Source organism: Dromiciops gliroides, chromosome 2 (genome assembly GCF_019393635.1).
Source record: "Dromiciops gliroides isolate mDroGli1 chromosome 2, mDroGli1.pri, whole genome shotgun sequence".
In the NCBI taxonomy this organism is placed as follows: Eukaryota; Metazoa; Chordata; class Mammalia; order Microbiotheria; family Microbiotheriidae; genus Dromiciops; species Dromiciops gliroides.
Window position 1 is genome coordinate 179,434,936 of NC_057862.1, and position 144,179 is coordinate 179,579,114.

Here is a 144,179-nt window from a genome sequence, read left to right on the forward strand (position 1 = left end):
TTATCAGATGAGAATAAACTAAAAATATTAGAGCTCTCTGGTCTTGAATGGTGAAGGTTTGAAAGTGATATAATGGAAATCTATGAAAATTATTAGTAATGTGAAAAAGATGAGTAGGAATTTATTTACTGTTTGGGACAAAATTGCCTCAGTTTACCCAAATAATTCAAGGAGACCACCAAGTCAAGCAGAGGCAGATTTATTACATTCTCATGAGAACAGGTGACCCCATGACCCCATTGCAAGGGATAAGGAGCACAGTAATGGGCTCATGAGTTGGGTTTCTATAGAGATTTGGGGGGGGGGTCCCCTTGTGCACAGGGTGAGCTCACAATCTAACATCCAATTCTGTCTCACCCTGGGTGCCCGTTCAGCTTGTGATCAGGGTATGAATGCATGCTCAGCTATGTCCAAGAGCTGGGGGGAAAGGGGAGGGGGAAAGGTCAAACCAAGGGAGGGGTGAAACCACTCCAAACCACTCCACTCAGGTAAGGAGGGGCAAGGGGGAAGAAGAGAGTGGGTGTATCTGTACTAACAGGAGACATCTTTCCAGCCTGGTCATACATAGCAACAGAATAACTAACCCATAACAAGGACTGGGGGGTTGGAATGTAGGCTGGGTGGGAGGGGTGGGGGTGGGGAGGGGGGAAGGGGTACCAGGGTACATCAGGCTCAGTAAGGCAAGATACATGATTTCTATTACAGTCTATAGAATAATACATGAACAAAATGATCTGATTATAACAGGGACTGGGGGCTGGGTACTTTCCAGACCCCATTGTCAGAATCTGAACTGACTCAAGTACACCTATCCCATACATTTACCAAATCCCAAAATGATGGATAAGGGAAGACTCATTGAAATATCAGCAAGGCAAATTTAAGAAAAATGAAAGGAAGCACTACTTTCCAAAGGGATAAAGAACTGGCCCTGAATTCAAGAAGACCTGAGTTCAAATCCAGCCTCAGACACTTGACACTTACTAGCTATGACCCTGGTCAAGTCACTTAACCCTCATTGCCCTCCCCCCCTCCAAAAAAAAGAAGTCAAGCTATCTTGTGGGGTTCTTATGAGGAGAAATGAGATATTTACAAAGTACCTGGCACTTAAGGACTATGTAAAATTCTTCTCTCCACCATAGTTTCCATCTCTTAGGTATTTAACAAATGTATGTTAAAGTGAATCAATATTAACATAAGATTATATTAACATGATAATTCAATTCAAAACAAGATTTAAAGAAATAGTATGAATATTCAAATTCAGTTAAGTATCTTATCCACTAAGATTCAATTCTTAGTCTTAGTTTAGTCTAATCCTTTTTTATGCTCAGACCTATATATATCAGAACCATCTAACTTGCCTTAAACCTTTTTTGGATTCAGATTTCCCCAAGGTTATCTGAAACTCTGGGTTTTTTCCAGCAATTCTACCAGGTATGAAAATCCCCAACAGTCCTTTTCTACTGAATTATTTACTGTTTTAGGAGAAAATCTGACTTATTATTGCTTTCTGTCCATCTTAGTGATGGAGGAGGCTAAAAAGGGTTAACAGATAATCTAAGATCAATAGTACCTAAAAGGGTTAACAGAGAAACTAAGGTTTGTGTTCTTACAGTAATCAAGAGGGTGTGTCCCTATCAACCCTCACCATCAACAGAGACAGTAACCAGGGACCATTAACCATTAATCGACATTAATATTCCTGAATTACAGGACACCTAGAAATCAGATCTTAAGTAAAGAGATACCAAAAACACAGAGACCCTCTGGTTCTGACAAATTTAAGCATGTCTTTAGGAACATGCGCAGAAAGGACCAAATGTGTCCTTAGGTTCACCTTATGATGTGTAAACCCCAAAAACACATCTCCAGGGAAAAAAGTACCTGCCTTGAGGGTTGTCTTAGGACCCCAGGAAATCCAAATTAGGAAAAGACCTCCCATATACCTCCTTAAGGAGGAAATTAAGATAATGAGGAGATAATCTACTTTTTCTCCCTATAAATATAACCATTTTCCTCTCCCTTTTTGAGACACCTCTCTGGTGCTCTCCCTGTGGTCATCAGTTTTTCGATAAAACTTAGGAAACTAAGTCATTAAATCCTGTAATTCTTTGGGATGCCTCACGATCGATTTGATCAATTAAATCCACCCCTACTTCATTAGGAAACACTTGGATTTCCTTTCTCTGCATCTCTGGCCTGCTTTTTGAACATTCGGGATTCTTGCACTGTGAAATGTTTACTGTTCCTCAATTTGAAACACAAATATATATCCTAAGTTTGCAGCATAACAATCGTTTGACTGGTCTTTCCCCCAAAAAAAGAGTCATCTTTGTCTCCCCTGAAAGCTTCTCTTTCTCTAAATTTTGTGCTCTCTCTTGAAGTTCAAGATCAGGTGATTCCAATGTTTATCCAATACCATATTTTGTGAATGAAACATGTACTTTAGCAACTGCTGCTATGTTAGACAATTTTGGTTTTTACAGAGAAAAGCTGCTTTTACAGAGCCCATAGCCTTTTTGTTAGAACAAAACATTTTAAAACTCATTCAAATAGAACATCACGTGTTTTAAAACAAAGTTATATGTAAATTCTTTACAAACTTCATAAGCTTTGAAGTTGCAGAAAAGTCCCAAAGGTGAGGTTGAGGTACAGAAATGAGGATTTCAGTGCTTGTCAGGTTCTCCATGCCAAGACCACCTCTCTCTTTTTACTCCTCTCTTTTTACTATTAGGAGTATTCTACAAAATTTAATAATCTAGACAGAAGGGCAACTAGGTGTCGCAGTGGATAAAGCACCGGCCCTGGATTCAGGAGGACCTGAGTTCAAATCCGGCCTCAGCCACTTGACACATACTAGCTGTGTGACCCTGGGAAAGTCACTTAACCCCCATTGCCCTGCAAAATAATAATAATAATAATAATCTAGACAGAAATGAGATGGTTAATGAGTATACCATGTGGATTTGATGGAGCTGTCTTATTCAAAAGAATCTTAGAAAACCTTGGATTAATGAAATTAAAATGCACTCCAAACGAACTCCCATAGAACCCATATGATATACAAATGAGTGTCAAGCAAACCCCAGAGTTTTTTGGGGTGTTGCATACCATTTGCCTCTCCAAATGTATGGGAGTTTATAACTAGCAGATAAGCTCCCATCTACTGTGACTTCTTTTCCCAGGATAATTGGTAGATTTTACAGCTCTCTAATGAACACCTTTGCTGGAGCCATCTTGTTTTCCTCCCCAATACTTGTAAAAACATCTAAGCATTCTTATCTGTGACAACCCCTTTTGAATCGTATACTATAGCCATATTGTTTGTTTTCAAGTTTGAACTATCAAAAGAATTTGTACTTCATATACTCTTGTCATATTAATTGCTTTTAAGTTGAACTGTCAAACTGATTTGTATCATGTTAATGGAACTGATAGCCCCCTATAGTAACAAGCCAAGAAAACCAAAAATTAATCAATTTGGATCTGATTAATTTACCAATAGAGGCCTAAACCTTGAATGACCAAGGTCTGTAACCACTGAGTAAAGAAGTTTTAAATACTTTCACTCACAAAAGAATTTTGAGCTCCTTCTTTAGGAGTATCTGCATGTTCATGCCTGCTTGTTCTTGGGACAATAAACTGGTGCTGTGCTTTCCTAACTGTTCTCTGATCTATTCCATGAATTTTTCACTCTATTTTCTATAGGAGACAGTTATGAAAATATATATTTTTGACAGAAGACAACCTGTTTTCCAGAGCTAAGACACAGTGAGCAAGCTGGACCCTGAGCTTGGCATAACAACAATCCTTTGTACTCACTCTCTGGATGAACTCAGCCACAATAAAATCCCAGAATTTTTTCACACCAGCACCAGTTTGTCCCTGAGCTTGGAAAAGTACCTGTAGGGGGCAGCTAGGTGGTGAAGTGGATAAAGTACTGGCCTTGGATTCAGGAGGACCTGAGTTCCAATCTGGTCTCAGACACTTGACACTTACTAGCTGTGTGACTCTGGGCAAGTCACTTCATTGCCCTGCAAAAAAACAAACAAAACCACTAAGACTTTTGGGACATCTTGTATTTAATAAAGGGACATGGCTAAAGGATTTCTATGTTTAGAATTTTGAGCCACATCCCTATTCTCAAGAGAACCCTAACTACTTCTGAGAAACATCAAAGATGCATAAACACAGGTAGGTAGGGTTTTTTGTTACTTTAGTGTGAAACTATTTCTTGTGGTCTAGCCACAAAGTGTTTCAAAGCTTACCACATCCCAGCTTAAACATGTGAAACCATTCACAAACAAGTACCCCACAAACTTCAAAGGCAAATCAGAGTGGGGGTGAGTGGACTGCAAGTGTTCTAGAGATCCTGATAAAGCATTATTTTCACACAAATTGTAGTACTAGTCTGCCTCCAAAGCTATGCGGAAAGAATTATGTTTCATTTCAACTTCTTGGTCTTTCCAGTTGAATGTCCTCCAAGTGTAGGTGGTGACTTGAGCTCTGAGCCTAAGAAGCTGAAACCTAGACTAGCAGGGATATTGTACATGTATGTAAGGATGGGGTAGCAAGGGAGAAGGGATCAGACTGACAAGTATATACCACAGGCTTTGGGACAATTACTTCTGACATTTTTCAGAGTATGTTTGTGGTGTTACTCCCCAGTTTGGATGTTTCACTCTGAATCTTTTAGTCCTCAATTATTGATTGCCCCAACAAGCACAAAGTGTCTATGCCCATGTAGATTCCAACAATTGAATTTAACAGATAAAAACCTGTGTAGTATGACCTTAGTCACAGTGCCCACCAGCTAAGTCCCCCTAGGTTTGCATGTCACCAACATGATTATCACTTCTGGGGTATTTATATGATACTTGTAAAGCAACAAAAAGTATAAAGATGTTGCAAATGTTAAAAGATATCCACAGGGGACAAGGAAAATATTGAACTCAACACCTAGATTCAGTCCTATTCATCCTCCTTGTTTAAACAAGAAATTAAGCTTATAAGAAAAGCTTGGAGAGTAAATAAATTAGATTCTTGCTTTTCATTCCACTTCTAAGCCTATGGAAGGCCCTATAACTTTTTGCTTCTCTGCTGAATTTCATTAATCCACTTATTCATTCTGTGAAGTGTAAAGTACTATTATGTGTAAATAAAAGGAGGTATGACTTGGAGCCAGGAAGACTCCGCTTCAAACCTGGCCCTGGACACATACTTGTTCTGTGACCCAAGACAAATCACGAACTCTCAGTGCTGGAAGGAAGAGGTGCCAAATAGGAGAACCACAAGTCATAGCCCATTACACTACAGAGTAAGCCAGAACCAGATTAAAATGTAATTGAGAAATATTTAACAAAATAAATTTAAAATGTAATAGAACATAGATAATATTAATATGTGGTTGTTTAAGTGAATATGAGGCCCACCAGTATCTTTATGTATAGTTTAGTGGCCTCTGTTTCTATTTGAGTTTGACACCACTACTGTAGGGAAGACTATAAGTTACAGGGAAAGTAATGACTTGTATTGGTTCCCTATATTGGTGAAATCATAGTCCCATTTTCTGTCCCTATTATGTATATAGTATTGCAAGGGAAAACTTCAAAGATAGTTAAGACAAGATTTCTGTAATCAGCTGCTATGAACCATGCTATGATGTTTCAAAAGATTAAGCCAAAAGAACATTGTTTCTTTAGACCTCAATGATCACATTGAAACTTATAGCTGGGGACAGCTAGGTGGCACAGTGGATAAAGCACTGGCCCTGGATTCAGGAGGACCTGAGTTCAAATCTGACTTCAGACACTTGACACTTAATTAGCTGTGTGACCCTGGGCAAGTCACTTAACCTTCATTGCCCTGCAAGAAAAAAAAAGGGGGGAAAAAAGAAACTTATAGCTACACAATGTAAGATTAGGATGAGGATGAGGATAAGGATGATAAAGCATATGGTACTTACTTTGCTGGGGCTATTGTGAAGAAAATCCTTTGTCAGGTATAAGGTGTTATATAAATGTTATCTATTGTTGTTGCAATAATCAATATCATGGTTTTATGGTAAGGAAATCTCTCTTTAAAGCACTATATAAATGTAGTTTACTATTTTTAAAAAATGATGAGCGGGATGCTCTCAGAAAAACCAGGAAAGACTTACATGAGCTGATGCAAAGTGAAATGTACTATATACAAAATAACAGCAATATTGTAAGATGATCTGCTATGAATGACTTAGTTATTTTCAGCAATATAATGATCCAAGACACTCTGAAGGACTTATGAAAAATGCAGACCATCTACAGAGAAAGAACTGATGATATCTGAATACAGATTGAAGCATAATTTTTTTTGTTAGTTCCTTTTTCTAAATTTTTTTGTCTGTTTTCTTACACACCCTGATTAATGTGGAAATGTTTTGCATGACTAAAAATGTATAACTTATATTGAATTGTTTGAGTTCTTAAGGGGGTGGTGGGGAGGGAGGGAAGAAGAGAATTTGAAACACAAAGTTTTAAAAATTGATGTTAAAATTTGTTTTTACCTGTAATTTGGGAAAAATAACATTCTAAATAAAAATGTTTCATATATACATACATATATATTTTAAAGAAACTTACAACTACAGCTGTTTATATGCCCATCTTCATATTTAGGGTTTCCTTTGTAAGACTCTCATTTTCATAGCTGGAAAGAACTTCATTCTAGCTGAAGGAGATGAGTTCCTTCCCTCCTCCCTCCCAAGTGTAATTCTCAGATCCTCTCAACTTTCAGCTAATTCTTCTGACCAGCTTCACTGTATCTTTCCTACCAACATTTGTCTGAGGCATATTCTATCCTCTAAAGCAGCAATTCCCAAACTTTAATGGTTTTTTAAATAATAAAATGAAATAATATTTATATAACCCTTAGCACAATGCCTAGAAATAGCAGACTACTCCTATTTGTAAAATGTTTTGAATACAAACACATAATTTGTGTATGTGTACTTATTTATAAACTAGTACTACTGTACTTATAATTATGTATGCAAAAATAGACATTTAAAAAGGACTTGTACCTAGTAGTACCAGATCTCAAAATATACTACAAAGTAGTCATTATTAAAATAATTTGATTAAATAATAGAGAGGGGACAGCTAGGTGGCACAGTGGATAAAGCACTGGCCTGGATTCAAGAGGACCTGAGTTCAAATTTAACCTCATACACTTGACACTTACTAGCTGTGTGACCCTGGGCAAGTTACTTAACCCTCATTGCCCCACCAAAAAAAAAAAAAAAAAGGATGAGATAAAGATGAAATAGTATTTTATTCTAGAACCAATAGGGTCACTAAAGAGTGAGCAAACCAGTGAACTCGGTAGAAAATTTTTTAAAATTAGAAAAAGAGGGGCAGCTAGGTGGTGCAGTGGATAGAGCACTGACCTTGGATTCAGGAGGACCTGAGTTCAAATCCAGCCTCAGACACTTAACACTTACTAGCTGTGTGACCCTGGGCAAGTCACTTAACCCCAATTGCCACAACAAAAAAAAATTAGAAAAAGAACTAATTAAAAATCCCCAATTAAACACTAAATTGGAAGCCCTAAAAATTAAAGGTGAGATTAATAAAATTAAGTGTAAGAAAACCACTGAGTTAATAAATAAAACCAAGAGTTGGTTTTATTGGGGGGGGGGGAGAAATGAAATAGAGAAACCACTGCTCTATTTCATAACCAGTACATGATTTGATGGTTATTGCTTTATAATACAGTTTGAGATCTGGTATGATTAGGTTACCTTTCTTCATGTTTTTTTTTTTTATGGATTCCCTTGACATTCTTGATCTTTTATCCTTTCAGATGAATTTTTTAAAATTATTTTTCTAGATGTATACATTTTTTTAGTAATTTCATTAGTAGAGCACTGGATAAGTAAATTAAACTATATAGAATTGTTATTTTTACTATATTGGCTCGGCCTACCCATAAGCAATTGATATTTCTCCAGTTATTTAGATCTGACTTTATTTGTATGAGAAGTATTTTGTAATTGTATTTATATATTTCCTTATATATTGTCTTGGTAGGTAGATTCTCAAGTATTTTATATTGTCTACCATTATTTAAAATGGAATTTCTTTCTCTGTTTCTTGCTGTTAGACTTTGTTGGCAAAATTTAGAAATGCTGATGATTTATGTGGGTTTATTTTGTATCCTGCAACTTTCCTAAGGTTGTTAATAATTTCAACTAGTTTTTTAGTTGATTCTATATGATTCTCCAAATATACCATCATATCATCTGCTAAGAGTAATCATTTTGTTTCCTCATTGTCTATTCTAATTCCTTCAATCTTTTTCTTGTCTTATTGCTACAGCTAGCATTTCTAGTACAATACTGAATAATAGTGTTGATAAGGGACATTCTTGCTTCACCCCTGATTGTATTGGGAAGACATTGCATACAGATAGTGCTTGCTGATGATTTTAGAGAGATACTATTTATCATTTTGAGGAAAGCTCCATTGATTCCTATCCCTTCTAGTGTTTTTAATAGAATGAGTGATATTTTGTCCAAAATTTTTTCTATACCTATTGAGATAACCATAAGATTTTTGTTGGTTTCCTTATGATGTAATCAATTTATGCTGGTAGTTTTCCAAATACGGAACCAGCCATGCATTGCTGGTATAAATCCCACTTGGTCATAGTATATGATCTTTGTGATATGTTGCTATAATCTCCTTTCTAGTATTTTGCTCAAAATTTTTGCATAAATAACCATTAGGAAAATTGGTCTGTAGATCTGTTTCTCTGTTTTTGATCTTTATGGTTTAGGTATCAGCACCACTTTTGTGTCATAAAAGGAACTTTGTAGTGTGTGTTTTTTGTAATGATTTGGGGGAAGACTGTTTTTTTCTAAATTATTGCTATTTATATATTAATGGCTATTTATATAATAATGGCTATTGAACCCATTTTGGCAGTATTTATTATTAAAGAATTGAACGGGGGGAGCTAGGTGGTGCAGTAGATAAAGCACTGACCCTGGATTCAGGAGAACCTGAGTTCAAATCTGGCCTCAGACACTTGACACTTACTAGCTGTGTGACCCTAGACAAGTCACTTAACCCCAATTGCCTCACCAAAAAAAAAAAAAAAAGAACGCCAAAAATTGCTTCCCAAGTAGGAATGTAAATAGTTTAACTTTATTGACTCTCTTATGAATTCTCTTCCTTGTTTACCTTTTGGTATTTCTTTTGAGTTTTGTACTTGAAAGTCAAATTTTCTATTCAGCTTTGGTCTTTTCATCAGGAATGCTTGAAAGTTCTCTATTTCATTAAATATCCATTTTCTCCCTGAAATATTATGCTCAATTTTGGTGGGTAGGGGATTTCTGATTGTAATTCTAGCTCCTATGCCCTCCAGAATATCATATTCCAAGATCTTTGATCCTTTAAAATAGAAGCTACTAAATCTTGTGTTATCCTGACTGTGGCTTCACAATATTTGAATTGTTTCATTTTGGCTGCTTATAATATTTTCTCCTTTACCTGGCAGCTCTGGAATGTGACTTTAATATTCTTGGGAGTTTTCATTTGGGGATCTCTTTCTTGTGGTGATCAGTGGATTCTTTTAATTTCTATTTTACCCCCTGGTTCTAGGATATCAGGACAGTTTTTCTTTTTTCTTTTTTTTTAATTTTTTAAATTTATTTTTTTGTAGGGCAACGGGGGTGAAGTGACTTGCCCAGGGTCACACAGCCAGTAAGTGTCAAGTGTCTGAGGCCAGATTTGAACTCAGGTTCTCCTGAATCCAGGGCCAGTGCTTTATCCACTGCACCACCTAGCTGCCCCCAGGACAGTTTTTCTTGATAATTTATTGAAAAATTCTATCGAGGGTCTTTTCCTATTGTTGTTCATGACTTTCCAGTAGTCCAATAATTCTTAAATTATCTCTTCTTGATCTATTTTCCAAATGAGTTTTTTTTCTAATTAGGTAGTTCACTTTTTTTTTCATTCTTTTGATTCTATTTTACTGTGTCTTGATGTCTCATAGAGTTATTACTTTTCACTTGCCCAACTAGAATTAAGGAAGTCACTGAGATTTTGTACCTCATTTTCCATTTGGCTAATTCTACTTTTTTTATAATTTTTTAAAAATTCTACTCTTTTATATATATAACCTATATTGGATTGCCTGCTATCCGTGGGGGGAGGGGAGAGGGGAGGGAGTGAGGAAAAGTGGAAATTGGAAATCTTATGTAAACAAATGCTGAAAGCTATCTTTACGTGTAACTAGAAAATAATAAAATACTTTTATTTTAAAAAAATTCTACTCTATAAGGAGCATTTTTCTTCAGTGATTTTTAAAATATTCGTTTCCATTTTACCAATTGTGCTTTTTAATAAGTTCTTTTCTTCAGTGGATTTTTGTGCCTCTTGTGCCAAGCTATTGATTCTCCCCCCCCCCCATAATTTTCTTGCATCAATCTCATTTCTTTTCTCAAATTCTCCTGTTATTTTATTTTTTAAATACTTTTTAGCTCTTCCAGGGCCTGAGACCAATTCACATTTCTTTGTGTCTTTGCATGTAGCAGCATTGATTTTTTGTTGTTGTTTTCTTTCAAGTTTGTGGTTTTGGGGGGCAGTTAAGTGACACAGTGGATAAAGCACCAGCCCTGGATTCAGGAGGACCTAAGTTCAAGTCCAGCCTCAGACACTTGACACTTACTAGCTGTGTGACCCTGGGCAAGTCACTTAACCCTCATTGCCCCGCAAAAAAATACAAAATAAAAAAAAGTTTGTGGTTTTTATCTTCCCTGTCACCATAGTGACTTTTTATTGTAAGATTCTTCTTTTGTTGTTTGCTCATTTTTCCAGCCTATTTCTTGACTTTTAACTTTATGTTAAAGTTTAGCTTTGTTCCCAGAATAGAGAGAGCACTGTCCCAAGCACCAGGCTTTTCATGCTATTGTTATCAGAGCTAATTCTGGGGGCCTATAAGTTTTCAGATCTTCCAAGTTGGTATGATCTAAGGGGAGGTGTGGTCACTGTTCTCCTGGCCTGTGCCCTGGTCTTTGAATGACCACAAGTAATCTTTTCCACTCTAGAACTGTGACAAGGAACCCCTCTCCTTCTAGTGTTTTTTCTTGCCCTGTGACTGCAACCCAGAACTATGTATGAGCAAAGCAACAGAATCCTGCACCCAGTGCCATCAAAGATGTAATCTCCTTCTGATCAATTTTTTAACCCCTTTACTCTCTAATGTCACCCTAGAGGTCTGTTGCTGGCTTGCTCGGGCAGAGCCTGCACTGGACTGTGCTGCACTCTCACTTCACTAAGACATACTTTTCTTGCTGACCTTCTAAGTTATCTTGGCCTAGAAAATTGTTTCACCCTATCCTTTTGTTGGTTCTGTTCCAGAATTCATTTGGAAGCATTATTTTAAAGTTGTATGGAAGGAAATTTGAGAGAGCTCAGGTGAGTCCCTGCCTTTACCTTACATATCATCTTTGCCTGCTAGTGCATTTCTGTTTGGCCCTCATTTTCTTCTAGCTTTCCAAGTGATAATCACAAGTGTCTCTATCTGGGTATATAATCTGAAAGATATGCAAAATAGAGATAGGAATTTTTTTTCATTCATTAGAAATTAACCAATAAATTCAATATATTAGTTTCTCCCTGGGTTACCTCATCTTTTACCCCTTAGAGCTCTGTATTAAGAATAATATCTCAGAGACTTTCTTATTTACCACTTAGTCTTTTGTCTATCATCTATCTTTAAACTGCCATCATGGGGGCAGCTAAGTGGTGCAGTGGATAGAGCATCGGCCCTGGATTCAGGAGGACCTGAGTTCAAATCCAGCCTCAGACACTTAACACTTATTAACTGTGTGACCCTGGGCAACTCACTTAACCCCAATTGCCTCACCTAAATAAATAAACAAACAAACAAACAAATAAATAAACAAACTGCCATCATGGTTAATCCTTCTCCTTCTTCATCTTCCTATACAAACATAAATGTCGTTAATATGGAATGACTCACTCCTATCAAATGGAAGTCATTCCCCTAAAGCCTTATGAGTTTTCTTCCTTTTGGTTCCTCTCTAGGAGGAGGGAAACAGCAACAGTATCTTTATAGAGTTGCAAGGCCAAGAGAGAAGACTTTAGAGTTCAGCTATCACTGTAGCTCACCTTCAGCCATTCACAAAACTCTTTTTAAGAGGAGACCTGAAGTAACAGAATATACACTATTTCCATGAGAGAGGACATTCTCCTTCTCTGGTGATTGAAATGTCCCCCACAAGATCCTCTACCTGCTGGGTTCCACCATTCCACTTCTCCAGTGTTTATCTATTTCCTATCATCATATCACATTTCAAACCCACTTCCTGACCATCTCTTCCCCAGTGTCTGAATTCAATTTGGTGTCATCTCCTTTCTATTCCCCCCACTGATAGCAATCTTGAAGTCAGCCCTTTGATCCCCCCAGCTCTGATACTTAAAGTAAATTTTAACTTTGTTTTGCTGGAAATCACGCCTCCATACCACTTCTTAGATGTCTTCCCCTCCTGCTACTTCTCTATGTGCTCTTCCTTTAAGTGCTGCCTTCCCCCACTAAACCAAAATTAAAATGTCCCCCCTCAGGGGCAAGAACTGTCTTGCTTGCTTATATTTGTATCCCTGGTGCTTAGCACAATGTAATGCTTAATAAATGCTTTGATCTATCTTTTCCTGATCTTTAAGTTATCAATAATGCAATTCTATCCTACTTATCCAAGTGTATATCCATCACTATTTGTAGAATATTACACCCTTACAAAAACAAGGGCCTGGAAACTGAATATGAACTAAGCACTAAATACTAATAGAAAAAAGTGGCAACTGAGAACAAGATGACTTTGGAGGTTTTACTGACACATGCATTGGGGGCAGAGTGTGTGGGTTGTGAAATATCACCTATAGGTCGGAAAATTCATAAGATTCATAGATATTAACCATGTGTATGCCATTGAACAAGTCTCATAACCTCTTGGGTCTTAGTGTTCCCATCTATAAAATGAGTAAGTTTGATCAAATGGCCTCTGGGGTCCCTTTAAGTTCTATATCTATGGGCCTAAGAGCTGATAATATTCTAATTTAAATGTTGCTTCTTTCATGAAGCCAGCCATGATTCCCACACACAGTTTTTGGTGTGGGAATTACACACACACACACACACACACACACACACACACACACTTTAACTAGCACTTTCTTATACCTCTCTAATGTACTTTTGATGAAACTTTGTGTACCCCAGCCACCCACCCATCCTCTGCTAGATCATAAACTCTATGAGGATAGGGCCCAAACTGTAGTTAAGCTTAGATCCTCCTGTCATGGGGCGCAGAGCACCCCAGAATTTCTCTGGGGCACACCGAGGAATCTTCTCCTTGAGAAACTAAACCAGAGGACAGATAACGCCTAGAGGAACCAAATAGGACTGAGCTAGCTTGGGATTCCTACCCTTCATTCCGGTCTCCCTTATCCTGGGGAGATAAATTTGGGTGTGGCTTCGGCCTTTGTGTCCTGAAGAGGGATCCATAGCCACCCCTCACCCAATTCCTTTAGTCACTACCAGTGGGGGATGGTCCTCCACTGCTCACCCAATTCCCCCAGCTACCACCAGTGGGGGATGGTCCTCTCTCACTAAAGGAACTTTTCACGGGCAGATGGTCCACCCCCATCAGTCCTCTATAAAAGTACCTTCCAGTCTCCTGTTCGAGGAGATTTGGTACCTCTGAACCATGTGCTTTATGCCAAATCTCCCCATGAAAAGTCTAAGGATTTCTTTCATGGTTTCCCTCCCCCCACCCCACCCTTCCCTTGCTCCTAAATAAACTATCACCTTGTTCTAACTAAGTTTTGTGTGCAAGAGGGTGTAATTCTTTAAAGAGGAATTCCCAAGAACCCCAACCCGTACCCCATTTTCCACTATATCATCTGGCGCCCGAACGTTGTAGGGACGTGGGATTTTCCTCTTTCCTCTTAACACACAAAACTGGGGGGGTGGGAACCTCCCTTCTGGGTTTCCTTTCTCCCTCTCCCGCCTGACTCAACCTCCCGTTTGAGTCACAGAGAGGTAGAGAGAGGGTCAGCTTTCGCACGCGACAGTGGAGGGCAGCCTGAGTCTCCCTCCCTCGCTGAAAGCTCAAAAAGACGTCTGGACCACGCTTGGCACAAAACCTGGAGGTAAGGCCCTACCTTCTGGGTTTCTCTTCTCCCTCTCCCACCGGACTCAACCTCCCGTTTGAGTCACAGAGAGGTAGAGAAGGTCGGCGTCTGCACGACAGCAGAGAGCAGCCTGGGACTCCTAGATGTCCGAACCACGCTAGGACCCTCAGACTACACGTTTCTGGGTAAGAACATTTATGCTTATGTGTCTATCCCTTACCAGCTCTCTGCTCTTGGTTCAGACTATTCTCCTTAGACAGTAGTTATGGGACAGAAAGGGAGTGTTCCGAAAAATTCACCTCTGGGGTGCATCCTAAGAGATTGGACTAGACTGGAACTTAAAAACCTAAGAAAGAGATGTATGATACATTTTTGTAACAGTTTATGGCCACATTATCCTCTAGGAAGTGAAGGAAATTGGCCTGTACACGGCACCCTTAATTATAATACCATCTTGCAATTGGACAAGTTTTGCAAGCGTGAAGGGAGATGGACAGAGATTCCATACGTATCGGCTTTTATGAGTTTGAGCCAGAAGTCAAAGGGAAAGGATGAGGTCCCCTTGCCGGTTGAGAATCACCACAAGCCCAAGCAATTCGCTAACTCTTCGGGCACCTACTCTGAGACCTCAGCCTCCCCTCCTCCTCAAACTCATTCCCTACCTGTTTCTCGTTCCACTCCTTCTCCGCCTGCTTCCGTACCTATGGGTCAACCACAGTCATATCACTCTATGACTGAGACCTCTCCTTGCCCACCGGCTGATCTCAGAACCAATTCCCTGTGCCACACGGGGAGTGGATATCAGTCTCCTTCTATCCTGCTCTACCCCATTTACAATCAGGGGGAACTCCAATATGTTCCCATTTCTCCTGTTTTTTCCATTCAGCCGACCCCATCTGCTTTACCTAATCTGCAGTCACCTATGGCTATCTCCCTTTCCCCATCTCCACCCATGCTGCAGCCAAAGACTGTTTCCCCTCCCCCACCTACTCCACAGCCAAAGGCTGTCACCCCTCCCCCACTGGGCCCTGCGCCCAATCCTCTGTCTCCACCTGAGCTATCTCCCCAACCCAGGTCTTTACCAGTGTCTCCCACTGCTTCCCTGCTTCCATTAAGGGAATTTCCCATTGGGAAGGGCACAACATTAAGGCGTGCCCCTTTTTCTATAAGCAGGTTATCTCAGATTAAAGAGAAATTGGGGAGTTACTCAGAGAACCCCACAAAGTTCATAGATGGCTTTAAGTCTGTGACACTGGAGTTTGACCTTTCCTGGACCGATTTGCAAATTATTCTTGCCAGCTGTTGTACCCCTGACGAAAAAAAACAGATTTGGGACCTGGCGGTACAAGTTGGGGATGAACACTCGCAGGTTGGAAATTGGGTTGGGGTCCCTGGTTTTACAGCTGTCCCGGTCATAGAACCGAGATGGAACTATGATAACAGGGAAGACAGAGCTCGTAGAAATCACATGATCACCTGCCTAGTTGAGGGAATGAGAAGGGGGGTTAAGAAACAAGTCAATTATGGAAAGGTGAGGGAGATAACACAGGGGTCTGATGAAAATCCTGCTGTCTTCATGAGCCGCTTAGCAGACTCTCTGAAGAAATATACTAACCTAGACCCCCAAAGAGATGTAGGAATTACTGTCCTCAATATTCATTTTATCAGCCAGTCTGCTCCTGACATTAGGAGAGAGCTCCAGAAGTTAGACTGGGGTCCCCAGATTCCATCCTCACAACTCCTTGACATTGCTTTTAAGATTTTTAATAACAGGGACCTTGCAGTAGCCAAAGAGAGAGAAAAGATGGCTCGTGCCCGCTCCATAGACCAAGCTCATATAATAGCAGCAGCCATCACCACATCTGCTACCAGCAGAACTCTGGCTGGCCGAGATTCTGGCAGCTGCAGTAAACCGGAACACAGAAGTGGGGGACGCCACACGAAGGTGAGGCCTGCTCTCCTACCTCTTTGTCCCCAGGGCAGCACCCAAGAGATCGGCTCTGCAGCTTGCTCTCCTGACCAGCATCGTGTCAAGCCTATGGCCAAGCTGGACATAGGAGGCAAGCCTAGGAATGGTTTTGGGGCGACCTCTGTCCTCCTCTCTGGTTTAGGTCCTAGCATGCAATCAAGGCACAAAGTGGGGATGGGATAAAAGGACCCTTAATGTAGACAGACACTGCCTATCACAGAATTAGGCTGGAACTCCCTCCTGTAAAGCAGGCCACACCCTGTCCTGCAAAAAGGTCCCACTTGACTCCTGATCTGATAAAGTCCCTTTTCCTTTTTTGCTCTGGTCAGTTTTAATTTTTTTTGTTTAAGTCTGTTCCATCTAGGCTCAAGGATTCATGGCACTGTGCCTACGTGTTGCCTCTGGACTCTCTGGGCCCCTCACAACTCCGAGCATTCCAGGCCTTCTCCACTTCTCTCCCCTCCCCCTCCCTTGCGCCGTGATTCTTCGACCCCCCGGTCAGCATGAAGCAGTTTCAGAAGAATCTTCGTCCCCTTTCCTTATATATAGAGAAGTGGGGAATGTCATGGGGCGCAGAGCACCCCAGAATTTCTCTGGGGCACACCGAGGAATCTTCTTGAGAAACTAAACCAGAGGACAGATAACGCCTAGAGGAACCAAATAGGACTGAGCTAGCTTGGGATTCCTACCCTTCATTCCGGTCTCCCTTATCCTGGGGAGATAAGTTTGGGTGTGGCTTCGGCCTTTGTGTCCTGAAGAGGGATCCATAGCCACCCCTCACCCAATTCCTTTAGTCACTACCAGTGGGGGATGGTCCTCCACTGCTCACCCAATTCCCCCAGCTACCACCAGTGGGGGATGGTCCTCTCTCACTAAAGGAACTTTTCACGGGCAGATGGTCCACCCCCATCAGTCCTCTATAAAAGTACCTTCCAGTCTCCTGTTCGAGGAGATTTGGTACCTCTGAACCATGTGCTTTATGCCAAATCTCCCCATGAAAAGTCTAAGGATTTCTTTCATGGTTTCCCTCCCCCCCACCCCACCCTTCCCTTGCTCCTAAATAAACTATCACCTTGTTCTAACTAAGTTTTGTGTGCAAGAGGGTGTAATTCTTTAAAGAGGAATTCCCAAGAACCCCAACCCGTACCCCATTTTCCCACTATATCACTCCCTCAGTCCCTAAGGTAACTATGCTCTGCACATAGTAGGTGGTTACTAAATATTTGTTGTTTTTTAAAATTACAATTACACTTCACAGTTTACATATTTGAAGGAAAAAGAGAATCTAAGCTCTTTGGGCAGCACATACCTCCCCCCCACCCCCAACCATATTCCAGCACTTCCTGTTCTTATGTTCACCATGTTCTTATCTTCAAATGGTATAATACCAGTAAAGTTCTTTGCACTATACCTGTTACATATTAGATGCTTAATAAATATCTGTTCCCTCACCCACCTCATCCAATTGTTGCTGCTCTGCACCCACCCTCACCAGCCAGATAGCGCAGATTCTCTCAGCCAACTCTCACAATTTTAATGCTCTTTAATGCCATAGAATAGTGGACTAAACTCTGTTTAAATTAGTACTGGGTACATGAGCAGTTTCTCAAATCTAATCATACTTTCTTCTCTTTTTTGTTCTTGGCAATGAATAGGATATCTTTCTGGTCTTTGCTAAACATTGACTATCATGGAAATGAACTTAGTACCTGTCAAAATCCTGGACTGGCAGGTCCCAGTTTGTCTAGAGCCCAGGAACACTTTAAGAAGCTGTCTGCCTTGTCCTGTTTTTCAAGAAAGAATCACAGATATTCAGAAAGATGAGACAGAAATACAAAGACACAGAGAACAACAAGAGAGAAAGAGAGCTAAGGAGAAAAAAAATGTTATTTTGTAGCCTTTTCTTCTCTCCTCTAGAACAGAAGGTCTTTGACTTTGGGCTCATTTGTTTTCATTCCTTATCATGAAGCAAGTACAACTCTTTTATGTAGCAACATTGTAGCTAAAAAGAAAAGAGAATTTAGAGTTCCACAGACTTAGCAACAGACTCATCTTCCCCAGGGGGAAAAAAAGTTTGATTTAAAAGTTTTCCCAAGGTCTATAAAGCCATGCATACTCTTTAACCTAGCAATATCACTATCAGGTCTGCATCAAAAAAAAAAAAAAAAGGAATAAAAACCAAAAAGGAAAAGGACCTATAAGTATAAAAATACATATAACAGCTCTTTTCTGGTGGCAGAGTTGGAAATTGAGGGTATGTGCATCCATTTGAAATGGCTGAACAAATTGTGGTATATGATTATGATGTGCTAAAAGAAATGATGAGCAGGGTGCTCAGAAAAACCTGGAAAGACTTACATGAGCTGATGCAAAGTGAAATGTCTGTATATTGTAAAATGATCAACTGTGAATGACTTAGCTATTCTCAGTAATGCAATGATCCAAGAGAACTCTGAAGGAAGCATGGTGAGAAATGCTATCCATCCCCAGAGAAAGAACTGATCATGTCTGAATCCAAGTTGAAGCATAATTTTTTTTTACTTATTTTTCTTGAGGGTTTTTTGTCTGTTTTCTTTCACATGTCCAGTATGGGAATGTTTTGCATGACCACACATGTATAACATATATTGAATTGCTTGCCTTTTCAAAGGGAGACAGGGGATAGGAAGGGAGAGAATTTAGAATTCAAAGTTTTTAAAATTGATGTTTAAATTGTTTTGGTTTTTTGGCAGGCAATGGGGGTTAAGTGACTTGCCCAGGGTCACACAGCTAGTAAGTGACAAGTATCTGGGGTGAGATTTGAACTCAGGTACTCCTTAATCCAGGGCCGGTGCTTTATCCACTGTGCCACCTAGCTGCCCCCTTTAAATTGTTTTTACATATAATTGGGGGTAAATAAAATACTAAATAAAGGGGGGGGGAAGTTTTCCAAATCTCTCCCTCTAATGAGAATTCCAGAAGAGGCCCAGGATCCTCTGATGCCCTTCCCTCCCCTACTTCATTCCAACTCTTCAATTCCTTCTTGAGCATTAGGGGAATGGAGATCTTGTCAAACAAATTATGCTAGTCCAACCTAAGAAAATAGTGAGGAAACATGATAATGGTCTGAGTATCTCTTAATTCCCCAACATGCCAATCATGAAAAGAGCAGAACTTTGGCATCTTGAGGGAGTAGACCAAGTATGCCATCTGACATCACAGAGAGTTCATTTTTTTTTTTTGGTGAGGCAATTGGGGTTAAGTGACTTGCCCAGGGTCACACAGCTAGTGTTAAGTGTCTGAGGCCAAATTGAACTCAGGTCCTCCTGAATCCTGGGCCAGTGATCTATCCACTGTGCCACCTAGCTGCCCCTTAATATTTTTAATATTAAAAAATGTACACATAAGATATGTAAGGGACCTTCATTGTTCTCCCTACCCCATCCTCCTGTGCAGCTGATTACCTGGCTAAAATCTAGTCCCAACTGTGACCACAGAATGGGGAGGGGTTAAGTATTTCCTGTATTTTCTATTGATCCCTATTGTCCAAGAAGCCAGCAGGTGCACTCTTTGGAACACTGGAACAGTGAACTGAAGATGGGGTTATACCTAGTCTTTGAAGAGACGGTTGGAAGACTCCACAAAATATCATAAACAAATTTCAGGGATTGTTTGTGGGTTTTTTAAAAATCTTTTCAGATGTCCCAGCATAGAAGTTAACTATGAGCCCTGGTGCCATCCATGAGTACAGAGGAATCCACATCTCACAGGGAATAATAAGAGTTTCTCATCTTCACAATGATACTTACTTTCTGAATTTTGGTTTAGCACAAAAATGGGAATCCACTCAGGGAGTGATAGATTCCTAGAGAAAGCTGAGGGGCAAACATGATTATCCTGCTTGTAAGTAAATCTATTCAGAGAGGGCTCACTCTTAGGTTTTGGTGGAAGATGGAATTATTAAAAACACATACAGAAGGATACCTAGAGGGAACTTTAAGTTCTGATGTTTTAAATACCTACAGAAAATAGACACTTATTAGGAGTCAGTATTCTAATAGGGGCTTTGAGCCGGAGTCAGGCCTTGGAAATGAAAGAGGAGACTGTGAATAGGGCAGGGAAAAAAAAAATTAGAAATGCTATGTAGAACTTCACAAATGTGTGTGTATGGAGGGAGTTTACTCATGCACATATAAACCTCTCCCAAACCATTTATCCTACCTCCTTCTTTCTCAAAGAGGAGCAATGACATCAGAAAGGTGAAGTCTTGACTTGCAAGTGAATAGGATTTAAGAGAGGCAAGGTGGGGCAGCTAGGTGGTGCAGTGGATAAAGCACCGGCCCTGAATTCAGGAGGACCTAAGTTCAAATCTGCCTCAGACACTTGACACTTACCAGCTGTGTGACCCTGTGCAAGTCATTTAAACCTCATTGCCCTGCAAAGAGAGAGAGAGAGAGAGGCAGGCCTGTGCTATCCACTGCACCACCTAGCTTGCACAATATACTATGCCTCGATATACTACAATAGTGACCACCGGAAACATTAGTGACTTGGAAGGCCAAAAAAATAAATAAATGGTCACTTCTGGAGACAATGGCTTTGTATAAGTATTGTACAGGGTGTAGTATTGTACAGAACACACAGCTATTAAAATTCAAAACTGCACTGAGACGTTTAGGACATCCTGTACTATCTATCTTTGGTCTCCTGGTGTTTACAGCAAAGAATGGAACCTATAATATATCAAATAAGTACTTTTTTTTCAAACTCAGGGAAACTAGTTGTATGGTTTTCTGCTAAATTTCCTAGGAGAGAACAGGGACGGATTTTATTTTTGCTTTTTGTATCCTGAGAACCTGGCATGGTGAATTGACTATACTAAGCGTCCTTATGCATGTAAACTAAAATTCAATGAATAAGGGCATTTTGCTGCTTGGGTCATATATGTTAAGTATTGTAGAGTACAAGTTTTCTTTATCTGTTGTGCACACAGCACTGTTGGTTTAAAAAAAATCCAATGAATACATGTAGATGTTTTACATCAATAATTTAAGAGTAAAATTATCTTGAAAAGGATTTTTTCTTCTTTTTTCTCGTATGGGAAGTTGAGAAAAATATAGGAGCTTTGTGTCTTCCACTACTGATCGCGAAACAGAAGTCCTTTCCAGAGGTTTTGTAAAAACAGGGCTCGTCCGGGATTTGAACCCGGGACCTCTCGCACCCTAAGCGAGAATCATACCCCTAGACCAACGAGCCACGGTTGAGAAGCTGTTGAGATATTTTAAGTTCAGACAGAAGTTTTTGGCCACGTCAAACTTTTCCTAATTTAAGGAATATTTTATAATAGTTGAGGATTGGGAGCCACCTACTGGACAAAATTAATCTCTGAGATTTCGTGCAAAGCAATCAAACTCAGAAACTTTTAGTGTTCATAAACTTTCCAAATTGTGATTTCCTGCTTCCCATTCCCGCTTGTTTGCTTTTGTCTTCAAATTTTGGAGCGGGATAAAGATGCAAATGGATTATGCCTGGAAAAATCCAAAAGAGTGACAATTGGGGTGGGAGGAAAGGTCCTTAGGTATAACCAGTGACAGAGACGATATTGGGAAGAGAAGGGAGTGTGACACAGTGTTTGGGGGCCTTTAAGAACAAAGCATTTTTGGAAGTGATTTTTGGCCTAAAGGCCAGAGAATTGGAAGACTAAGATTACATGTTCGGGTTCTAAATTTGGGGTCTTATACTTCACTATGGGAAGGAGACTTCGGTTCTCGGTGCCCTCGAATTGCATCATCTTTAATCTGTTCCTCTTTTATCCTCAATCCGACTGGAGCCAGAATCTATCCCAGACTTTCACTGGCTCTGAAATGAGGAAGAGACTACTTCCTCCTGAGCCACTTTCTCCACTCCCCAAACTCTCCACTCCTCACCTGCTATCTGTGCCCTTTGTTTGCTCTGCTCTTTCAGTAACAGGAAATTCTGAATTCTGTCTACTCTCCAACATGAACTCTTTCAACCAATCCCACTTATCCCTATATGAAAGCTACTATACAGTTGTGAATGCCAAACAAAACGAGATAGAAGCCTAATCCAAACAACAACAACAACAACAACAACAACAACAACAACAACAACAAACCATGCGTGCAAAGAACTAAACTATCGTCCTTTAGGTTATACTGTGGCAGAGGGATTCAAGACGCTTGATCGAAGCGTCCAGCCTGCTTGAGAGCTTGGACTTGAATACTATCCTGTTAAGGTTTAGAGCCCATCCATACCCTTCGAGACTCCTTGGGATTTTATCAATTATTACAACTGCTGTGGGGAAATAGGTGGGGGGTTAGGGGTAGGAGTTGGGGGTAGGGGTTTGGGCTTCTTAGGAATTCCTCTTTAAAGAATTACACACTCTTGCACACAAATTCAATAGAATAAGATAATAGTTTATTTAGGGGCTGGGGAAGGGAAACCAAGAGAGAAATCCTTGGACTTCTCATGGGGAGAAGACATGGCACAGAGCTTGGCTCTGAGATACCAATCTCCTCGAGCAGGAGACAGGCAGATATTTTTACAGAGGACTGGTGGGGGTGATCATCTGACTGTGGAAAGTTCCTTTTTGGAGGGATGACCATCCCCCACTGGTGGTGGCTGGGGGAGTTGGGTGTGAGGTGGCTTTGGATCTCTCAAGCCATCTCTCTCCTCCTCCCACCACAAAGGCAGCAGCCACACTGAATCTTATCTCCCCAGGGGTGGGGGAGACTGGAATGAAAGGTGATGGTCCTGGAGCTAGCTCAGTCCTGATCAGGTTCCACTTATCTCTTTAGGTGTATCTGTCCTTTGGTTTAATTTCTCAAGGAGAAGGTTCTTTGATGTACCCCAGAGAACTTCTAGGGTGGCCTGAGCCCATAACACAACTAACCTCTCCTCTCCTCTATGTGGTTTGGAATTCCCACAGCATTCTGAAAGGCTGTGCCAAGTGGAGCTCAAGCACCTATCACCAAATCGGAAAGTAAAGACTTTTCAAGCTTATCAAAAAAGATGCCAGACCCTCTGTAAATAAAGCAGAACAAGGGGGTGGCTAGGTGGCGCAGTGGATAAAGCACCGGACCGGTATTCAGGAGTTCCTGAGTTCAAATCTGGCCTCAGACACTTGACACTTGTTGGCTGTGTGACCCTGGACAAGTCACTTAACCCCCATTGCCCTGCCAAAAAAAAGCAGAACACTTTGATCATGAGGGGTCCCAGCAACCTATTAAACTATCTAATAGGGCTTGTAGAAACTGTACTCTCACACTGATGAAATGAGGATATTTTAAAATGACTAGGCTCAAGAATTATGGGATCTATAATCCTCGCAGTCAGCTTAAAGTTTTCATGCAGTGTATTTGGTGGGTTTCTGGAAGGGGACGGAGGATGGCGCTGGTGGAGAATGTTTAGACCATCACTAATGTAGAACCATATATAGTCTAGTCACAGCAACCATTCACTTAGAACTGTTTCAGAATTTGGAGCTTAGAACATAGTGTGATGGGCCTAGATCAGTTTAAGGATATTTTTTCCTGTGAAAAACAAAGGACTAGAAAGGATATCAGAGGCCTGATAGTTAAACATCATTTTACTAATGAGGAAAAAGAGGCACAGGGAGGTAAAGTGATTTATCCAAGGTCACACATGTAATGCATATCAGAGGTGGGACTCCACAACCAGTGACCTCTCCTCTGGCCCACTCTGCTTCCCCAAAAATGGTAGACTGGAAATTGTATCAAACCGAGAATCAATTTGACTCTGGTATTCATTCAGTAGCAATGTGATGTTGGATAAGTCATTTGACCACCCCAGCCACCATCATCAGTATCTTCATCTTTAAAATAAGGTAGTTGTGCTAGATAATCTCTATGGCCTCCATCTATCTCTAAAGGTCCAAAAACTGAACTGATGGCATTAGTTGAGTCAACAAAGAATTAGGTGTTAGCAGAATTAGGTATTGGCAGAGAGAAGGCAAGTGAAGATTAGGGGGTAAAGAGTCCATCTTATTCATTTTGTGGCAGTGGAAGAACTTCTTAACATATATACAGGGTAGAAAATTGGGGGATATTACTGGGATATACTCATGATGTATTTGTTAAGATCCATGAGGATCAGAACATTTCTTAAATGAATAATTGGGGGAGGCTAGATGACACCAGAAGGACCATTTGAAAATTGTTTTTTGTCCTGGTAGTAAAGTGTGTAGTTGAATATGTGCACCAGATTGAGGGTAGGGGTGCATATATGAAAAATAGAGGCAAATGAAGTATCAAGATATATAGCTATCTGGCCTTATCATTGGGGTACCTTTAGGAAAGGTAGAAGTGGTAGTATGGTTGGGATGCACAAACAAGGTTAGAAAAATGGTAGAATTGGTATGATGAAGAACTGTGAATGACTTGGCAATTCTCAGCAATACAATGGTCTAAAACAATTCCAAAGGACTCACCATTAAAAATGCTATAGATTCCCAGAGAAAGAGCTGATGGAATCTGAATGCAGGTCAAAGTGTAATACTTGTTGCTTTCTTTCTTGGGGGAGGGGGGGTGTCTGTGTTTTCTTTTACAAAATGACTAATATGGAAATATGATTTTCATGCTTGCAAATGTATAACCAGTATCAAATGACTTACTCTCTCAGGGAGGGAATAGGAGAGGGAGGAAAGAAGAGAATTTGGAATTCAATTTTTTTTTAATGAATCTTAAAGGGGCAGCTAGGTGGCGCACTGGATAGAGCACCGGCCCTGGATTCAGGACTACCTGAGTTCAAATATGACCTCAGACACTTGACACTTACTAGCTGTGTGACCCTGGGCAAGTCACTTAACCCTCATTGTCCTGCAAAACAACAACAACAACAACAACAAAAACTAAAATGAATCTTAAAATTATTTTTATATGTATTGGGAAAATAAAATATTATTAAAAAAGAAAAAAATGGTAGAATTGGATTTTGGAAGCATGGAGAGGGTGGGCAAAGGAATGGTTCCTTATAAGGATTCTCTCAGGAAGAAGAGTCTCATACTCATCCAAGAGAATTTGAATTGGTCAAAAGGTGATGACTAGGATAGACCCAGGAATGAGGATGGATATGTTCTCTCTGTATTATAGAAAATATATATATAGGAAGCTATTATCCATCACCTAAGTCAGGGCATTTTAGCCTGAGGTTCAAAGATCCCAGGACCTGGGATAGATTTCAGGGAGTCCATGAACTTGGATGAGAAGAAAAATACATCTTTAGTTCAATATAACTCCTTTCCTTTCTTATCCTATGTATTTTATTATTTGCATTTAAAAACAACCAAAGGGGCAACTAGGTGACGCAGTGGATAGAGCACCAGCCCTGGAGTCAGGAGGATCTGAGTTCAAATCCAGCCTCAGACATTTGACACTTACTAGCTGTGTGACCCTGGGCAAATCACTTAATCCCAATTGCCTCACAAAAAAACCAAAAAACAAAAAACCCAACCCAAAGAATAGTTTGAGATCACCTGATCTAAGTGGAGCTAAGTGGAGCAGCTCTACTGGACTTCAAATGAGGAGCTCTCTCCACCATGGTATGAAATTTTGCTATTTCCTCTTTTGGGGACACTAATACTGGCAGGGCAAGGGGATGATAGTCACATCTCCTTTGTAAAGAGAATCTAGATGCAGTTGTTCTTTTGGGAAAAGGGAAAGTGTTTATTTCAGGGCTTTACCACAAGGTCTACCATTTTATTTCTCATTTCAATTAGCAAATGAAATATGTAATCTGTATGTTCCTTTAGGTAACACAAAGTTGGGAAGGACATAAGAATCTTTTCTAAACTAATTTTTATTAATGTCTTCTGTTTCTTACATCATCATGGTTATCCCAAGGATCTCTCCCTCTCTCCTTCCTGAAGAATCTTCCCATATAACAAATATTATTTTAAGAGAAGGGGGGAAATCAGCACAATTGAGTGATTCCTTAAAGAAGTACAAAAAATCTGGGCCAGGTATAATAGTTGTGGACTTCCCACCTCTGTGAAGGTATAGGTTGGGGGTGTCCTCTCATATATCTTTTTTGTGTGTGGGGGGCAATGGGGGTTAAGTGACTTGCCCAGGGTCACACAGCTAGGAAGTGTCAAGTCTCTGAGGCTGGATTTGAACTCAGGAACTCCTGAATCCAGGGCCGGTGCTTTATCCACTGTGCCATCTAGCTGCCCCTCATATATAAATATATATCTTCATTCAAGTGCTATTTGATCTTTTTAATTTTGTCACATTCTTTTTTTTTTTTTTAGTGAGGCAATTGGGGTTAAGTGACTTGCCCAGGGTCACACAGCTAGTAAGTGTTAAGTGTCTGAAGCTGGATTTGAACCCAGGCACTCCTGACTCCAGGGCCCGTGCTCTATCCACTGCACCACCTAGCTGCCCCCACATTCATTTTTTATTTTTTCAGTGTGTGGTTATTATTTCCACTTATATTGTTTTAGTTATTGTGTGTATTGTTTTCTTATCTCTGCTTACTTCACTGTGTACAAATTCATATAAATCTTTTCATCATCTCTGTATTTATGACACACACAATTCCTTACAGCACAGCAATATTCAATTATATTCATGTGCCACAGTTTGTTTAACCATTCCCTAGTTTATAGGAATTGACTTTGTTTCCAATTATTTGCTATCATAAAAAAGTGCTGCTGTATATATTATGGGGACTTTCTTCTTACCAATGGCTTCTTTGGATAGAAGTTCAGTAATAGAATCTCTAGTTCAAAGGATATGGATATTTGGGGGGTTTTATTTGTATAACTCCAAATTTAAAAGATAAGAATCTCAATAGGAATGGTAGCACAAGCCATTTTGATAAATTTATTAAGTGAGTTATGATTATCTTAACATTTCAAGTGTGTCAAAGAGGCAGATTGGAGTACTTCCATGGAACTGAAGTTTGCATAGGTTTCCATGGAGATCAGATCCATAAGAAGTGCTCTAATTCAACTCCTCTCCCCACCTTAACACTTGTGTAAACCCTAGATTAAACAAACTAGAACCCAAGCAGGGAAAAGAAAGCTAGGAATAGGAGCCATGTAAAGAACCCAGATTGGTAGTGGTTTGCTTACCCTCCTTACCATATCTTGAAATTGTACTTCTGTAGCTACTCCAACCTCACCTCTTAGAAGCAAGTAGTTATACTTAATTTTCCCAACTACCTTTCCAATGCCCAGATAAGAGTAGGTGTTTATATACTGAAGAAATACCTGATACTTGACTCTACTGTTACGTAAATATTCTTGAGAAAATATAAATCTTTGCCCTTCTTCCATATCCTCTCTATTTTTTGACTCCTCACCAAGTTGTGGAAGCCTTCAGAGTGAGGGAGTATTATATCACCTCCACTACCATTACTTATGGAGCAAGAGATATATGAAACTATTAGGACAATACCCTAGAAATTTTGGCCAGAAGTGCTATTAACAGTGTACATAGGGACAGCTAGGTGGCACAGTGGATAGAGCACTGGCCCTGGAGTCAGGAGTACCTGAGTTCAAATCCAGCCTCAGACACTTAACCCTTACTAGCTGTGTGACACTGGGCAAATCACTTAACCCCAATTGCCTCACTAATGTTAAGGGCTAAAATTCTAGCTAGTCTGTCTAAAATATCTAATGAGTGGTCGCCAATAAATTATAAGCTTTAGCAAGAGTTAGACTTTTAAGCATTTATTAAGGAGAATAAGAATTTGGTAAAGAGAGAGAGAAAGGCCTAGATTTCTATCTATTAAAGGGAGAGCACATTTCTAGCTCCCTTCTCCGCCAGAGTCCAGAGGAAAGAGCCCGAGACTGAGCGCCAGTCTCTTCCTTCCTCCTCCCACTAGCCCCCGTCACTTCCTGACTCCTGGTCTTGCCCTCAAAGACCTTCCCTTCATGGGCAGAACTCCTCTACAGTAAGTATCCAGCAGGTGGCGTTATTCCAATCGTTACACTAAAAAACAAAAAAACAAAAAAAAAAACAAAAAAACCCACAGTGCCCATAAAGTTGAAAGCGGTTATGTTTCAGTAGTACAGGGACAGAGCTCCAGTGGACAGAGTCCTAGGCCATTAGGATACCAGCTCCTGAAAATACACTTACTATATAATCATTGTTTTAGTCTGTGACTTAGAAATTTGTTATTTTTGTTACTTGGTCAAAACATATGACTTCATTTGTGTAGAGGGATGACAAGCATGAAAAGTCTCTCATCCAATGCAAATGGCTTGTCCTTTGTAATTTGTAATCTTAGGTAGTTGTCTGGGACAATAAAAGTTTAAGTGGCTTACCCATAGTTACACAGGCAGTGTGTGTCAGAGACTGGATTTGAATCTTGGTCTTCTTGTCTACAAGATCAGCCTTCTCTTCCTTATATCAAAGTATCAATCTTTAGAATTATATACACTTTTTTATCTTGAGTATATGAAAATAACTTTCATAAGATGAAGACATTCTGAATTCCATAAGTATAACAGGAAAGTAATTAATTTTTTCAGTATTGAAACTTGTGCAAGGAAGAACTAAGGAGTGCACTGTCTTCCCTTTCCAAATGATTATCCTCCTTTTCTTCTTATTTTTAACTTCATAGTAGACAATTATTGTATATGAACATCACTATCATATAACTGAATTGTTAGTCTAACACACATGCACCCACTTGAATCTTCAAACCATAGTAATCATTTGCAGCTTTGTTGATCAATTATAAACAGGTAAACCCAAGTAATTGCTTTAATGGAGGCAATAAGAATGGATATTACCAAAAAAACCCTTCAAGTGAATAATTCCTCATTTAGTTATAATAGATATTGAATTAATATTTACATTAAACATGAAATGATTCATATCAAACACACTTTAAAAAATTATTTTCAGTTCTGAATTTTCCTCTTCTTCCCTCCCGCTTCCACAGAGAAGGCAAGGGGAAAAAAATTACAAATATGTGTAGTCATGCAAAACAAATGCTCTCATTAGCTATATCAAAAAGAATGAAAAGAAGGAAGGAAGAATGGAAGGAAAGAAGGAGGAGGGGAAGAAAGGAAGAGAATGAAAAAAAAGAAAAAGAAAAATATATACTCTTCCCACTTCAGCACTGGGTAATAAGTAAAGTCAAACTAAGAATTTAAGATGAGTTATGGGGCAGAGAGAAGGAAGAGTCAATGAAGTACTCAGAATGCAGGCCATCCTGAGGAGACCTCAGGGTCATCATGGGAAATCAACACTCCAAATGGGTAATTTATTTAAAAAGAAAGCTGATGGCACATTAGTTGCACTCATATTATACATCCTGTAGTGGAGATAATAGCAATGATGTGTTGACCAGCATAGGGAAGAGCCAGAGTTGAAGAACTCCTTCACTACCAGCAAGGGTACCATGCAGTAAGCTGGGAGGAAGGGCCCAAGGGCCATTCTCTTCCTGTTTAGGACCTATGGCCCCAAGAGATGGGTTTAGAGCTTTGGTCTGTTTTATTTGTCTTTTTCAGTTCTACCTTAGAGCCCAGAATTCCTTGCAATCAGGCCAGCAGGTAATCTCTGGAAAGCCATTCCTGAGATGCAAGATGATCTAGGGAGTGGGGAGGGGAGGGAAAGTGGAGAACACACTTTGGACTTAGAACTGAGCTCAACTGGGAACCTAATCCCTTTCCCCAGCCCAAAGTTTGGGAGGGATTATAGCCCCAAGGTATTAGCAAGAGGGGAAATGTTTGTATTATCTGTTTATGCTATTGAAGTATATATTACTTTGTAAAAGTTAATCTAAGATTTTAAATTTTAAAAAGAATTTAAACAGAACTGGGGATCTTAGAACCCCCAAATTAACTTTAAATTTTAGATACTCTAGTTTGCAAGATCCTAGAAAAACTGGCAAATCTATTTGGGGGGGGGGGTGAGGCAATTGGGGTTAAATGACTTTCCCAGGGTCACACAGCTAGTAAGTGTTAAGTGTCTGAGTCTGGATTTGAACTCAGGTCCTCCTAAATCCAGGGCCAGTGCTCTATCCACTGTACCACCTAGCTGCCCCTGGCAAATCTATTTTTAAGGATATTGATTTCCCAGTACATATTTCCTTACAAGTCAATTTCATTGATGTATCCTGGCAAACTTTACATTTGTTGATTCCTTAAGTGTTGAGATTCTTTAGATACTATTGCTGAATTCTGCATAAGTATTGATATTAAGTTTAACGTGAAAAGTGTGGCATCTATAGCACCAGAATGCCCTGCCTAATTGACAAATAATAATCATCATCATCATTCCTCCTCCTCCTTCTTCCCTAATGATCCCTATCCTTAGAATTCATGAATTGTTGACTTTCTTTGCTATTTTTCTAACTGGGGATACTTGATTTTTTGTCCTGTTGAGTGAGTTTTTAACTCTTTATGGATTAATTTTAGAGTGGGAGGAATCTATTGAATTTGGGGTGTCCTTTGGAATAACCCAGAGGAAAGTTGTCTGGAACTTTATAAGTACTGCCTGTGGTACAGGGACTCTTAGAGAATTTTTGACTTGTCCCTATGGAGAAAGGGACATGAAAATTTTACCCAAATCCCAGTTGGATGACTTGGAATTAAGGAAGCATACACCCAGGATTATTTATCTGAGAGAGGAATGATGCCAAATTGAACTCAGGGCCTAAGTTCATGGGGGTAGAACTCCATGTGGTTTGGAAAACTCATTATGGATCAGGTTCCTGTCTAAGACAGGAAGTCAAATTTCTTTGCTTTTTTTTTTTTAATCTTTTGCTGATTTTTTTTTTAATCTTTTGTTGGTTAAGAAAGGTAATTTGAGCAACAAGGAAGACACTTGTTGAATACTAAGCAAGCAATAATCCTCAGTGAACTATATAAAATATTCCTTGTTTGTTGAATCTGTAAAACTTTGTATTTGGGATAATTGTGATTTTCATCCATACATGTGGGACTTTATATGATCATGCAACATTCACTGTTTTCAACATTCATTTTTCTAAGACTTTCAGTTGGCTAATTTGAGATTCATATACAGAAATGTGCTGAAGCCACCTCAAACTGGCTTGGGAGAGCCAGTGGGTAAATTTTCAATGTGAGCATTTACACTTCAGAAATTGTTAACCAGTATAAATCAGCACTTGATTTATCGTTTTGTTGATGTCTAGACTTGAGAAAATAATGAAAAAAAATGCCAATAAAGCAAATCAAATTTACACTTATATATCATCCATAATTTTTTTTTCTCAGAAAGCTGGATGTTAAATATTGACCAGAACCCTCCTAACTGTATGGCACTGGGAAATCAAAGGAAAAGACATTGCTTTTGCCTCCACCATGACTACAAAGGACTGTTTCTAATTGAGTACATGGACAGTGTGTTCAAAAAGCACCCCCACCTATTTTCCAGGGCTGGCAAATTTCTCAAATGGGGAGAGTATCTAATGAGAGCTTGGCACATGCCCAGACTACCAAAAATGGAGATACTCAAGTAGGGGATTCTTGAGACCTACTCCTGAGAAACAGGACTGACACAGGTGTGGACATTCTGTATTGGCTTGCCATGTGATTAGGAGTAGCTTCCTTCCATTGATTGCATAATCACAATTGTTTTATATCAATGTGACTCAAGCACTCTTTCTGGTGGCTGTTTCTAGGATAGAAGGACTCATTCACTTACATCAGGGGTACCATGCAGTAAGCTAGAGGGGAAGGACCTTAAGACCACCTTCTGCCCCTCTTGAGATCTGTGGCCCCAAGAAATGGGCTTGCACTTTTGACCTCTTTTGTTTATCCTTTTCAGTTGGTTTTTTGTTTGTTTGTTTGTTTGTTTGTTTGTTTTGGCAGGGCAATGGGGATTAAGTAACTTGCCCAGGGTCACACAGCTAGTAAGTGTCAAGTGTCTGAGGCTGGATTTGAACTCAGGTTTTCCTGAATCCAGGGCCAGCGCTTTAACCACTGTGCCATCTAGCTGCCCCCATCCTTTTCAGTTTTAAGTATGGAAAATGGAGTTCTCAACCCAGGAGCTCAAGCCATAGGGACCTTGGAGCCCAGGACTCTAGGCTACATGTTTCAACCAGTCCAACAGGGAATCCCTGAGAAACCAGGGTGCTGGGATGCAAGCCCAGAAGCAGCTTTGGACTTGGAACTTAAGGGGACTAATGCTATGTGGTAATGAGTTAAACTGGAAACCTTGCCCTCTTCAAAGACTGAGGTCATATGTAGGAAATTTAGAGGGGAGAAAATGTTTATGTGTTTGTTCTTGCTACATCTTTGAAGTAAATATTCTTTTATAAAAGATGTGATGATGGTGGTATTGATGATTTATTGAGAGAAGGTACCATTTGCCATTTTCCTTAGGATTTCTTTCTAATAAACAAGAACAATGGGCTTGAGAAGGAACTTTTGAAAGCAAGGTGCAGTGGATAGAGTGCCAGGCCTGGAGTCAGGAAGACTGATCCTTCTGATTTCAAATCTGGCTTCAGACACTTACTGGCTGTTTCCTCATCTGTAAAAATGAGCTAGAGAAGGAAATGGCAAACCACTCCAGTATCTTTGCGAAGAAAACCTCAAATGGTAGGGCAGCTAGGTGGTGAAGTGAATAAAGCATAAGCCCTGGATGCAGGAGGACCTGAGTTCAAATCCAGCCTCAGACACTTGACACTTACTAGCTGTGTGATCCTGGGCAAGTCACTTAACCCTCATTGCCCCACACACACAAAAAAAAAGAAAACCCCAAATGGGATCGTGAATAGTCAGACACCACTGAAATGACTATACCACCACCACAACAATAATGCCTGCTAACTAATTTTAGAGATGAGGAAAACTGAGGTCAAAGGAGCTTAAGTGATTTGCATTAAAGCACTAAAGAGAAGGGGACTTGCTTAGATGAAAGGTAACTGTAGATCTAATGGATGTTTTCTACCCCTCTTGAAGAACTACTGTGAAGAAAGTGCATGACCAACCTTAAAACACTTTGTAAATGTTAGTCATTATTATGGTTGTCAATGTTGTTGCTATTGTTATTATGTACCTCGCCAAGCCTCATCTTTGAAATGAGAGATTTGATAGATATCTCTACTTGGAAACATTTTGCATGACTGCTCATATATAGCTTGAATTCTTCTGGTCGGGGGGAGGGAGGGAGAGAATTCAGAACACAAATTTTTTTTAATTGATGTCAAAATTTGTATTTTACATGTAATTTAGGAAAATAAAATTCTAGATATCTCTAAAGTGCCTTTTCACACAAACATTATGTGAGTCAAAATGGTGGACTGGAAAGAACACTGGACTGAGTCTCACAGGACCTGTTTTGGAATCACCAAAGTACTACTTGCTATGTACATGACCTTGAGCAAACCACTTCCATTTTAGTCTCCATTTTCTTCATCTATAAAAGGAGGCATTGGGGCCAATTAATCTCTAAAGTTCTTGTCAGGTCTCAACGCCTACAATCCTATAAATCTGAGTGTTCATATGCCATATCAGCAGATTGTGGAGTGGGATGGGGGAAGAGGAAGTAGTGAGAGGGGACCCAGGCATATAATCTTGTTAGAACAGAATGATCCAAATAATGGATCAAGGGATTATCACTTCCCACAAGAGGCAGCTAGGTAGTTCAGTGGACAGACTGCTGGGCCTAGACTCAACAATAACTAAGTTCAAATTCTGCCTCAGATATTTATTATATGTATGACCCTAGGGAAGTCACAACCTCTGTCTGCCTCAGTTTCCTCAACTGTAAAATACAGATAATAAGAGCATCCATGTTGTGAAGATCAATTGATAATATTTGTAAGGCACTTAACGTGCTATATGCACAACACATAGCAAATGTTTAATACATGTTTTTCCCCTCCTCACCTACCATAGTAAATAGATTGTCCTTCATTATTAGCCTTTGAGCAGTTGCCACTGTTTGTCATCTAAAGCTACATAAGTCACCACTGAAAGTCATTCAGTACACAAGATGGTTGAAGCAGCCCTTACAGTTCTGCTAAGGAGAATAGTCAAAATCAATGCTCTGGTGTTTGGTGACAGGAGCTTGGGATTAAGCCTTACTACCAGTCCTCAGTAGTGTTGGGTTCCACCCCCAGTTCCGCAGGTACATGAAGTATGTGACTCCCTCCCTGTATGGTCAATCTGGAAGGCTAGAATTGTAGGGCCTATTGTTGAGTTTTCTGGAGAGCCTCCAGTCACCTTAGCTTTTTGTAGGCTATAAGAGTGGATTTAATGAGAGATCCAGAGAGGCCTGGGTAAGAGACTCAAATAATCCTCTGAAATTATACTAGAAACATTGATGTTAGACTGACCCTAGGCTTAGCCTAATCGTACATCAACTGGGGTATTTCCCTCACTCACAGTAAGGGAATCTGTCAATGAGTAAAACAAATCCCTCCAAAGAGATCATAAAAAAGGGAAAAGGACCCACATGTACAAAAATATTTATAGCTGCTCTTTTTGTGGTGGCAAGGAATTGGAAATTGAGGGGTTGTCCATCAATTGGGGAATGGCTGAACAAGTTGTGGTGTATGAATGTAATGGAATTCTATTGTGCTGTAAGAAACAATGAGCAGAAGTTCAGAGAAACCTGGAAAGACTTATATGAACTGATGATGAGTGAGATGAACTGAACCAGAAGAACATTATACATAGTATCATCAACATTGTGTGTTGATCTACTGTGATGGACTAGATTCTTCTCACCAATGCAATGGTACAGAAGAGTTCCAGGGGACCCATGATGGAAGGGGATCTCCAAATCCAGAAAAAAAGAGAAAAAAAAGAACTGTGGAGTAGAGATGCTGATTGAACCATACTATTTCTTTTGCTTTTGGTGCTGTTGTTTTTCTGTTTTGAGGTTTTTCCTCATTGCTCTGATTCTTCTCTTATAATATTACTAATGCAGAAATATGTTTAATGTTATTATGTATATATAAAACTTATATCAGATTACCTGCTGTCTAGGGGAGAGGGGAGGAAGGGGAGAGAGGGAGGAAAATCTGAAATTGGAAAGCTTGTATAAACAAATGTTGAGAACTATTTTTACATGTAACTGGAAAAAAATAAAATACTTTTAAAAATAAATAAATGAATAAAACAAACCTCCTTCAAGGTGTCCTACACTCAAACAAGCAGGTAGCTGGTTTCCAGTTATAAATTTGTGCTTGGAACATCCACACTGCTTCTGGAGTCTTCAGAGCTGATTATTGTCAGGACTTAGAAAACTCACTGGAAAGTTTATCATGAGCTCCCTGATAAACATAGACCCAAGATCTTCAGCAGAATATTGAGGTTCTATTGCTTTTACAATATATGATTCTGACTCACTAAAGCAATTCCCAGGCTTGGGAGGAGGGAAAAAGGAAATTCAGTCTGGTAGTTTAATCTTATCTTAATTTAGATTGAAACTGATGGAGTCGGGGCAGTTAGGTGGCACAGTGGATAAAGCACCGGCTCTGGATTCAGGAGGACCTGAGTTCAAATCTGGCCTCAGACACTTGACACTTACTAGCTGTGTAACCCTGGGCGAGTCACTTGACCCCAATTGCCCCACCAAAAAAAAAAAAAAAAAGAGAGAGAAACTGATGGAGTCCAAATCTTTCCACTATCCCAGCCCCAAAGCTAATGAAGGCCTCCCACCACAACTGGTTTTCTTTGGCTACTAAGAAAATCCAGTATTCTGATGCTCATCCCAGTATAGTGAAGAAGGAATCAGATGAGAAGCCAACAGATCTATAGCCTATGCTTGGCTAGACCACTATTAATTAACCTTTTGACTTTTAGCAAATCATTAACCACTCTGGGACTCACATCTACCATTTTTTTTTTTGGTGAGGCAATTGGGGTTAAGTGACTTGCCTAGGGTCATACAGCTAGTAAGTGTTAAGTATCTGAGGCTGGATTTGAACTCAGGTCCTCCTGACTCCAGGGCCGGTGCTCTATCCACTGTGCCACCTAGCTGCCCCCACATCTACCATCTTTCAAGTGACAATCGTAATATTCCTGGAATAAATAAATAAATATTCCTGGAAAAAAGACTACTCTTAGAGTCAAAAGGGACCAGGATTTGAATTCTGCCTCCAACAATGATTTGTGTGACCATGGACAAGGCACTTTCTCTCAGCTTCAGTTGCCCCAGCCATAAAAAAGGGATGAGGATGATGACTTATGAAGCTCAAAAAGTACTTAATAAAACATTGGACACAACATATCTGTTAGCTGTGGTATTAAACTCAAATAGAAACCAGGGCCATTATATCCTAAAAAAGAATCCTGCAGGCCTTGTATTGATTTTGTTTTTAAATGTACTATTATCTGTTTTATTTTATTTTTATTTCTTTGGTTAAATATTTCCCATTACATTTTAATATCGTTTGGCCCACACTCAAGAGTGTTATAAGCCACATGTGGTCCATGGGCCTAGTATTTGACACCTCTGGTATGTGTAATATTATTGGGAGTATTATGACAATCATATGATAAAATAACATATGAAAATGTTTTGAAAAGGAAAAATGATATACATATAAAAGCCTCACTATTTGTCCTTTCTCCCATCAAGAGGACAGGAAAAAAGAGATTTAACCCTTCCACAACTATACAAGGAGGTTTTTAGGGCATATAACCCAGGTCTTTTGCAGATTTTGTTTCTCTTCCTTTAGGGTCAAAGTATGCAAAGTTATCAAGTGGTTATAAGAGAATGAGCAAAGGATATTAAGGAATCAGGATTGGGACAGCTCCCATCTTTCACTAGCAGACAATAAGAAACTGGGAACTGAGGGCTGAGGGTGAAGACAACAGGATGGGTTTTACCCATCAAAGTGCACAGGCAATGAATCATCACAGGCAATGGCAACATGCCTGGTTCTGGCCGTGGCCCGGTACCTACAGTTTGGGGAAACAGAACCACCTGTCACTCTACAGTCTGTGACCTTCATAATGCCTTCATGGCAGTTCATTTGGCCATTCTTGCATTTGATTCCAACGGTATGGCATATACTATTGATGTTCCAGATGTCCTCATGGATGAAGGAGTTAACCGGCTTGCACCTTGGCACAGTCATCCGCCTCCTGTGCATCATCTGGTTGCAGTATGAAGCATCACCACCTTCACTAGTAGGATCCACATGCTGTCTCAGGAACTGTTGGTACCTCCGAACCTGGCCAGAGGAAGGCTGCACCAGCCATAGGCCAAGCAAGGCCAACAGTAGCAGCAATGTTCGGATCCCCTGCATGGCCATTGTCTTCTGCCTGGTTAAAGGTCCCTAAAAAAGAGAGAACAAAGCAAGAGGCAGGAGAGCAGCCCATAAGGATAAAGCATGAACTGCTTGTCTCTTGCCAAAAGACAAAACATCCCTCTGCTATGCTTCAATATTCAACTTTTTTCCCTCTCACAGGCCAATTCTTCTCTAGACCTTCATTTCCTACTTGCTCTAGATCAGTGGTTCTTGATTGAGGATCACTGATCATAGATTTCAAGTCATCCGTGAACTTGAATGGGAAAAGTATTATATCTTCATTTTAATATCATTGTGTTCCTTTATAATTCTATATATTTTATTTAATTTATTTTAAAACATTATCCTGAGAAGGGTTTCCTACACTGCAAAAGGAGCCTCCTAGCCCACATAAAAGATAAGAACTCATAGTCTTTAAGGTTTTTCCTCTTATCAATCAATCAATCAACAAACATTTGTTAGGTGCTTATTATATGCCAGGCATCATGCTAAGAGCTGAGGATATGAAGGAGTAAAAAAGTCACTTCCCTCAAGGAGCTTGTATTCTACTAATCTCTAAGACTGTTATCCCATGAATCTCCATCAGCTACCTCCCCCAATCCTACATATTGCTACTCTTCCTTCTCTTGTTCACAGCATTATTCCCAAGTGGTTCAGTTTCTAAACACTCTTTCCATCCAAAGGGGAAGTTTCATGTCAGAGAAGTTAAGTACTAGGGATTTTACAATGATCTAGGAGCAAGGCTCCAGTTTACCTTTGTCTTTTGAGAGAGCTGGAGATGGCCCTGATGAAACCTCCTGGTAAGGTCCTGTAAAAGAAAGTATCATGTATGACTAAAAGACCAACATATATAATACCTACATGAAATTAGGGTGAGGGTGGGGGACTACTTGGTTGATTCCTGTAAATGTAACTACTTCCTGGCTACTGTGTTCTTTAGGGAGTACTTAATTCCTTAGGATCTCCTAATCCCAAGAATTGAAGTGGATTTGTAGCTCACAAAGTTTAGGCATATTGAGCACTAGGATTGCTGTCTTGCCTAAAGAATGAATAATGTGGGTGATAACGAAAGTACCTCTCACACCATCAATGGCACTAAATAAGAGGAGAATTTCAAGATGAATTGTGGGTAATACAATCTACTAAGTAATAACTAGCATTTACATACTTTCAGATTTTCAAAGCACTTTACATACATTAACTAATTTGATCCTCACTATAGCCATGTGATGTAAGTGCTATTATTATCCCCATTTTACAGAAGAGGAAATTGAGACGAGGAAAGATACAGCAACTTTCCCAGAGGCATATGTTTACTAAGTGTCTGAGGCAAGATTTGAACCCTGGCTTTCCTAAATTAAAGTAGTGCACTGTATCCACTGTGCCACCTATCTGCCTATCAATGTCAACTGCCTAAGAAAGAACTTAAATAACTTTTCTTGCACATTCCTCAGGTAGAACTAGAAGCTGTTAGATTTTCTGGGGATGGTAAAGGATCATATTTCATGGTCCCTATCTGCTCCTTTTGGGTACTTTTAGCAAACCTATATTTTTTTCACTTTTTTTCCTGTTCTCATTTCTTCCCACTCCTATGGAGTGGGCCCCTTTCTCCCAGTACTCATACTTGCTTTTGTCCCTTAATCTCCACAGATTGAGGGAAACAGTGACATTCATCGTCAAAACTGGATGTAATCCTCATTTGGTTTCCAAAACAAATCTGTGAGCTAGGCAAAGCAGACAGTACCACCATTTTTTTTCACCATTTTTTACAAATGTGGAAATGGAAGCTCAGAAAAGACAAGTGACTTAGGTGCAAGGTTACACAAATAATAAAGTCCAGAGAGGCTTTCAACTCCAATTCAATAATAATAATAATAATAATAATAGCATAGTAGCATTTCTATTCCACTTTAAGATTTGCAAAATACTTAACAAATAGTATCTCATTTTATCCTCACAACAATCCAGGGAGGTAGGTATTATTATCCCCAATTTACCCATGAGGAAACAGAGGCAAACAATGGTTAAGTGACTAGAACAAAACTCCAACTGGTAGGATTTGAACTCAGGTCTTCCTGACTGCAGTCCAGTATTCTATTACCACCTAGAAGCCTCTTCAGGACATTGCTTTGTTCTGATTTTCCAGTAGCAGTGACATATTTATATTTTCCTGTCCACCGTCTCTTATCCTAGACATTTTGTAACTAAGAAAAATAATAATAGCTAACATTTATATAATTAGAGCAGCTTTGTGGTACAGTGCAGGAGTAAGGGAGGGGAAGAGCTGGAGTAGAGAAGATGCATCTTCATGAGTTCAAATCCCACCTCAGACACATATGTGACACCCTGGACAAGTGATTTAACCCTGTTTGTCTCAGTTTCTTCATCTGCAAAATGAGCTAGAGAAGGAAATGGCAAACTACTCCAGTATCTTTGTTAAGAAAACCCCAAGGGAAGCTAGGTGGCACAGTGGATAGAGCACTGGCCCTGGAGTCAGGAGTACCTGAGTTCAAATCCGGTATCAGATGCTTGATATTTACTAGCTGTGTGACCCTGGGCAAGTCACTTAACCCCATTTGCCTCACTAAAAAAAAGAAAAGAAAAAAAAAAAGAAAACCCCAAATGGGCTGGCTCATGAAAAAGTCACACATGACTGAAATGGTTATACAACAACAACATTTATACAGCACATTATGTGCCAGATACTATGCTAAGCACTTTATAATTATTATCTTATTTGATCTTCACAATAATCTTACAAGGCAGATATTATTATTATCCTCATTATTATTATCCTTATTTTAAATGAGGAAACTGAGACAAAGAGAAGTTAAGTGATTTGCCCAGAGTCATATGGTATCTGAGGCTGGATTTGAACTCAGGTCTTTTTCACTCCATACTCCAGGCCTGGTTCTCTATTTATTGTACCACTTAGCTACCTCATGCATTTTTGTGACAGTTGACCAGGAAGAAGACCTGGCTGGTTCACATAAAGATCTAATCCATAATCTCAGCCCCATTCTTAACTCACTGCAAAAACCAACCACATAAAAGGTATTTAAGATAAGGAGAAAATCCATATTGTGGAGGATTGGGGTCAATGTCCATTTTTAGCCTGGAATTTCAAAGGGAAATAACTGAAAATCAAAAGTAGATTAAGAAAAACTGGCACAATGCAGTCAATATAAAATGGAGTGCTGGGGCCTCACAAATGATCTGTACCTTGGGACATCTTCCTGATTTTATATTAATCTACCTCTGACTGGAATTCTGGAAATTGGTCCCAAGACCATAACAAAGCATGTCCATGATCAAATCTTAGCCCAGGTGTATCTTCACTGGACCTCACTGCCTCTCAATTAAAAAAAAAAGTTTTACAAGTTGTGGTATATGAATAAAATAGAATACTATTTTGCTGTAAGAAATAATGAGCAGGCAGACTTCAGAAAAACCTAGAAAGATTTAAATGGACTGATGCTGAGTGAGGTGAGCAGAACCAGGAGAACATTGTACAGAGTAACAGCAACATTGTAGGATGATCAACTGTAATAGACTTGGTTCTTCTCAGCATTGCAATGATCCAAGACAATTTCAAAGAACTCATGATGGAAAATGTTCTCCACATCCAGAAAAAAAGAACTATGGATTCTGAATGTGGATTGAACCATACTGTTTCTACTTTTTGTCTGTATTTCTTTTCTTTTTTGAGGTTTTTCCCTTTTATTCTGATTCTTCTTTCATATTATGACTAATGCTGAAATATGAAATAATAATAATAATCAATAAAAATAAACTCTTAGCCTTACGTGGCTAAAACATAATTTCTTCTGATTTCTTTCATCTCTTATAGCTGAATAAAATCATTAGTGAATCCACCTTAAAAACTTATATCAAGGGGCAGCTAGATGGTGCAGTGGATAAAGTATCAGCCCTAGATTCAGGAGGACCTGAGTTCAAATCTAGCTTCAGACACTTGACACTTACTAGCTGTGTGACCCTGAGCAAGTCACTTAACCCTCATTGCCCCACAAAAAACATATCAAAATACTTCCTCTATTCAAAGCCTCATAGAATGTTATCACTGAAAAGGGCCAGGAAGATTATTTAGTTGGCTGGTTGGTTGCTGTCCCTTCCTTCTCAAAGAGGACCAAAATATGCCTCTGATGGGCTGGCTAGATTTTGCAGATGACAAACGTATGTTTGCCTAAAAGACTATTCTAACGGAGAACTCACACAAGGCAGGTGCTTAGACAAGTTCAGAAAAGGCATTATGATGACAGTCTCAAAAATCTCTCTGGTTCTGTGCCAGTGTCTCTTGTGTCTTCTAAAGCTCTTCAGAGATTTCTTCTCTGGAGTAGAGTTTGAATGGTTGGAAGTTCAGCTGAAGAAATGACCTCAATATCTAGAACCTTTCCTTACCAGGTGATCTTTAGTTCAGAATCTTCCTAAGACAATTCAAATGGAATTTATTCCATTTCCTGGCATAGCACATGTATACTGTCCAGATTTCACAGGCATACAACAATGAGGTCAACACAATGGCTCTGTAGACCTTCAGTTTGGTAGGCAGCCTTAAACCTCTTCTCTCCCACACTTTCCTTCGAAGTCTCCCAAGCACTGAACTAGCTCTGGCAATGCATATGTCAACTTCCTCATCTCTGTATATATCCCTAGAAAGTATACTGCCAAGGTAAGTGAACTTATCCACAGAATTCAAAATTTATTCATTTGCTGTAACCCATGTTTCCACATATGGATGGTGCAGTGCTCGCTGGTACAGAACCTCTGTTTTCTTAGTTGTTAAGCCAAAATTATCACAAGCAGCAGAGAATCAATCCATACCTTGTTGTATTTCAACCTCAGGCTGCACTGAGTGTACAATCATTATGGGCATTATGAGCCTTGGAGATTATGTAATAGATTCCCCATGTATTCCCTTAAGCCCCTACGTTTTCAGGAACATGAAAAAAGATATCTGTGTAAGTTGTGATATTTCCTAGCTATGAATTATGCTCCTAATGATATCTCTTGTCCAACTTGCATACAATTGCCTTTCTTGAGTTCAGCCTTTTTCAAGTAATTTAATATCTTGGGATCCCTGTTTTCATTGCAGGACCAGGAAAGCACAGCCAGACTGTGATAAGAAGGACTTTGATATCTTCTATGACTCTGGTCTAATATACAATTACCTGAGCTGCTATATTGGCATATCATTATGTGGAGACAGTATTTGTTTATGTAAAATTGAATGTTTCAACTAAATGTGTCCTGCAGCTGAATGTCCTCAGGCTAGATACTCTCCATTTAGTCCCTCAAGTAGACAAAGTACTTCCATCCTGTGATGAAACATAACTATAAATCCCCAATGTGTCATCAACATCAGACCAAGGCTCTAAGCTTTTAATGTCATAAGTGGCTATTTAAAGTGGTTAAGAAAAATTACAGCTAGAGAGATTTTAATGTAGGAATAAAGCATATATGTTTTCCCCTCTTTTAATGACCCATATATGTTTTTCTCTCTATCTTTGCCAAGGGCAATGACCTATATCACAGTAACTAAGTCCCAGATCAGGGAGATAACAATGAATGGTGGTGTTCTAGAATTTGATTGTGATGTAATTCTTCTTTGGATATTTTTATTGTTATCCCTGACATTAAAAGTTTGGATAATAGTAGATGTCCTAACATTTAATATTTGGCAAAGCCTCTTCTTTCTCCTATCTCAGGTAGCTGATGAGTTTCAACAGAACCCAAGTTTCTAACTTAAGGAACTAGAGGTAAGAAAATTCCTCTAATGACCTCAGGAACTATTAACCCATTTCTCTATCTTCCATAATCAAATTGAGGTTAGCCAATAGGGCACAACTATCACAGAGATCTCTCAGGCAGGTTCTCAGCAGCCTAATGGGGAAAATAACCTATTCTTCTTGAATTTTTCAAGATTATGGGATGAGCAATGTCCTGACTCACCTAAATTATTTGCCTAATTGTCTAGAACTATGGGGATTTTTTCAAACTGCTTTAAGAAAGGTATCCAATCAATTCTAACCATAGAGACAATTATGAAGTTCACATATCAACCATTTCTAGCAGATACTGATAAAAGGGTACAGAGTAAGAAAGGGGGCTTCCATATTACTGGTTTCCTTCTAAGGAAACAGTTGAATGAGAAGAATGAGAAACAAGTTAAAATTCAATGAGCCAGTGAAAAGACTGATGATTGCTGATTTCAGAGGTATTTTATTTATTGAAAGTGCTCAAAGCACAGAAAAAAAAAGTGCTCAAAGGCTGAAAACAGAAGGAACTGAGCAATTCAGCTATTAAGAGACTCAGAATGACTGTTATAAGCACTCCTGGATATAAGGACATAACATTAAGGAAGAGATATGGAGTTCCAATTGCTTACAATGAAAGTAGAACTAGCAAAAATCAACAATCTTATTAAGCATATAGATCAGGGGTTGGTGACCTTGACAAAAAATTTTGCCAACATCCCAAGTTTATGATGTTGGAGGTATGAAAAGAGTAGCATATAAAGAAAAAATTACAACATGTCAACTCGAAAAGGGTCAGGACACTGGCATCAGGGAGGTGATCATAGTACAACTTTGGTATCAACCTAAATACCACTTAGGGCACCCATGTCTTAGGCTGCCAAACTCCTAATATAAATTATTTTGCAATAGTAGTTTTCTCAAGGTGAACAGGTAAGCCATGCTCACAGGCAATTACAATGTATCTAAAGCCAGGGGTGGCCCTGTACTTGCAGGGAGGTCTTGTGGACCCTCCTCGATGCTCACAATTGGTGACCTGAAATGGTGAGTTGCTTTTCCTAAACCTCCCCTCTTCATAGGGTTTCCCAGCTCTGTCTCCACAGACAGCCTTGATGCTGGGGTAATCACCATGGATGAAGGTATTGAAATCCTTGCAGGGCTGGGTCAACTGTCTCTGTCTCATGATCCTTTCACAGTACTTGTCATCCCGGCCCTTTGGTTTGGAGTCATAGTGGCGAGTCAAGAAGTTTCTCTCCCTGTTATTTCCTTGTGTCAAAGAAGGTGAAACCAGCCAAAGCCCCAGGATGAAGAACAGCAAAAGAAGGCCTATGCCCTTCAGAAACATCACCATCTCTCCCAATCAGACGTTCCTGTCAAGGGCTAGAAGAGGAAGGATATGGCAACCATTATAGGACATCCTTCTAAATGTAAGCCAAATGGATAAGGACATTTTTGTTCCTTTTTATTGTTTGTTTCTTTTTTTTTTTTTTTTTGCCAAGAGAGCAGAGCTCTGTAACCTCAACATTCCCACTATGGGGCTGGAGTCATGAACTTTGATCCTTCTTTATTCCTAATCTCATAACCACAGACCACTAACCATTAACAGGACAAGTCCACCAAGATACCTGTGCCTAGTCATAAGGGGCATCTGGACATTAGCTTTTATATCCTCTTCTCTCTACCAGGAATATTTATACTCTTATCCAGATATGCAGAGATGCTGCCCCCATATATACCAAAGGCAGAATAATCCATTCAGTTTGGGGACTGCAGAATTGTCTGGTTTAGAGGGTGAGTTGATCCTGACTTTAGTCTTCTTTACCTAGCAATCTGCAGTTATGCATCTTCCCATTCAACCATCCACCAATATATCAAGCCTAGAAAGTAGGAGCATCTTGCCATCTACCCTGTTGCAGCCTACACACTCCCCTGTCACCTTTCAACCTCTTTCATGGAGAAAAATAATCAAGTTAGTAATGTCATTATTATTGGAAAGAACGTGACAAATCTGCTGGGCTATGGCTTCATCCACAATCCTTCTGACTGTCTAGAACAAACCCCATTTTTCTGGCCATCATTCCCCCAACATATGTTGAATTCTCCTAGTAGAATATAAATTCATTGAGGGCAAGACCCATTGCACTTTTATACTTGTATCCCCATTCCCTACCAATGGATCTGATGCATAAACTGCTTTTTGATTGGTTAATTGGGCATTCATTTTATAATTAGATTACCTAGATGTAGATAGCAGCTTTGCTGCTTTCTAGGTCTGTGACCTTGGCTAAGTCATTAAAACCCTTCTGGGCCTCAGTTACCTTATATTCAAGATGAGGAGCTGGACGCAATAACCTCTAAAGTCACTTCTAGCTCTAAACCTATGGTCTGTCCATAGGTTCAATGATAAATAGTTTTATTGGTTTTAAGAAGTTGCTATAGAATTATACTATGAGCCACTAGATGGCAATGGTTGATAGGACTGTCAAGGTTGATAAGGACTGTTGATAAGGACCCTAAAGTCTCTGACAATAAAATTGTCATAACAAAGTGGTAAAGGAAAAAGGAACACAAGAGTATGACTTATATTTATTTTTTTTGTTACAGTGACTATGACAATAAATCTCATGTCAATAGTACAACTATTATTACACTTATTTTAAAAGTGAGAAAACTGAGTCTTTGAGATTTGTGATATGCCCAAGGTCATACAACTAGTATATGCCCAAAAGTGGAATAAAGATCAAGATTTTCTGGTGCTTAGTCTGGTTTCCCTATGCTACTTACCCCTTTTATATCTCAGATACCTTTCACACTCAGATTCAGTTTGAACTAGTTCTAGTTGTATTAGTTAAAAACAAAATGGCAGCTGATAAAAAGATCAACATTAATTCATAATTCCTACTGACATTATTTTATTTATGGCAGAGGGTAATGGGAAGGGTATGCCCTGATTGAGGTCTACTCCTCAGAGAAACACTAATACTTACTATTAAAATGAGAGCCTTATACATATACAGCATTAACTCATAATTCCTACTGATATTAATTTATTTATGTATCACTTTATGAATAAAGCACTTTTCAAAGTTTGCCAAGTCCTTCCATATTGTCATCATTCATTACACTTGGTATACATAACCCTGAGAATGTTTTCTGTTTGAGTTATTTGAGAAAAATATTTTCAGGGTTTTATTCACTATGATTACATACCAACCTGTCCTGCAGTGGAGAAAGATTTGCTTTTTATAGTTCAAGGTAACCAGAGACAATGCAAAGAGGACAGCCAATATATTGAAAAGTTGTTAGTTGTGAATCAAGATGGTCATATAGCTATCTCAAGTCTTTCTTTTCTATTTCAGCCATTCTTAGCAGAAATAGGGGGAAATAAGAAAATATTGGGAAAAAACCTGATAGAATCATCTCCTTAAACTGGGCTCCCTCAATATTGGTGGAAGGTATACACGTCGTGTTTAAGTCACAAGGGCATTACTGGTTAGAGGAGTCAGGAGACATCAACCACGTCTCTGCCAATCCTGCAATAAATATTAAGATCTAAATCTAAGTTACCTTACTAGAGATGACTGGTGATAGGTGAATAATGAAGTGGCAGATTCTAGTCACATGGGTATTATAGGAAAACTGAATTGTTTGGAATTCATCCTTATCACTGAAAGCCACCTTTTATGTAGTAAAAGTTAGATATCCAAAATGGTCAGATTCTGGTGCTCTCTGTGGTCATGCAAAATAGCTTGCCAAAGGGTAAAAATAAGTTGATAAGTTAAGTTCCCCTGTCATTGATATTTACATTCACTTTGGCCCAAAGTGTAGCACAATTCAGCCCCAACAGTTCAGCCCACACATATCACCTAGAAATTAAGACATTGGACAGTCTATATAAAGGCACTTTGTCTACTAAGAACGGTGCTTACAAAACAGTTTTGCCATTAGAAACTGAAGCACTCTAGGTACCTGCTTAGGGTAGGAACTGTTTTCAGTTTCTGACTCTCACGTCTATATATTCATCCCCAATTAATAGCACTAACATAGTTTGCCTCTGATTGATTGTGACCTTACCTGGCTATCAGCAAATTCCCTCTAGGTGCAACAGAAACTTATCTGTCTTCCTCTACCATACAAAAAGGTAGATACCCAGCATCTCCATCTCTCTTTCTCTCTCTTCCTCTGTCTCTCTGTCTCTGCCTGTGTCTGTCTCTGTCTCTGTCCTTCTCTCTCTCCCTCTCCCTCTTCCTCTCCCTCCTTCCCTCCCCACATCTCTCTCTTTCTGTCTGTTCCTCTCTGTGTGAGTCTGTGTATCTCTTTATTATCTCTGTCTATGTATCTCCATCTATGTCTCTGTTTTCACCTCTGTCTCTCAGGTACTGGTTTCACAAGCAACACAATATAATGTAAAACTATTAAATTATTAGTAGTACTGGGGTAAAATTTCTACTAGGGTAAAATTAGTAATGGGGTAAAATTTTCCTGGATATGGCTTTGGATTCATCTTTATTCCCAAGTGATCTTCTATAGAATGAAATGATTATACAAGCCATATTTTCTTACCTTTGCACATAGCTTTTGTTCTGTTTCTAAGTGGAGCAATTGGCAAGGAGACAACCAGAGAAACAGTGAGGGAGTCACAAGAACAAACTACTCCACCCTCCTAAGAACTGTCAAATTAAAATATTCCATGATTTACCTACACCTTATTCTAACATAAGAAAACTTTACTCAATTTGAAACCTCTAACACATATGGAACCAATTGTGCACCCCCTCCCCCCATTGAAAAGTCAGGCTCACAAGTTTCCTTCTATCAGTCTCAGTGGAAGAACCAGCCATCTCACTGATAGCTGCCATTAAACCTTCATTGTAGAAATAGTTTTGACAGCCTAGCTTATTTACATTTAGCTGGAATCAAAGACTTTAAGTAGGAGAGGAAGGACCATCCCACAATAGTTACATTAATATCTGTGAATCATAAAATAAATAAATAAATACAATGATAAATAGATGGATAGATAGGTAGATGATAAATAGGCATTTTGATAGATTAGATTAGGTTAGTTTAGATTAGATTATTCCATAGAAAAGAAGTCTTACAAAAAACAGTCAAATTTCCTTGACTGGGGAAGGGTTCCAGTTGTTTCTTCCCTGGTAGACAGCCCTTAACATCACCTCACTCCCTTGATTCTGATTATATAGTTTTCAGATAGAGAAGGGGTGGAGATAATTGATATGATAATTCCCAACCTCCATTAAAAACAGGGAAAGCAAGGGCATTCAATTTGTACAAACAAGAAAGGTCATTCACCTCCTCTTTGGGGGTGGCTGAGCGAAATATTAACCTGCCCAAAGGACTTTAGAGATTAGCCCTGAGAGCCAAATCTGTTGAGCATTGCCAACAGAGACCTAGAATCTACTCTAACTGCAAAAGCCACCTTAATCTGTTGCCTTTAGAAACAGAGAGCTTTTCTCTTAGGTCTGTTTGTTTGGGGAGGATGAAAAATTCAAATCTTCATGCAATTTTCCAGGTTATCTACTTGACCTAGGAGGCTTATCTCTCTTTCCAAAGTCACAGACAGTGAGGGTACTTGCATTCCCAAGAATGAAAGTCAATGGTCTGCCTGCTTTAGATGCACATGACTATGTTTCTAGTTTCTCTGAGCTTAACAAACAGCTGTTGGCATGTAAGTAAAGGGTATTTTACAGCATGATTAAGTGGCACACTTATGAGTAAAACTTAAGTTCTCTAACTCCTGATCCAGTGGCTTTATTACTCTTTATAGTACCTTTTTTGATATTTACAAGCTTTGTGATCATGAATAAGCCACTTAACTCTTCTGAGCCTCACTTTTCTTATTTCTAAAATAGGTTGATACCCTAAAAGAGATTTGGGGGGGGTTGGTTTTTGGGGGGGCAATGGGGGTTAAGTGACTTGCCTGAGGTCACACAGCTAATGAGTGACAAGTGTCTGAGGCCAGATTTGAACTTAGGTCCTCCTGAGTCCAGGGCCAGTGCTTTATCCACTGTGCCACCTAGCTGCCCCTAAAGAGATTTTTTTTTTAAGTTGAATTCAAAAATCGAGGTGATGCCCATCAATTGGGGAATGGCTGAACAAATTGTGGGATGAGATTAGGATGGAACACTACTGTGAAAAAAAAATATTAACTATAACTGCTAATCTGAAAGCTTAGAATTTGGCTGTCTGAAAAATTATAGCTAGCTGAAAAATTATACCTGGGCCATAAGTCCTGCCATGGTCGACATCCAACGTAAAAATATTATTAACTGGTGGGCCTAATCTGTGAACTGCTGGCTGGCTATCTGACTGCTCTGTGTGTGTGTGGGTGTGTGTTTGGTGAGGTAATTGGGGTTAAGTGACTTGCCCAGGGTCACGCAGCTAGTAAGTGTTAAGTGTCTGAGGCTGGATTTGAACTCAGGTCCTCCTGACTCCAGGGCCAGTGCTCTATCCATTGTGCCACCTAGCTGCCCCTATCTGACTGCTTTTAATTTAACACGGGCCATTCATAAATTCCCACAACTGCTTCTCCCAAATTGATAAGCAAAAACCTTTTTTTTTTTTCAATTAAAGCACCTCTAATGGACCTATGATGAAGTATATTCCTAAAGTCCTGATGGAGAAGTAATGTACTTGAAGTTTGGAAAGAGACATACAGTTTTAGATGTTGCTACTGTGTGGATTTGGTGTGTTTGACTAGTCTTATTTGTTTCAAGGCATTTTTTTTTTCTGTTTTCAGTGGAAGGAGGGAAAGGATGGAAATGCAAAAAGAACAAAAAAGAAAAAAGAGGATGGCCACTTAAATATTGTTTTAAGTGCAAAAGGAAGCACAAAGCAGCACGGTTTTGAAAGTAATGGGCTGTGATTATTACATATTTTCTTTAAAAGCATATGGTGGTATGAACCAGGCCGGCGCTATGGGTGAGGAGTGAACACACATGCCCAGTGAGTACAGTACCCACAAGGAACAAGAACATTTTTGAAATAGTGTGTCTGGAGCCCTAACTGTGGCTTAGGGAAGGAGAGGAGGGCCTGAGGTTAAGCCCCACCCCTCTCACCCCCATGCTCCCCCACAGAAGAAATTAACACTAAAGAGGACCTAAGACCTGGGGCACCATAGCCCACAATTTGGAATTAAAACTTGATTACAATAATAAGCTACTAAAAATAAAACAAAATAAAAATTAGTAAGCAAAGGAAAAAGAACCTGACCATAGATAGCTACTATGGTATAAAAAAAAGATCTGAGTTCATTATTATTTTTTTTTTTTGGTGAGGCAATTGGGTTAAGTGATTTGCCCAGGGTCACAAAGCTAGTAAGGGTTAAGTGTCTGATGCTGGATTTGAACTCAGAGTCCTCCTGACTCCAGGGCCAGTGCTCTGTTCACTGTGTCACCTAGCTGCCCCCTGAGTTCATTTTCAGAAAAAGATAGTAAGATTGCTTTTTTTTTTAAAGCTACTCCTACCCCAAAGAGTAATGTCAAATGGTCACAAGCTCCAAAAGAATCCTTGGTACAACTTAAAAAGGAATTCAAAAATCAAATAAGAGAGATAAAGGAAAAATTTCCCTAGCACCTAAATAAACTATTATTTTACTCTAATTGGATTTGGGTGCAAGAGAATGTAATTCTTTTTTTTTTCTTTTGCGGGGCAATTGGGGTTAAGTGACTTGCCCAGGGTCACACAGCTAGTAAGTGTCACATGTCTGAAGCCGGATTTGAACTCAAGTCCTCCTGACTCCAGGGCCAGTGCTCTATCCACTGCGCCACCTAGCTGCCCCCGAGAATGTAATTCTTTAAAGAAGAATTCCTAAGGACCTCTATCCCAACCCCCCTCCATTTCCCCCATAACACTTATATCAAATTACTTTTGATTTATGTTTGTGTTTAAGTTCCATCTATACTGAACTACTCAATTTCCTCTTATGTTATTCTGAATTCTCATTACTACAATTATTATTCCATTTTTTATCCCAAGTAACTAACATAGTGCCTTGAACACATTAGTACTTAATAAAGGTGGGGGGTGGGGGTGAGTGAATGAATGAATACTATTAGATAGAACATAGAGGTTAAAAGATAAACTGACAGTCAAACAACATTTGCATGCCATCCTATCTAGACAGTATAAAGGGAAATAAATGTAACTATCAACTATTGGGGAAAACTTTCTTCAGGTAGGCAAAGGGACCCTGGGCCCTCAGATAGGTCCAATTTTGAATAACCTCCATATAGGCATACCTTGGAGAGAGTACAAGTTCAATTCCAGACCACTGAAATAAAGTGAATATCACAATAAAGCAAGTCAGATTCCAGAATAGTCTAAACAAGAGTTTGGAGAGTAAAGGGGAGAGGGAGGAGGAGGAGGAGGAGCAAGAGGAGGAGTCTTGCCTCCATGTTGATGGCTGCTGACTGATCTGGAAAAGGTTGCAGCAACTGTTTCAATTTCTTAAAATAAGACAACAACGATTGCCACAAACTTTCAATTTGTAAAAAAAAAAATGCAATATCAGTGAAAGGCAGTATCTGCAAGGCACAATAAAGAAAAGTGCAATGAAATGAGGCCTATACTTAAAAAAAAAAATGGGAAACTAAGAACTGACCTCAAAAAGATAACAAAAAGTGATCTCCTAGGATAGCCAGACAACAAATAATTACCATTCTTATCTTAGTAGAAGTGACTGAAACAATCCAAGTAGCTACTATTTGGAGCCTGGAAATACTCAACCAATACTTTCCTTCCCTAATGTGAATATCAACATGCAGAGAGAACCACAGGAATGTCCCTGCTTGTGCTCCAGTGAGAGAGTGCCTTCATGCACATATGAGTGTGCATGCACACACACACCTCTGGACAGTAGCACCAGCTACATGACTAAGAATACCCAAGGCCTCCAATCTGATGATGATTCTACAGTCAGTCAATCCCTGTATATCCGGCTTCTTTGTCCCTTTCTTGTCCCTCTGCTACCACACAAACACACACACACACACACACACACAGAGCAAACCAGCCTGAGTGCTATCTTGCACAAGAATTAAAACTTGCACACACTATCGCCAATGGAAAAATGCCATGTGGGGAAATTTCTTGGAAAAGGAAAAAAGATGTGTTCTGCGTGTTTCCTCTGGTGATGTTCAGGACTCTTGTTGACTAAAGGAGAATGGGGGGCAAAGTCTTGCTTACATACTTATTTTTCCAAATAGAGACAGGGATTAAATATTCACTTTTCTGCAAACTTGGAGACAAGCACCCAGAACAGAGATAGTTTGAATATGTAACTGCTTATACAGGTTATTCTTTTCATGTGTACTTCTCAAATTAAATATCCTACAGTGAATTTCAGTCCTCTATCAATAAACTACTGCAAGTATGCCTGTACTTATACACTTATATACTCATATAAAAATGGCAATGTTTAACCCACCTTGTTATAACCATTATTTCCCTTCACACACTCCAACCTCTATTGCCACTTCAGTCCAGATCTGTCTTTCTTTTCCTTTCTGCAGTGATTTGGGGCAGGCTTCCCTCCATATCTGCACATACTTTGCTTTTAAGGCTCACCTCAGGTACCACCTCGTTCAGGAAATGTTCCTGGTTCCTCCTCCCAATTATTTTGTATCTAATGAGTATTTAATGAATGCTTCAGTTGTAATATATGGGGAGGAGGCAGAAATAAGTGTTTGGATTAGAAACCACTTGTTCAGTGTTCCTTATTATCTATAACTATTACTGTAAGATCTGATGGGGCAGCTAGGTGGTGAAGTAAATAGAGCACTGAACCTGAAGTTGGAAGGACCTGAGTTCAAATTTCACCTCAGACAATTACTTATCTGTGTGACCCTGGGCAAGTCACTTAATTCCAACTGTCTTAAAGATACAGGCCTCCAGTCATCCTGTGTATATCTTGCCACTAAACTCAGATGTCTCTGGAAGAGAAAGTGAGGTTGGCAACCTGGCACTGCCCTCCCTCACTTAAATCCAATTCAGTGCAAGTCATGACCACTGGATGTCATGATCCTCTTCCAGAATGAAGGACAAACATCTGATAAATAATCATTCTGTATCCTATGTTAATGACCAGTCCTAAGTCAAAGATTCTCCTAAAATTCTAAAGGAAGCCAAAGTATAAACATCAGAAATTCCTTTCTTGGGGTCCTGGTATATGCCATGGCAGCAAACACAAGTATGTCCTACTTTGGGGGGGAGGCATAACTTTTAAGCCTCAAAAAGTGGGCCCGGACACTAAGAAAAAGAAAGATTTAACTTCAACTTTAAAAGAAGACTGGTGTTTCCCACATACTCCTTATACATTTGCCTTAACTGATCAAGGAAGAGTCTAGGTGTCCTTACTGAGGAATAGCTAAACATGTATATGTGTATACACATGCATATATACACATACATAAAATTATAAATTTATACATATAGACACACATATATAAATGTAATGTGGTAGTATTGCACCCTTAGAAACAGCTATCAAGAAATCAGACAAACTTAGAAAGACTAGGATAAACTGAGACAGAGTCAAAGTAAGTAAAATAATACACATGATGACACAGTAACAAAGGGAAAACAACATTGAACGACTTCATTAAATAGACCAATGCTGTAGATCAATCTTTCCTTCAGAGGACTGAGAGTGAAGCAAGCACTCAAAAGAGAGGAGGTGGACTATATATTGTCAGATTTGTACAAAATACTGAATTGGGTTTTTTAACTGCAATTTTGAGGGGTGGAGGCATCATCTGACTCTGAACTTTCTTTTTAATGAAAGAGAGAGTCCAGGACTGGAAGTCAATAAGTCAAAAAAGTTCCTCGCTAAATTATTTCCCAAAACAACAGTAAAGAGTAACTTACTGTGTGACGGTTTGCAACAGGCCTGTCGCTTCCTTCAGTAATGCGAAACGGGGTTGATGATCTCTTAATAAGGGTTCCTTTTAGGACTGAAAATCTATGAAATGAAAACAGAAGAAGAATCAACAAAAGTTAACAGATTTATTCTATCACCAGGCATTCGTCCCTGGTAAGAAATCAGTGCAACAGGAGTTTATTGGGCTCCTTCTATGAGCTGGCTACAGTGCTAGGCTGAGTAGGGAAAGATGGGCAAGATAAAACCAAAAACAAACAAACAAACAACAAGCTGAGGAAGACAAGAAATGTATGAAATGTGGTCTTTTGGGCTCGGCTCATTGGCCGACAGAAGTCAGTAAGAGCCAAATGAAATGGGGGAGTGAGAGGAGAAAAAGGGGAGGGTGTTAGGAGAGGAAAGGGAAAAGTTGTTGTGGGCATGTGTTGGTGTGTAACTGTTGTGTATGCGTATTCGTGTGTGATGTGGATGTGTACACGTTGGGGTGTGTGTGTGTGTGTGTGTGTATTGTGTGGTGTGTGGATGCGTTTGAGAGACAGCATATAACAAATGAGTCCTCTGTTAAACTTACTTGGAGCTAAGGAGATCTTTACTGTACTTTCAGCCTGGGGATGCGCCCTCTTTCCCAGCTAACACGGGGAAACTTTCATTCCTGTACCCGCGTTCGCTCCAGGATGGGAATGGGGCTCTGAGGGATTGTTTTGGACCTCAGCACCACTAAGCAGCAAACTGGGAACCGCTGTTGGACTCCGGGAGCTTGTTCCTTTAATAACTCCAGGGGGCAGCAGAGGGATGGGAAAAAAATTGTATTTGGGGTGGGGAGGAGTTGTAACTCCAATGGGCTAGACACAGGGGCTTGCGAGCCTGAGGTAGGAGAAGGGGACGCGGGAAGAGGGCGGTGGAAAGGGACGGGAGAAGGCGGGTGGTGGATGGGTGGGGGCCTGGGAATAGAGGCAGTTTAGTTTAGTAACGAGGTCCCCAGTACTTTCCCTTTGCTCTCACTAATACCTCTGTTTAGCCCTGTTTCCTTTTAGCGGGGAAGACTGGGGTACAAGAAAAGTTTTGATATAGTTCGCTAGACGTTTCAGAGAAGAAAACTGGGGAGAAAAAAAACTGGGCTCGTCCGGGATTTGAACCCGGGACCTCTCGCACCCAAAGCGAGAATCATACCCCTAGACCAACGAGCCACACGCAAGCTAGGATAACTGAATTTCTTGTGTGTCATACACGAATGCAGTTTGTTTTCTGGTTTGAATTAAATAATTTGATTATCTTTCTTCTTTCCTCTTTTTATTATTCCTCATCTATCATTTATTCTGCTGCGACATCGTTTACTTCTTCCCTGCCACCATTTCCTCTCCCTGCCTGCACCCAAACCCATACTAATTGGTTTATTTCACTTCTAACTTTGTTCAACTCAGCAGCTGTTGTAATAGGGATCGTGACTAGTACCTAGACGAGATAGAAGGGAAGCGGAGAAATGGGATGAGAAGTAAGAATTTAATTTCTGCAGTAGGAATAAGTCTGTCTTGAATTCAGGAGCCAATTAACTAGAGACTTCTGTCTGCTCTCTATCACGATTGCGAATGAAAGCCAGAAATCCTCTTACTGGGAAGGGAACAGCAGCAAACAGTAGGAACTGAGCCTTTCCCCCCGTGTAGGCAACACTCGTTTTGGGGCGCTTTTTGAGGCAAGACAGAGTGCAACGTCAGAAAAGCTCCCCTGGTAGTGCTAGTTGTGGTGGTGGTGCTGCTGCTGCTGGTTTAATAGATGTCTCATTGAATTTAGACGGGGGGGGGGGGGGGCTGGAACCAAAATGCATTATTTCATGACTCCCTTAACATGTGCTATGTTTTGCAGCCTCTATTCTTGCTCTGGCGATTTTCCCCCACCCAGAAGCGCGTTAATCCCACCCATCTATGGCCCTCTAAATCCTGTCCATCTCTCAAAAACAAACTCAAATGTCTCTTTTTCCCAGAAGCTCTCCTGGATCCTCGCGCAGAATGTGACCTTACCTACTCGGAACTCTTAAAATACTGTTTCTATCTTTAGTGTGTGTGTGTGTGTGTGTGTGTGTGTGTGTGTGTGTGTGTGTGTGTGTGTGTGTGTGTGTGCGTGTGTGTGTGTTTTAAGATTCGCTGAATCTTGGAGTGTGAAGGGAGTTCAGGTAATCTTGTCCGACACCCTACCTGATACATGGATCTCTTCGCCAATCTCTCTGATAAATTGTCACCCAGTATTTGTTTGAATCCCTCCAGGGATGGGGAACAACTTCCTCAGTAGTAAGCCAACTATCTGCGTTAAGGAAGTTATTCCCCATAGTGAGCCCAAATCTGCCTTACTAACTCTAATTCGAATTCCCATTGTTTCTTTTTAGTCTTTTGGACTAGTAAGTCTAATTGTCTTCCATTTAATAGGCCTTCACATATTTGCAGGAGGAGGTAAAGCTCTCCACTCTTTTTTTCTCTAGCTTAAACCATACTAATCACGTAGGGACTTGTGTTATTGCCATTTGTATACACTGACCTCTTCTCTTTTGTATCCTCCTTAACTGAAGAGACGATCACCTTAATTCACTATTGTGTTCCCCCACAGTACCTTGCTCCATAGTAGATGCCGAGTTATTTGTTGAATAAATGAACCTTAAAATGGTATATAAATATAAATATGGTTCAGTTTATGAACGCCACAAGAGATCTGAAATGTCAACCATAAAATTAATCTCTGTATCCCCTTCGATAGCTCAGCTGGTAGAGCGGAGGACTGTAGGGTTTCAATCTCTAGTAATCCTTAGGTCGCTGGTTCGATTCCGGCTCGAAAAAGATGTGGTAATTTTTGCTGTTCCAAGTACCTAGCCAGCATTTTCTGTGTGATTGTATTTCTAACACGCTTTTTTCACACCATAATCTATAATTAATTGTGTCACTCGCATACCACAGAAAGCATATGAGTTTCTTAGTCTTCTTGCCCTCTTCTTCGGAATACGTGCAGTACTCAACATTTTCATTAAATTAGTCACAGAATTACTATGAAGAAAGCAAAGACCATATAATTTAGAGCTGGAAAGAAAGAACCTCGGAGGCAGAGTCCAACCCAAACTCATTATTTTACAAATGAGGAAACTGAGGCCCAGAAAGGTGACGTGCCTTGCCCAACCTCATAATAGTATGTGGCAGAAACCAAATGCTCTGAATCCAAATCAGTGCTCCTTTCTGCTTTGCGCTTTTAGTAAACTTTAAAGCTACGTAAATAAGAACTATCATATTGGGTTAGTAATAGAGGCAAACCCATGTTGGCGGTGAGACATGCTGATTGACATCACCCTGAGGACGAGGCCTGCGAGAAAGAATAGAAGGGAAATTAAAGGATTTGACTCGATTTGCTGGGCCTTAGAGGGCAGAGTCAAGGGTGAAAGTTTCATGGAACCGGATTTGGGTTAGATTTAAGGAAAATCTCCAAACTAGAACTACCCCCAATGAGGAATCAGCTGTCTTGCCGGTCTTCCAATGAAAGCTGTATGACTACTTACTTATTCAGGATTATTATCGAGTCGAGTCCTGATGAGATACCAGTTGAGCTAGAACAGAGCTTCTTAAACTTTTTCCACTCGTGATCCCTTTTCGCCAGAGAAATTTTTACACGATCCCAGGAATAAAGGTATACAACAAAACTTCTTAACTTTTTACTGTTGCCAAATTTTTCGCGCCCCCCCCCCACATTCAGTTACGTAACCCCATATGGGGTCGCCACCCACAGTTTAAGAAGCTTTGAGCTACAAAACTTTTGAAGTCACTTCTAAGATTTCTTAATTCATAATAAATTACTAGTAAAGAGAATGGGGGGGGGGACTGAGGGAGAAGAGGAGCAGGAGGGTTGAGGTAGGGAGAGGGACAATATAGAGAAGAGAAATGTTTGAGGTCCTAGGATTGAAGTCCCTACGTGAGTTGCAGTCCAAAACAGAAAATAAAGATCTGTATTACCGGATGCCCCGCTTGCCCCCGCAAAAGAAAAGAACCAAGCAAGAAAAGTGTGTCGTCCGGCATTTCGAAGGTTCAAGTCCAAGTTTTCCTAGGGAATTATTGATCTACTAGAGAAGGAAAGGCAGAGGGATATCTGAAGCCTACAAGAGTTTGGGTTTTTCAAAGTCCGAGAATTGCCCAGAATGTTAAGACAGATTCGCAATTATCGATTTCTAAACCTCCAAGTTTCAAGAAGCAGGCACTTATTTGGGGTGTGTCTCTAAAACATTTGTACCTCCTTCGAGCCGGAATCGAACCAGCGACCTAAGGATTCCCACAGATACACGACCTACAGTCCTCCGCTCTACCAGCTGAGCTATCGAAGGGTACACGAGAAGGTTGGACCCTAGAATCCTCTTTATAGGATAAGTAATTCTACAAGATTAGTTCTAGAAGTCAGATGCTTTAAAAAAAATTAATTTTTAAAGAATACATTTAGTAGACACTTTAATAGTGAGTCATGCCCGTCATCAATAACTACTCTCTCACTTTTTTTTTTGTTTTGTTTTTTGGTGAGGCAATTGGGCTTAAGTGACCTGCCCAGAGTCACACAGGTATTAAGTGTTAACTGTCTGAGGTCGTATTTGAACTCAGGTCTTCCTGAATCCAGGGCCGGTGCGCTATCCACTGCGCCACCTAGCTGCCGCCTCTATCACTTTTTATTTTCAAAATTTATTCTCTTTCTAGTCGGTAGCTACTGACCCAGGTGCAAAGTCTCTTGAATAGAAATCGTCCTGTGATTGACCTCTGCTAGTTTCGACGCATTGCTTCCTACTCTTAAAGGCTCTTTGTCGGAGCTACAAATGATCCTTTACCTAGGAGCAGGAAACAATAGCCATGCAGAGACAGAAACAAGAGTAGGGCTATGTGTTCATGGGCCTCTCAGCCTGAGTAAAAGTGAGCCAAGGGTTTGCTGTGGGTTGGAGGCCTACATCAATTGAGCCTCCTTATTCCAATGAAGCCAGACTCAAAAAAAAAGTCCTCCATCTGAGGATTGTGAATGCACACTCAGCTCCAGCTGAACAGCCAATTTAAAAACCACACAGTGAAAATGGCCTGGAAACAGTGACAGAGTACATGTGCATACTCTAAAGCAGAAAGCAGTACCCTCCATTATGCTTATTGGAAGCAGATTCACCAAACTATCACATGGATCCCCTGCCAATGCTCCCAGGAGCTCCCAGGACTAGGATCTCATTAGCCAGTCCTCATTATGCTTGTTTTTATATCATCTTCACTTCCAAATATGTTCTCTCTTACTCAGGAGTCATTCACTGTAACAAAAATTAGAACAAAAAAAAGGGATGGGGAGCAATCCAAGAAAACCAACTAACACACAAGCCAAGTCTGTGTTAGGCCATGTGGGGAGATTCAAATGTTCACAGACTTAAAATGTTCTGGTCCATGTCATGCACTTAAAGAAAATACCATGTGGTCTATGATGCATTGGCTCTATGAGCTAATGTTTTGGTTGTATATATCCATTGCACTTGTATGTCCAATCCCTGTGAAGATTGTTTGCCTTCATGCTATTAGGTGCCAAACAGAAACCTACCTCATTTTACAGCGAGGAAACTGAGACCTTAAGAGAAATGGTAAGAGCAGTAGAACTGGGAGTAGGATGCAGAAATCCAGGGCTTTTCCTTCAGTATAACACTAAAGGGTACAAAGTATCAGCTGGAAGTTTCTTTGGGGACAATGAGGCCATGGAGAGAGGAAACTGAAGGATATTATTGTGGTGATTGGGAGAGTTGAGAGCATTTGATTTGATTAAAGAAAAATATTGACATAAATATAACATCATTATTTCTTGGCATATACATAGGAATTTGTGAGATGATCTGGGGAGATGTTCTTTTCATTTTCCATAAGCACTTTGAGAGGATTTTCAGAAACCTGGTTGCCTTGGCAAAACAGTGATCCTGTTAATTATATATGGGAAGGAAGGAGGGAAATATTAGGAAGAAGCATCACTATCTTATACAGGGTGCCACCAAAAGTCTTGGTGCAGTTTTAAGCTACTGGTCAGTCAGTCAATACGCATGTATTAAGCACCTACTATGTGTCAGTCCTTATGCTAAACATTGGGGATACAAAGAAAGGCAAATGACAATCTCTGCTCTAAAGGGGCTCACAGTCTGAGGGGAGACAACATGTAAACAACCATGTATAAAGAAAACATATACATACACATATGTATGTACATGTATATGTGTATATGTGTAACATTTCCCACCCACCCTCCAGGATGCAAGTATATACTAAGGTTATTAAATCAATATTTTAGGCATTACACAAACACACACACTTACACAAGCCTATTGCTGGATTGCACAGAGTTAGGTTCGCTATGCTCCAGTCCCGATCCGTTACTCTGTGTAGTTGGTGTTCTTGTTGATCTTTTGGTCTCAAAGAAGACTAATAACATGAGGAGGGTCATGTCTTGACTTGCCAGTGAATTGGACCTAAGTGAGGCGGGGCCGTGTAAAGTCATCAGCCTCACTCTCTCCTCCAGGGCCCTCTGGGTCCAGTGGCAAGACAGATCAGGATAACTAGAGATGGCCATGGATGCAGTGGGAGACTCTGGCCTTTTTAAGCTAAGGTCTTTTCCAGGTCTCAGTTTGTCTGAGCCAATGCCCATTCAGTAATTAAAAGTTAGGTAAGAATTGAGGCAAAAGATGGCCTAGTTTGCCTTCATAAAAGAATCAGTTTGGTTAAGGGAAAACCCTCAGAGTTTATCCTTATTTCATTGGTCTCAACTATACAGTTATCTTTCCCTATCTAGGGTAGTTTCCTATTGGTGCCAGCTTTGTCTAAAACTCTATTTCTAAAAAGCCCTAAAGAGCTCTGTGCCTTTGATTGGAGCGTAAAATCCATTAGAGAGTTTCACATCCAGAAATTATCCCACTGAGTGCTTCCCTCAACCAAAGGCATCCAAGGACTCAAACACTGAATCTTACTTAATTGGTATCTGTTTTCCTCCTCCCCTTCTGAGTAGTAATAAAGTTCTGTTAACGGCATGATGCTTTTCATCCAAATCCTCCAAATGACAATATGTCTTCAAAGGAATTCTTTACTTCTTATTTGTCTGGTACTTTTTAATAGTTCAACTAATAAATAAGAGAACTGGATTAGTGTTTTTTATGGGAAAGCTTAAATAGTCAGTTAGAATCCACCTCCACCAGCTCACAAAACAGCAGTTTGATCTTATTATTTGACCTGCTTCTCATATTGAAGTCTGGCAAAGATAGATATGCCTTTCTTTTTCACTGTTAATGTCACTGATAGTCACCAAGTGGCACCAAGAGGAGCCTGGCAGCTATCATTCTGCTTTTCGCATTGAAAAGGGGGGGAAATTGTAATCCTCTTTTGTGAAAATTTAATATAGAATAAAGATTAGTTATAAAACTCATAGATAGGTAGGGGCAGCTAGGTGGCTCAGTGGATAAAGCATGGGCCTTGGATTTAGGAGGACCTGAGTTCCAATCCAGCCTCAGACTCTTGATACTAGCTGTGTGACCCTAGGCAAGTCACTTAACCCTCATTGCTCTGAAAAAAAAACAAACCCTCATAGGTAGATTTCAAGATGTTTTTATAAGAGTTTCTTGAGGTTTCCAGGGATTGAGATGGAATTAGAAAGGAAATTGAGGATCAGCAATGGGTTCATCAGATAGATGAAAGGGCCCTTAGGTTAGAGGTCCATAAGGGTGCCCCTCCTCATTTTACATGTGATGAAACAGTCCCAGAGAAGTTGTGACTTCATGCTCAGGTCCTATACCTCCAAATCTAGCATCATTCTTTGGTTGAACTGGAAAAATGGGAAAACATACAAAAAGAACATAAAATTAATTTAAAAGGAAAATGTGTGAATTTATTTCCATATTCAAACACTTATTAAGCACCTACTATGTATAATAAAAGTATATTACAATTTCTGTACAAGATTGAGAGATCTTGGCTAGAGAACAGTACAGGTAGGCAAAATTATGATCTGTTGAATGACCCTCACCAAGAGGAGTCAATAATAAGGTGTCAACTCAAAGGGAGTTCTGTCCTTGGTCCTGTGCTGCTTATCCTTCCTTTTAACAAAAACTAAGAAGAATATAGATTGGTACATAAATAGATGATGAAGATAATGATTGATTGATTGAAAGATTTGAGGCAGCTAGGTGGCACAATGAATAGCCTTGGTACTAGTTGTGTAACTCAGGCCGTCACTTAACCTCTCTCAGACTCAGTTTTCTCCTCTGTAAAAATGGGGCAATAATAGCACCTATCTCTCACTGTGGTTGTGAAGAAAAAAATGGGATAGCATGACGTTATATACAACATGATGTACTTTGCAAGCAAAGTGCTACGCAAATATTAGTTAGTTATATTATTATAGAGCTTTTAAAGAGCTTACTAAAAACCAGGCTCTGTGTTAAATGAACAGTGAGTGAGAGAGAGATACAAATACAAGAAGCATGATAGTCCCAGTCCTCAAGGGCCTTAAAGAAGGCAAAAGATAAGATGGAGGTGGAAAGAGGAGGAATGATGAGAACTCAGTGGCAGGCTGTGGAGATAGCCTGGGAGGTAGCCTGGTAGCCAGGTAGACAGGTAGAAATACAAAGTTCACAATAGATGAGGCGCTATGGTAAGCAGAAGGCCAGAAATGTAAACCCAATTTTCGTGGGAAGTAAAGGTGAAGGAATGGCAGAACCAGGATCCTAAAAGATTTCTCTATTGTCCAAACAGGATCTTAACCAGCTTTTTCCAGCCTAAGCTCATCTTCCCAGGGACCCAGTTTTCTCTCCTCCTGCCTGCACCCATCAACCCCATGCCCTTTAATTTTCTTCCCTCTCTTACTTTCTAGATGTGCTGCGATAGAGTAACGTATTCTTCGGGAAACCTCCCCACTTTATTTCCATTTTTTACAGAAGCAAACGTGATTGGTTCGGAGTTCAAAGGAAAGGTAAAGGTGAAAGATAATCGTACATATGTGGCCAGACGAGTGAATATTTTGCAGAATACATCCCTCCCTTCGAAACAATTAACAACAGTCGCACCTTAAATATTTTGTGGATCCTTAGGTAACTCTAACTCAGTTACCTCCCAAAACCAATCACTTTCTCCAGGCTCCACCGCTACAATATAATTTAGCATGCAGTAGGAGAGTTTTACCCGGGTCTTATTTAGAGATGAGACCGAGCTTCCTCCGCACTACGTGGCATCTTTGTATTGGGTTCCAGGAGGACGCAAGGAGCCAGAATTTGGAGAGATCTCCAGAACCTAGGGAAAGGCAGAGTCTCTGAGGAGAGATTAGACCACGAAGGAAAAGCTTCAAAGAGAAAAAGGAGCCTTTTGGGACTTTAGCCCACTCTCCCTACGATCTCTTCCCTAGTCTGCGCCTCAAGAAATAATTGTCGGACAAATAAAGTGCAGGCACGGAAGTGGCAGGACCAAAGAGCTTCTTCCGGGGCTCGGAGAGGGGCGGAGTTTGAAGATTGCATCCTTGCCTTCTTGCCCCAGATCGGGTAGCGACCCCTCCTCAAACCAGGCCTAGCCTGCTAATAAGTCCGAATGCCTGCAATTTGTTCTGCTGCGCCCGTTACTCCAGGCTACCACTCCAGAAAAGGTCTCTCTAGCTGGGCATGAGCATCCAACAGCCCTTCCACATCTCAGATTCTGCAGCGCACAGTCGCACCCTTCCCAGGACTGGACCGACTGACTTAAGGGTCCCGATTCCTCCTGCAAGGGCCACTTTCCACGTCTTGTAGCAGATTTGGGGAATTATGTTTTGGGGTACAGTTTGTAAAGGGAAAGGTAGTTTCGCAATTCAGTGACTTCCTATTCGTCGAGTCAGACAATGGATCTTAAATTAAATGTGGTAGGAAAGGTGTTCAGTTATATGTAGTCTGGGTACGCGGGTTGAAGAGAAAGGTAGACCTTGGTTCCAAATTCCCAAATTTAAAAATTTTTGATGAACAGGCCCCAGCGAGATTTGAACTCGCGACCCCTGGTTTACAAGACCAGTGCTCTAACCCCTGAGCTATGGAGCCAGACACAAAGAGCTCTCTAATTTGCACCTAGAAGAGGCCTTTTTAAAAAAAAAAAAATTATTCCAGCTAAATAAATTGTTGTTGTTGCTTTTTTTTATTATTTGTTATTTAAGCTAAGTTTCAGTTAGAAAGGAAAAAGAAAAGCTAATTGAGTATTCGGTTTGGAGATGAACAGGAAATTTATTTTCTATTGTAGTATTTGACAGGTATCAACTCCAAAAGACCTATCTTCTAGCTAGCTGGTGCAGGACCTAGCGAGCTGGGCCGAGAATTGTGGGAAAACGAGTTCAAATCTGACTTCAGATCTTACAAGAGCCCTCATTCAGACCTTATATGAGCATGGCCCAGTCGCTTAACCTCTATGTGCCTGTTTTTCTCAGCTGCGGAACGGTGCATCACACAATTGTGAAGGTTAAATGAGCTATTTTAAAAGCGTTTAGCACAATTCCTGGCACATAGTATGCGCTTAATAAATGCTGTTCCCTTTCACTTCTCTTCCCCTTTTCTCCAGGCTTTTTAGTTCCTTTATTTCATCCTCTCATAGTCTGATCTCAAGACCCTTCATCATGCTAAACTTGCCTTCCTCTTCCCAGCTCATCAGTGTCCTCACAAACGTGAACCCAATTGCTTTTGGGGCAACACACATGATTTTCTCATCTTATAGTCAGTTCACAAGCATTTATTAAGTGTCAAGCATTATGTCTTTATGTAAAAAAAAAAACTACTTTCAGGCACTGGATCTAGTCCAATCTTAAGGTTGAGGGAACTAGGTCTCAAAGAAATTCGTAAGTTGAGCTAAGTATAACTTAGTTACTAATAATAACTGGAAATTCAACAAGAAATCGAGAGTGGTAACTTGTCGTTTCTGAGATAGAAGTTTAAAGATTAAGTGGTGACACAAATAATAAAGCAACCTTGGGCTCGTCCGGGATTTGAACCCGGGACCTCTCGCACCCGAAGCGAGAATCATACCCCTAGACCAACGAGCCAGCCACCTGACAACAGCTGCTTTCGAATTTCCTTTAAGGCTTCTTTCTCGTAGGTGGTTTCTATTGTATGGATACATAATATAATTTGGAATTATATCTTTTTTGCCATAGATTTCTCAATGTTCTTCTCTGTGATCTATTCTTCCAGACGCTTCACTCACAATTGTCTATACTTCCTTTAAATCATTTCATCCTATACACTTCGACCTTTTGTTTTCCCCCTCCTTACCAACTCCTGCCCTACAGCAGAAAGAGCAATAATCCCTGAGTGAGATGAAGTGGGGTAATGGGGGTGGGAGGACAAAGATGGGGGGGGAGAAGGGCAAAGATGACGTCCCTTAGATCCAGGAAAGAACACCCCTCTTCCCAGGTTCATTCATCTTTTCGAACCTGACGGATTTGTCCAGCACAAAGACAAAGGTAATTTAGGATTTCAATGTTTTCCTCAGGTGTGTTGTATATGTGACAAAACAAGTACCAAGGCTCACCTAAAGCTATGATGTGGTTTTCAGGGCCTAACTGGACTTAAGCACTTATATTGAGTGGGTTCAGCACTTCTATTGTCTCTTCCAGGATTTGTCTTATGTAAACCCTAAAACCTCGAATAAACATTACTTCTTGGAATCTAAAAAGTATTGAACATATTTCTACTCATTCTCTTTGAGACAATAGCTAAATGTCATCTTTTGCTCAATTTGTAGGAAATTATCTCAACCTTCATACCTTCAGATAAGGGAGGGAGGTGTAGGACACATCATGCACTAAAAGATGGTTGGTTTTTTCTAAGAGCTGAGTAATCTTGACTGACATTCAATGTGGGTGATGTAAAGTCTTTTAATATTCCATGGATATTAGCGTAGCCTTTGGTTATGTTGTTTCTACTTAAAAAATACATAGCCCACCCACTTTTTCTGTCATATATTTCTTGAATCTTTACATACTTAGGGCCCTTCTTATTGTGGGAGTTCACTGATTATTCCACAAATCAGCAGATGCCTTTCTGTACAAACTTTCAAAAGAATTGTCACTATTCCCTGGGTAGAGATGTACAGGTGTTCAGTGGGAACACAGTCATTTGATCAGGACTTGGAAATGACTGATGTTTGATATGACTGAGGCCCCTAGGAAAAGTCATTAACTGATAGAGTTCACGCTTCCAAAAATAGAGTAAAAAGGCTCATAAAAATGGGTGCTAGGGGGCAGCTAGGTGGTGCAGTGGATAGAGCACTGGCCCTGAATTCAGGAGTACCTGAGTTCAAATCTAGCCTCAGACAGTTAACACTTACTAGCTGTGTGACCTTGGGCAAGTCACTTAACCCCAATTGCCTCACTTAAAAATAAATATATTAAAAATGGGTGCTAACCATGAAAGCCTGTCTCTTCTTGCAGTGGATCCAGTCTACTCCAAAAGATAGAAAAATACAGAGCAACAGGTTCTGTTGTGGGTTCAGGGTTTGCATTTAAAGTACACATCCAACCTAGGAAATTTCATATCACCTCATAGGTTACTTGTGCTTAGGTTACTCATAAGTTACCTGGCACATAGTAGGCCCTTCATAAATGCTAAGATGAATTGATCTGTGGCTTTTCTTCCCATATGCCATTTCACATCAGTGACCCTGGAGATTTAAGTTTGAAGAATGGGGAAATTATCAATTTCCTAATTATCAAAGGCTCACAGGCCTCTTACCTATTTGCCTAATAGGTAATATAATGCTTTGCCCAGCATTATGATAAAGACATTTTGGCTAATGAGTTAAGCTAAAATGTTAGATTCTCACTTCATATTCATAGCAAGTTGTATTTATGGTCTATATTTGTTTTTAAATCTACTTTCCTATTAAGTTAATTTTTCCAGGTTTAAAGAGGGGGAAATGGGAGGAGTCTTGGGATGAATGGATATTAGAATAATAACATTTGGGGCTTATTTTTATGTATCTTCCCCCCTGGGATTAGAGGTAGTTTCTCTTAGTACATTTTTATGTCAATTCAAGGAATCAACAAAAAATTATATAAAGACCTACTATGTTTCAGCTACTATGATGAGCAGTAGCCAAGTCTTTTTTGCAAAGTTTAAAAAAAATCCCTTCCCTAAAAGAGTTTATATTCTATTGAGGGAAACGATATGTACATATGTAAACATATTTATAACATATGCCAAATAATTATAATGTAATTCTGTGAGGAGACAATAGGGAAATTAAGAATCGAAGTGGGTTTCCAGGAAGGAAAAAAAGGTCTGTTTGTGTCAAGTTGGGCTCAAGATACTGATATAACATCCAATTAGAAATGTTCAATAAGCAATTACTTGGTGATGCAGAACTGGAGCCCAAGAGAGAAAGTAGGGCTGGATCTGCGAACCAAATGTGTAGGAATCATGATTGAATCCATAGGACCTAATGAAGTCATCAAAACAGAATGAAGAATCATGCCACAGCCTTGGAGTGCCCACAATTCCAAAAATAAGCAGTCAGATAAATGGGGAACCCAAAGAGAAAATAACCTTGGTAGGTCAGTAGGTGGTGTTAAGTGCTGCAGGGAGGTCAACAAAGATAAGGATTGAGAAATGGTTATTGACTTGATAGTTAAAAGATAGTATTATATTGAGTGATGAAATCATAATACATACTATAAAGGCTTGTAAATTGTGTTTGAGCAAGTGGGAGCAACCAGTTAAGAGTATAAGCAAATTTTTATAGGAGTTTGTTGTTTATTCTTTCTTCTGGAAGAGGACCAATGACATCAATTGGATTTGAATGAGGCAAAGCTGTGCAAAGTCATCTGTTTCACTCTCTCCTCCAGAGTCATCAGAGTCCAGAGGCAAGACATGGGTCAGCACAACTGTCGATGGCCCTAGATTGACAAGGAGGAGATCTTGACCTTTTTAAGCTAAGGTCTTTCCCTGGTCTCAATTTATTTGAGGAAACACTCATTCAGTAATTAAAGTCTAGGTAAGAATGGAGGCTAAAGATGGCCTAGTTTGCCTTCACAAAATAATCACTCCGGAAATGGAAGACCCTTAGAGTTTCTGGCCAGAACAGAAACAATTGCTATTTCACAAGGAATTGGGGCAGGAAAGGTAGAAGAGTTAGTCAATGATAGCTTGAGGGGGAGGTAACGTCAAGAGATGTTTTGGAAGTTTTGTTTGTTTTTGTTTTGTTTTTAAAGTATGCGGTAGGGAGGCAGGTAGGTGGCTCAGTGGATAAAGCACACAGGAGGACCTGAGTTCAAATCCGACCTCAGACACTTACTAGCTGTATGACCCTGGGCAAGTCACTTAACCCTCATTGTCCTGCCCAAAAATAAATAAATGAATGAATAGATAAATAAATAAATCTATAAAGTATGGGGGAAACAATGCCTGGCACCCAGTAAATGCTTAATAAATAAGATGATCGATTGTTTGGGGAGTGTTTATAAACAAAGATTAAACCAGTTGATATGTTGAGATTGAAGATGAGGAGGAAAGAGCAGGGAGAGAAAGAGAGGCGGGGGTGGGGGGAGACGGGGAGGGGGAGGGGGAGGGGGAGGGGACGAGAGGGAGGGAGGGAAGGAGAGAGACGGCGGGGGCGGGGGTGGGATGTCCCTGAACACTGGAGTTTGAAGAGTTCTTGCAGCTTTCCCCAAAATATTTCTGATAATTTCTTCATTTAGACACCTATTAACTTGAATTAACCCAAACCACTTACAAAATGATAATCGACCTGTCAGGGTTCTAGGACTAAACTTGTCATATCCACCTTTGTTGTGAATTATTTAACCGAGACCCTTTGCTTTGAGCAGTTCCCTGAGTTCGGGAAAATAGCAAGAATAGTTTTGCTAGGGTAGCGAGTGTTAAAGATCCTGTAAACTCCTCAAAATATCCATTATTCCGTCAGTTTCCGAGGCTAACTTTAAGAAATGATGGTATCGTGAGTTGCTATGATCAGCAAGTACTTGTCAAACTTCTAGTGATGAGTTTCTTTGACCAACTCAGAGTCTTTTCAGTTTAATACTTGATAGGTAAAGTTACTGCTCGTTTAACAAAACTTCGTAATGTTCAGGATCAACAGCAGATATTAATCATTGAAAATTGCAGAACTCTAGTAGATAATTGAATAGCTTTTAAAAATATGGCAGCGGTGGGATTCGAACCCACGCCTCCGAAGAGACTGGAGCCTTAATCCAGCGCCTTAGACCGCTCGGCCACGCTACCAACTACGGAGGTTAAAAAAATAGAAAAGTCAATCATTCTATATCTTCTTTGGTTTGTATAATTAGATCTTGACTGGTCTATTTGCTTTTTTAATGTACTACCATGTGTTTTTTCAAATAGAAGGAATATGGAAGAACTGAATTAGACTTGGTTAGAAATTCCAGTTAGTTGGAAAGAACCAAAAAAGGAAGTTGAAAGGACTGTGTTGACGAAGACATATTTAGCTTCTTTGTTTTAGAAGTGGGGAATGAGGGATAAGGAGTAGGGGGGGCGAGGTGGAGATGAGATTAGGGAAGGAAGGAGGAGGAAGAAAGTGAGGTAAAACAAAGAAGTGGAGGAATGATCGGAAGAGGAGGAGTATAAAGGGAGCAGAGAAGAAAACAGAACCGAGAGGAAAGGGGAAGATTATAAAGGGGGTGAGTAGAACAACAAAGATGGTGGGGAGGAGGAGAGAAGAGGGAAAACAGATGAGGAGGGGAAGGAAGATAGATGAGGGAAGGAGGGAAGGAGGGGACATAGGAGGAGGGGGAGAGGAAGAACTGAAGGAGAGAGAGAGGACAGAGAGGGAAGAGAGGAGGAAGGAAGCGGTCTCTCCTCATCCCGTTCTCATAAGGGACACAGTCGGAATGGCGGAAGAACAGGAAGACAGACCCAAGGTTAAAATGAGGAATGCAGAGAGTGGCATCTCCTATATCCATAAAATCATACGATTCTGGGCGTGAAAAGGACTTGCAGGGGTCATTTCATACACCCCTAGGGCTTCAAGACAGATCAGTAACAACCACTGAAGACACATTAAAGTATTACTTTCTTTAAAACACCTCTAAACGTAGCGTAGACACAGGCTCTCCTCCCTCACAGGCCATACCCAAAGATTCCTCTTTCCCTAATCTCTAATCTTCATTCACATTCTAACTCTTGAATGTTGCCCCAATCCAAAAACCCTGGAGGGGAAAATCTTCATCAGTAATTCAAAAGTTTGACAACAGGAATTCACTTATTGCGTCCAGCAGGTGGCTCTGGATTCCCAATTATTGCTGGGAAAGCATAAAAAAGTTTTACGGGCTGAAATCTTATTTACTGAAGTAAAAGAATCTTAAAAGTTCCCGTAAGTGGCTCGTTGGTCTAGGGGTATGATTCTCGCTTAGGGTGCGAGAGGTCCCGGGTTCAAATCCCGGACGAGCCCTTTTTTTTTTTGTCTTCAACAGAATTTTGTTTTTGTTTTCAATTACAAAAAAGAAAAATATTTATATCTATCAAAATACGTTTAATAATAAGACACAGCATTCAGATAGCGCTTGTTGTCAGACTGTTTTAATATACATTTTCTCATTTGATCCATGCAACAAACTTGAAAGGTAGGTATTCTTGTCCCCCATTTTAACGATGACGGAATTGAGATTCAGAAGAGTCTATATATAGACCTACTGGTACTCTCTTTATTCTGCATGCAGGATATGGGAAGATTACCTTTCTAGTAGGATAGAGGTGGGAATAGGAAAAACCTTTGAATTCCAATAGCTCTGCAAGGATACAGAGGGTCTCTTTTCCCTCTGACAGTAATAGAACTCCTAAACTTGAAAGTAATCCATCGATCTACAAGCATTTACTGAGGTCCTCCTATATGGCAGGCACTGGGCTAGGAGCTGGGGATACACACACACACACACACATATATGTTTGTATGTGTGTATATATACATGTGGAGAGAGAGAAAGAAAGAGGGAAAGAGGGAGGAAAAAACAGTTGGTAACCTCTAAGAGATGGAAATGAGGAGATAGTGTTTATCAGATATATTTGTCAAAGGCTGGGGAGATAGATGACATGTCCTAGGTGAGGGATTAAACTTGGGTTCTTTGGTTAGACCAAAGACAGCATGAAGGGGAGTAAAGTGTAATAAATATGGGGAAAATAAATAAACAAAAAATAAAAAGATAGATAGATAGATAGATATGGGGGAAAACATCAGAGTAAGATTGTGATGCGTTTAACATGCTAAACAGAAGAGTATGTATTTGATCCTTGAGGTAATTGAGAACCTTTGGAATTTATTGATTAGGGAAGTGTGATTGTCAAGCCTTCATTTTAAGATCAATTTGAAAGCTGAGTAGTTGATGTACTGCAGTGGAAAAAGACTTGAAGCAGGGGTGGAATCAGAAGGCTACTGAAATAATCAAGTTTCAAGGTAATGAAAACCTGAAGCAGGGGTGGCAGCCCTTTGAAAATGGAAGGGGGTAAATATGAGAGATGGTACAACTATAGAATTCACAGGTCTAGGCAACATATGATATCTGGAATGAGTGTGCGTAGTGAGGAGTCAAGGATAGCAACTAGGATTGGGAAGGAGAAGGGAATGGTTTATTAAGTATTACTACTTTATTTAAGTATTACTTACTTTATTTGATCCTCACAACTCTGTTCAGTAGGTGCTATTATTATCCTTATTTTACCATTGAGAAAACTAAGGCAAAGATTAAATGACTTAACTAGGTCATACAGCTAGTAAATATCTGAAGCCTGATTTGAATTCAGATCTTTTCTGACTTTAGGTCTGTGGCTTTATCCACTGTACCCCCTAGCTGGCTGGAAGGATAGTGGTGCCCTCAATAATAACAAGAAAGTGCAGGAAAGGGGTGGGTTTGGGGAGGACAGAAGATAATGAATTCCATTTAGGACGTGTAGAGTTGAAAATGTCTACAGGAAATCCAGTTAAAGATGTCCAGTAGGCAATTAATAATATTATCCTGGAGGTCAGGAGAGAGGCAAAGAGTGGATAAAAGATCTGAAAATCATCTACATAGAAATAATACTTAAACCCATGGCACCTGATAAGATCAAGCAAAATAGTATAGAGGGAAAAAAAAAAGAAGAAGATAGATATAGGAAGAACACCCTAGATTAGCAGATGTGACCCGATTACAGATTCAGCTAAGACTTAGAAAAAGTAGTCAAACAGGTAGGAGAAGGACCAGGAGAAAGCAATGTCATGAAAACCCGGAGAAAAAGAAAGTGATCAACAGTGTCAAAGGTTTGAGAGAGATAAAGAATGATGAGGACTGAGAAAAGGCCATTATTTTTATCAGTTAAGAGATCACTTGTAGATTATTTGTAGAGAGTAGTTTCAGTTGAATTATGAGATGGGAAGCCAGAAATCAGAGTTTCAAAGACTTTGATAGGAGAGGAAGTGCAGACACTGACTACATGGCTTTCTCAAGTAGTTTAGCCATGAAAGGGAGCAGAGATATAAGAAGATAGCTAAGGAGGATAATAGATAAAATGGGGGGGGGGTCTATTTTTAAGGATAGGGAGATATGGTGATATTTGTAAGTAGCAGGAAAACAGTCAGTAGGCAAGAAGGGAAAGATTTATGAGAGTGGAGATTATAGAAAGGACAATCTGCTGGAGAAGATGGGACAAAATGGGATTAAATTTACTTGTAGAAGGGCATGATCTACAAGGAAAAGGTCCACACCCTAACATAAAATAGGAGTGAAGGAAGAGATAAAAGTAAAAGGAATATGAGTGATGTAAGATGAGGAGGAGAGGAGAAGGTGGAGGTAGATGGCAAGGATCTCAGTTGAGAGGGTTCAGGAAGTGGGGGAGCCAAGGGATCCAAGAATTTTTTAAGGAAGTATAAAAATGTTTGGGGGAAAAATGATGTAGTGATTTTAATAGTAAATCAGCTAGGGGTGTATAAAAGGATTGCCTTTCTGCAGTGAGGAAATAGTTAATATTATGTGCCATAATCTGATGATAACGCCTCCCCTCTAAGATCATCTCCAATTTACCCTATTTATATCTAATTTGTATATTAGCTGTTTGCATGTCTCTCCCATTAGACCATGAACTGTTTGAGAGCAGGCATTCCCCACACACACACACACTTTTTTTGGTATACCCAGTACTTAGCACAGTACCTGGATCTAGTATGTAATAAATGCTTGTTGACTGACTTGTAATGGATCCAGTCAGCACAGTTTTGTGATTTCCTCCAGCTTTTTTCAGCATTACCTGAATAAGAGCGAAGACAGAAGATGGTGGGAGTGATCTAAAGATGGAACTTGGCAGGACAAGATTGACAATAAAAAAGGGTCCAAAACCTGAAGAATAGAGGATAATGTAGTACTCAACTGGTTCACCATGGAACTAATATAGGGAAAGCAGAAGAATGTAGCCAATGCAGGATTGATAGTCTGGTAAACTGGGTACTGTCACTGGAAGTGTGAATGAAGTACAGAGTGTGGGAATGTTAGGACAGAGGGAAAGATAGAGTGCTAAAAGATTACTATCAGGTAAAAAGAATTTCAGAGTGCATGACCACCTAAGTGGAACATTGTGGGTGATGGCAAATGGCAAAATGAAGAGTAAGTCTATCTCTGTGTGTAGCTGAGGTGGGACTGAGGTAGTCATAGGAAAGAATTTGGTTGAGGAATTAAGTGGTTAAAGCGTTTAAGGGAGTATCTGTATGTATGTAGAAAGTATGAGGGCAAGATTGATGAGGAAAGACTGAGGCAGGCACTGAACTCATTGAGGAAGGAAAGAGAACATTCTGGAGATTGTAGACAACAGCCAGTAGAATTTTATTTGGGTAATAAATATAGATTGAAAGACCATTAGATGGGGATGGCTAGGTGGCACAGTGGATAAAGCACTGGCCTTGGATTCAGGAGGACCTGAGTTCAAATCCAGCCTCAGACACTTGACACTTACTAGCTATGTGACCTTGGGCAAGTCACTTAACCCTCATTGCCCTACAAAAACAAAAAAAAAGAAAAACCATTAGAGGAGGAGAGGTTACTAAGTGATGGTAGTAGAAGAGTCTGAAAATGACAATGAGGAGCAAGTATTCTGACTTCCTTACCTTCACCAGTGACTTGGAGGATATGAATATGAAAATGCAACCATTACTGGAAAGGGTAGCTAGGGAAGCTATGTGATGAGGAAGGAGCCAGGTTTTAATGAAAGCCAAAAGATGGAAGGAGTGAGAAAGGAAATTTTAAAGATAAAATCAGGTTTCTTAAATAAGGAGCAGACATTCCAGAAGTAGGGATGGGAATAATGGAGTGGGCAAAATTAGAAGAGAAGCAGGGTTTGTGCAATTACAACTAGAGGTGTGCAGAATCACTGGGATGGGGAAAATATGATAAGGTGGGAGTATGCTAACCTTTGAAGAATAGGTTCTGGAAGATTGTCAGAACTCTTGAGGGAGAGAGTTAGACATTTTAGAGCCCTCACTTGATGTCCAATCTTATAGTATTTGGAAATATTGAATCCTAGAAGCTTCCCTCACAATAGGCAATAACTGGTCAAAGGTACAATCATGGGGAGTTCATATAGGAGGCAGAAGATAGCAATTCAATGTAACCCTGGGCTGAGTACAGCTTTTGGAGCACTGAAGAAGACCCTCTGGCAAAGACAGAAGTCAGACGCACTAGGCCTGGATTTGACTGATCAGGGCACCTTGGGGAGTAAGCAGGTAACAGGCAGACAGGCTGGATCAAGGCTGATGTAGGGAGGAAGGCAGAGGCCACAGGTGGTCTGGCACTTGGAGAAATCAAAATGTACAAAAAGAAGAGAGGGTGCAAGGCAGAGATTTGGAGATTCATCCACAGTTAGAGGGCATAACATGAATGATCACCCATCAAAGGATCGTGAGACTGTGTCAGAATTGATGAGGGAATCAGAGACAATATCCTACCAAATGTGTCCTCAAAGTATAAAAGCACAAGATTTGTGCCCTGTGCCCATTCTTTGCCCATGGATGTCCACGATTTATATAAGTGTGAGAAAACAGGCCAGCAAAAATATGTTCCATGGAGTGAATCAAAAAGTATGTATGGGCAGCAAAAGGCGCTCGAACCATATTTAAAGGAAGCACTGGACTGCTAATCTTACATAGCTCGACTTTTAGAGACTACTCTATGAAATGGCCAAGGATAATGGGGGTGAGGAGGTAGGGAGGAAGGGGGGTAAAAAAAAAAAAAAAAGATCGCAGCCTAGCTAGTGTGGCAGTGGATTCTAAGGTGCTCAATATAGGCTCTAGGTTCTAGACTCTTTGGCCGGGGGGGGGGGGGGGGGGGGGGGGGGGGGGGGGGGGGGGGGGTTTCGATTTTCACTGCTGCCGTCATTTGGGTTTTTCAATCTAGAAAAGGCAATATCTTTGAAATTTTAACCGGAATTTTAAAGGAAAATCGAAAGCGAAGTTAAAACAAAACAAAAGACTTCCTTGAAATGAACAAATTCCAAGTGCAATGAAAGGATTAATTGAGTCGACTTTCCTAGTCTTCCACCAGCACTTTAAAAAACAAAAACTACCAAATGATTGCTTACTTGGGATTTTCTTTTATTCAGAGGATAGTAGAGCTGGAAAAGGCCTAGTAAAGTCTTTTATTTTTACAATGAAGGAATGTGAGGCACTAAGAGGGTGAAGTGATTTTCCATAAGGTCAAGGAACTAGACACTGAGCCTGTCATTACTTACTACCTCTTCAGAGTAAATTCCCGATCTACTCCTCTTTCCACAACATGGGACAGCCTGCCTCTCACTAACTGAAGCTTCCCTCCCAAATGCTCCTTCTTCTCTTTTCCCTACCGCAAATAAAGTTTTTCACAATGAGCCTATGGATAATTTGAGGATAATTGCAGAATCATGCTACCTAGCTGTGTACCTGAGGCCATGGAAAGTAGAGAAAGAACAGCTGAAGTCTGAAATAAGGGCTTGACCCCATTGCCCCACAAAAAAAAAAAAAAGAAAGAAAAATAATAATGGCTTGAGACGCTGAGAATCAAAAGACAAACCAAGGCTGAAAGAAGGAAGCGAAGATTAGAGATGCCTCGAAATTGTTCAGGCAGAGAAAGTTAAAATTAACCAGGCTTGAACCCAGGATCTTTCATAGCCCTAAGGCCTCTTGTGCTCGCGCTCTCTCTCTCTCTCTCTCTCTCTCTCTCTCTCTCTCTCTCTCTCTCTCTCTCTCTCTCTCTCTCTCTCTCTCCCCCCCCCCCCCTCCAGTTCAAATTCGGCCTCAGACACTTGACACTTACTAGCTGTGTGACCCTGGGCAAGTCACTTAACCCCCATTGCCCCGCAAAAAAAAAAAAAAAAAAAAGTCAATCAAGGGGGCAATGGATAGAGCACCGGCCCTGGAATTCAGGAGGACCTGAGTTCAAATTCGGCCTCAAACACTTAACACTTACTAGCCGTGTGACTGTAGGTAAGTCATTTAACCCCAATTGCCTCACCAAAAAAACCAAAAACAAACAAAAAGTCAATCAAAAAATCTTCCTTTTCCTCTAGCTTTTTACTATGCTGTCTTTTGTTGTTGTTGTTGTTGTGCTGTCTTTTTCGTATACTGTTATTACACACAATATCCTCTCCTCCCGAATTAATCTGTGATCTAAGTTCTCTCCTTTTATATCTTCTTCCTTTAGGTCTCTTATGCTGTTTTATATCTCTTTTTAATTTCCAATATACATTTCAACTCTCTTTGTCCAGCAACCTTAGCTCAATGGATGGAAAACTATAGCCATATGCAGAAAATATGGTCATAACTGTTGGGTTTAAGCATTCGGGTCCTCCTATTCTCGAGCTGCTCCCTCCCGCTTCTCCAACAGAGACCAAAGATCATTCGGAAACTACACGTCCTCATCTGAAAAACAAAACAAAACAAAACAAAACAAAACCCAAAAAACTATCACTTCAGGATTTCCGTGAGAGAAGCTAGTTCCAGGTACAGTCATCACAGCCAAGAATTAAAGAATAAATAAAGCTCTTTCTTCTTCTTCTTCTCCTTCTCCTTCTCCTTCTCCTTCTCCTTCTTCTTCTTCTTCTTCTTCTTCTTCTTCTTCTTCTTCTTCTTCTTCTTCTTCTTCTTCTTCTTCTTTCTTCTTCTTCTTTCTTCTTCTTCTCGTTTTGTTTTGTTTGTTTTGGGGGGCACTCTTCTCTCTTCTTGACCCAATTGTCTTTTTTGGTTCTACCCTTATTACTTTCCATTTCTCATTCATCTCCCACAGTTACGATACTATTGTGACCCGTTCTCCCATTCTTAGGTCTTTTGTCTCAATGGACTCTTTCGCTCCCTACTTCCACCATACTTTATTGACATTCTTTCCCTTCCCTCAAGACTGAATTCAGGTGCTACCCATTCATTAAACCTTTTCTGGGCGTTTCCCAGGTAAAAGTGAGCTTTCTCTTCTGTTTTCTCCTGTAAGGAATACTTATCCCGATTTTAGATGAGGAAACTGTCTTAGGGGGCAGCTAGATGACGCAGTGGATAAAGCCCTGGCCCTGGATTCAGGAGGACCTGAGTTCAAATCCGACCTCAGACACTAGATACTAGCTGTGTGACCCTGGGCAAGTCACTTAACCCTCATTGACCCGCAACAAAAGGGGGGGGGAGGGAGGGAACTGTGTTTAAAAGATTAAATCATTCTCCTCTGATCATACAGATTACTGACTTACATGAAAACCTTCTGACTCCTTGTCCCTTCCTCTTCCCACTATGCCAAACTCCAGGCAGTAAGGTGGTTTCCTATTACTGTTTGGGCTTCTAATACAGTCCACATATTATCCTCTTACTATCTACTATACCATGCCGGAAAGTGAAAAAGCATAACAAAACTTAGGGCTCGTCCGGGATTTGAACCCGGGACCTCTCGCACCCAAAGCGAGAATCATACCCCTAGACCAACGAGCCAACCTATACGTATTGTTTACTGTCAGCAGTTTTCTGGATAGTATTCCCTAAATCTTTACCGTTAAGAAAAAAAGCTATCCCCCCCCCGCCAAGTTCTTTGAATTCTTTCCTCCTTCTTTCCCCTTCTTAATTCCACCTTCCACCTTGCTCTCATATGCTTATGTCTCCTTCATCTCACCTCATTCTACACAACAAATTTCAATCCATTTCCCCCAACTATTCTATGGCAACCAACGAAATAATATAGTTATCTGGCAGAAGGGGTGGAGAGTTGCCATCCATTCCTTGCCCACACTCAGTTCCCCACAACGAGTAAAATCGCCATACAACACTAAGACAAAGAAATTTGAAAAATGTGATTATCTTCCTGACACTTCTCAGAGAAATTTGCGTTAGTAACGGTTGCACTGAGAGCAAGAGTGATTGTAAGTCTTGGCCACAGTCAACGCAATTCAGGATCTCTGGACTTTGTGCTCTCTCTATTTCTGCCTCTGTTTCTGTCTCTGTCTCTCTCTCCACACCCATCCCCACCCCCAGTCTCATTCCCCCGCCCCCGCCTGTCTCCTCTTTATCTCCTCTATCTTTGTTTCTCTCTCCCAGTGTGTGTTTCATTTCATCTATTTGTCTCTCTATTTCTGTTTCTTTATCTCTCAAATTCTGTCTCCCTCTCCCCTCTTTGTCTCTCTGTGTCTATCTATCCGTGTTTATCTGTCTCTATCTCCATCTCTGTCTCTCTGTCTTAGTCGCTGTCTCTCTCTCCCTGTCTGTATGTCTCTCCACCAAATTAACATCACCACGTAGATACGGGTTTGTATGATTTTTCATGTTCATTTTACAGGAAATAGGGTATCGAGGGTCAAGGATGCATTGTGAGCTTACTCTGTACTGTGGTGGAACTGAGATTCTGATCAGAAATCTACAACCAGTGAAAGAACTGATAAATAGAATTATGTATAGAATGATTTTACATGCATAAGCATATGTCTAATGGCAGCCATGGGGGGAGAGGGGAAGAAAAGAAAGAAATTAATATAATTTTATTATATACTTAAAAGGAATAACAACTTTTACATAATAGATTTGCAGTTTCATGTACAATCATCTTTTTTAAATTATATTATGGAAATGTTTTATTTCATAAATTTAAGATAGAATTAATTGGGGGCAGCTAGGTGGTGCAGTGGATATAGCACTGGTCCTGGATTTAGGAGAACCTGAGTTCAAATCCAGACTCAGACACTTGACACTAGCTGTGTGACTCTGGGCACGTCACTTAACCCTCATTGCCCCACCAAAAAAAAATAGAATTAGTTTTTTAAAAGAAATTTTAAAAGGACTTGGGGAAACTGTATCTAACCATATATATGCATTTGTATCTGTCTGTAATATCCTAATGATTAGTCTTGCCTGTGACCTCAACTCACAGAGAGGAGGAATACTTTGAATGTTTCTTAATAGAATGAATGGCTATATTTCTCGAAACTCAATACCCTGAATTAATACAATGACGTTGGTCTTAGTTTTATTGAAAGCACTGAGAACATGTATGTATGTATGTGTGTGTGTGTGTATATATACATATACACATATATATATATATATTCTCAGTAAGGAATTATATATATATATGTAGATATATTGTCTCTATTCCTTTTCTCTATTGGAAAGGTTAGTATAAGATGGTAATGTTGATTCCATTTTGTGAGCTTGAACTGTAAACTTTATGATAGTAGACACTAGGGTCTTCTCTAACCTTTGCATCTGTCTTAGCTTTTACCAGAGTGTCCGCATATAATAGAGACTCAACCAATGTTTGTTCATTTTAATGAAATCCCATGGGAAATGATGAAACTTAAGAGCAATCCTGTTCTAAAGTGATACCCAATAGTCACAAATGACAGTTTATTTATTTAAAGTATTTAAAGAAGTTGTCAATCTTATTTTCAAGTCATCCTTAGAAGCTCTTATACATATCTGACCCATTACACATTTGAATCTCTTTATGAGTGGCTATAAATCATGGCATGTTAAAGTCTATATGTCCAAAATATAATTCATTATCACACACACACACTCCCAAAACCTCTCCTCACTTTCTTATGTACCTATTTTTATTAAAGGCACCACTATATTTCTAGTTGCCTAGGTTCAAAACCTAGAATTATTTTCTGAATCTTGTCTCTCCCTAACCTCCCATATCCAGAGTTAAGTCCCACAATATCCCAATTTAATGTATATTTTTTGTGTGTTGTAGCTAGGTAAACCCTCTCTTGTCAATGGCTAAATGACCTAGGGATGTTTAATTTCCTTCTAACTCCAAACCTAAAAAGATACCAGACTGAGTCAGGCCAGCCAGTATTACATTGTGATAAACAGAGCAGGCGAGTTCCTTAGTGAAGAAAATAAAAGAAGTGCCCTAGGCCTCTGGGTCCAGCCATTGTTTATATTTTTAGATGAATATCAACTGAAGAAATTGGGCATGATTAGCCTGGACACTTGTGAGGGGAGAGTGCCATTTTAAATTGTTTGAAGGACTCTTACCTGAAAAGGGAGATTGGACCTAAAGTTGTGACCCGACATAATTAGGACCAATCATCACTCACATTTATATAGGGTTTTAATGTTTGCACAGCACTTTATAAGCTTAATCTCATTTGATCCTCATACTAGCCCTTAGAAGTAGGTGTTATCATTATCTCCATTTTATAAAGAAAGTGAGGTTTGTCACAAAGCTCATCAGTGTCTGGGGCTGAATTCCAGTGCAGATCTTTCTAACTACAGGTCCAGCATTCTATTTATTGCACTCCATAGCTCTTAATTCTTTTAACAATAAGCAGAGGTTGTAAGGCATCATTTCAGGTCATTTCCAACAATGAAAGCAATCCTGTCATGAAATGGATTACCTAAAAATGAAGTGTGCCCTCAAAGTGAATATTTTTTCTCTTCAGATGATCAAAACTTATAGAGGTAGACAAAATGTACCAAACAGATAGAAGTTCATCATCAGGTATCCTCCCCAGACCCTCTGCCCCAATCCATCAACAAGGCTTCCTTGCCATTGTCCCTTGAGATTTCCTTGTCTATTGAAATACCTCTGGGAAAATACCTAGTTTTTCCCAATGTTATTAATCATATGGTATTTCTTGAGGACTGCAAAGCCCACCTCCGATCTTCTCCTGCCTCCCAAAAGGAGCATTTCCACACATAAAGTCCAGTAGAGAACAATTGGTGCTTAGAAGCTGGGCAGTCCTTCAAGCTAACTCCAAATAGTTATTCTCTTTGAGGACTTGGGCCAGCCTGCCAAGGTTGATTAATCATCACCTGAGAAACCTATGGCCCTATTGACTTCCTGGAGAGGAATGTGTCAGGTGCATACTTCAGATATTGCCTCATTTTCCATCTGCTGTGCTCATTTTGAACTTTTTAAAAACTTCTCCAGTAACACTCATTTTGGAATTCTTTGACTTTTTTTTACCATGGTCTTTCAAAGGGAACCTCTCTCCCCTTCACCTACTTTTTAGCTATCTCTTCTCCCATGAGATTGTAAGCTTCTTGAGAATAGGGACTTTTTTCTTTTACACATTGTTATCCTCAGCACTTAGTACAGTTCCTGCACATAGTAGGTGCTTAATAAATGTTTATTGGGATAGAGCACCGGCCCTGGATTCAGGAGTACCTGAGTTCAAATCTGGCCTCAGACACTTAACACTTACTAGCTGTGTGACCCTGGGCAAGTCACTTAACCCCAATTGCCTCACTTAAAAAAAAATGTTTATTGACTACTTCATCTAAGATAAAAAGGATCCTTCAGTGAAGGACTGGAATCTTTCCTTGACTTTTTCTCTGCTGACTAAACCCTTTGCAGATCTTCCTCCCTAGTACGATCTCATCTTGAAATTGGCTGGAGAACAGGTAAAAACCTTGTATCCCTATTAATTATCATCCCCTTGCTCTCCTCCCTTTTGATGGCTATACCCATTGAGAAGAATGTGGATAATCAATGTCTTTACTTCCACTCTCTTTTTACCACAAGAGAGACCATGATGGAATTGCAAAATAGTCTGGCTTCAAACCTCATCATTTGACTGAAACTCTCTCCAAAGATACCAGCACTCTCTTAATTTATAAATATAATGGCCTTTTCCCAATCCTCATCCTTCTTCACCTTTCTGCAGCCTTTGATACTATTGCCTTGCTTCTGTTGATTATTTTCCTATTTATCCTGTATATAGCTTGCTTTAAATATATATACATATATATGTGTGTGTATATGTGTATATATATACACACACACATACATACATACACACACATATTTGTTTGCATGTTGTTTCCCCTATTAGACTGTAAACTCCTTGAAGCTAAGACTGTCTTTTGCACCTTTTTGTATATTGTTGGGTAGTAAAAATCAGGAGGCAGAAATTATCTCAAGTTAATTAGACATTCATTGTCATATGCAGTAGTCAAAATACATACATAGAGAATGAACACATGTATGCAGGTAGCCCCTGAAAGAGACTACAAAATTTCTCATAAATTGCCCCAATTTTTATATCTTTGATCAAACCATTCTGGCTTGTTCTTTTTAACAAATATTGTTCCCCAGTTGATGTAATATTAACTCAAGTGCTCTTTCTTGCCTTGAAGGTATTCCGTTTTTGAGACCATTCAGAGATCTCCTGTACAAACAAGTCAGCATTTTATCTGCAACTCTATTGACGCTCTTTTCTATTTTGCAAACTTGTGGATAGGCCCAAATTTTTTTCCTTTACTACAACATTCTGTTATAGTCATACACAAACATTTAACCCTTAGTTCCCACTTATAGACAAATAATAATCTCACAATTTTCTAACACTTCCTAAAGCAATATCAGTCCAAGCAGAAATGACACACAACTTATAGAATAGGTAATAGGTCCATGACAGACATAAAACTAATAAACAGACAAAATTACAATAGGACAAATAAAGAATAAAGCTGTGGCTTTAGGTGTGTTAGATCCTTTGACAGTATCCATGATCTGTTCTTTCAAGTGTCTGGTAAGCATCTTTGAGTGTTCTCTCCTGCCAGTTCCCAGATGACTATTCCCAGGAGAACCACAACTCCAATTAGGATGACCTTCCTCTCCCTTTTGAACATTATCCATGTCCCAGATCACTTGTGGAGATTCTTTAGGTAATGTTGCTAAAGCTTGCTAGATAAGATTTAGCATAATTTAGTAAAATCTAATTAGATTGGCCTTCCAATAATTAGTTCACATGATGAAAACCAGTTCAGACCTTATAGGGTAACCTTATAAACAACAGAACCATAGGAAGAACCTCAAAGTAGGCTACCCAAACCTTATACTTGCCTCACATCACAGCAATTCAGAGATGCTGGAGCATTGCAACAACAAAATTCATCATTTCTTTAAAATTGCAGTTTTACCTGCCATGGTTAGAGAAATTTGCTAGGAAAGGAAGATTAAAGGATAGCTGTGATTGTAACAACACCAAGACCATTCTTCTAGGCCTAAACCTAAGATCACAGGGTGACTTAACATAGGTATAACAGGATAAAGCTTCCTTGGTTCTGACAGATTTCAGGTAAGAATCATAGTTAGTTCTTTGGAACAGTCAGTCATACAGAAAAGTTCCACATTATTCACATAGTACCATAGTAGGCTCAGGATTAACCAGGTGTGAAATATTCCTGTTCAAAAAGAAAAGAGCACAATGGGGAAAATGAATCAAGAGGATTCTACGTTCACTTATGAAAGGTTGTCCCCTCAACTTTTTCAGGCACAGACATCAACCTATAGCAGTTCTTGAATTACACTCCCTTTGAGTTCTTGGCATTTCCATGGAATGTTGGATTACTGACTTAATGATAATTCAGACAATTATACCTGAATTCAAAACTCAGAACAATATCAAACTACAGTACTAAGACATTTTACCTCTAATAGGAAGTTTCATTAATCACAACTTAGGGCTAAGTATAGTTATTTCTCTCATGTTGATATGATGACACAATAATAAAAAATTTATCAGGACTTTGAAAAAATTCACTTAATATCCTTTCCTTCTTTTTTTCCCTTGAGTTTAAACTTATCCTAGTCTAAGAATCATTCATTAGAAATTAATAACATAATTATATTCTGGAATTCCACATAGATATTGACATATGCTATCAAAACTCAGAAATCAAACCCCAGAAAAATACTGGCTATTTACTTTAAGTCTCCAGACTAACATCTATTAATCTCTTAAGGTATTGTATATTAAAGATTTGTATAAATCTTTGAGACTGGAATCTGTTGATACTAAGTTGGATCAAGATGTAACTTTAATATATTCTATTCTGGGCATAATTTCATACTTTCAGAATCACAAATCATCATATAAATCACATTTACACTATAAACAAAGTGGTAAGTCCCCTCCCCTCCCTATTTTGGTGGTGAGTGTTTGTGATGGAAGAGTGGATCCCATTTCTTCAGTAAATTAATTCATTGTTTTAGCATTTCACAATATTTAGCAAGTTCTTTCAAAAGACCAACAAGATTTTAGGACCTTGCCCAAGTAGATGGTCCTAGAGAATCTGGAAAGTTTACAAATAAGAAAAATTTACACGATCCTTTTAAAAAAACTTTTCCTACACGGTAAGTAATTATTATTCTTCCTTTTAAAAATATAGCCAGTTAAATATTTGATAGGTTTTAACATTATGACAATAGCCTCTAATAATTTAATTAATAATTTCACAGTATACAGATTTTTAAAAAAGAAGCTAATTACCCAATGATATAATTGCATCATCCTCTTAACAGCATTTCTTATAAAATAGTTTCCGGGGGCAGCTAGGTGGCAGTGGATAGAGCACTGGCCCTGGAGTCAGGAGTACCTGAATTCAGATCCCGCCTCAGAACATTGACCCTTACTAGCTGTGTAACCCTGGGCAAGTCACTTAACTCCAATTGTCTCACCAAAAAAAGAAAAGAAAAGAAAAGAAAAGAAAAGAAAAGAAAAGAAAAGAAAAGAAAAGAAAAGAAAAGAAAAGAAAAGAAAAGAAAAGAAAAGAAAAGAAAAGAAAAGAAAAGAAAAGAAGAGAAAAGAAAAGAAAAGAAAAGAAAAGAAAAGAAAAGAAAAGAAGAGAAAAGAAAAGAAAAGAAGAGAAAAGAAGGGAAAAGAAAAGAAAAGAAAAGAAAAGAAAAGAAGAGAAGAGAAAAGAAAAGAAGAGAAGAGAAAAGAAGAGAAAAGAAGAGAAAAGAAGAGAAAAGAAGAGAAAAGAAAAGAAAAGAAGAGAAAAGAAGGGAAAAGAAAAGAAAAGAAAAGAAGAGAAAAGAAAAGAAAAGAAAAGAAGAGAAAAGAAGAGAAAAGAAGGGAAAAGAAAAGAAAAGAAAAAAGTAGTTTCCTAATATTCAAAATAAAAGAAAATTTAGAGACACAATAATAGCATATACAACGTTGTGGATTTAAAACATTAAACAAACTTATTGCCAGTCAAATGTCATCAATTCCGATTAATGCATCTCCAAATTATCTCATGTAGAAAATAATTTCATTCATCTAATCAGTTTTGGCACTCTATACTGATTGCATTTAAGACCAGTATAGAGTACTTTTGATCCATTTATATATTTACAATTTTCTTTGCAGTTTCTAAGAATATTTCCATAATGCCAAATATCAAGTATATTTTTCATTAAGGCCTGATTTATGTATAGAGGATTAAAGACCACAACTATCCTAATAGAAGAACACATCTCACTTAAAATGAAACTAGACTAAACTCAATCACATTCAAATCTATATTTATAAATGTTATTCAGAATATCAATTTTCCCAAGACTGTTTCTTACTAGCATTTCATATAATAGGGCTCATTGTTTTCAGAGTCTACTATCAAAGTTTTAAAGTGGCAGTCTTGCATTCGTTCCCCCCTCTTTTAGGGTCTGTGAGAATTTTCTGAAACATGAAAAGTGCAAACATAACCTCTGTTACATAGTAATGAAATTATGGTATATAGACATCACAAAATAAGTAAAATATATCCCTCTAATGGTAATTGAATTATAGAATTTTATTATACTATCCTCAAATAATTCCATACTGAACATTTATTAGTACAGTTTCTATCTAGCAAATGTTGTAAGTAGATGTTTAAATTACATTCTTCCAGTTATTTTCCCATGTAAAGAAAAACCATATAAATGAAAGAAGGTTCAGAGAGCATGCAAAATCTCAGAATTGGTTCTAATAGGCATTTCTCTAAATAATGTTTACAAATTTACAGGTGTAAAAAGTTTTTCTTATCTTTTTTTTTTACATAAATCCCATTTGCCCAGTAATTGTTTCACATTTACATTGTCAGTGCAAATGGATTCCAACTTTCTTTAACTTTGTGCCAATTCTCTCAATCCTACTTGCTTGAGAGAAATGAAATAAAGTCTCCCACCAGAAAAATACTGTTATCTCAGAAAACAAAACAGGGAGGGAGTCTGGGTAAGAAAGGAGGATTGCAGAAAGGAACCTCAAGGCTAAAAGGCAATCTTGCAGGTGCCTTAATGTAAATATAGAAAAGAACTTCAAGGCTAGTAGTCTGGCTAGTCCAAGTGTGCAAAGGGTTAAAGCTAGTTTGCACTGTGCTTGCTTAATTAGCTTGTGCATATTAACTGCCAACACCCCAAAGTCAGAGATTGCCACCATTTTCAAATATGTGATATATGTAAGGGGAGGGGGGACATGTTAAGGGGAAATATGTAGAGGCCTCCGGGAAGATTGTATACCTCTTAGTCCTCAACCAATGAGGCAAGAGAGGAGGGACCTTTTCAATAGGATTAGGGATTTAAAAGAGTAGTTTGCTGTGACAAATTTCACCACTTTTCTTTATAGTGCGTGCCCATTCTTGCTAGAATGTAATGAAGTCTTCATATATTCACCAAAAAGGGAAGTCCAGTATTTTTATTTCTGACATTGCTTAAACTTTCTCTCTTCCTTTCTTTTTTAAAATTTCTTTCCAGTGGACTTTGATTAAAGCCCTTCAAATTGTTACTTTTCTTCTTTCTTTCAAATTCTGATCTTACACTTCTCTTATTTTGTTGATTCCTTTAGTCTTTATTTCCCAAATATAACCTAGAATATCTATGAAACTGAGTGGGATATGGTAGACTTGAGTCAGTTCAGATTGTGAGGCTTGGATCTAGGAAGCACCCAGCCCCCTGTCTCTGTTATTGTTAGACCATTCTGTCCATATTCCATCCTATTGCTAAAACACACCTCTTCCCCACTTGTTCTGTGGCCAAGCAGTAGAACTGTCTCCTGTTAGTGCAGACCCACCCTGTTACTACCTCTCCTTCTTGCATTCCTAAGCCCTAGCTCCTGGTACCAGCTCCTGGTATCATCTCTCCCTTCTTCCCCCTTGTCCCCTCCTTACATGGGTGGAGTGGTTTCAACCTTTCCCCTTCCTCTTCCCTCCAGCTCTCAAACCCAACTGAGCATGCCTCCATACCATGATCATACGCTGAACACACATACTGGGTGAGACAGAATTGGATGTTAGACTGTGAGCGCACCCTGTGCAGGAGGGGACTGCCCCCTCAAACTTCCATAAAAACCCAAGTCATGAGCTCATCAGAGTGCTCCTCATCTCTTGTATGGAGTTGCCCATTCTCATGAGAATGAAATAAATCTGTCTCTGCTGGACTTGGTGGTCTCCTCGAATTATTTGGGTAAACTGAGGCAATTGTCCCATACAGAAACCAATCTTCTTTACTCCACTGATTTTTTCCTTTGCAATTTGCCACAAGTTTTGAATTATACCATTCACAGTTAATTAAAATATTTTTAATTTTTGAGTTCTTAAGAGTCTACAAATGCATGATCCATTCCAATTACTTTTAGGTAACTTTATTTCTAGTTTACCTAAACCATTAAATTCAGTTATATAATTCATAGAAGAAAATACAGTGGTAATGTAAAACATTATTCAAATTAAATTTTGTTTATTTTCAAGTTGCTCCCTGATTTAAACAAACCTCTCTTTTTTATGGTCAAGAGAAGAATTAATAATAGGTGATTCTTAAGCACCAGATAAATTTAAACTTCAGACTGCAATCCTATTTTTTTAAAAAACTTTTGGACTTCACTGATGAATTCTTTCAAACAACTTTCAGTTCTTCTCTTTTTCTTTTTTTTAGTCAGTGAAATTACATTCTTCCCTTGTACTAAAACAATACATATTATTCTCCAGAGAAAGAGTGTTCAAAGACTAAGTGATGTTTCCATGTAGCATTCATAAAATTTTATTTTTAGTTTTCCTTAAAACAAATTCTACAGAGCTGTACTCCCAAACTCACTAAGGCATTTCAGCATTTATTTTTTAAAATTCAACCCAAAATTTGAAAATCATTTTGATTAGAAATTTAGTCTCTAGTTAGTTTACAATAGCATAATTTCTGCAGACTGGGAAAAATATTTTTCTTTCATCTGTGCCATCCACTGTCTGCCTCCCCAACTTATCTAGAGTTAAAAATGGAGAGAGAAAGAGAGAGAGAGAGAATTTTTTTCAAGTTTTGAAAGTCCTGCAGGAAAGTTTATACTCTTTATACTCTTTTTCCTTTAGCTGGAAAAAGTCATTTTGGATTTATCAAGATACAAAATTCAAACAATGCTTACAACATCCTTACATTATACAAATAAAATACTTAATACTTCAAATTCCTGAAGCATACAGGATTGACCAATTTATTAACCAGATCTTCTTAAAGAGGCCCAGAAGGTATCTTTGTCTGTCTGTCTCCCCAGACCACAAGGGATAAGTAGTCCAGGTGCCTCTTATCTGGACTTTACTTCATTTAGATTCCCCTTTTACGACTTGGCAAAGCAGAAGCAATCATGTTAGACACTTTTAAATTTATTTATTTATTTATTTAATTTGGGGTGAGGTATTTGGGGTTAAGTGACTTGCCCAGGGTCACACAGTTAGTAAGTGTCAAGTGTCTGAGGCTGGATTTGAACTCAGGTACTCCTGACTCCAGGGCTGGTGCTCTATCCACTGGGGCACCTAGCTGCCCCCTAGACACTTTTTAGATATAAATTGCAGGGCCTCTTACCTGCTTAGTCAAGGCTTCTTTGCCACTCAATGGTTTCCCTCAGCCTCAAGTCCATCAGAGTAATCTCTTCATTGTCATTATTGTTGGATTGCGTTAATGATCTCAAGTTAATAAGAAGTTTATTGATTGTCATATACAGTATGACATGTATGCTAAATCCACCCTCACAGGAGACTAAATTATTTCAATTTTTACACCCTTGATCAAATAACTCTGACTTTTTCTCTTTACCACATATTGTTTCCCAGTTGGCCTAATACTGACAAGTCCTTTTTCTTATCCTGAAGACACTCAGCTTTTGAGAACATCCAGAAGTCTCCTATACAAACAGTCCTGAAGTTTATCAGCAAATCTGTTGCCTCCTCTTTCTGTTTTGCAACTTTGTGGGTTGACACAAATTATTTTTCCTTATTATAGCATTCTGTTACATTCATACCCCAAAATTTAACCCTTCAATACCCAGCACTCAGCCCAGTACTTGGTACATAGTAGGCACTTAATAAATGTTTATTGATTGATTAATTCATCCCCCTCTTCTCCTTGATAACTTCTTCTTTTTAGGTTTCTATGACACTACTCTATCCTGGTGTATCTCCTACCTGTCTGTTCATCCCTCAGTCTCCTTTACTGGTTCTTAATCTAGGTCAACTGGGATGAAGAAGATGGGTATCCTCCAGGGCTGTTCTGGTTGGGTCTTCTCTCCTCTCCTCTCCTCTCCTCTCCTCTCCTCTCCTCTCCTCTCCTCTCCTCTCCTCTCCTCTCCTCTCCTCTCCTCTCCTCTCCTCTCCTCTCCTCTCCTCTCCTCTCCTCTCCTCTCCTCTCCTCTCCTCTCCTCTCCTCTCCTCTCCTCTCCTCTCCTCTCCTCTCCTCTCCTCTCCTCTCCTCTCCTCTCCTCTCCTCTCCTCTCCTCTCCTCTCCTCTCCTCTCCTCTCCTCTCCTCTCCTCTCCTCTCCTCTCCTCTCCTCTCCTCTCCTCTCCTCTCCTCTCCTCTCCTCTCCTCTCCTCTCCTCTCCTCTCCTCTCCTCTCCTCTCCTCTCCTCTCCTCTCCTCTCCTCTCCTCTCCTCTCCTCTCCTCTCCCCTATATCATTTCACCTGGTGATCTCATTAGCTTCTCTCATCAGATTTCATTAGGAGATTCAGTTATCACTATGCTGGTGACTCTCAAATCTACTTAATGCAGTCCTAACATCTCTCCTAACTTCTAGACTTGCATCTCCAGCTCTCTCTTGGACATCTCAAACTGAATGTTTTGTAGCTATCTTACACTCAAGATTTCCAAAACAGAGCTCAATATACCACTCCCTTTTCCCAAACCATCTTCTCTTCTTATGTTCCTTATTACCGTTTAGAGTATCACAATCCTCCCAGTCACTCAGGCTCACAGCTTGGATATAATCTTGTACTCCTCTCTCTCACCACCACCCCTCCATCCCTCAAGTACAGTTGTTTCTAGCAGCCATTCCTCCTCTGACGCTGAACTCACTCTGGTGTGTCCCTCAGCCCCAAGACCTCAGGCCTGGACTACGGCAGTAGTCTTGTGATTGGTCCCCCTGCCTCAAGTCTCTCAGTACTCCAATCAATTCTCCACTCAGTTGTCAAATTGATCTTCCTACAATGCAAGACTTATCCTTTGATCCCTCTATTCAGTAAGCTCCAGTGACTCCTTTTTACTTCCAAGATCAAATATAAAATCCTGATTGATTTAACTTGGCCCTTTCCTACCTTTCCAGTCTTCTTACTACTTTTACTACTTTTTTTTTAACTTTACTACTTTTTTCTTACTCCTTACTACTTTACCCTCTCCATTTTCTCCCCACCCTTCATGTATTTTGCAGTCCAGTGACACTGGCCTACTGGCTGTTTCTCGTACGAGACACTCAATCTCCAAAATCTAGGAATTACAGCTGACTGTCTCCCATGCACGCAATTCCTCTCCTTCCACATGTCAAGTCCCAACTAAAATCCCACTTTCTACGAGAAAATTTTCCTGATCCCCCTTATGCTGCATCATCACCACTTTATGCAACAATATTTTGCTTTTATGTCGGCTTCCCGCTTTGGTTATAAACTACTTGTATTCCCAGAATTCAACCAAAGGCACCTAATAAATACTTATAGACTGACTAAGAAAACTAGCACAAGGCGGTAGCGTGGCCGAGCGGTCTAAGGCGCTGGATTAAGGCTCCAGTCTCTTCGGGGGCGTGGGTTCGAATCCCACCGCTGCCAGATTTCTTTTTGAGAACGTCGGTTACTCTATTCTTTTCAGTTCAAGGATTCCATACCTTTTGGAGGGAGCGGCTAGGTAATGAAACAATATTTTTAGAAACGAAGTTCAAGAACCTCTTTTCTAAAAGAAATAAAATGATCTTCTCTTCTGAAAATATGAATACAAAAGTAACCTTACGGAAGAGACAAGAAGAGGAGAGAAGGAAGGGGTTATTGTAGTACAAATACAAATCAGTAGTCCAGAGGAGTTAAAGTAGAAATAATGAAGAACGGGACAGCACCAAAAGAGGCTATTCCTGATGTATAATAAGTAAAATTAAATGGGATTTCGTTACTTTTCAAGTGAAAACCAGCATCTTTGCGAAAGCAGAGAAATCAAATGTTAGGCATTACCCAAAGGTCAAGAATCTGCAGATCGTGAGTGGAGGAAGGCCCTGAGAGAAGGGAGATGGAATGAAGTCTAATGACTGTAAAATCTAGACTTTCTAAAGGTGACTTTATCAACCCAAGTCCTTCTGAAAGAAGGCGCTATGAAGTTTGTGTCTCCTCTTAAGATGCCATAGGTCTTTTCTGGCTGTCTGAAATACATGATTTAATTTCTCATGTTTAAGAAGGTGCATCCAAAATGGGAGTGACTAGGAGCTGGGGATCAAGACCTATTGCAATGTCCCGAGCCCCCACGGTCGCGGAAGAAGATTAATAACAGTTCCCCTTTAGAAAAAACTAGGATCTTGCATCGTCTGGTTTCTAAACAGTATGGGGCAGGGCGCGGTTGCGAACTTGATGAGAGGTAGATATTTCAGAGCTCTTAGCTTGCGGTTCCAAAAAGAAAAATTACCCTCCATCCCTTCTGCTTTTCCCCCAGGACATGAAAAATGTTATCTTTCTCAACATCGTAGATAGTTAAAGTTGGAAGCAATCTATTAGACTTTTCAGGTTGGAGGACTCAGAAAAGAAATGAAACCTTGTCCCATAAGTTATTCTCTCCCACAGGTCTGAAAAGTGCTTGATTCTGAAATAAACTGTTATTAAAGTCGTCTGTTCAAATATCATAAGATTTCAGTAGCTTTTTACCAGCTACTTCAAGTTGTTAATTTGCATTACGAGGCTTGCCATTAATTCAAACCTGAGGAAAAAATTAAAGCATTTATTTTTATGTGAATTTGTAAAGCAAAGTTCTTATCGTAAAAGCAGCATACTCCATTAAAACAAATTCACACACCGGTCACATCAGAAAATATGTCTCTCTGCATTTTAAATTCATCACTTCTCTGTCAGGAGATGAATGGCCTGTTTCATGTCTGTTCTTTTGGACATGTGATTTATCATTGCACTGTTCAGAGTTCTAAGTCTTTCAAAGTTGTGTTTCCTTACAGTGGTGATGTCTTGGCATAAATTGTTCTCCTAGTTCTGCTCACTTCACTCAACATCAGTTCATCGTGGTCTTCCATTTCCTATGAAACTATCAATTTCAGTATTTGATGTGGCACAATAATAAATATATTTCTTCCTTTGAAGACTACCTGTTCATATCATATTTATTTATTGGGGAATTGCTCTTAGCTTTAAAGATTTGAACCAGTCTCATATATACTAGTATATGTGTACTTTAGAAGAAAAACTTGCTGCAAAGACTTCACATACAAGCACATCTGTTTCCCTTCTAATTTTAACTGTTACATTTGTTTTGCAAAAACTTTAAAATTTTATACAGTCAAAAGTGTCCATTTTGTCTTATGTGATTGATCATTTGTTTGGTTATAAAATCATCCCCTGTCCATAGATCTGAAAGGTAATTTCTCTCTTACTCCTCTAATTGGTTTCTCATGTGACCTTTTATATCTGCGGATTTCCATTTTGAGCTAATCTTAGTGTATGCTGTGGTGTTGCCCTAAATCTAATTTTTGCCAGACCATTGTCCAGTTTTTCCAGAAGTTTTGGTCAACCCTTTATTAACTAGCATATTTGAGTTTATCAAACACAATGCTACTGTGGTTGTTTGCCTCTGAATATTATTTACTTAATCTGATCCACTAATGAACCTTTTTCTTTTAAGCATTATTAAAATATTGTAATGATTATTGCTTTGCAGTACAGTTCAAATTTGTTACTTCCCATATTATTATTGTTATTTTTACCCCTGTGAGTAATCTTATTCTTCCATATGAATTTCATTATTATTTTTCTAGGTCTATATAAATATTATTTGGAGAGTTTGGTATAGCATTGAAGAAGCAAATTAATTTAGGTAGAATTATCATTTGTGTTATAATAGCTTGGCCTAACCATGGGAATGAATGTTTTTCCAATATTTCAATGTGTCTTTATTTCTGGAAAGAGCATTATACATATGGTTCCTGGGGGAATCTTGGTAGATACACTTCCAAACATTGTAGTTATTTTGAATGCAATTTTTCTATCTCTTCCTGTTGGGTTTTGTTATTGATATGCAGGAATAACGATGGTTTATAGAGGTTCATTCTGTATACTGAAATTTTGCCGAATTTATTGTTTCGGGTAAATATTTTTGTTTGCCTCGGTATCCAAAGTAAGTTATCATATGATCTACAAAAGGAAATAATTTTGTTTCCTCTTTGCTCGTGATTATTCCCTTGATTTCTGTTTATTCTCTTACTGTTTCAGTTAGCATTTCTAGAATGCATGCATCATGCTTTACTTATGATCTTATAGGAAAGGACTTTAACTTTTCTCCATTACCGTAAATGTTTGCTTTTGGATTTAGATAGTTACTATTGATTATGCTAGGAAAAGATGATTTATTCCCATTTTTTAGTTTTAAATAGAAATAAGTGCTGGATTTTGTCGAAGCCCTTCTGGCATCTATTATTAAGATTACATGTTTTATTATTAATATTACTAACATGATTTATTATATTTATAATCTTTATGTCCAACAACATCCTACATTCCTTTTATAAACCAAACCTGTTCATAGTCTATAACTCATCTGATATGCTGTTGTAGCCTCCTTATTTATATTTTTCTCATTTTCTATGTTTTTCTTTCCCTTTTTTCCCAAAGTTTTTTTTTTCGTTTTGTTTTGTGCTCAATTAATTCATTTGTTGTTTCTCTTTTGTTAACAATAGCATTTACAGATTTTGTTTTTCCTCCAGAATCTGGAGGGGGCGGGGGAGGGTCTGGTCCTAAACACACACCCAGGCAAATACAGACATAACTCTGCAATTCAAACACTATTCTTCCCCGCCTCAACGAATCAGGGAGTCTTTCATTCTCTTTCCTCTCCCCTCCCCCCCCCTCAAAGTGAGGAGGTAGCATTGCACCTTAATGAGTTGTCCCTTCAATGCCTTCCAGGCTGCATCCGGGATCCTGCCTGAAGCTGCCCCAGTGAGGCTCCTCTTTGCAACTGCCCTCTAAAGGAGAGAGGATCAGGGATGAATTTGTTAGGACTCGGCTGCTTCCTCAGAGATTTCGACCGCTTGTCCCCTGACCTTCGCCCCAGTCGCAGAGCAAGGCCACTCCCTCAGTCCGAACCAGCAGGGACTCAGCAAGATGCAAGTGACTCGGTTCCCAAATGCACAGGGGAGCGGGGATTCTGCAGGGTGGGAATGTGGGGCTAAAGAACAATCACAAGAGGATTAGCACCACAATGACAAAAGGGTCCTTCTTAACCGTCCCAGCTCCCACCAGGCCAGGAGGAGTGCGTCTCTGGGTCTGAGCGGATCGGGCAGGCTTTGAAAACCTTCTCTTCACAGGTAAATAGCCTCTATTGGCATGCAGCAGGGACAGGGAGGACAGTCCTTCCCTCTTCTCCCCACCCCGGCTCAAATTTGGCAAATGAGGCATTACCCAGAAACTTAAGAAAGAGGACCCACTGATGCCAGACCACAGTATTGTCCTGGTCAGTCTGTTGTGGCAGACAGCTGAGAATGCCAACAGACCACCCCTCCAGAAGCACAGAGAGGGATCTGGAAAGCGGACAGTGTTTATATAGAGTACTCTATAGAGAGAGAGATGTGGTATGTCATATACTATATAGAGATAATAATCAACCCATTAAACATGTAAAGAAGCCTTACAGTAGCTCTGGCTGGAAATTTAGTAGCATGAAAGTTGATTGTATGCAAAGGAGCCATGTGGAAGAATCCTAAAGGTGAAGGAACTTGAATATCCACTTCCCGTGGACCACATTTGTGGCTTTGCAAATGTTTCCTGCACCAAAGTTGGCATACACAAAGGAACTCTCCTGATCTGGGCTAGCATTCATTCATTCATCAGAGAGATATTTTTCAAGTCTTTATAATGTTCTAATATGTGCCAGGCCCTATATTTATCACTGTGTATAGAAAGACTAAAAACGAAATCGTGCTTGCTTCTATGGAGGTTAAACACAATTGGAATCTCTCCGTGCCTCCTGCAGCAAATAGTTCTGCTGTGAGTTGAGGTATCTATTGTTTCTGGACACCTGTAACACACCTGAAACCCTGGGTGTGATAAAAAAAAATCGTTTTAAATGAAAAGAAAATGGGGGTGGGGGAAGGTTAACAAAGGGAATTGGTCATGGAGGTGGAGAGAAAGAAAGGTGTTGGGAAGCAATTTGGAAAGGAAGGAAAGTGAGCCCCGCTTTTGAGGTGATTTCAAGTGTTTTCTAGGAAAGTTAGAGGCAGCGGAAAGAATGTGGTTAGAAAGAGCTGGGGTGATGGCACTTATGGAATTCGAAAAGAGTTTGTGCTTCTAGGGGAAAATGAAGCCATTCTCCTCCGGAGTGGCGAGAGTGGCAAGTGTTCAGGCGGCGGCTGGAGCACGTGGGAAATATGCAGGCTCTATTTCCAGGCAGTGTCCCAAATGGCATCATTTCTTTCGATCAAAATAAAAAAGCAAGAAACGTTTTGGCACAGACTAGTACCACACCTTTTAAAAAGGATGTACGCAAAAGGTTCAACGTGCAGCTCAGTTGGTAGAGCGGAGGACTGTAGGAGGAGAATGTCTGGTTATCCTTAGGTCGCTGGTTCGACTTCGGCTCGAAGGAGGTGCTGTAGTTTTGTAGCTGTCCTAAAACTTACTCATTCAATCATGGGGGAGGAAATTGCACATTCACTTGTAAGACACTTTTGAAGTCAAAAGTGCCTCACTTGGAGAGGTTCTCCGTTAATTTCAGAAGGAATCTGAATCCAGATCACAAAGAAAGGAAGAGAAACGAACAGGAGAAAAGAAAGACCAAGTTATCTTTTTCACCACAACTTTTTTCCTCATGAAGAAAAATATCTTATAGGCATGACTGCTTGGTGCCACTTCCCCAGGGGGCTAACAAAAGTTGGTCAAATGTATTGCATTGCACTGAACTGGAAATTCACCTGCTCAAAACTTATTATTTATTTTGGGGTTGTTCAAAACTTATTAAAGGACACTGAAATTTCAGTGCAAACTGAGTAAATAGAAGTTAAGTGACTTTCCCGAGGTCACACAACTAGTGTCTGAGTTTTCCTGACTTCAAGTCTAGTTCTCTACTGTGCTTCCTACCTGCTATTACTATTCTATTTATTATTATGAACTTGACAGATGTAAAACAAACTAAAACATGAGCTTCTCTGTACAAATAAGAATATGGGAAAAGAACTGCATAGGAAATTGTAAATCATCATTATGTGCAACTTGTAGCCACATATTTCAAATTTAAGATGGTATTTCCAGTATTGTCATGCTATCTATGTCTTCTTCCTTCTGTTCTCTTTCTTTTTTTTTTTAACGTGACCCATTAAGGTACTTATTGGTTTTTTCTTACTTTTTTATTTTACTTTATTTTTTGCAGGGCAAAGAGGGTTAAGTGACTTGCCCAGGGTCACACAGCTAGTGTCAAGTGTCTGAGGTCAAATTTGAACTGAGGTCTTCCTGAATCCAGGGCCAGTGTTTTATCCACTGCACCACCTAGCTGCTCCCCTTTCTTCCCTTTTTAAAAGTATAATTATCATTACCCCTCTCAACTCTAGATGGCCCACCCCAGTGAAATATTTCTTTCATAACAAATAAATTGAGTAATACAAAAAAAAATTGTCTTTGTATGAAAATATATGGCTCCCTCATTGCTAGTCAATCACCTCTCTGCCAAGAAGTGGAAAGAATGATTCAGGTACTTTGATTAGTCATTGGACTTATTTCATTCTAGAGGCTTCCCTAGTTATTTTCCTTTTTAATGCAGTAGTCATAATATATATTGTTTTCCTACTTTACCTTCTTTATTCTGCATCGGTTCATACAAGTCTTCTCAAACTACCATGGATCCATCACTTTCATCATCTCTAACATTGCAAATAATACTCTTTACATTGATATCCCATAAATTGTTCAACCCAATTCCCAGTTGATGGGTACCCATTTTGTTTGCAGTGCTATGAGAAAAAGTGCTGCTATAATTTTTTGGTGCATATGTGTCCTTTCCAAATTCTTTCTTTGATCTTTTTGGGGAGCGGGAAGGGCATTATATTATGTTATTAGGGTATAATAATGTTATGCATTGGTCAAAGGCAGAGCAGAGTTTAGTCGCTTTCAGAATATATCCAAATTACTTTACAGAATGGCTAGACCATTTTACAGTTCAACCCATAGTGCATTCATGTGCCTACTCTTCTATAGCTCTTCCAACAATTGCCATTTTTCCTTTTTTTTTTTTTTGGATCTTTGCCAATCTGATGGGTAAGAGATAGAAAGACAGAAATGCTTTAATTTGCATACAACTTGATTCAGTGGATACCCAACCAACTTCACAGCTGGGAAGAGCTTCATTCAAATCCTACCTTTGAGAAATATATGATCCTGGATAAGTTGAAACACAATAATACATAAGAATCCCCATGGGCTGCAGATTGATTTTTGTTTTTACTTTTTTTTTTTGGTTGGGCAATGAGGGTTAAGGTACTTGCCCAAGGTCACACAGCTAGTAAATGTCAAATGTCTGAGGTCGGATTTGAACTCAGGTACTCCTGACTCTAGGGTTGGTGCTCTATCCACTGCGCCACTTAGCTGCCCCTGATTGATTTTTAAAATCACATATTTATATTATCTGTCTATTTTTGTATTTTTATTTCTTTTTTAAAATATTCCCCAATTACGTTTTAGTCTTGTTTTGGTTACCTCAAAAAGCTCTGGAAACCTCTGAATCAAGCTGAACATTTCTGTTAGATTATTGAAGCAGTGAGAGTGACTAAAGACTCATCATAGTTTAACTGTAGAACTTGTATAATTGTAGTTGTTCATATTTTATTTCTTGCCAGGTTTGTTAACATTTATTGCAAACTTTACATAATGCCAGTTTTATTTAAATCCCTTTAAGAAGAGGAAGATTGTGTGCACAACAAAAACAGAAATAAATAAATACAGCATAAGAACAACACTTTGGATATTAAAAGTTTTTAAAGATGTAAAAAGTTATAAAGTTTATTGTATTAGTAAATTAATTCAATTATTTTACTTTTTTCTAAGTAATTCTCACAGCACTGAATTCATCCCTTCATTTCCCAAGGCAGAGAAGTAACTTAATTAGCATCTGGTAGACTTGGTAGACTTGGTAGACTTGGGCAGGCTGCCTGAAACATTGATGACTAGACATTACTCGTTCCTTTGAGGGAGTCCTAAAAGCCCTGGACTATTTATCCAAGGGTTCCTTAACTTTAGGAATCTTTTCTCAGCTGGATTCACTGTTATCACTCCTCAGTATCTAACTAACCTTAGGTCCAAAAGTTTCTGGCTCCTTCATAAACAAGACACTAAGCCTAGCTACCAAATACACCCACAAAATGACTCCCCAAATTATCCAATAATCTAGAACTCTAGAAAAAAGTTTTTCTTTGTCTTTGGTCAACATTAAACTGGATAAGCCTAAAGCATATTACTGCTGTTGTCCTGCCTGTGGTTTGAAAAACAGTTATATTTTATTTTTTTTTAATTATACCTAGTAAAGTCATATGAGCCAAGAGATTTCACTTATTAAAAAGAGGGAGAGGGGCAGCTAGGTGGTGCAGTGGATAGAGCACAGGCCCAGGATTCAGGAAGACCTGAGTTCAAATCCAGCCTCAGACACTTGACACTAGCTGTGTGACCCTGGGCAAGTCACTTAACCCTCATTGCCCCGCAAAAAAACAAAACCCAAAAAAACACCCCAAACTTTAAAAAAAAATTGTTTTAAAAAAAGGAGAAAACAGAATCAAATTGCTCTAAATACTGCTACATTTCTATGATTCACCACTTTGCATTCTTATAAGGTTTAAAGGGTGAATAAATTATACAACAATGGAAAATAGTTGAGCATGTTATAACATTTTGTGATTATTTCTATGTTTAAATTCTCAATCTGAAATATCTCTACCTCATATTCAAAACAACTTTGCCTCATAACGATAATTTTTATTTCACAAAAATATATGTCTTATCAGTTTTAAATATCAAAGTTGCTCCAAGACACAACCAGTCTTGTTCTCCTTCTTTGTTCCCCTTCTTGTCCAAAATAAGAAATTCCCTTGTTACAAGACAAGGACCATTGGCTCACTGAACCTGAAGAGTTATTTGATAATAGAAGGAGATTTATTAGCTAAGGAACAGTGTAGTTGGGAGAATATGACATGCAAAAGCTTATAGAAAACATATAGATAGCAGAACAGGCTTAAGGAATTTGTTCCAGTGGTAATGGAAGTAAGTAGCAGTATTTTCTAGCCCTGTGTCCCACGGATTCAGAGATAGCATACGATAGTAGCAATGAGAGTCATCATAAAACATTTGTGGTTCTCCTGCTGGAGTCAGAGGAATTTACCATGAAAGGAGGAAAATGAATAACATCAAAACTGTTCTGTCCAGTCTTGCCTAAAAGTAATAGACTGACTTGTGTTAAATATTACAAGAGAAAACTCCTTCAACCAGGCAAATGGCATAAATACATTTTGAGACAGTCAATTTGTTTAAGGAATAGCATAGGCAAGCTTGTGATCTAACAGGAAGTTTTTCTGCTTGTAGGGTATCAAGCAAAACAAGGAAACTAAATCAGGAGGATCCTGAGGCTGACACAGGACCTTCCAACCCAGAGGGTGATACAGACCCTGAACCAGAAGCTAATATAGCCTTGTACCAAACTGATACAGAGCCTCAGAGACTAATAGAAGACCTAGATGCTAACTGTTAAGGGCTAAAATTCTAACTATTCTGTCTAAAATATCCAATGAGTGGTCGCCAATCAATTACAAGCTTTAGCAAGAGTTAGACTTTTAAGCATTTATTAAGGAGAATAAGAATTTGGTAAAGAGAGAGAAAGGCCTAGATTCCTATCTATTAAAGGGAGAGCACATTTCTAGCTCCCTTCTCCGCCAGCTTCCTCAGGAAAGAGCCCCAGAGTCAGCGCCAGTCTCTTCCTTCCTCCTCCCACTAGTCCGCGTCACTTCCTCCCACCAAAGAAAAGACTCCTGGTCTTGCCCTCAAAGACCTTCGCTTCATGGGCAGAACTCTTCTACAGTAAGTCTCCAGCAGGTGGCGTCATTCCAATCGTTACATAACAAATGCTTAATGAAAGGAAAAGCTCCCAGTTCTAATGCTAATACTTACCTTGGGGGGCTTAGACAATAGAAAGATCCACCAGAGATGCATTTCTAATCTATTTATTGTGAGCCTTCAGGACCACATACATAGGACATATATGGATGGAACCTACAAAACTGTTTTTTAAAAAAAACATACCAGACAGAGTAAAAGTCACATAAGTCAAGAAATTTTACTCATTTAAAATATGGGAAGGGGGTAGGGGAAGATACAAATTGCCCTGGACATTGCTCCATTTCAAAATGGCTGTCATAACTTTATAGTGTTATAGACTTAAAGGTAGAAAGCATTAAGCAACAGTGCAGAAATAATATTAAGGAAATGATGTTAATAATGATCTTGCAATTTAAATATTTACATTATCAAACTTCAATATCTATATTTTACCATTGGAAACATTTTTCCTCTTAAGCATTTGGATGATTTCACAAGAATGTGCTTGTTCTACAAATTCTGATTTGTCGAGGTTGATTCAAGAGAAAGTCAGTTTTATTCTCCATGTATTTTCACTCAAGTCCTGCTTCCTCTTAATTCTCTACTCTGGGGTTCACCCTTGACTTTAACCTGGATTCTGAACCAAAACTGTCATATCTCTTCTTCAGCCAAATATAATAAAGTGCAGAGGTTTTCTGAAAGAAGCCCAACAACAAGGGAAGAAAGATTTGGGAGTGTGAGCTAGAGGAAACATTTGGTTTGTATAATGAAGTGATCCCTGAGACAGAGAAGCAAACTACCTTTCAGGACATATGAATAAATCCTTTTGAATGAATGAACCTTACCATCAATTCTTTTCCCACTCTAGAATTTTTAAATGTTTTTGTTTTTCCTCTTTGCCACAGGAGCATGATGAAGTGCTTTTGGCTGTGTATTTTGGGAGACTGCCTTAAGAAAGAGCAGGGATGATTCAGCTCACTTAGCATGAGGAAAGACCATTTATAAGGCAGAAAAACAGCACCAGCAGCCAACACCCAAGCAATAAATTATAAGGATGGAATTGTAGTTCTCACCAGCTAAACGGTACCTGCTTTCCCAAGTGCTTCTCCCACTCAAAGGTCTTTGTGTTGGTCATAGACACTTGTATTAATAATGTCACAATATGTATGGCTATAACAATGATCAAAGGAGATAGGGAGTGTTTGAGCTGTTGTTGAGAGACATGGAGGGAAGAAGCTTCTCTCTAATTCCTCCAAACACAGTAACTAACAGCCTTTGATGTTTTGAGGAATCCCAGGACGTTTTAGAGGGGAGACTAAGGAGTGGATTCCCCAATCTAAGAACATACTCATCAATTTGGAGACTTAGTTGAGTAGTAAAAGGTGTTGGACTTGGAGTCATGAAGACATGGTTTGGAATACCCTTTGATGCCTCTGATTCTTAATATTTTGTATGATCCTGGGCAAGTCATTTAACCACTTTAAAGCTCAATTGCCTCATCAGTAAAACTGGAACAATAATAGTTATAATACCTACTTCTCAGGGTTGTGAGGATCAAAGGAGATGTTGTGCATAAAGCCTTTTTAAAATGTTTAGCATGTCTAAATCACCCGTAATAAAAGAAATACACATCAGAACAAACTGAAAGTTTCACCTCACTCTCTCAAAATCAGTAAAAATGACCAAAAAATGGCAACAGTCAATGTTAGGGGGGTTGTACACAAATACTTATTGGTAGAGTTGTGAAATGGTACAATCATTTTGGAAAACAATTGGGAATTGTGCCAATGAAGGGACTAAAAAATCCATACCTTTTAAACCAGAGACTCCATCACTGGGTTTATGCCCCATGAAAATTATCAATAAGAAAAAAATTGTCCATTTACTTCTAAATATTTGTAGCAACACTTGTTGCAATACCTCAGAATTGGGGAAAAGGAGATGCCTATTAGCTGCAGAATGGCTTAACAAACTGTTACATGAACGTAATGGAATATCACTGTGCTGTAAAAAAGATATGTGATGAATATGTAGAAGCATGGAAAGATCTACTTGAAGTAATGTAGAGTCAAGCAAGCAGATGTAAAAACAACACACACAGGGCAGCTAGGTGGTGCAGTGGATAGAGCACTGACCCTGGAGTCAGGAGTACCTGAGTTGAAATCCGGCCTCAGACACATAACACTTACTAGCTGTGTGACCCTGGGCAAGTCACTTAACCCCAATTGCCTCACTTAAAAAAAAAAACCAACACACACCATAACTACAACAATGTAAATGGAAAGAACAATGACACACCAAAAAAAAAAATCAAAAGTAAATGTTGTGACAATTGCTCCAAAAAACATCCAAATAGTACCATAGGAAAATGCTTGGAGCAGCAAAACCCACAGAAGAATGTGCTGAAATCATCTTTTAATCAAGAATGGCTTGGAAGAGCAGAAGGAGGGAGCTGCTGTGCTAAGACAGGAGTGGAGCCCAACCCCACAGTCACCCTGACACAGATCCAGTCCCAGGAAGGCCACACCAGAAAAAGAGACCCTCCAGAACCTCTGAATCAGCTGAAGCACCAGTGTTGTCTGGAACTAAGCTCACAGTCTGGTGAAAGGGCTGAGCCCTGGGCAGGGAGGAGACTACAGGGGTCTATGCTGGTGCTGAGGCAGAATTTGGGTTTTTCACCTCTGCTGGAAACCAGGAGGTAGGCTTGAGTAGCAGTGTCCCAGGTGGGGGAGGGGCACAGGCTCATCAGAGCTAATAACCACAACACACAAAGCAGGTTGATTAGCAAGTTGGTCTGGGGTCATCTAAGGACCAGGGTACAAGCCAGGCAAGTGAAGAACCTGCTCCTCCTTAAATCATACCACCTGGGACTTCTGAAGCTTGGGATATTGCATCCTGGAAACAGTGCCCCACTTTAAAGAGCTAAAAGTCAAGTAAAAGAAAGGCAAGATGAGCAGACAAAGGTGAGGACTGCAGAAAGTTTCTTCAGTAACAAGGAAGACCAAGGGGCACCCTCAGAGGAAGATGTCAACATCAGGGCCCCTATATCTAAAGCTTCCAAGAAAAATATGAATTGGTCTCAGGCCATAGAGGCACTCAAATAGGACTTTGGAGATAGAGAGGTAGAGGAAAAAATTGAAAGAGAAATGAGGGCGATGTAGGAAAGACATGAAAAAAAGTCAACAGCTTGAAAAGCCAAATGGAAAAGCTCTCTGATGAAAATAATTGCCTAAAAATTAGGATTGAGCAAATGGAAGCCAGTGACTTTATGAGAAACTAAGACACTATAAAGCAAATCCAAATGAATAAAAAAAAATAGAGGGCAATGTGAAATATCTTCTGGGAAAAACTGCTGACCTGGAAAATAAGTCAAGGAGAGATAGTTTGAAAATTATTGATCTAAAAAAAAAATATTGGTCTACCTGAAAACCATGATCAAGGAAAGAGCTTAGACATCATCTTCCAAAATATTCTCAGGGAAAATTGCCCTGAAATTCTAGAAGTAGAAGCTAAAATAGAAATTGAAAGAATCCACTGATCACCTCCAGAAAGAGATCCCAAAAGGAAAACTCCTAGGAATATTATAGTCAAATTCCAGAGCTCTCAGGTCAAAGAGAAAATATTGCAAGTTACCAAAAAGAAAGAATTCAAGTGCTGTGGAGCCCCAGTCAGGATATCACAAGATCTACTAGCTTCTACATTAAAGGACCGGAGGGCATGGAATATGATATTCCAGAGGGCAAAGGAAATGGGATTACAACCAAGAATCACCTACCCAGCAAAACTCATCATAATCTTTCAGAGGAAAAATGGGACTTTAATGTAAAAGAGGACTTTCAGGTATTTGTGATGAAAAGACCTGAACTGAATGTCAAATTTGACTTTCAAATACAAGGCCCTAGAGAGCAATAAAAAATTGGAGTTGGGGGACATACCTGGGATCATGCAGTGGGTGACTGTCTTGTGTCTGAGGTCAGGCTTTGGCTGGGATCCCCCTGGGTCTAGGGGTGATGCTTTATCCACTGTATCACCTAGCTGCCCCATGATGATATCCTTAGGGTTAAATTGAGGGGTGAGGGGAATGCACTGGGAATGCCTTTCTGGGCAGAGGCAAAATCCTACCTGAAAGAAACAGGAAAAGGCTTATGGAGTGGGGGAAGAGATGGGAGAGGAGCAGGGCAGTAAATGAATTTTACACTCATCAGAAAAGGCTCAAAGTCCTTAAACTCAACGGAGTTGGCTCAAGGAGGAACTAACATACACACCCAACTGGGTGGAGTAATCTATTTAATCTGGGCAGTAAATGAGCCTAACACTCATCAGAATTGGCTCAAAGACCTCAATCTCATTAGAATTGGCTCAGGAGGGAATAATGTACACACTCAATTGGGCGGAGTAATCTCTCTAACCCTGCAGGAAAATAAGGAGGGGAAGGGGATAAAGAGAGAAGGGCAAAAGAAGGAAGGGCAGAGTGGGGCAGGGGACAGGCAGAAGCAAATCCCTTTTGAAGAGTGATAGGATGAAAGAAGATGGATAATAGAATAAATATCATGGGGAAGGGAACAGGATGGAAGGAAAACAGTTAACAACAGTAATCATGAAAAAGAGAAAAGAGAGAAAATTGTACAAAAAATATTTGTAGCAACTCTTTGTGGAGGTTAAGAATTGATAATCAAGGGAATGTCCATCAATTGAGGAATGATGGAAGAAGCTGTGCTATATGATTGTGGTGGAATGGTCTTGTGCTATAGGAAATGACAAACAGGATGATCCCCGAAAAACCTGGAAAGACTAATGAACATCGATGTATAGTGAAGTGAGCAGAGCTGGGAGGACATTGTGCATAGTGACAGCAGTATTGTTCAATAAGCAATTGTGAATGACTTAACTACTCTCAGCAATGCAATGATCCAAGACAATCCCAAGGAACTAATGAGGAAGCTTAGTATCCACCCCCATAGAAAGAACTGATTAAAAAAAAAAAAGAACACTTTTGGATTATACATATATAACCTGGTTGCGATCTTGTGGAGGGGGGAGGAAAGGGAGGGAGGGAGAAAAATTTGGAACTCTAAATCTTGTGAAAATGAATGTTGAAAACTACCCTTACATGTAAATGGAAAAAATGAAATAAATGTTTGTTGCTTAAAAAAGATGGGAGCTAAAGAGTACTGATGTATCTGTCTACTACATATTAAAAGAATTGACCAAATTGTGTAACTATCTTTATCTATCTTACTCGTAGCTGGTATATTGAATTGTGCTTGGAGTCTCCTCACCCTAGATCAGTTATTTGTAAACCTACCAGCTCCCTTTGTTTACTCCTAAGTATAAAAGCAGTACAAAACCCAATCTTTCCAGGGTAACTAATGGCCAGTTTACTATGTTGGGAGAGCTAGCCAGCTCCTGCTGGAACCTCATATGTAATATCGTATGTCCCAAAGAAGAAGAAGAGATCTAAACAGGGGCAGCTAGGTGGCACAGTGGATAGAGTACCGGCCCTGGATTCAGGAGTACCTGAGTTCAAATCCGGACTCAGACACTTGACATTTACTAGCTGTGTGACCCTGGGCAAGTCACTTAACCCCAATTGCCCCACAAAAAAAAAAAACCAACAACAACAACAAAAGAAAGATCTAAGCAACCCCCATAAGAGTTTGGCATCCTTCTTGTAGATGTTTTGTAATGGACCAGAGCATGACAAGTCTATACTTCTTTTTTGTTTTGTTTTGTTTTTTGTTTTGTGGGGCAATGGGAGTTAAGTGACTTGCCCAGGGTCACACAGCTAGTTAAGTGTCAAGTGTCTGGGAATATCCACTGCGCCACCTAGCTGCCAAGCCTATACTTCTTAGACTGCTGTGCAGTAGGCATAGTCCCATTAAATCAAGACTACATTTCTCAGGATCCTAATGCTGGGGTATAGGGGATATAACACCATAAGTATGAAGTGGGAATTCTTGAGAAGAAATGAGGAAGAGAAGAACCCAAGGAGGGCCACACGGAGAAAATGGCTAAACTCAGTGTCTAGAGGAAAGGGGTCCTTACTTGCTGAAGGTGGAGAACCATTCTAGAGGAATCTCAAGTCATAAGAGCCAGTCTGTGGAGCAGGTAATTCTGCAATGAAAATGACAGATACTAAATTTTAGTTGCAGAGATGGAGGTGAAAATAAAGCTTTGCAATAAAGATAGCTAGGTAATCCACTGTTGGTGGAGTTGATGTTCTTCCCATCTCTGTGAAGATCTGCTTTCAATAGGTGATGTGCGCAGATCTGCTTTTAACTGGTGATCTATGGTTTAAGTGGCCATTGTTCTTGTTTGTCCTTTCTTCTCAAAGAGGATCATGATATCAAGGGGTGATCTCTCTAGCTATCTAGATAGCTGTCTCGGCATTTAGATATCTCTCTAGCTATCTACCTATCCCTCTATCTAGATATCTATCTCTTTATCTAGATATCTATCTATGGATGTGGATGTGGATACACACAATGTACATATGTATGTAATTGTATGTGTGTGTATGTATGTATGAGCTAGTTATACCACTGCTAAATACAATGCCTTTTCTACTTCGTTGACCTGGAGATCTCCCCTCCCTAACTGTATTAAAGACAACAGAGGGAGAACACACACACACACACACACACACACACACACAGAGTAATTAACTAAGTCTAAATCCAAAAGATCTCCTTTGATTTCGCCTCCAGGATATTTCTAGGAGAGCCAAGTCTCTGTAGGTAATACAAATTTTTCTTAAGTTCCTTTTCCTACCATGGAGCTCTCCCCAGACAAGAAACTTGCTCTCCACTCCAAAAGGGGCATGCCTTCTGTATCATCCATCTAGATGGCTGCATTACTTTGCCAGTTTGTTTTCACTAGATGGGGTATGAGGAAGGGACAGGACGTGAAAGGGGGTTGGAGTGGGGAAAAGTTGTAAAGGGAAAAAAGGCGAAAGCCAAAAGTGTACCTTTCTACCCGACCAAAGAGTTTTATCCTTTTTCCACCACGAACTTCTGAGTATATTCTTTTGCACCCAACTACAGTCTCTCACACCAAAAACTAAGAAAATACAAACTAACGTTTGTATATTTCGGAGACGAGGTCTCCTACTTGCCTTCCCCTCAGCTGTCTCGCTGGCTTTTTCCTCCCCGAATTTTGTTCTCACCTCCCTCCCCCCCACCCCCTTGCCTGCAGTCAACTCCTTCATTGTCACATTTTAAGAATAGGTCGTTGGCTGCATCGGGCCCGACTTAGAGTTTCGGCCTTTTACACGACTGAGGAGATTGCAGAGAGAAACACTGTTGGGCACCTCTACAAGACAAAAAGGGCTGACATAATGGAAGTTACCCCCTGTTTTAGAGATCTAGCTTTATTTGGTGGTGAACCCAGCACCAGGAATTCAACATTTGATTTGTTCAGAATATGAGGGATAAAAGGAAGAATAGAGTGGTCACACACAGAAAATTCGGACAACCTAGTCTTACCAAAAAAAGAAAAAAAGAAAAGATAAAAAGTCCGGGATTTGAACCCGGGACCTCTCGCACCCTAAGCGCGAAGCATACCCCTAGACCAACAAGCTACAAAGAAAATAGGTCTCTCTTCTCCAAGAAGTATTTTAGAATCACACGTACTACATTTATTCCCTGAGAAATATTGATTTTTTTAGGAATTACTCCCCTGAGGGTTCCTTAAAATTGCTCTTCTCCCCTTCCTTTATTCCTCCCTTCACTTTATACTCACTTGCCCACACCTCCTTCATGGTCCTTTATACACCTTTCACCATTGCTCTCACTCTGGAAAGATCATTAATGCACATTTCAATCTCCTGCAGTACAGACACAAGGACCCTGGATACCTTCTGTCCTCTCTCTCCAACAAGCCTGCCCCGGAAATACGCGCTTAGCAAATTCTGACCCCCCCCCCCCCAAACTGATACAAAGGAACAAGAGCAACCACCACCAGAACCCACCCGTAGCCCCACAAGGTCAGTCAAACTTACACGCTTCTTTCCAACTACCTCTACCTCAACCTCGCTCATCACCATGGATTATCAGGTAACTGGCAAGACCTTTCAAACAATACAGACGGAAACGGGATCAAAGTCAAACGATACGTCGCTCCCCCTTGACCATTGTTTCTTCAATTAGTGAACCACACTAACGCTTCTCTCCTTCTATACCTCCCACCTCCCTCCTATCTAAACCTTCAATCATTCCCTAGGACTTGACTATCCCGCTTGGGATGATTTCAGTGTGAGTCCTTTAAGTCAATGTATGGTTTTTCAGATCACGAGTAAGCTACTGGGTTCACCTTGGCGGCTTAAGGAGATGGCAGGACAAGAGGGCTCCCGAGTCAGCCAGGCTGGCCAGTGGGATTCCTGTCTACATTTTGTCGACACTAGTCGAGGATCACAGATCTATATCGAGAGCTGGCAATGATCTAAAAGGCCATCCAGTTCAGCCCCCTTTCTCTCTTTAGAGGTGAGGAAACTGAGGTTTAGATTAGTTAAGTGACTTGCCTAAGGCATCTTATTCATCTCTTCACATCACATTCAAGTCAACCAGCTTTCAACTCTCCCAAGTCAAATTCTATTTATCTCTCTGGACCTGTGAGTAAATTCTTGTGCAACACAAAGTCCTTAAAAACCTGAAATTTTCCAAAGTCAATATAGTCCACGCTAATTTTTCAGCGAAGAAGTGACAGTTCTCTCGTGGGTATCTTATCGGCTCTCTCTCTCTCAATAAACATTTTTATTTAAACTTTTGAGTCCCAATTCCCCCCCCACACACACACACACACACTCCTCCTTTCCCTCCCCTCTCCCAGAGGCGGTAAGCAAACGGATATAAATATATACAAGTACTATTATGTAAAACATCAATATATTAGTCGTCTTGTATAAGACGACTCGGAGAAAAGAAAAAAAAACTTCAAAAATAGCATGTTTCAGTCTGTATTTAATCAATATCAGTTCTTTCTCTGGAAGTGGATAGTATGCTTCATCATTATTCCTTGTCTTGGATCATTGTATTGCTGAGAATAACTAGAAATAAAAATAATTGCTAGAAATTTATATAGCTTTTAAAAGGTTTGCAAAGCACATATTACAAATAGAATATTGCTAGATCCTCATAACAACCCTGGGAGGCATTTGCTATTATTATTCCCATTTTACAAATAAGGAAACTGAGGCAGGCAGCGCTTAGGTGACTTGTCCAGAGTCACACAGCTAGTAAATATCTGAGGCTGAACTGAAACTCGGATCTTTCAGATTCCCCTTTCATTGCTTCATCTCAGCACAACTGAGCTTTTTTCCCCCCAGCCCATTTTTGATTGTGGAGTCTGATAGATTGGAACCTACATCAATTATGATTATGAAATTCTATTCTTCATACTTATCCGCTATCCACCCGGAGGTGGATTCCCTTTGAGTTTAGGGGGGAAAATGCACCCCAATCTCACAGACATGCACCACAGATCCATCAAATACTAAAGTAGCACCTGGAATCTTAATGGATAAAGAACAAAGAAAAATCAACTGTTCCTGTAATGCTTTCTTGAGGGAAAAGCCAAGGGTGGGCTCCATAGCTCAGGGGTTAGAGCACTGGCTCTGTAAACTAGGGGTCTGAAGTTCAAGTCTTGCTGGGGCCTTTGCTTACAGGGTTTTTACTCTCTCTTGCACTTTAGAAGTGAAAGGTTAGGGAATGAGAAAGGGATAGAATTTGGAATTCAAAACTTTAAATAAATAAACAAAAAAGTAAAAGGTTCACTCCAACTTCCTTCATTAGGAGTTCGAAGTCATCCCCCTTCCACGGTATAATTACACATCTCTTCTGAGAAAACCTCTTCTTTCATTCCTGAAACAAAGCCCTGATACTGTCACTCTGAAGCAAGGTGATAGTCTGTCTCTACTGTGCCCTTGTTTGCCACCACATTTGGAGTGCTGTCTTTGATTTCAATTCAATTCAATAAACACCTATGAAGTACCTAGACCTTTCTACTTCCTCAATCCTACTTCTCCTTGTTTCCTCTGAAGCCTTTGAAATTGCCAGTAAAACCCTGTTCTCCCTTAAGTTTTCGAAGCACTAATCTCTCCTTGTTTACCTCCTCCCTATCTGACTGCTCTTTCTCTGTCTGCTCTACTTGATCTTCCTCAAGATTAAGTCTTCTAAACTTAGGTGTACCTGAAGACTCAGTCCTAGGGCTTCTTCTCCCTGTATGCCTTAGCTTCTTAGGTAGGTTGCTTCTTGGTGGATTGCGAATCCATATGGGCTTTATAAGTGAATGTGGGGGGTCTTGAAATTTTTGGCAACAGTAAAAGGTGTAAGGAATTAATTGTGATTTGGGGTTTTCATAACCTTATCTTTGTTTCATTATAGTCAGACTAAAAAATGTAAGCTTAGAAGCCTAAGAGAAGATGGGTGTGTACTTTGGGAGATAATTGAACAAACAAGAGGAACTCTGACCATAGGGAACATTTATTGAAACTAAGTAACTAAGCCTCCCATAGTAGCTCCCCCACACCTACATGGGCCTGGCCAGATTATAATGGGGACAGCCCATGTGGGTGTGCTGAGCCAATTGGAGACTCAGCATGGCTAAGAACTGCCCCTTCTGGTGGGAGAGACAGTTAGAGGCAGTTGGAGTTTGAGGAGAAAGTGTTCTGAAAGAGACTGGAAGGAAGGTAGGAACAGTTAGAGGAGCTGTTGGTGTTTGACCTTGGGACCAAAACAGAAGAGACTACACAGCTAATTCTCATTTGAGCTACAGATTTCCAGAGGTGGTGAGTTTGTGTTTTTGAGGCAAAGTTAGCTCTTTGGAGCTAGCTGGGCTAGAGGCAGGTTGGGGTGCCTGGGACCTTTTTACCCCAGAGATTTAAATTATTTCTCATTGTCCCTAGCTCAATAATCTCACTTGTGTTTTAAATTTGTTCCCATTAATAAACATGTTTTGTTTTGGAAAGAGGCTGTTTCTTTTCTCACCCCAATACTATGGTGAGCCGCCCAATTAACTTTCCCATACTAAATTTGGCCCTTACAAAGGTTATGTATATCTATTCATATACCTATACATCTGGATTGGGTGAAAATTTCTTGGGTGAAAAGGGGTCGGAAGTGGAAAAAGTTTGAGAAGTTCTGCTCTATATGACTTCACTATATATTTCTCCCTAAACCCTCCTGGATCCTACCTTCCTTACTATTGTAGAGGACATCACTATGCTCCTAGTCTCACAGGCTCACTACCTAGTCATTCTGGATGCCTCTCCATCTCTCAATTCCCCCTGCACCCCAAATATCCAAGCTATTGCCAAGGCCTGTCTATTTCACCCTTGTAACATCTGTCAAAAATGCCTCCTTCTCTCCTTTGACACTGCCACCACTCTAGTTAGTGCAGCCCACTACTAGATTTGCCTGCCTTGAGTCTCTCCCCACTCCAATACATCCTCCATTTAGTCACTTGGGTAAGTTTTCCTAAAGCAAAGTTCAGTTCATGTCACACCCCCTCTGGCTTCCCCCCAACCTCCACCTCAATAAATTCCAGTAACCTCCTGTTGCTTCCAGGATCAAATGCAAAATCCTCTGACTTTCAAAGTTCTTCATGACTGAGGACCTGTCCTACGTATCCAGTCTACTTACACCTCACTCCCCAACAAAAACTCTTAGATCCAGTGACAATGGCCTCCTGTCTGTTCCATGAAGTCTCAGATCCTAGCATTCTCTCTGGCCAGCCCCTATTCTTGGAATACTCTACTTCCTCCCCTCTGACTACTAACTTCCCTGGCTTCCTTTAAGTCCCAGATAAAAATCCCACCCTCTACAGGAAACCTCCAACCTCTCTTAATTCCAGTACCTCACCTCCATTAATTATTTCCTATTTATACTGCATATAGCTTGCTCCATATAGATTTGGTTGCATGTTCTCTCCTGTTATATTCTAAGTTCCTTGAGGACAAGGACTGTCTTTTGTTTCTCTTTGTATCCGAAGAACTGAGCAAAGCTGCACGTAGTAGGTGCTTAACAAATGTTTATTGATTGACTGGGAAGGTGCTGACTTACACTGATGATGGGAACCTCCTAGCCCTGGAATCCTCTATACCAGAGACAAAAATGAAAGTGTGCTGGCCCCCAAAGAGGTTTAACTTCATCGGAATCTCCCCTTCTCTCTTGCAGCGAATAGTTCTGTTCTTGGGACATCCGGTGCCTTACAGGTTCTGGCCACCTCTAACCCAACTAAGACTTTGGGTGTGATTAAGAGAATCATTTTAAATGGAAAGAAATAGGAACGAGGTGGGAAGTGAATTGGGCACAGAGACGGGGAAAAAGAAAAGCGTTGGGAAGCAATTTGAAAAGGAAGGCATGTGAACGAGCCCTGTTTGTTTTGCAACGGGTCGAAATGTTTTCGCAGAGTTGAAGGCAGCAGAAAGAATGCGATCAGGACGAGTTGGGTGCGGGGTGACGCTGCGGGAATCGGAAGTGAGCTGCTGTTGGCAGCTTCCTGAGACTGTTCTTTCCCCCCTCTCTTTTTATTATTCTTCCCTCCACCTTACACTCACTTGACCACACCTCCTTCATCGAACACCACAAACCTTTCACCATCTCTGCCACTCGAGAAAGGACACATGCACACTCCAATTTCCTGCACCACAGACAAGAGGACCTTGGGCGGTTTTCATTCCTCCTCTCCAACCTCCACAATGCCTGGCTTCCCGGAAACACGCGCAATAGCAACTAGCACATGCACCCACCGTAAGCCCAGGTTCAGGCAAGCTTACACCCAGCTCTACTTCGATCCCACTTACTACAAAGGTTTATTATTATTTTTTTTAATTTTATAGGAATATTCTGGCGACGCTTTGGCTGTTGTTTCTTCAGTTAGTGAATCAAGCTGTCATTTCTGTCTTTCATTTCCTCCCCCACTCCTTCTGCTTAAACTCCCAGTCATTCTCAGACTTAACTGTCCCACGCGGATGATTTCTGCGTCACCTTAAGCCAATGTGTTGTTTTCCAGATCGTGGGTAGGAAAATGCATCGCTTTGGGGGCTTAAGGAGACCCTGACGCTCAGGGGATGACAGGACTAAAGGGCTCCCCAGTCTTCCTGACTGGCCCCTGGGAATCCTATCTACATTTGTCTATACTTGTCCACACTGGTTTAGGATCATAGCTCTAGATCGAGAGCTAGCAGAGATTTCAAAGGGCATCTCATTCAGCCTCCCCTCTCTCTTTATAGATGAGGAAACAGAGGCCCACGTGGGTTAAATGACTTGCCCAAGGCATTGCCATCTCTTCATGCTCCACACTGCACACTCAAATGGGTTTTCATCTCCCCTAAAGCAAGTTCTATTTATTTCTCTGGATCTCGTCAGGCTCTTCTTGTCCAAAACTGAGACCAAGGTAACCTAGAATTCCTAAAGTCAATATAATCCACGCTGACTTGCAGTGAAGAAGTGATAGTTCTCTGTCAACATCGTACGGGGTGCTCTCTTTTAAAACGCTGCATGCAGTACTTTCAAGGTTCGCAAAGCACATTAAAGACATTATATCGTTAAATCTTCATAACTCTGCTTTTATTATTCCCCTTTTACAAACAAGGAAACTGAGGCAAATAGAGGTCAAAGTCACCTGTGCAGGGTCACACAGGTAGTAAGTGCCTGAGACTGGACTGAAACTCAGTTAGTTCTTCCTCACTCCAGTCTCAGTGCTCTATTTACTGAACAACCGAATTGTTTTTTTCAGTCCCCTACTGATTTGGGAGTCTGAAGGACAAGAACCCACCTCAAGACCCCCTGCTATGACCCTGGCATTTCGAAGTTGTTTTGGGGACGAGAACATCGTCCGACTTGGGACTGGGTCCTTACTGGACACTTCAGTCTGGATGAAGCAAAGTTTGTCTAGCTCTGGCCGAGTCATTCCCAGAAAACATTCTGAGTTTAGGAAAGGAGATAAAACCACAGTGAAGAGAGGAAATCTAGTGGAGATCTTGCAGTGGAGGGTGCCGCGTGAGAAGGGTGGTCGGCGTTGCTAGTGAGCCTTCTGAATGTAGTCGCTTCCCAGTTGTTTTCTAATTCAGTTACGAAACGCTACTCTTGGCGGTTTTCTGCACCCTGCTGAGCTGTGGATTTTTTTTGACGACGAGTACAAGGAAGCGAATGGATCCAGCTTTGTATCCTTACCCTGCAAAGCCAAGCAAAAAGAGGAATAGCGGGTAGGTAACAGATGAGAATGCAGAAAACTGGGGCGTTCCTGGAATGCTGCCTTAAGAAGCCCTGTGTACGCGGGCTCCATAGCTCAGGGGTTAGAGCACTGGTCTTGTAAACCAGGGGTCGCGAGTTCAAATCTCGCTGGGGCCTTCTCCTATAACGTTTTTACTTGCTCTTGTTCTTTAGAAGTGAAAGGTCCACTCTAAAGATTATGTATACCTATTTAATATACCCGGCGTCCGGTAAAAATTTATCGAGAGCAAAGGGGGTCGGCAGTGGAAAAACTTTGAGAAGCGCTGCTCTATACAACTTCCCTAGGTGATCTCAGCAGCTCCCACGGATTTAATTGCCATCTCCATGCTAATGATCCTCAAATCTATCTATTCTTTCCCAGTCTCTCTGTTGGCCTCCAGTTTCGAATTGCCTGCCTGATCAGACATTTCAAACTGGATGTAGAGTAGCCATGATAAACGGAATTCTTCAGAAATGGGGCTTCTTATATTTCTCCCTACGGTCCTTATTACTGTAGAGGACAATACTATGCTCCTTAGTCCCTCAGGCTCACTACCTAGTCATTCTGAATTCCTCTCTGTCTCTCACGGCCTACCCCTACCCCCCCCCCCCCCCATATCCAAACTGTTGCCAAAGCCTGTCGATTTCCCGGAGAGTTGAAGAAGGCAGGGAGGGGAAAGAATGCGGTCAGGACAAGTTGGGTGCCGGGTGGCGCTGCGGGAATCGGAAGTGAGCTGCTAGCAGTGGGCAGCGAGAAATGAAGCCAGACACCTTCCGCGTGGCGAAGGTGGAAAGCGCTTAGACTGCGGCTGGGAGCAGGTGGGAAGGGCGTTCCGAAGCCAAGCGTGCCAGATGGCATAATTTCCTTGGTTCAGGAGAAGGCAAGAAAAGATGTAGTGCCAACCAGTCCTCCTTCTATAAAAGAAGACGTGGGGCAAGGTCTCTCCGTACACCCTTCGATAGCTCAGTTGGTAGAGCGGAGGACTGTAGAGGTGACTCTTCCTAGGTATCCTTAGGTCGCTGGTTCGACTCCGGCTCGAAGGAGGTGCTTTCTGTTTTGGACACCGGTCGCACAACTGGAGACCTTCTCAGGAACCACCAGTCTTCTCCAACGGTCATACACACACCGAGAACGAAAGGCACCCTACCTGTGAGCAACCCTTCAGCCGCCCGCGCCTTTCCGATGCTCGCCAAAGGAGCATTCCCAGCCCGCGTTCCCCCCACCGCCACCCCTTGCTGCACCTTCTTCTACTAGAGGACCAACCGCTTCCTGACTCTTCCCCAAAGGGCTAACTAACCTTCGCTGCATTGCACTGCTTTGCGTTGATCTGGAGACCAGCTAGTTAGTCTGTCTGCTCAACCTTACTCAAGTGATGCTCAAGTGAGGATCGCAGAAGTTAACTTAGAGTTGCTGAGAGACTGGGCGTCAACTTGAAACCTGGACCTTGTGGTGTACAAGGCCGATTTTAGAAAGACGGGAAAGCGAGCACTCTGGTGGATACTTATTTTTGTCCTAACCATCGACATGCATGCATGCATGCGTGTGTGTGTGTGTATGCATGCGTGTATGTTGATAGCAGTAAGGACCAAGATTGTTTCCATGAGAGTGGTTCTCTCTCCTTCTTTAAGATACTTGGAGACTCCATTCTTAAATTAGGCCAAGCTGTGGGCTCCAGCGGAGAATTTCCCTGCATGTGCAAGAAATGCACAGGTATTTGTGAAGAAAGAATGGAAGGAAGAGAAGACATAAGATAGGAAAGTTTGAAGGAAAGGGGAGCGGGGAGAACGAATTAAAGAAAGGGGGGGGGTAGTTTCTGTAGATGCAGAGAATGAAAGGAAAAACCGAACCGAACCCAAACCAGGGCCCGGACGAGACTTTCCCGCACTTTTCAGGTAGTCGCTGTGGAGCCGGCTTAGTATACCCCCTTCGATAGCTCAGCTGGTAGAGCGGAGGACTGTAGAGGCTAACTCTGTGGTGATCCTTAGGTCGCTGGTTCGATTCCGGCTCGAAGGAGAGGTAGGAGCCCATTTTAAGCTATTCTCTTTACAGAAACGTTGAAAAGCGTCCAAGGAGTAATTCGCTGGGCCACTTTGTCTACCTAGCTCCCAGAGACCTCTGATACTTGGAAGGGAATGCAGTCTAGTTCTGCAAGAAGTCCGTAGTTCTGCAAGAAGAGAGAGTTGCGAGGTGCTGCCTCAACACATTGAACTGAAGCAGGTCAGAGATATGGACTCTGCCAAGTAGAACAATTCCGTTTTCCTCGCAACTCTTCTTGCCTGGCAAACAGTAGCCTGGCATCCTATCTATTCTCCTTTGAGAGTGTCCCAGATATCTCTCTCTGACTCTGTGGTGTGCACTATTTTAATGTGCAATTTGAATGAAAATGTGCAATTTGAATGAAAATTTGAAAATGCATTCCGAGAACTGCGTATGGGAACTATGGATGACAGCGTTTCGATTGCTAAGGTTTTTATTTCCTGAAACAGTGAGTTGAATGTAATACCACGAGTTTCGCGTCCCCCATCCCCCCCAAGAAGCGAAGTGCTCTTTTCTGTTCATTCTAGGGATTTCTATATTAAAAAGAGAGAGAGAGAGAGAGAGAGCTGGGATGATTCAGCTCATTCAAGAAAGGACTCTTTCTTTATAAGGCAGAAAAACAGGATCTGCAGGAATACATACAGGCCAACAAGTTGAAGAGTAGAATGTAGTTCTCAACAGCTTATTGTTCTCTTGTTTCCCGAGTTAGTATCTTTCCAAATTAGTCACAGACACTTATATCACAACACAGCGTCAGACAATGGCAGTGGTTGCGGGAGGTAGTAAGTGCATGAACTACTGAAAGACTTGACAGGAAAGAGACTTTTGCCCAGTTTGTCCAGGCACTAGTAACTAAACTTTGGATGAATCCCAGGGCCTTTTAGAGGGCAGATGAGTGAATTTCCAGTACATCAAGCTGGATACTTAGTTGAGTAGCAGAAAGAATACTGGACTTGGAGTCATGAAAACATTGCTTGGAATGTTGCCCGTGATACTAGTTGGGATGATTCTGGAGAGTTAACCTCTCTGAGCCTCAGTTCGTTCATCAATAAAATGGGGAAGTAATGCCTGCAAAACCAAACACATCGGTATTGTAATACCTAAGATACTAACCTCACAGATATTATTGTCCCCACTTTACGGATGAAGAAATGAGGCTAAGAGGGGTTGTCAGCTGCCAAGGGTCACACAACTAGTGACTATCACGAGGATGTAATTACATTTAAAGGAGGTGGTGTGTGTAAAGCCTTTGCAAACTTCTTTATCGATGGAAGGAGCACACATATAGATGAGATCCCAGACGCATTGCAGTCTCTTGCAGGGTTTCGTGGAGTTCAGACCGAAACACACAAATGGGCACTTCAGGGAAGCAGGAAGAGTTGGTTTAATGGGATCCAGTCCAGGAAATTCAACGTTCAATTTGTCAGGATTTGGGTAATAAAGGGGAGGGTAGAGACGCAACATGCGGATAACTGGGGTGGATGATTGGATAGGTCCACTACCCAAGAAAGTCAAAGAGAAAGTTCATACGGCCACTCGTATCCTTCCAAAAAAGGTTCGTTCGTTCGTGGCCCTAGACCAAAGAGCTGGGGAAACCCGGGAAGCTTCGCCCTGGAGAATTTTAAAGCACACATAATCTACTACTGTTCTTCCCTGGAGCCCTTTGTGTCTATAAGATGCCACTTCCGAAAGATTCCCTAAAACTTCTCTTTTCTCCCTAAAACTCTCTTCTTCTCTCTTTCCTATATTCCTCTCTACATCTTATCACTTTTCCAAATGTTCGTCGCACGGCCTAGTAATTTTACAACAGGTTCTCAGACATACTGGCCGTTAGAGGTCATCTAATCCAATTTCCTCAATTTAAAATGACCAAATGGAAGGCCAGTTAGGGTAATCTACGTGCCCTGGTGCACACAGAGTAGGGCAGGAACCTGAAAGGTCCAGTGAGATAAATAGGACTTGCTCTCAGGAAGCTGAAAATGGTTTAGTGGGAGTATGGAATGCGAGTAGATCAAGATGTCTTGACTTGACTGTCCTAGGCCTCTGTTTCCTCGTTTGTAAAGTGAAGCGGTGGTCTCTAAGGTCCCTACCAGCACTCGATGTAGATTTAATGATGTTAGACTAGTATGGATCAGCGTAGACAGGAGTCCCAAGGGCCAGCTTGCCTGACTTGGGAGCTCTCCTGTCCTGCAGCCCTTGAGGGTTGGGGTCTCCTTTAAGCCTCCAGGGTAATCCGGATCTAGAAAACTTCACGTGGGTTTAAGGTGCTCCACTGAAATCATCCTGGGCGGGATAATCAAATCACAGAGAATGAATGGAAGTTTAGGTAGGATAGATAGGGTAGGGGAGAGGGAGACGAAAAGAGAGTTCAGGGTAAGAAGAAGTGAGAGTCTGATCCACTCTTTGAAGTCAGTGGACGAGCTTTCGGTAGGCTTTAAGCCTATACAGTTTACGTTTATCTGTGTGTTTATGGAGGGTGTGAAGAGTCATCAGAATTATCTAATAATCTTTGTGAATGGAGTTGAGGTAGAAGTAGTTGAGGGTTGGGGGTGAGGAAGAGAGTAAGCTTCTCTGTCCTTGTGGGGTTAATACTGGGAGGAGGCTGCTCTTGTGTTTTTGTAACAATTACAGATGCCAGGTTTGCTAAGCCCCTGTTTCTGAGGTAGGCACTGTGAGGGGAGGGAAGAGTCCAGGGTCCCTACGTAGGTGTTGCAGAAGATGGGAGTGTGAGTCTGTGACTTTTTCAGAATGGGAGCTATGGTGAATGTTGTGTAGTGGTCTTAAGGGGGTGTGGCAAGGGGAATTAAACTGGACTGAAGAATAATGGAAAGGGGGGGAGAAGAACACTTATGAAGAACTCATTCTGTGTAATGTCTTCAAAATAAAATTCCCCAAGAACAGTAGGCTATTCATCTTCTCAAAAGCTTCCGAAGAAATATTATTGTCATAGAAGTGGCTCGTTGGTCTAGGGGTATGATTCTCGCTTTGGGTGCGAGAGGTCCCGGGTTCAAATCCCGGACGAGCCCACATTTTTGTGGGATTAATTTCTTCTCCCAATTGCAGAGAAAGAATTTAGCAGGACACAGTAATCGAAGAGGATTTCTAAAAGTTGCATTCTATGGGTCATCTCTCTATCCTCCTCTGTTTCTAAAATCCTGAAACAGGGATCGGTAACTTCCCTTTGAATTTGGTGGTGCTTACCAAATAAAGCTAGTAAACAGGCGGTGTTTTTCCATTATGCCAACCCTTTTCTGCCTTCCAACAGTGTTCATCCGTATTTCTATCTGGGCTGCATTCAATTGAGTAAGAGGTTGAAATTTGGAGTTTGCTGCAGCCTAAAAGAGCGCCAGCTTCTACTCAGTCTAAGTCTAGACTCACCCATCATCTCCTATTTTACTATCCTATTATTTTACTCGAAGATGATTTCACTCTCAAATGCTTAAACGGATAATTTGTGCCCGACCTGTGGCAGAACTTTCTGATCAGCCATAGTCCAGCACTCTGTACCTTGACCCCAACATCTTGATATCATTAGTCCTCTTCAAGTAAGAAGGATGGACAACAGCAACAAAGGAAAGTTCAGAGACTTTTCAACATTTTTATAGACTTGCAACACTGATGTAGAAAACGCGACCTCGACCAGGGCTTCTTAAACCTTTTCCACTCACGACCCTTTTCGCCCGAGAAATTTTTACGGGACCCCTGGTATATAAGTGTATAAAATAGGTACGGTATACATAAACTTTTACTGTTGCTAAATTTTTCGCGACCTCCACATTCAGTTAGGCGATCACATATGGCGTCGCGACTCACAGCTAAAGAAGCTTTGACCTAGACGACGGTGGGACTCAGCTAGCACAAATGCTAAATTGATGCAGCACCTCCTGGAGTCTTCCACTCTTCAGAGTACATCACTTCCCCTTCAAAGATTCACCATGATTGTTTTTTCCCCATTTAATTATTCAATTTACTTATTTTTAACATTCATTTAAATTTTTTTAGTTCCAAATTCTCTCCTTTCTCCTGTTTCTCCTCCACCTATTGAAAACGCAAGCGATGATATCAGTTATACACGAAATTGATGCTTTTTTAATTGAATCACTCAGACTCATCACCTCAATGCTTCCATTGATGTCGTCTCCATTTTTCCAAGTTCCCCGCAACTTAACTAGTGCCCTCTGAAAAACCGGCTGCTTTGGATTTAATTTGTTCTAATCCTTCTCCTAGAATTCAATTTTAGAAGACTTTGGATGCAAGACTTGACTCTTGAAAGAGCAGCCTAGGGGTAGGTCTGAGAAATCCCTTCCGCACCTAACCTATGGCTTCTTTTCCCTTCTAGTATAGGAAGTCTCACAGCTTTTGCAGACTTCGAGTGAGAAAGATTTGTTCAAAAGAGGTTGCTACCTCTCCTTCGAGCCGGAATCGAACCAGCGACCTAAGGATCACCACAGAGTTAGCCTCTACAGTCCTCCGCTCTACCAGCTGAGCTATCGAAGGGGGTATACTAAGCCGGCTCCACAGCGACTACCTGAAAAGTGCGGGAAAGTCTCGTCCGGGCCCTGGTTTGGGTTCGGTTCGGTTTTTCCTTTCATTCTCTGCATCTACAGAAACTACCCCCCCCCCTTTCTTTAATTCGTTCTCCCCGCTCCCCTTTCCTTCAAACTTTCCTATCTTATGTCTTCTCTTCCTTCCATTCTTTCTTCACAAATACCTGTGCATTTCTTGCACATGCAGGGAAATTCTCCGCTGGAGCCCACAGCTTGGCCTAATTTAAGAATGGAGTCTCCAAGTATCTTAAAGAAGGAGAGAGAACCACTCTCATGGAAACAATCTTGGTCCTTACTGCTATCAACATACACGCATGCATACACACACACACACGCATGCATGCATGCATGTCGATGGTTAGGACAAAAATAAGTATCCACCAGAGTGCTCGCTTTCCCGTCTTTCTAAAATCGGCCTTGTACACCACAAGGTCCAGGTTTCAAGTTGACGCCCAGTCTCTCAGCAACTCTAAGTTAACTTCTGCGATCCTCACTTGAGCATCACTTGAGTAAGGTTGAGCAGACAGACTAACTAGCTGGTCTCCAGATCAACGCAAAGCAGTGCAATGCAGCGAAGGTTAGTTAGCCCTTTGGGGAAGAGTCAGGAAGCGGTTGGTCCTCTAGTAGAAGAAGGTGCAGCAAGGGGTGGCGGTGGGGGGAACGCGGGCTGGGAATGCTCCTTTGGCGAGCATCGGAAAGGCGCGGGCGGCTGAAGGGTTGCTCACAGGTAGGGTGCCTTTCGTTCTCGGTGTGTGTATGACCGTTGGAGAAGACTGGTGGTTCCTGAGAAGGTCTCCAGTTGTGCGACCGGTGTCCAAAACAGAAAGCACCTCCTTCGAGCCGGAGTCGAACCAGCGACCTAAGGATACCTAGGAAGAGTCACCTCTACAGTCCTCCGCTCTACCAACTGAGCTATCGAAGGGTGCACGGAGAGACCTTGCCCCACGTCTTCTTTTATAGAAGGAGGACTGGTTGGCACTACATCTTTTCTTGCCTTCTCCTGAACCAAGGAAATTATGCCATCTGGCACGCTTGGCTTCGGAACGCCCTTCCCACCTGCTCCCAGCCGCAGTCTAAGCGCTTTCCACCTTCGCCACGCGGAAGGTGTCTGGCTTCATTTCTCGCTGCCCACTGCTAGCAGCTCACTTCCGATTCCCGCAGCGCCACCCGGCACCCAACTTGTCCTGACCGCATTCTTTCCCCTCCCTGCCTTCTTCAACTCTCCGGGAAATCGACAGGCTTTGGCAACAGTTTGGATATGGGGGGGGGGGGGGGGTAGGGGTAGGCCGTGAGAGACAGAGAGGAATTCAGAATGACTAGGTAGTGAGCCTGAGGGACTAAGGAGCATAGTATTGTCCTCTACAGTAATAAGGACCGTAGGGAGAAATATAAGAAGCCCCATTTCTGAAGAATTCCGTTTATCATGGCTACTCTACATCCAGTTTGAAATGTCTGATCAGGCAGGCAATTCGAAACTGGAGGCCAACAGAGAGACTGGGAAAGAATAGATAGATTTGAGGATCATTAGCATGGAGATGGCAATTAAATCCGTGGGAGCTGCTGAGATCACCTAGGGAAGTTGTATAGAGCAGCGCTTCTCAAAGTTTTTCCACTGCCGACCCCCTTTGCTCTCGATAAATTTTTACCGGACGCCGGGTATATTAAATAGGTATACATAATCTTTAGAGTGGACCTTTCACTTCTAAAGAACAAGAGCAAGTAAAAACGTTATAGGAGAAGGCCCCAGCGAGATTTGAACTCGCGACCCCTGGTTTACAAGACCAGTGCTCTAACCCCTGAGCTATGGAGCCCGCGTACACAGGGCTTCTTAAGGCAGCATTCCAGGAACGCCCCAGTTTTCTGCATTCTCATCTGTTACCTACCCGCTATTCCTCTTTTTGCTTGGCTTTGCAGGGTAAGGATACAAAGCTGGATCCATTCGCTTCCTTGTACTCGTCGTCAAAAAAAATCCACAGCTCAGCAGGGTGCAGAAAACCGCCAAGAGTAGCGTTTCGTAACTGAATTAGAAAACAACTGGGAAGCGACTACATTCAGAAGGCTCACTAGCAACGCCGACCACCCTTCTCACGCGGCACCCTCCACTGCAAGATCTCCACTAGATTTCCTCTCTTCACTGTGGTTTTATCTCCTTTCCTAAACTCAGAATGTTTTCTGGGAATGACTCGGCCAGAGCTAGACAAACTTTGCTTCATCCAGACTGAAGTGTCCAGTAAGGACCCAGTCCCAAGTCGGACGATGTTCTCGTCCCCAAAACAACTTCGAAATGCCAGGGTCATAGCAGGGGGTCTTGAGGTGGGTTCTTGTCCTTCAGACTCCCAAATCAGTAGGGGACTGAAAAAAACAATTCGGTTGTTCAGTAAATAGAGCACTGAGACTGGAGTGAGGAAGAACTAACTGAGTTTCAGTCCAGTCTCAGGCACTTACTACCTGTGTGACCCTGCACAGGTGACTTTGACCTCTATTTGCCTCAGTTTCCTTGTTTGTAAAAGGGGAATAATAAAAGCAGAGTTATGAAGATTTAACGATATAATGTCTTTAATGTGCTTTGCGAACCTTGAAAGTACTGCATGCAGCGTTTTAAAAGAGAGCACCCCGTACGATGTTGACAGAGAACTATCACTTCTTCACTGCAAGTCAGCGTGGATTATATTGACTTTAGGAATTCTAGGTTACCTTGGTCTCAGTTTTGGACAAGAAGAGCCTGACGAGATCCAGAGAAATAAATAGAACTTGCTTTAGGGGAGATGAAAACCCATTTGAGTGTGCAGTGTGGAGCATGAAGAGATGGCAATGCCTTGGGCAAGTCATTTAACCCACGTGGGCCTCTGTTTCCTCATCTATAAAGAGAGAGGGGAGGCTGAATGAGATGCCCTTTGAAATCTCTGCTAGCTCTCGATCTAGAGCTATGATCCTAAACCAGTGTGGACAAGTATAGACAAATGTAGATAGGATTCCCAGGGGCCAGTCAGGAAGACTGGGGAGCCCTTTAGTCCTGTCATCCCCTGAGCGTCAGGGTCTCCTTAAGCCCCCAAAGCGATGCATTTTCCTACCCACGATCTGGAAAACAACACATTGGCTTAAGGTGACGCAGAAATCATCCGCGTGGGACAGTTAAGTCTGAGAATGACTGGGAGTTTAAGCAGAAGGAGTGGGGGAGGAAATGAAAGACAGAAATGACAGCTTGATTCACTAACTGAAGAAACAACAGCCAAAGCAGAGTGAGATATGGCTTGACTTTGGGCCTGTGTGATTTTCTAGTATCTCTGTTGAATTGGGTGAAATATATAATAAACCCTGGTGGTAAGCAACAGCCTCGGAAGCTGGGAGCCTCAGCAAAGACTTCCTGCCAGCCATCCTGAGACAGCCTGCTTCTCATGTCTTGACATAAGGCTATAACTTTCCAACTTCAGCTACAGTGATAGCTAAGTTTGGAAAGAAACAAAAAGAAATCCCAGCTACACCTTCTAAAAAAGGATTTACTAGTGTGTCATTTTTGTTTTGTTTTCTTGGTTTTGGGTGGTGGTGTCTCATTATTTGCTCTCCAATTAACAACAAAAACAACAAAACATCAAGAGCAGCAACAACAGCAGAGGACAAAGAAAAGTCAATCAGGAGCTCCTAGTGTCATGACCTGGATGGATGACCAAAACAATCATGAAGAATGCTATGGATCCTTTAAAGACTATGTTACCTCTGCAAAATTTCTTCTTTATCTCGGCAATTCTCTATTCACCTGGGGAGGTAAGAAATGGCATTTTGCAATATCTGTGTTTCTGGTTGAGCTCTGTGGAGAGATCCTGCTTTTAACAGTTCTCTATGGGCTGATGGTAGCAGGCTCTGTTTTGGTCCTGAGAGCCATCATTGGACAAGAACGCAAGGCTTAAAGGGGCCCAGACTTCTTTGTACAGAATGTTCAGTCATAGTGTATGGCATCATCTTAATGATGATTTTCTTACATAAAACTGGGCTTCTGGATATATACTGAAGGCTGGGTTCTTACTTCCTCATATATCCTGATCCTCAATCCTGCAAATACTGCAAATCTGACCAGCACTGCAACTGGATTCACAATTCAGAGAGACTGAATTGTTGTTGCAGGGAATGACAGAAGCAAATTAGCAGATATGAATGCTACAATAGGAAGAATTGATCACTTAACCAATATTCTGACCCCGAGGCTTTTGGTCAGATAATGCCATTTAGCACTCCAGTGATTGGCTAGCTGTGGGTTCACTGCTGGATGGAATTTGGTGTCCGTGTGTGTAGAGTACCTCTTACTTTGGAAAGTTTACCCAGAAAACCCCAGCTCTGGCTTTGAAAACTACAAAGCAGATGAAACAGAACTGAAGGAATTAAATTTACAGAAAGCTACTGAGTCAAAAAACCAGGTGGGATCCCATCTGATGGCTGGGAAAGATCCCAAAAAGTATGAATTTGAGGATGAACAAGAGCCTGGCTGTGTTTCCTAGATATAGGAGGCTTTCTATATTTTTTCACGAGGGATGAATCTGGAACTACAACCCACCAGTGTTTCTGGCTGGCACTACTTTTTCTTTCCTCTATATGACTGTCCTGGGCTTTGACTGTATCACTACTGGCTGTGCTTACACTCAGGGTCTGAGTTGGTTCAGTGCTCGGTCAGGTTGGCACTTTTGTGTTAGCTACTGATGCACTTTCATGGAGACAATATGTTGGCTTTGAGCTCTTTCTTCTTTTTCTTGTTAATGTTTAATCTTTTTCTTCTTCCCTTTTCATTTTCCCGACAGTATGACCGTGTGATTTACTTTGCTGTAAAAAAAAATAGTGAATACTTCAATATAAATTTTTAAAAATAATAATAAACCTTTGTGGGGAAGTGGGATCGAAGAACAGGTGGGTGTAAGCTTGGCTGAACCTGGGCTTAGGGTGGGTGCAGGTGATAGCAATTATCTCCCATGTTTCCGGAACAAGCATTGTTCGGTGCGTAGAAGTTGGAATGAAGAGCACCCAAGGTCTTCTTGTCTGTAGAGCAGGAGACTGGTGTGTGCATTTGTGTCCTTTCTTGAGTGGCAGAGAAAGGTGAAAAGTGAAAGGTGTGTGGTGTTCCATGAAGGAGTTGTGGGCAAGCGAGTGTGAGGGAAGAATAATGGAAAAGAGAGGGGAAAGAACGGTTAAGGGAAACTCTTGCCTGGTATAGCGATTTCTCAAATCAGTCACCTTTTTCTTAACCTACTTCTGGGGAAAAGGCGAAGGGACTTCGTGTGGCTCGTTGGTCTAGGGGTATGATTCTCGCTTTGGGTGCGAGAGGTCCCGGGTTCAAATCCCGGACGAGCCCTAACTTTTTTACCTCTTCACATATCCTTTCGACTATTATCACTCTTCAGGTTAGGTTTTACAGCTTGGCGACACCCACCTGAGTTATTACTAAAGCGCATAGTCTGGACGTGAATAGATACGTGGTGCAAATATATACAAACAAAACAATAAACAAGTCAATCTCGGTTAGTGTTTTAAACTTTCCACTCTCGGACTCTTCCTGACCTGACTTCTTGCCCCTTCTCCCTGTCCGCTGCCTCCCTATATTTCTAATTACTATACTGGAACTTGGTGACTTTGTTTTCCGCTTTGCTGGTATGGGTTGGGGGGGGGGGGTCGACCTCTCTTGGGGGAGGAGAAGGTTCCTTTTACGTAGGATGTATGGGATGCTTTAAATAATGTAGCATAAAATTCAGATACTGTATGGGTAGACAGTAGCCTCACACTTAGAGCACATGGCTTAATTCTCTACTTCCCGGAGAAGAATGAGGAGATATGGCGTGAATTCTCATCATATTATTGGGGGGGGGGGGCGGAGAACATCCTTAAACAAGCATTTTCTACTCCTTCCCTCAAGCCACAGAAGCGCTTTTATGTACTCCTCGGGAAGGAAGCTACCTGAGCCAGTAATTCCATTCCCTTCTAGCGCCTTGATTTCTAGTTTTCTTCCTCCTCTCTTTCTCCATCCCCTCTACTCTTTCTGTTTCCTTCCCTCTCCTTGTTTCTCCCTCCCCTCCCCTTTCCCCCCCTCTTCTCTCTCTCTCTCTCTCACACACACACACACACACACACACACACACACACACACACACACACACACACACACACACTCTTCCGGGTCTTTTTCTCTCTGTCTCTGTCGGTCTCTCTTTACTGCCTTCCGATTCTGGGTCCTTGCCCCAAACCCAAAAACATACCTGACTTTCCCCGGTCTTATTTTTAAAAACCTTCGCTTTGACCTTGGTAACCCCATCTAGCTATTATCATCCCTTTTCCCTTCAGCGCTGTCTAGAAAAAGTCTACAATGGATGCCTCCATTTCCTCCCTAACCCTTTTCTCCTGAATGCCTAGCAGACTATCTCTGGTCCCCACCATTCCAATGAGAGAGTTCTCCCAAGGGTCTGTCATTCTTGACAAGACCTTCTCCCTTGTCTTCTCTATTTTCTGCTTTTCTGTGCTCCACTTCCTTCTCTCTGCAGATCTTGAAATTGTTGGCTGTATCCCTTTACTTGCTAACCCCTCCTTTTTTTAACTTATTCTTCTGCTTGACCTTTGATAGCTCACCTGATAAAGAAATGCGTTGTGGAGTTTGAGACTCTGGGGACACTTAGATTCTGACTTTTAGGAAGGACAGCATTTTTTTGTAAGGACTTATGAAAGAAGCCTGAGAACACAGTTCAATATTGAATAGTGAAAGAAGATTGTTAGTTGACCAGACCTAGCTGACCAAAATGGTTTTAAGGAGTAATGCAGACGTCGGTATATCTCACTTGAAGCAGAAATCTAAGTCATCTGCTGTAAGAGTGGAGAGGACTGGGGTTATCTCCTAGAGTTGATCTTCTCCTGGCTCAACATTCTTCAAACTATCTTCCTGAGGCACAGCCTTCATTGCCCTCACCATTTTGGGGGCTCTCTATTCTTTCGATGCCCTTCCTAAAATTTACTGGCTAGGGCCAAACATACAAAATGTATATTTACATATTATGAACAAATGGGATGTAGTGGTGCCAGCACTGCAGGAATACCACCTCCCTGGTTCTGACCACCCCTTCAACCAATCCTTTATACATCTATGATTTTATCTATATGTATACTCCCTGAGAAAGTGAGAAGTTTGCAAAGGCCTTACACAACTTTTCTCTTTTAATCCTCACCCCCACCCCCACCCCCACAAAACCCCACCAAAAAAACCACAGATAATATTGTCCTCATTTTATTTATTAGGAAACTGAGGCTTGGAAAGATTGAGTGATTTATCCTTTCCAAGCCATTTCTTTATGACTCCAATTTAGGTATTCTTTCCACTACTTTACTAAGTATATTTGTTGATAGACAAGATAGATGGTTGGGGAATCTACTCTACTATTACTACCACTACCACCACTACTACTACCACCACCACCACCACCACTACTACAACTTCAACACATGATTCTTATTGATATGGTGGGAAAATGGGGTACGGGTTGGGGTTGGGGTTCTTGGGAATTCCTCTTTAAAGAATTACACCCTCTTGCACACAAAACTTAGTTAGAATAAGGTGATAGTTTATTTAGGAGCAAGGGAAGGGAAGGGTGGAGGGAGGGAAACCATGAAAGAAATCCTTGGACTTTTCATGGGGAGATTTGGCATAAAGCACATGGCTCAGAGGTACCAAATCTCCTCGAACAGGAGACCGAAAGGTATTTTTATAGGGGACTGATGGGGGTGGCCCATCTGCCCGTGAAAAGTTCCTTTAGTGAGAGAGGACCATCCCCCACTGGTGGTAGCTGGGGGAATTGGGTGAGCAGTGGAGGACCATCCCCCACTGGTAGTGACTAAAGGCCGAAGCCACACCCAAACTTATCTCCCCAGGGTAAGGGAGACCAGAATGAAGGGTAGGAATCCCAAACTAGCTCAGTCCGATTTGGTTCAGCTTATCTCTCTAGGTGTTATCTGTCCTCTGGTTTAGTTTCTCAAGGAGAAGATTCCTCGGTGTGCCCCAGAGAACTTCTGGGGTGCTCTGCACCCCATGACATTATGATTCCTCCAAAGCCTATTTACTGGAGTGTGAAGTGGAAATTAGTCTTTTTCTTTCATGTTTCTCAGCAGCCCATATGCTTCCCATCTCCCTAGACTACTATCATACATTGATCTGTGGCATTGTAAACAGGACTGATTGTGATTTATGTGGAGACCTTTGAGAGGGAGAAGCACTTGGGAAAATAAGGGAGGAGCTGGCTGATGAGAAGTAGTATTTTACCTTTGTACTTTATTAACTAGGTGAGGCTCCAAAGGTGTTTCTCTAGTCTCATAAACAAAGAAGCCTTTCTGATACGGAGTGATATTAATCCTCCTTGCTCCTTCTTAAGGTTCTTGATATCCCTGGGGTCCATAATAAATTTTGTTCATGAGAATCTCCAAAAGTTTCAAGTACAGAGATCAGAACTATTGACTTCAGAGGTAGTGTGGCATTAACATAGAAAGCAAGTTTCTTAAAAAGAAGGATACTCTCCTTTGTCTCTTTATCCCCAGTACCTAGCCCAGTGCCAGGCAGGGTAGGATCTTCATAAATGGTCCTTGAAGAAAAGAATGTCCAGCTCCCTGGGTATGCTTGCTCAGGCACTTGCTTCCTTTCTTTTGGGGGGGGGGGCAGAGAACGGGTGAGGCAATTGTGGTTAAGTTACTTGCCCAGGGTCACACAGCTAGTAAGTGTCAAGTATCTGAGGTCAAATTTGAACTCAGGTCCTCCTGAATCCAAGGCCGGTGCTTTATCCACTGTGTCACCTAGCTGCCCCGATGAGGCACTTGCAAACTAGAAATAGGACCCAGTTAAAAAATGAGAATTAAACTCCTTTTACCTTTAGCATGAAGCTCCTTTGAAGGTTCTCAGCTTTCATGATCCTAAATTGTCAGTTAGATATAGCACATGTTTCTTCATCTATTTAAAGTTCTGAATATAGGCTACATTATCTACCCATATATTAGCATCCAGGGTATAAGATAGTTCACAAGTCTCTGAGTTTCTCCACTTTTGAAGAAATATGTTGTGATTTTTGGTGACCATTGATCCCCTTTAAGTAAGCACTATAATTATGACTTTTTCACTGGACTAGACTTTATATATTTAGTTCTCTGTACCCTAATTTCTTTCTTTTCTTTTCTTTTTTTCGGGGGGCAGGGCAATGAGGGTTAAGTGACTTGCCCAAGGTCACACAACTAGTAAGAGTCAAGTGTCTGAGGTCAGATTTGAACTCAGGTCCTGAATCCAGGGCTGGTGCTTTATCCACTGTGCCACTTAGCTGCCCCCTCTACCCTAATTTCTTTCATGGAGCCACAGTCCTTTTTGGTTGACTATAAGTCTGAATCAGTGAGGACAATTTTTATATCTCTATTTTTTCAAGTCTCATTCTCATACAAGCCATTCTATGCAATGCCTTCTATTAGCCCACTTTGCCATGAAAGGGATGCATAATGACACTAGGACAGTCCCAGCCATACTCAAGGGAGTCCAAAGCCTACAATTTCTCTTCAAAGCCAGAGCCAGATTACAACTTGGAAATCTTGGTACCCAAACATAATTCATTCTTCCTCTCTCACTCCTTTCTTTTAATTCTTGCTTCTTGTCTTGCTCTTTCCTCCTTCCCCCCTTCCATTCTTTCTTGACGTTAACAAAAACAATGCAAAGGAAGTCCCTACTGCAGTCCACAAATTGGCCCTGTATAAGAATGGTTTCTTTACAATTCATTCCCCAGTTGAGAAATGGTCAAAGGATATGAACAGGCAGTTTTCAGATAAAGAAATTAAAGCTATCTACAACCCTATGAAAAAATGTTCTCAAAAGCTACTGATTAGAGAAATGCATATTAAAACTACTCTGAGGTACCACCTCACACCTATCCAATTGGCTAATATGACAAAAAAGAAAAATGATGAATGTTGGAGAAGATATGAGACAATTGGAACACTAATGTATTGTTGGTGAAGTTGTGAACTGATCCAACCATTCTGGAGGGCAATTTGGAATCATGCCCAAAAGGCCATAAAATTATCCATGCCTTTTGACCCAGAAATACCACTACTATGTCTATATCCCAAAGAGATCATAAATAAGGGGAAAGGAACCACCTGTACAAAATATTTATAGCTGCTCTTTTTGTGGTGGAAACAAATTGGAAATTGAGGGGATGCCCATAAATTGAAGAATAGCTGAAAAAGTTGTGATATATGAATATGTTATGGGAGAAATGAGGGGGTTTGGGGTAGGGGTTCTTAGGAATTCCTCTTCAAAGAATTACACCGTCTTGTACACGAGTCCAGTTAGAATAAAATAATTGTTTAGGTGCTAGGGAAAGGAAACCAAGAGAGAAGTCCTTGGACTTCTAGTAGGGAGAAGGCATGGCACAGAGGGATGGTTCTCTGAGATACCTATCTCCCTGAGCAGGAGACAGGCAGATACTTTTATAGAGGACCGATGGTGGAGGTCCGAAGGGGTGAGCATCTGACTGTGGAAAGTTCCCTTATTGGCGAAGGACCATCCCCCACTGGCGGTTGCCGGGGGAATCTGGGTGAGGATCGGGCTCCAGATCGCTCAAGTCATCTCTGTCCTCCTCATGCCACAAAGGCAGCAGCCACACCTAATTTTCTCCTGGAGGGGCAGGGGAGACTGGAATGAAGGGTGGTGGTCCTGGAGCTAACTCAGTCCTGATCCAGTGCCACTTATCTCTTTAGGTATGTCTGTCCTTTGGTTTAGTTTCTCAAGGAGAAGGTTCTTTGATTTACCCCGGAAAACGTTTGGGGTACACTGGGCCCATAACAAATGTAATGGAATAAGAATGTGTTGTAAGAAATTAATGCAAGGGGGCAGCTAGATGGCGCAGTGGATAAGCATTGGTCCTGGATTCAGGAGTACCTGAGTTCAAATCTGGCCTCAGACACTTACTAGCTGTGTGACCCTGGGCAAATCACTTAACCCCAATTGCCTCACCAAAATAATAAAATAAAATAACACAAGAAATTAATGCAGGGGCAGCGAGGTGGTACAGTGGATAAAGCACGGGTCCTGGATTCAGGAGGACTTGAGTTCAAATCCAGACACTTGACACTGGTTATGTGACCCTAGGCAAGTCACTTAACCCTCATTGCCGGGCAAAAATAAACATAAGAATGGATTCCTAAGGTATTTTAAGGAGGGGAAAATATTACTGATTTGGAAAGAATTTTTGTCTTTATTGCAACAACAACAACAAAAAATTGATGGAGCAGAAGATATAAATAAAACATCCAAGAGTAGAAAGTAAACAAACATTTATTAAGCCCCTATATGGGTATAGGTATGTGCCAAACATTGTGATGGGTACTTTACAAATACTGAACCATTTGATTCTCACAACAACCCCATAAATTAGGTATTATTATCCCCGTTTTTCCCCCAGGGCAATGGGAGTTAAGTGACTTGCCCAGGGTCACACAGCTAGTAATATTATCCCCATTTTACAGAGAAAGCTTTTTGTCCATTTGTCCGTGATGACACTGAAATGAAAGTGAACCCCTGTGTTGCTGATCCCAAGACCTGAATTCAATCCATTACACCACAGTAACTGCCTATTTAATCATCTTTATAAGATCTACCATGCTGCTTTCAAAACTCACTTCCGTGTCTTTTGATAACAATGATCAAGGCTAATAACAATTCAGTCATACTATTTATTATATTCAACAAATTATATTAGTCCCATGCATAAGTGATTGAGTGCTCTTCGAAATTTTTCTCTACAAGGTCATAGAATAGGGTGTCTGGCTTCAGATTACTAAATTAACCAAGACAGACTTTTTGACTACGGTACAGAAGTCCACTACGAGTGACTGTGCATTTCATTCAGACTTTACTGAATGTTGTTAGTCCGTTTTTGAAGAGGACTGGATTTAAGTGATATCAAGTTCTGAAGAGATTACCTATGTGTTGTCAGTCATTTATATCTAAAAGGGGAGCCTTTCCTTCGAGCCACAGTCGAACCAGCGACCTAAGGATTTCTTAGGTATATGCTACCTCTACAATCCTCCGCTCTACCAACTGAGCTATCAAAGGATGCCCGAAGTTTACTTACTGTGTGTCCTATTTTAAGGGTGCCTTGCTAGTTTGCGTGCGCTAAACTTTTTTTCTACACTTTTTTTGTAGGCAAGAAAATTATGTTATTTAGAATACTTGGCCTGAGAATACAGCATGCACATTTTTACTTCCTCTGGCCGTTGCCGAAATGCTTGCCACTGTGGACACTCAGGAAATGTCTGGCTTCATTTCTCTCCTCAAACACACACAAGCTCACTAACAGTTTCTACAGCCCCATCGCCTCAGTCTTTCTGACCCACATTCTCTGCTATTTTCACTTGTCAGTGTAGAATCCAGAGCTGCGTGGGGGAGACCTTGCTTTAATACTGTCTGCAAGAGAATATTACTTTCCTTAAGAACTGCACACCACTACCTTATCCCAGCTTAGTAGAAATTGAATGTTGAATTTCTTAGGTTGGAATTGATGAAATAAGGCTTGATTCATCTAAGAAAACAAGTCACATTTTCCAAGTACTATTCCCTTCTTGTCAATTAGAAGAGCAATGTTTGGACTGTGCTCTACAGTTGTTCAAATATCTTGACTGTAGTTAGGGGGCAGCGGGGTGGATAAAGCACCAGCCAGCCCTAGATTAGAAAGGAACTGAGTTTAAATCTGGCCCCAGACACTTGACACTAGCTGTGTGACCCTGGGCAAGTCACTTAACGCACATTGTCCCACCAAAAAAAAAAAAAAAACTAGTGGAGCAGCTAGGTGGCTCAGCCTCAGACACTTAACACACACTTACTAGCTGTGTGACCTTGGGCAAGTCACTTAACCCCAACTGCCTCACCAAAAAAAAAAATCTTGAGTAGTTTTTGACCAATAGGTCACACAAGATTCTGCTTAAGTTGAGGCTAAGACTCCTGGACAAGAAAAGACTCAAGTAGAGGGCCCATGCAATGGGGAAATAATGAAGTTGGCAGACTTGATCTTTCGTTTTAGAAATCCCTTCTGACAGAGCCTTCTTCTTCCTGGTGCTTCTCTTGACTCCTGTAGTGGATTTTTGCTCAAACCACAATGGGTTTATTGCATTGAGTTGATTCTTTGTGGTTGTTAGTTTCTTGACTGTTTTATCTATGGAAGGTTTCTAGCTTTCCTAGCATATCTTTTTTTTTTTAAGTGGGGCAATGAGGATTAAGTGACTTGCCCAGGGTCACACAGCTAGTAAGTGTCAAGTCTCTGAGGCCAGATTTGAACTCAGGTACTCCTGAATCCAGGGCCAGTGTTCTATCCACTGTGCCACCTAGCTGCCCCCCCTAGCATATCTTTAACTGGCTTGAATGGAAGCCAAGTTACATTGGTAAAACAAACAAACATAAAAAGGACAAACAAATGGATAAATAAGTACCACCAAAAAAAATAACCCTTTCTAGCAAAGATGAGTCTTATACACAATATACATGGAACTAACAAAAATGTTTAAGACAAAAAGAGATTATCAAAGGGATAAGTGGTCAAAGGCCAAAAGTTTCAAATTATTAACCATAAAGAACAAAATTTTAAATTACTAAAATGAGAGAAATGCAAATCAAAATAACTGAGGTTTCACCTCACACTCAGCAAAGGAGCAAAGATTGGAATCAGGCGGGGAAGACATGCCAAATGGCACTTCTTTATAATGGCAGTGGGATATTTTCTGGTAAATGTACCCCATGTACCTTGAGTCCCCATAACATTGTGAAAATGGGAACTGCAGGAGCAGCTAGGTGGCGCAGTGGATAAAGCACCGGCCCTGGATTCAGGAGTACCTGAGTTCAAATATGACCTTAGACACTTGACTGGCTGTGTGACCGTGGGCAAATCACTTAACCCCCAAAGCCCCACAAAAAAAAACCAAAACAAACAAAAAAAAGAAAATGGGAACTGCATTGAGATACTCATTAATTACCACATTTTGGAACAGAAAAGGACATAAAACCCCAGATGTATTATAAGGTAGTTTTCCCAACATAATATCCACTGTTAGGACAGAAGTAGTTAATCAAGGCCTCCCATCTTGATGTAGGAGGCAAAAAAAGGTTAATAGAAAAATATAAGACCCAAGCTTTAATTCAGATATTAGCTCTAAAAGGAAGTCAGACCTCAGTTAATGGATAACTTATGTTAGGTTCTCGTATCCATAGTGATCAACATCCATAAGGGACCAGAACAGGTCAGGTCAAAATAACAATAAAGGCAAAAGACAACCTATAGAAATTCTAATGAAAAATGATTATATTTTGAAACTAGCCATGGGAATCAGAAAGAGACATGCGCAGAAAAGGCCTAATTTGTCCCCAGATTCACCTTATGACTTGTAAACCCCCAAAACACACCTCCACTGAAAAAGATAACCGCCTCAGGGGTTGGCTTAGGACCCCAGGAACTCCAAATTAGGATAAACCCTCCCCTGTACCTCCCCAAGGTGGAGATTATTATAATGAGACTGATAATCAATTTATCCATACTATAAATATAGCTGTCTTTCCTTTCCTTATTTGAGAGATACCTTTCCAATATTCTGGTTCTCTCCTTGTGGTCACCCACAGCATTGCAATAAAACTTGGGAAACTGGATCACTGAGTCTTGTAATTCTTTTGGGATGACTCACAATCAATTGGACCCCAAATTCTAGCCCACATCAATCTAACTTTCTAACTTTATGCCTTCCATTTCATACTGTAATTGCCTCCAGCTTGATCTCCAGCCTTTCAGATGTGAATGGTCCTCTCCACTCAATGATGAATATTCTCACTCTTAGTCTTATCATCATGTCCTTCACATTCCAATGATTCTAAACCCCTGTAGTTAATCATGCAAACCCCATTCCCTACCCTGCCTCCTGATTCCTATTCCTCTCCCCTTTAACCTTTCCATCCCAAACTTTTAACCAAACACCATCAAGTCCTTTTGATGTGGGAGGTGGATTTAATTAATCACATTGATTGTGAGGCATCCCAAAGAATTACATGACTCAGTGACTTAGTTTCCCACATTTTATGGAAAGACTGTTGACCAACAGGGAGATCACCATGGAGACAGTTGTCTCAAATAGGGAGAAGAAGAATGGTTATATAGTGAGAAAAAGTAGGTTATTTCCTCATTATCTTAATCTCCTTGTGGGAGGTTCATGGAAGGTCTTATCCTAATTTGGACTTCCTGGGGTCTTAAGACAACCAATGAGATGGGTACCTTTTTCCCTGGAGCTGTGTTTTTGGGGTTTACATGTCATAAGGTGAACCTAAGGACACATTTGGCCTTCTCTTCACATGTTCCTAAAAACATGCTTAAACTTGTCAAAGCTAAAGGGTCTTTGTGTTTTTGATATCTCTTTACTTAAGATCTGGTTTCTTGGTGTCCTGTCATCTAGGGATATTGTGAGAATCGGAATGATACCCCCTGCTGGGAGGGACATTGTGAGCCCTGGCCTGAAAAGAAAACATGTGACTTTGGTGTCCAGATATGATGTCTGCTGCCCGTGGGTCCTGTCAATCACTGTTACCAGTCAATTAGCTTGGAGCTGTGTGTGTGTATGGCCTTGTTTCCTGTTTCACAGGAGGCTTCTGGGAGAAGCTGTGGGGGAATCAAGGCCTTTTCATTTCCAGATGGCGGTTTGGCGGCAAGGACAGGCAGAATAGGGAGAACTTCAGGTGGGCTGTTAGGGAAAGGCAAGTTTTTCTCTCTGGCAATACTGAATAGATCTAAACTAGGATTTTCCATGCTATAAGGAATCTGTTCTCAATCTCTCTCTCTCTTCACTAACTTCTAATTCACTTTAATAAATACTTAAAAGTCTAAACTCTTGCTAAAGCTTCTAATTTGAGGCGACCACTCATTAGATTTTAGACATCACAACTAGAATTTTAAGCCCTTACAATATTAATTACTATTAATGGTTAATGGTCCCTAGTCCTGTTGATAGTGATGGCAAGGGATGATAAGGACAAATCCTATTGGTTACTGTCAGAACACAAACCTTAGTTTCTCTGTTAACCCTTTTAGGTACTATTGATCTAGGTTATCTGTTAACACCTTTTAGCTACTATTGATAGTTTATCTGTGAACCCTTTTAGCCTCCTCCATCACCTTGACTGTACCCAATGGAATGTCTGTTTCATAGGCAACAAACTTGCCTTCATCCTAAATCTTTTCCTTTTCTACTCCTTCTATCTTCTGGCTATTACTGAAACCTGGGGCCCCCTGGTGAAATAGCCTCCCTGGCCATACTTTCCAGTATTGGCCACACATTTATTCATTCCCCTTGTTGACTAGGAAAGGTGGGGGAGTTGAAGGCCTCCTAGCTCTCCATTGCCACTTCTGGGTAGATTCTCCCCCTACTTTCACCATCCAGTAGCCTCTCCTCCTTCAAGGTCTATGCTATTTATATCTACCACCCAATCAAAATGCTGGTAGGTGTTACCTGCAGAAATCCAGGTCACTCACCTTCCTCAATGAGTTTAGTACATAGTTCACAATTTTCCTATTTTCCCCAACTCCTGCCCTCATACTAGAAGACTTCAATGCCTAAGCCCTTATTTCCTCAACCTAATAACCTCCCATGACCTACCTCTGCACCCTACATCAGCCATACACAAAGATGGTCATATCCTTGATCTTGCCATCACCCACAAATATACCACCTCCACATCCAAGAATTCTAAAATTGCCTTATCCAATCATAATCTATCACCTTTTTACCTCTTTCTCTGCCTTCCCTTATAAAATTCTACTCTCTATCCAATTCCTTGGCCCTTCGGTTCTCTCCTAGCCTATCTCCCATTCACTGGCCACTCTCCCTTTCCCTATCTTGACCCCTTGGTAAACCAATTTAATTCTATACTGTGCTCCTCTCTTGAGTCCCTAGCCTTCTTATCAATTCACAAATCATACCCTGCTAATCCTCAGCTTTGGATCTCTGCCACTATTTGCTGCCTTTGCCCTTACCCACAGGCTGTTAAATGAAGGTGGAGAAAATCACACCACCTTTCTGACTGTGTCTACCTCAAATGGGTGCTCATTGCTGCTAGGCAATGCTTCTATACCCTCCTTATCAACTCACTCTCCACAGCAACTGTTCCAAATATTTCATTCCCTCTTCAGACTTTCCATGGTTCCCCTTTTCTCCACTATCATAGCTGAGAACCTTGCCTCAAATTTTACAGGAAAAAAAATGAGAGCATTTGCTGGGTTCCCTGGGATGGAGTATGCATTGTGTTTTTCTCCTCTGTTGCCTCAGAAACCTCAGTCTCATTGAGTGGGCCCCCCAAGGTCTGAGGTAGGATTTTTCACAGATGCGGTCTTAGCCCAACCCACCTTAAAGGGACAGGGAGAGAAAGCATTCTGCATTACCCCTCATGTGCATCCTTACAAATTTGGAGAAAAAGGGAAAAAATTGGACATGGGTGAAAAGAAACAAATCACTTATTTGCAAGGGAAAGATTTGAGGTAACATACTTCCTGATTACCCCTACCAGAGTAGGCTGGTCAGGAAGAAGTAATATCTCATGGCTGTGGACCTGGATTCAGGAGTACCTGAGTTCAAAACCGGCCTCAGCTTACTAGCTATGCGACCCTGGGCAAGTCACTTAACACCAATTGCCTCACTAAAAAAAAAAAAAAATTAATTAAAAAAAAAAGGGGGTGGCTAGGTGGCTCAGTAGATAAAGCACCGGCCCTGGAGTCAGGAGTACCTGAGTTCAAATCTGGCTTCAGACATTTAATACTTACTAGTTGTGTGACCCTGGGCAAGTCACTTAACTCCAATTGCCTCACAAAAAGAAAAAAAAACAGCCTCAGACACTTGACACTTACTAGTTATGTGACCCTGGGCAAGTCACTTAACCCCCATTGCCCCGCCCCCCCTCAAAGTCTTATAGTTGTTTGTTTGCTTGTCTGTATGTGGCTCCTAGTCTGCTTGTCGTCTCCTGCATTTATATCTGTCAAATGTTGTAATTGTGTTGTACAATCTGTGCGGAATTTTTGGTTGTACCCCTGTAGCCTTTCAGAGGGATGGCCAGGCTCTGAAGGCAGGGGAAGGAAAGTCTCTGACTTCTGGAAATCTTTTCAGGTGTGTGTCTACTTAAGAGTTTGAATTTGGAATTGGGATGTAACTTCTTTGCTCGGCATCCATAGCCTTGGACGAACATTGTAAAAGCTGGTTTGAAAATGCTGCTACTTTGAAATCTTTTGTAGTGGAATGGTTAAAAATCAGGAACTATTTGTAATGTGTAAAAGTTTCAAAGAAATAAGTCAAGCATGACTTGTTGCTACGCTGCTGCTCTTTCTCTCACCCCCTCCCTCTCAGGTGATGGCTGCACAGCAAAGGAGCGGTGAGTGAGAGAGAGAATGTTTAGAAAATCTTAAGAAACTGTTCAGAGTATTTTAAATAATTGGTAAAAGCAAATAAAAAGAGGGGGCAGCTAGGTGGTGCAGTGGATAGAGCACTGGCTCTGGATTCAGGAGGACCTGAGTTCAAATCCAGCTTCAGACACTTAACACTAGCTGTGTAACCCTGGGCAAGTCACTTAACCACAATTGCCTAACAAAAAAACATGTATAGTTGTTGTTTCCTCTAAAACAGAGAAAAGCATTGGAAGCTAGTAATTCATTACACAGAAAGAAAAAGACCTTCTAGACTTTGTTAAATTTGTAAACTTGCCAGAAAAGAGCTGGGGCAGCTAGGTGGAAGGGGGTGGCTAGGGGGCGGCTACGTGGTGCAGTGGATAAAGCACCAGCCCTGGATTCAGGAGTACCTGAAATCAAATCTGGCCTCAGACACTTGACACTTATTAGCTGTGTGACCCTGGGCAAGTCACTTAAATCTGGCCTCAGACACTTGACACTTATTAGCTGTGTGACCCTGGGCAAGTCACTTAAATCTGGCCTCAGACACTTGACACTTATTATTATTATTTCATGAGAGTAGAGGTTTGCTATTTAAGATAAAATATTTTGGGACAGTAATTTATATTGTTTTGAGTTTTGAATTCAGGTATAATTGTTTGGATGGTTAAGCCAGTAATCCAAGCACTGGAGAGGATGCTACAAATCAATGCCACAAGAGGGAATGAGCTGCTTACAGGTAGAGGTATCTGGGAAAAAGCCAAGAGGACAATTTCAGACTCAAATCTGAGGTAGGCTCCTTTTGGCTCATTGAGTTCCTACTGAACAGGAAATGTTTCTCCACCTGGCTATCCCTGAATTCGGCTAGTACTGTATGACTGGTGGTCACTTGTAACTTTTACCTGAAATCAAACAGAGCTAAGGATGTTTTATCCTGGCCTTATAATCACGTCCCTGCTTTTTCTTTTATAGCAGATTTCTATAATCAGAGCAAGTAGTCAATAGAGGAAATGAGCACAATGCAAGTATGTAAGATCTTATCATTTTTAGTTTAAATGTGTGGTCACTTGATATGGGAAACAAGGTATATTAATATTCAGGTTTGCCATCTGCCTGCTAATGTTTATATGGTATTGTGATAAGGTTAAATTAACCAGGTATCTTTTTGGTTTAGAAGAAAGTGAAAATCCTCCCCATTCAGATAAGAGGGAGGATGGTAACTAGGAAACATAGTTATGCATTTTAGGTTTTACCATAAATCTGCCCAGTCAGATCTCTGTTATGTACTACCAAAGGCACTAAGCTACCAACTCCATAGTACAAGGGAATCACAGAGCAGACCTTGCTGCTAGATTAGTTGCCAGGTCCATTCACTGGTCCACCTTAGCCCTGGTTCCCTTGCACCCTATTCTTCCCCTGAGGTATCTCCTCTTCCTATACCAAGGAGGAGATTATAAGTCTTTAGTGTTAACTACCAACTGCTTAAACCCATATGTTTATTATCTTGGGCTATTTGGATTCCAGAGTAAGAATGCTACTGCCTCTTCTCATACTAGAGTCAGAAGAGGAACCTGGGATAATTTTCTTTGGTGGGTGTTAAGGGCTAAAATTCTAGCTAGTCTGTCTAAAATATCTAATGAGTGGTCACCAATAAATTATAAGGTTTAGCAAGAGTTAGACTTTTAAGCATTTATTAAGGAGAATAAGAATTTGGTAAAGAGAGAGAAAGGTAAAGAAAAGAGAGAAAGAATGTAGATTCATCTATCTATTAAAGGGAGAGTGCATTTTTAGCTCTGCTCTCCACCAGAGTCCACAGGAAAAGAGAGCAAGTCAGAGCGCCAGGCTCCCCCTTCTTCCTCCCACCAGCAAACTTCACTTCCTGACACCAAAGGAAAGACGCATGGTCTTGCCCTCAAAGACTTTCACCTCATGGGGGAGCTTTTCTACAGTAAGTCTCCAGCAGGTGGCGTCATTCCAATCATTACATGGGTCTGGAAAACTGCTGCCCTCACTATTCCTTTTGTTGGATAACTTGAACATGAAGCTATGCTTACAAATTTAACTTTGGTAATAGAATAAATTTCTAATTCCACTGCATTGGGGGCAGCTAGGGGGTGCAGTAGATAAAGGACTGGCCCCAGATTCAGGAAGACCTGAGTTCAAATATGGCCTCAGACACTTGACACTTATTAGCTGTGTGACCCTTGGCAAGTCATTTAACCCTCACTGCCCCACAAAAAAAAAATTTAATTGGTGGAAATGTTTAATAAAATAAATAAAAATATAATACAACAAACATAATAATGATTTATAATTCCACAGCATTAGGATTACAAGAATTGGAAGAGTGCTTAAACTTTCTGGCAAATGTGGTCATGGACTGAGGCGGAGTCTGTATGGTTCAGAACACCTCCTGAAGGTAGAACTACTGTGCAGAGATTACCTGGATGGCTGAAACTGTTCACAACTGCTTGCTTCATCCAGCTTCTCATGGAACTCTTAGATTTGTTCTGCATTAGGGTCCCTGTTGCCCCTTGGTCTGTTTGTTTGTAAATCATTTGTGTTTTGTGTTGTGGTTCTTACATTTGTAACTCTGGCTCCTAGATCTCCCCCAATTCATAAACCCCCTGTGGGCCCCTACTTTGTCGTTTCCTCCCCCACCCCCACCCCCCCCCCCCACCCCCGCAGCAGGAAGCAGTAACAGAAGACATGATCTTTGTCCTTTTTCCCGGGGTATATGAAAAGGGAGAAATGATGTAGGAGGTGAAAAAGGGGTTAATAGAAAAACCTAAGACCCAAGCTTGAATTCAGATATTAGCTCTAAAAGGTATTCAGACCCTAGTTAATGGATAACTTATAAGTCAGGATGCTAGGTTCTTTTACTTACAGTAATCAGTACCCATAATGGGAACAGAGGTAGCTAGGCCATGAAGACCTTAAATAAAATGACAGGCTATAGAAATTCTAATGAAAAATGAAGATGTTTTGAAACTAGCCATGGGAACCAGAAAAAGACATGTGCAGAAAAGGCCTAAATTGTCCTCAGATTCACCGTATTACAGCATAAATCCCCAAAACACACCCCCACTGAAAAAGATAACTGCCTCAGGGGGTGGCTTGGGACCCCAGGAACTCCAAATTAGGATAATCCCCCTCCTGTACCTCCTAAAGGTGGAGAATATTATAATGAGACTGATAAATCAATTTATCTATACTATAAATATAACTGTCTTTCCTTTCACTAATGGAGAGATACCTTTCCACTCTTCTAGTTCTCTCCCTGTGGTCACCCACAGTATTGCAATAAAACTTGGGAAACTGGGTCACTGAGTCTTGTAATTCTGTTGGGATGATTCACGATCAATTTGACCCCAAATTCTGCCCACATCAATTTTAACTATTATAAATGCCCAAATTAACTACAAAGCACTTATGAAGGAAGATGCTATCTGCATCCAGAGAAAGAACTGATTAAAAGAAGTATGTATAGAATGATTTTACATATGTATATATCTGTGTCTAATAGTGGCCATCTCCAGGTTGGGGGAGGGGAAGGGGGAATAAAAAAGGAAAAAAATGGAAATTAGATGACAATTTTATTACATATTTAAAAGGAATAGCAAGTTGTATATAATATGTTATGGGCCCATAGCACCCCAGAAGTTCTCTGGGGTGCATCAAAGAACCTTCTCCTTGAGAAACTGAACCAAAGGACAGACACGCCTAGAGAGATAAGTGGAACCAGATTGGACTGAGCTAGCTCTGGGACCTCCACCCTTCATTCTAGTCTCCCTCAACCCTGGGGAGATAAATTTGGGTGTGGCTGCTGCCTTTGTGTCCTGAGGAGAGAGATGACTTGAGAGATCCCCCTCACCCAATTCCCCCTGCCACCACCAGTGGGGGATGGTCCTCCCTCACTAAGGGAACTTTCCACAGTCAGATGATCACCCCCATCAGTACTCTATAAAAGTACCTGCCTGGTTTTCTGATGAAGAAACCAAAGCTATCTATTGCCATATGAAAAAGTGCTCTAAATCTCTAATGATTAGAGAGATGCAAATTAAAACAACTCTGAGGTACCACCTGACACCTATCAGATTGGCTAAAATGACAAAAAAGGAAAATAATAAA

General features: G+C 40.6%; 2 protein-coding genes, 18 non-coding genes and 1 pseudogene across 22 annotated transcripts; 9 read left to right on the forward strand and 12 right to left on the reverse strand.

The window, feature by feature from the left end:
* Positions 1-21,336: 21,336 nt before the first annotated feature.
* On the reverse strand, positions 21,337-21,408 carry TRNAP-AGG. Its single transcript has one exon. It is a non-coding gene; the product is annotated as a tRNA-Pro (tRNA).
* Positions 21,409-36,436: 15,028 nt separating this feature from the next.
* LOC122741147 (ribonuclease 4-like) lies at positions 36,437-54,183 on the reverse strand. Of its 2 annotated transcripts, none has more exons than XM_043984285.1 (3): positions 54,045-54,183; positions 38,138-38,191; positions 36,437-37,410 (listed from the first exon to the last, which is right to left on the reverse strand). In XM_043984285.1, exon 3 carries the CDS (start codon positions 37,384-37,386, stop codon positions 36,955-36,957), a length of 432 nt encoding a protein of 143 aa, XP_043840220.1. In that variant the 5' UTR covers positions 37,387-37,410; positions 38,138-38,191; positions 54,045-54,183; the 3' UTR covers positions 36,437-36,954. The 2 variants fall into 2 exon arrangements, with proteins under 2 accessions (XP_043840220.1, XP_043840219.1); XM_043984284.1 differs by lacking the exon at positions 54,045-54,183 and adding an exon at positions 48,260-48,397.
* ANG (angiogenin) lies at positions 43,604-54,128 on the reverse strand. 2 transcript variants are annotated; one of them, XM_043984282.1, is made up of 2 exons: positions 54,045-54,128; positions 43,604-44,537 (listed from the first exon to the last, which is right to left on the reverse strand). In XM_043984282.1, the coding sequence occupies exon 2, from the start codon at positions 44,506-44,508 to the stop codon at positions 44,056-44,058; it is 453 nt and encodes a 150-aa protein (XP_043840217.1). In that variant the 5' UTR covers positions 44,509-44,537; positions 54,045-54,128; the 3' UTR covers positions 43,604-44,055. The 2 variants fall into 2 exon arrangements, with proteins under 2 accessions (XP_043840217.1, XP_043840216.1); XM_043984281.1 differs by lacking the exon at positions 54,045-54,128 and adding an exon at positions 48,260-48,345.
* Positions 54,184-55,169: 986 nt separating the features above from the next.
* Positions 55,170-55,241, reverse strand: TRNAP-UGG. The gene has a single exon. It is a non-coding gene; the product is annotated as a tRNA-Pro (tRNA).
* Positions 55,242-56,786: 1,545 nt separating this feature from the next.
* TRNAY-GUA lies at positions 56,787-56,876 on the forward strand. Its single transcript is given in 2 exon segments — positions 56,787-56,823; positions 56,841-56,876. It is a non-coding gene; the product is annotated as a tRNA-Tyr (tRNA).
* Positions 56,877-58,309: 1,433 nt separating this feature from the next.
* On the reverse strand, positions 58,310-58,399 carry TRNAY-GUA. Its single transcript is given in 2 exon segments — positions 58,310-58,345; positions 58,363-58,399. It is a non-coding gene; the product is annotated as a tRNA-Tyr (tRNA).
* A 5,642-nt stretch (positions 58,400-64,041) lies between these two features.
* Positions 64,042-64,114, reverse strand: TRNAT-UGU. Its single transcript has one exon. It is a non-coding gene; the product is annotated as a tRNA-Thr (tRNA).
* A 917-nt stretch (positions 64,115-65,031) lies between these two features.
* Positions 65,032-65,103, reverse strand: TRNAP-CGG. The gene has a single exon. It is a non-coding gene; the product is annotated as a tRNA-Pro (tRNA).
* A 4,113-nt stretch (positions 65,104-69,216) lies between these two features.
* TRNAL-AAG lies at positions 69,217-69,298 on the reverse strand. Its single transcript has one exon. It is a non-coding gene; the product is annotated as a tRNA-Leu (tRNA).
* A 1,114-nt stretch (positions 69,299-70,412) lies between these two features.
* Positions 70,413-70,484, forward strand: TRNAP-AGG. Its single transcript has one exon. It is a non-coding gene; the product is annotated as a tRNA-Pro (tRNA).
* Positions 70,485-77,918: 7,434 nt separating this feature from the next.
* TRNAP-UGG lies at positions 77,919-77,990 on the reverse strand. Its single transcript has one exon. It is a non-coding gene; the product is annotated as a tRNA-Pro (tRNA).
* A 13,246-nt stretch (positions 77,991-91,236) lies between these two features.
* Positions 91,237-91,318, forward strand: TRNAL-AAG. The gene has a single exon. It is a non-coding gene; the product is annotated as a tRNA-Leu (tRNA).
* A 23,764-nt stretch (positions 91,319-115,082) lies between these two features.
* TRNAT-UGU lies at positions 115,083-115,155 on the forward strand. Its single transcript has one exon. It is a non-coding gene; the product is annotated as a tRNA-Thr (tRNA).
* Positions 115,156-115,970: 815 nt separating this feature from the next.
* TRNAY-GUA lies at positions 115,971-116,061 on the forward strand. The gene is given in 2 exon segments: positions 115,971-116,007; positions 116,026-116,061. It is a non-coding gene; the product is annotated as a tRNA-Tyr (tRNA).
* Positions 116,062-116,941: 880 nt separating this feature from the next.
* TRNAY-GUA lies at positions 116,942-117,031 on the forward strand. Its single transcript is given in 2 exon segments — positions 116,942-116,978; positions 116,996-117,031. It is a non-coding gene; the product is annotated as a tRNA-Tyr (tRNA).
* Positions 117,032-120,009: 2,978 nt separating this feature from the next.
* TRNAP-UGG lies at positions 120,010-120,081 on the forward strand. Its single transcript has one exon. It is a non-coding gene; the product is annotated as a tRNA-Pro (tRNA).
* A 1,381-nt stretch (positions 120,082-121,462) lies between these two features.
* Positions 121,463-121,552, reverse strand: TRNAY-GUA. The gene is given in 2 exon segments: positions 121,463-121,498; positions 121,516-121,552. It is a non-coding gene; the product is annotated as a tRNA-Tyr (tRNA).
* An 881-nt stretch (positions 121,553-122,433) lies between these two features.
* On the reverse strand, positions 122,434-122,524 carry TRNAY-GUA. The gene is given in 2 exon segments: positions 122,434-122,469; positions 122,488-122,524. It is a non-coding gene; the product is annotated as a tRNA-Tyr (tRNA).
* Positions 122,525-123,340: 816 nt separating this feature from the next.
* Positions 123,341-123,413, reverse strand: TRNAT-UGU. Its single transcript has one exon. It is a non-coding gene; the product is annotated as a tRNA-Thr (tRNA).
* A 1,836-nt stretch (positions 123,414-125,249) lies between these two features.
* On the forward strand, positions 125,250-126,291 carry LOC122738495 (annotated as a pseudogene).
* Positions 126,292-126,865: 574 nt separating this feature from the next.
* Positions 126,866-126,937, forward strand: TRNAP-UGG. Its single transcript has one exon. It is a non-coding gene; the product is annotated as a tRNA-Pro (tRNA).
* Positions 126,938-144,179: the final 17,242 nt, after the last annotated feature.

Coding starts and splice junctions, on each gene's coding strand:
- LOC122741147 (XM_043984285.1), bottom strand. CDS start 37,386: ATGGCCATGCAGGGGATCCGAACATTGCTGCTACTGTTGGCCTTGCTT.
- ANG (XM_043984282.1), bottom strand. CDS start 44,508: ATGGTGATGTTTCTGAAGGGCATAGGCCTTCTTTTGCTGTTCTTCATC.